At 39.7% G+C, this 144179-nt stretch overlaps 1 long non-coding RNA gene across 2 annotated transcripts; it reads right to left on the bottom strand.

Annotated features, from left to right (window-relative positions):
* Window positions 1-31712: 31712 nt before the first annotated feature.
* On the bottom strand, window positions 31713-132475 carry LOC144581101 (uncharacterized). Of its 2 annotated transcripts, none has more exons than XR_013531647.1 (4): window positions 132132-132475; window positions 131962-132017; window positions 42875-43026; window positions 31713-31883 (listed from the first exon to the last, which is right to left on the bottom strand). It is a non-coding gene; the product is annotated as an uncharacterized LOC144581101 (long non-coding RNA). The 2 variants fall into 2 exon arrangements; XR_013531646.1 differs by lacking the exon at window positions 31713-31883 and adding an exon at window positions 39482-39576.
* Window positions 132476-144179: the final 11704 nt, after the last annotated feature.

Below are 144179 nucleotides of genomic sequence, written 5' to 3'. Positions count from 1 at the left end.
GGATGGGTTAAAAGAAAAAAATACCAGAGGAAACAAAGAAAGGAAAACGGAACAAAAAATAAAATCTTCCTGGGCCATCTTTTCACCTTTCTTTATTTCAACAGAGAAAAGCATTTCACCAAAATTTCAGCATTTAGAATAGGTTAAGGGAGTTTAGAAACTATTGTTTTGACATAAAACATGATAAACTTAGTATAAAGTGCTTAGATCTAATTGCTTTTATGGCCTCTAAACAGAGACTGCTGTCAACATCCCTTCTCCAGAAAAAACAATTCCCTGTGTCTGATTATCACTCTTATTTACATTTACATCCAGAGTATAACCATATGAGGGAACTTAATAAGTGGATGAAATCTGTTTCTGAACTACTGTTACCACTAAAAACTATTTTAAGAAAGGTCTTATATTGCAATTCTTTTTGCTTTTTTCTGTAATTCAAAACTAATAAACATGCACTGTTAATCTCTGAAGACAACTTTTAGCATCCATCATACGTGACAAAATTTTCCTTGTCTCCTGAATATGGGTATGTGTGTGTTTGATTGAGTTCTTTTTGCCGTATGACCTACAGGTCTTATCAACACTGAACCTGTTGAATGCCAGGAATTTCACGGAGCTAAGGAGATGGGGGTTGGCTGGGTGCATGCCAGGTGACTGGTAGCGATTCTGCTGTGGGGTTTGGGGAGGTTTGCCCTTTTGCAGGCTCCTCCTGGCTCCTATGGCAGAAGGCTTGGACTCTGGCACAGGCCCTCTTAAGGTCGCAGATGTAATCTTCTTGTGCTTGGCTTTCTTGGGGTTTCTCAGCGGCATGCCTTGACATCTGTCTCATGCTTGGATTCACAACAGAAAACGTTGGAGACCTCTACACCTGATTGGCCTCCATGGGAAGCCAGTTCCAGGTGTCACCACCTCCACTGCACACTGGGCTTCCCTCTTTTTGGTTGTTCCCTCCATGTTCAGACAGTAGTGGTGAGAAGCAGGAGTCCCTGGGCTTGGAGATCAAAGCAGGGCCCCTTGGTGGGTGGCCCAAGTAGAAAAGTGGCAGTCAACTCATGGGGCCAGGGAATGTTCTGGTGACACTCAGAGTGCCCGCTTCTAGTTCTGAAGTGCCCTCCTCCTCCACCCGACCAGAACCAAAGAGTGGGCTCAAGGAGGTACTGAAGTCAGTACTGTCAGGGTCCTATGCTGCTTGTGGCATGCAGCCTCCTTCCAAGCGCTGCCCCTGCCAACAATTCCACCTTGCACCTCTGTGGCAGCATTTGGACAGCACCCACATTGCAGCTCCACAGCTGGGCAAGCAAAAGCGTGTGTGCAAGCAGCCTGTCACAAGTGCCAGCGCTGAACTGGGGCTTGCATCACATTTACAGCCACCATTGCTTGGGGAATGATCTCAGCAGCTTAGCAAAGCAGGGACCCTCTGTGTCAGTGCCTAAGCGTTGGGCAACAGACCATTTCTGTGCGTGATCATCACCGAGTCCTGTGATTTTAGGAAGCTGGCAGACAGACTGAACCAGGCAGAAAAAAGATTTGGCGGGACTTAAAGGATGTCCACGGCGATCCCCAAGTATCCCCACGATACTTCAGGCCTGCCCAGACAGTGTGAAGTTACCTCTCTTTGAAAGCCCTCCTGGCAGGAATTTCCAGGTAAGACCTGCCTGCCTGCAGTGGGGCTGCTCTGCCCCGGGTTGGCTTCCCAGCAGAGCAGAACCCGGAAGCCTCAGAAGCTGCCTGGCAGTGTGTGTTTTCGTGCCAGTGTTGGATGTCTCCGTGTGTCTTTCTGTGTGCGCGTGTGTGTATGCATGTATCTTTCTGAGTGTGTTGATGAGTGTGTGTATGTCTGTGTAGGTGGGACATGCTGACATGAGTGTGGCCAGTGCACTCCAACATGGTTTCTCTGTAGTTCACCTACCTTCTGCTGCCGGTCTGCGTTTGGCTTAGTTTGGGGTCTGTCGTGCCACACATTCTTTGTTTTCCTTGTGCTTTCCAATGCCTAAGTGTAGTGGGGTCTAGCTCTTATCTGCAGGTGTCAAAATCACCTTCTCCTCCCGAGGTGGGTCACCCCTCAAGAAACAAGATGGGTGCAACATACCTACAATAAATTTCCTCCAAGAGCTCTTGGTCCTGTGGCACATCTAGGGTAGGAGAGAGCATGGTCATTCCATCCTCAGGACCCCTTGAGGGGCTCCAGTGGTGTCCTTAAACTTACATGTATTTCCTCTACTCAGGATTCTTGGTAAAAGACAGATTGTAATTCCTTTGTTGGAGTGAGCCTGAAATGTTGTATTTCTCATAGGCACTCAGTGGATGCCACTGATTAGAGGTCCTGATTGACATTTGGAGGAGTAATTCTCAGTATTGTTCTTTGAAGTAAGAATTTTAGGTGTTGAGTCTGCAATTAAATGACTTTTCTGGATATTATCTTCATTTTTCTTCCTAATTACTTTTTTAATAAAATTAAAAAACATCGAACATAAAGGGAAACAGAATGATAGTTTATAAATTTACTTTTTTTGAATGATTAATTTAGTTGACCCTTTGTTGCCTAAGGACAGATTACAAGGTATGATTTAGGCATGAAATGACAGTAGGCTTGATATCATAAGAAATTGAAACATCAGTCATGAAAGGAAATATTAATATATTTATAGTATAATGTAATTCTGTTTATAATCTTGTGGTATCTAATGTAGCTTGGGAATGTTCCTTGATCTCAACTGTCTGAGTAATTTTTGGGAGCAGGGTCTCCTTTTTCTTTCACTCTCTAAGGAACAGTGGTCTCCATATGGGAATTACAAAATATACGCAGAGAATGTGCTGTGATTGGTGGATGTTTCTAACGTATTGGCCACAAATATTCATGTACTTAGAGTTTTTTGACACATTTCTATATAGTCTTTGGAATGATAAATGTATTCTGAAATACAGTATTTGAATTTTAATTGAGTTAGTTTTAAATGATCTTTTGTAAGTCATTTCAATTGGTTTTACATTCTCTAGGTTTTCAGATATGCGAGACATTTTCCTTCTTCTCTTTCCAGTTGCTTAGAAATTATTTGTTTACATACACATGAATGCACATGCATACATGTGGGCAAACGATGTGTGTAGTTGACCCCCGGTTGAGCATTTCAGCCGTAGAAGTCATTTGTGATAAGTTATAAAACCTTAAATGCTCAGAGTAAATCATAATTAGGAAAAATTAAGAAATGTTAAAAATAATCATTTAAAACAATTTTCCAGAATTTGTTTCCTCCACCAGTTATATGGTGATTTACAGGTAAAGTGCTATAAAGTATAACAAATATGTTAGTTTTTAATTCTAGTTGCATAAATCTCAATAAAATACAGTAGTCCTGTACTGTATTAAGTAGAAATAGCTAAGTTTTCAAGGACCTAAACTTAAGCAAAAATGTTGACCAGAGAAAATACATTATTATTATTAATTAAACATTAGATATATCTATATATTTTTTCAGAGAACCAGCGGAGGAAAATGTAGCTTCTCTCCTGAGGAAGAAAAACATGACGTTAGATAGAATAAGTTAAGAACTTTACAGTGTTACGTTTGAGAAATATTTTTGTTTTAAATTGTTTCCATTATATCCTGATTTTGATTTGTTATGTTTCATTTTATTATATCTTTCGGGTCCAGAAATAGTTTCTAGAGAGACAAGACAAAGGCAGTCTGTGTTGCACAAGAAGCTCAAGGCTGAAGATTGAAGAATTGAATATGCAACTTTGCCATGGACTTGGAGACAAGGAAAATCTTGTCAGGTATGTTGGATGCTAAAACCATGTCTTTAGGCATTAACTGTCCATGTTTATTATTTTCTCATCAGAGAAAACAATGTGAACATAATTGCAGGATAAGACATTTCTTAAAATATTCTTTTTTTTTAAATTTTTTATTGGATTATAGGTTTTGGGGTACATGAGCAGAGCATGCAAGACAGTTGCGTAGGTACACACATGGCAGTGTGCTTTCTTTTCTTCTCCCCTTCACCCACATTTGGCTTTTCTCCCCAGGCTATCCCTCCCCACCTCCCCCTCCCACTGGCCCTCCCCTTTTCCCCCCAATAGACCCCAGTGTTCAGTACTCCCCTTTCTGTGTCCATGTGTTCTCATTTTTCATCACCCACCTATGAGTGAGAATATGCGGTGTTTCATTTTCTGTTCTTGTGTCAGTTTGCTGAGGATGATGTTCTCCAGATTTATCCATGTCCCTACAAATGACACAAACTCATCATTTCTGATTACTGCATAATATTCCATAGTGTATATGTGCCACATTTTTCCAATCCAGTCTATTATCAATGGGCATTTGGGTTGATTCCAGGTCTTTGCTATTGTAAACAGTGCTGCAATGAACATTCGTGTACATGTGTCCTTATAGTAGAACGATTTATAGTCTTTTGGATATATACCCAGTAATGGGATTGCTGGGTCAAATGGAATTTCTATTTCTAAGGCCTTGAGGAATCGCCACACTGTCTTCCACAACGGTTGAACTAATTTACACTCCCACCAATAGTGTAAAAGTGTTCCTTTTTCTCCACATCCTCTCCAGCATCTGTTGTCTCCAGATTTTTTAATGATCGCCATTCTAACTGGCGTGAGATGGTATCTCAATGTGGTTTTGATTTGCATCTCTCTGATGATCAGTGACGATGAGCATTTTTTCATATGATACCATTGACTTTCTTCACAGAACTGGAAAAAACCACCATGAACTTCATATGGAACCAAAAGAGAGCCTGCATAGCCAAGTCAATTCTAAGCAAAAAGAACACAGCGGGGGCATCACACTACCGGATTTCAAACTATACTACAAGGCTACAGTAATCAAAAACAGCATGGTACTGGTACCAAAACAGAGATATAGACCAATGGAACAAAACAGAGGCACCGGAGGCAACACAACATACATACAACTATACAATCTTTGATAAACCTGACAAAAACAAGCAATGGGGAAAGGATTCCCTGTTTAACAAATGGTGTTGGGAAAACTGGCTAGCCATGTGCAGAAAGCAGAAACTGGACCCCTTCCTGACACCTTACACTAAAATTAACTCCAGATGGATTAAAGACTTAAACATAAGACCTGGCACCATAAAAACCCTAGAAGAAAATCTAGGCAAAACTATCCAGGACATAGGAGTAGGCAAGGACTTCATGAACAAAACACCAAAAGCATTGGCAACAAAAGCCAAAATATTCTTTAGTGGAAACAGTACATCAGAAACTGATTTCATCCACTTATTAAGCTCCAACACACGGTTATACTCTGGATGTAGACATAAATAAGAGTGATAATCTCACACAGAGAATTGCTCTTTCTGGAGAAGAAATGTTGACAACTGTCTTTCTTCAGAGGCCAAAAAGTAATTTTGTACTAAGGTTATGATGTTTTATGTCAAAACAATAAAGTTTCTAAGCTCCCTTAACCTATCCTAAATGTTGAAATTTGGGTGATATACTTCTCTCTGGTGAAATAAAGAAAGGTGAAAAGATGGCTCAGGAAGATTTTATTTTTTGTTCTGTTTTCCTTTCTTCGTTTCCTCTGGTATTTTTTTTCTTTTAATCAGTCCCAATGCTCATCAGAAATATATTTTTTTAATTATTTAAATTGCATTTTAGGTTTTGGAGTACATGTGAACAACATGCAAGATAGTTGCATAGGTACACATATGGCAGTGTAATATGCTGCCTTCCTCCCCTTCACCTATATCTGGCATTTCTCCCCCTGCTATTACTCCCCAACTCCTTAACCCCTGTTATTCCTCCCCTATTCCCCCCAATGACCCCAGTGTGTAGTGCTCCCCTCCCCTCCCTGTTTTCATCTGTACTCATTGCTCAACACCCACCTATGAGTGAGAACATGTGGTATTTTATTTTCTGTTCTTGTTTCAGTTTGCTGAGAGTGATGGTCTCCAGGTTCATTCATGTCCCTACAAACAACACGAACTCATCGCTTTTGATTGCTGCATAATATTACATGGTGTATATGTCCACATTTTCCCTGTCCAGCCTATCATCAATGGGCATTTGGGTTGGTTCCAGGTCTTTGCTATTGTAAACAGTGCTGTAATAAACATTTGTGTGCATGTGTTCTTATAGTAGAACGATTTATAGTCCTTTGGATATATACCCAGTAATGGAATTTATGGGTCAAATGGAATTTCTATTTCTAGGTCCTTGAGAAATGGCCACACTGTCTTCCACAATGGTTGAACTAATTTACACTCCCACCAACAGTGTAAAAGTGTTCCTATTTCTCCAAATCTTCTCCAGCATCTGTCTCCAGATTTTTTAATGATTGCCATTCGAACTGGCATGAGATGGTATCTCAATGTAGTTTTGATTTGCATTTCTCTAATGACCAGTGATAATGAGAATTTTTTCATATGTTTGTTGGCCTCATGTATGTCTTCTTTTGTAAAGTGTCTGTTCATATCCATTGCCCACTTTTGAATGGGTTTGTTTGTTTTTTTCCTTGTAAATCCGTTTTAGTTCTTTGTAGATTCTGGATATCAGCCTTTTGTCAGATGGGTAGAAAAATTTTTTCCCATTCTCTTGATTGCCAATTCACTCTAATGACTGTTTCTTTTGCCATGCATAAGCTGTGGAGTTTGATTAGGTCCCATTTGTCTATTTTGGCTTTTGTTGCCAATGCTTTTGGTGTTTTGGTCATGAAGTCCTTGCCTATGCCTATGTCCTGAATGATTTTGCCTCAATTTTCTTCTAGGGTTTTTATGGTGTTAGGTGTTATGTTTAAGTCTTTAATCCATATGGAGTTAATTTTACTGTAAGGTGTCAGGAAGGGGTCCAGTTTCTGCTTTCGGCACATAGCTAGCCAGTTTTCTCAACACTATTAATTAAACAGGGAATCATTTCCCCATTGCTTGTGTTTGTTGGGTTTATCAAAGATTGTATGGTTGTAAATATTTTGTGTTGCCTCCAAAGCCTCTGTTCTGTTCCATTGGTCTATATCTCTGTTTTGATACCAGTACCATGCTGTTTTGATTACTGTAGCCTTGTAGTATAGTTTGAAGTCCAGTAGTGTGGTGCCCCCCGCTGTGTTCTTTTTGCTTAGAGTTGACTTGGATATGCAGGCTCTATTTTGGTTCCATATAAAGTTTAAGGTGTTTTTTTTCCAGTTCTGTGAAGGTCATTGGTAGCTTGATGGGTATAGCGTTGAATCTGTAAGTTTCTTTGGGCAGTATGGCCATTTTCCCGATATTGATTCTTCCTAACCATGAACATGGAATGTTTCTCCATCTGTTTGTGTCCTCTCTTATTTCATTGAGCAGTGGTTTGTAGTTCTCCTTGAAGAGGTCTTTTATGTTGCTTGTTAATTGTATTCCTAGGTATTTTATTCTCTTTGTAGCAATTGTGAATGGCAGTTCGTTCTTGGTTTGGCTCTCTTTACGTCTGTTATTGGTGTATAGGAATGACTGTGATTTTTGCACATGTATTTTGTATCCTGAGACTTTGCTGAAGTTGCTTATCAGTTTCAGTAGATTTTGGGCTGAGATGATGGTCTTCTAGATATACTAAAAGATTAACAAAATAGACAGACCACTAGCCAGATTGATAAAAAAGAACAGAGAGAATAACCAAATAGATGCAATAAAAAACGATAACGGGGAAATCACCACAGATTCCACAGAAATTCAAACCATCATCAGAGAATATTACAAACTCTATGCAGATAAACTAGTAAACCTGGAAGAAATGGATAAACTCCTGGACACTTGCCTCCTTCCAAGCCTAAACCAGGAAGAAGTTAAAACCCTGAAAAGACCAATAACAAGATCTGAAGTTGAGGCAGCAATTAAGAGCCTACCACACAAAAAAGCCCAGGTCCAGATGGGTTTACAGCCGAATTCTACCAGACGCACAAAGAGGAACTGTTACCATTTCTTCTGAAACTATTCCAAATAATCCAAAAAGCGGGAATTCTTCCCAAATCATTTTATGAGTCCAACATCATCCTGATACCAAAACCCGGCAGAGACTAAACAAGAAAAGAAAACTTCAGGCCAATATCCATAATGAACATAGATGCAAAAATCTTCAATAAAATACTGGCAAGCCGATTGCAACAGCACATCAAAAAGCTTATTCACCATGATCAAGTAGGATTCATCCCGTGGATGCAAGGCTGCTTCAACATACACAAGTCTATAAACGTGATTCACCACGTAAACAGAACCAAAGACAAAAACCACATTATTATCTCAATTGATGTAGAGAAGGCCTTTTACAAAATTCAACAGCCCTTTATGCTAAAAACCGTCAATAAACTCGGTGTTGATGGACTGCATCTCAAAATAATAAAAGCTATTTACAACAAACCAACAGCCAATACCATACTGAATGGGCAAAAACTGAAAGCATTCCCTTTGAAATCTGGCACTAGACAAGGATGCGCTCTCTCACCACTCCTATTCAATATAGTACTGGAAGTTCTAGCCAGAGCAATCAGGTAACAAAAAAAAAATAAAGGGTACTCAAATAGGAAATGAGGAAGCCAAATTGTCTCTATTTGCGGGAATGTTAGGTGACGTAGCACATAGGCGCTTCACAACATTTTAGAAGAAATTGATCAAAGCTCTGAGTGGGTTGTGCAAGTGAATGGGTGAACAAAAAGCTAATTAAGAGAGGGATCAGACTTTCAAAGGACAGTGGCACAAAGGTTCTTGCAGTTTTTACATGGAGTTTTTAAAGGAACACGTTCTCATTTCTTTGTAAATTTGTCTTCTGGGAAAGCCCTTTTAAATTAGCTGAGGACACACAAATTAAACATTTCTGAAATAATAAACATATTGATAAAGCAAAGATATCAGTGTTTTCCGGTTTTTAAATATTGACTTCAAAAATTAAATTTTTACCTCCAAAATTATATATTTATTTCAAGAAGAATAAACATATTTTGATAAAGCAAATATATTAGTTGTTGTTAGGTTTTTAATATTTACTTCCGAATCTTGTCATCTATTTTCATTATTGAGAATGTCACTTGTCTTAATTTCTTAGAGAAAGTCATGGATTCTTAAATGTTATGAGTTTTTTCATACCACCAGTGAGAAAATTCAAGGGAACATTATAGTAGAGAAAGAGAAAGTCTTCAACAAATTCAAAAATTTGGAAGTAATTGGCTAATATTTTTGATATAGTTTATGAAGAATGCCTTGAGACCTATCCTGAAGGTTAAGTTTTCAAAAATATAGGGTAAAGTACTAAGTAGTTCCATGTACAGGAGATACACACGAATAATTTCGACTTCTGTAGAACTTTTGCAATATGGCAAAAATGACACCCCAAGCATGAGTCTAATACAATAATGTAAAAGACACAATAAAAATAAAGAAAACTATAGCAATCTTCTATAATAAAGAAGAATTTAATTCAAGAAAATTTGGGTGATGTTCAGGTTAGAGTTGAGGATGATTAATTTGAAATTGTAGTTAAAAACACAGAAAGCTTGTAATCCTCTTATTAATTAAACTTATGTAAGTATCTGCTGTGCCCTTGAAATACCAGATTGATTGAGGTCTTTTTTGCTGTAGGACTAGACCAATTAGTATTTACCAGGAATAAGGCACATGCGTGTGTGTGTGTGTGTGTGTGTGTGTGTGTGTGTGTGTGTGTGTTTGATATGAGTTTGATTGAGGTCTTTTTGCTGTAGGACCTACAGGTTTTATCACCACTGAACCTGTTGAATGCCAGGTATTTCACGGAGCTATAGAGCCTGGGGCTGGCTGGGTAAATGCCAGGTGGTGGGTAGTAATCCCCGTGTGGGGGTTGGGGCAGTTTGCCCTTTTTCAGGCTCCTCCTGTCTTCTCTGGCAGAAATCCTTGAAGGAGGCATGGACTCTGGCACAGGCCCTATTTAGATCGCAGATGTGATCTTCTTGTGCTTGCTTCTCTTGCGGTTTATCAGTGGCATACCTGGACATCTGTCTCAGGCTTGGATTCACCACAGAAAACTTTGGAGACACACACTACACCTGATAGGCCCCATGGGTATCCAGTTCCAGGTGTTGCAACCTCTGCTGCACACTGGGCTTGCCTCTTTGTGGCTGTTCACTCCATGTTCAGACAGTAGTGGTGAGAAGCAGGAGTCTCTGGGCTTGGAGATCAAGGCAGCAACCCTTCGTGGGTGGCCCAGGTCGAAAAGTGGCAGTCAGCTCATGGAGCTGGAGTACATTCTGGTGACACCCGGAGTGCCTGCTTCCAGGTCTGAAGCGCCCTCCTCCTCCACCCAGCTGGAACCAGAGAGTGGGCTCAATGAGGTACTGAAGTCAGTAGTGTCAGGGTCCTATGCTGCTTGTGGCATACAGCTTCTTTCCAGGTGCTGCCCCTGTCAGCGATTCCACCTTGCACCTTTGTGGCAGCAGCTGCACAGTGCACGCATTGCAGCTCCCCAGCTGGGCACGCGAAAGCACATGTGCAAGCAGCCTGTCACAAGTGCCAGCACTGAGCCTTGGCTCCCATCACAGTGACAGCCACCGTTGCCTGGGGAACAATCTCAGCTGGTTAGTAAAGCAGGGACCCTCTGTGGCAGTGCCTCAGCATTGGGCAAGAGACCCTTTCTCTGCGTGATCATAGCCAAGTCCTGCGATTTTAGAAATCTGGCAGACCGAACCAGGCAGAAAAAAGATCTGGCGGGATTTCAAGGATGTCCAGGGCAATCCTCAAGTATCCCCACGATGCTTCAGGCCTGCCCAGAGAGTGTGAAGGTGCCTCTCGTTGAAAGCCCTCCTGGCTGGGGTTTCCAGGTATGGCCTGCCTGCCTGTGGCGGTGCTGCTCTGTCCCCTAGGGGCTTCTTGGCAGAGAACAGAACCCCTCAGCTTCACGAGCTGCCTGGCAGTGTGTGTTTCCGTGCAAGTGTTGGATGTCTCCATGTGTCTTTCTGTGTGTGTGAGTGTGTATGCATGTATCTTTCTGAGTGTGTTGATGAGTCTGTGCATGTTTGTTTGAGTGGAACATGCTGGAGTGTGGCCAGTGCACTCCATCACAGTTTCTCTGTACTCCACCTACCTTCTGCTGCTGGTCTGCGTTTGGCTTAGTTTGGGGTCTGCAGCACCCCGCATTCTTTGTTTTCCTGGTGCTTTCCAAAGCCTGAGTGTTTTGGGGTCTGGCTCCCATCTGCAGGTGTCATAATCACCTGCTCATCCTGTGGTGGGTCACTCTTTGAGAAATAAGATGGGCACAACACATTTACAGTCGATTTTCTTCAAGAACCCTTGGTCTTGTGGCACATCTAGGGCTGGAGGGACCCTAGCTGTTCTATCCTCAGGACACCTTGAGGGGCTCCAGTGGTGTCCTTAAACTATGTGTATTTCCTCTACTTAGGATTCTTGTTGAAAGACAGACTGTAATTCATGTGTTGGAGTGAGACTGAAATTCTGTATTTTTTTTAAATTTTTTAATTGCATTTTAGGTTTTGGGGTACATGTGAAGAACATGCAAGATTGTTGCATAGGTACACATATGACAGCATGGTTTGCTCCCTTCCTCCCTTTCAACTATATCCGGCATTTCTCCCCCAGGAGCTCCCCACTGCAATCCATTTCCCCCCTATGTGGCCCTCCTCCTACTGTGCTACAGCCAGGGTATCCGTGATGCCAACCCTCCAGTCCCTACCCTCTTTCATACCCATGGTCTGCTCCTGGAATGCCTTTTGTGAATCCCTTGGCTCCTGGTATGGTCAGACCAACAATGATGGTGGACAAGAAGATGCAGAAGAAAATGAAGAAAGATCATAAAAAGATGCACAAGCACCAAAATCACCACAAGCATGGCAGGCATTCCTCTCCTCTTTCTCCTTTTCTTCCAGCAGTGACTCTGACTGAATACAGGCCCTGAACACTTCCCTTAAGTCTCACCAGTTCTGCTCTCCCATTAAGCTTCAATTGCCATGTTATATTGGGAGAAATTCTGTATTTCTTGTAGGCACTCAGTGGATGCCACTAATTAGGGGTCCTGATTGACATATGAAGGAGCAACTCTCAGTATTCTTTTGAAGTAAGAATTGTAGGTGTTGAATCTGAAATTAAAAGTCTTTTCTGGATTTCATCTTCATTTTTCTTCAGAATTACTTTCCTAATAAAATGAAAGCACATTGATTGCCGACATAAAGAAAAACAGATTGATAGTTCATAAATTTACTGTTTTTGAATGACTAATCAAGTTGACTCTTGCTTACCTAAGGACAGATTAAAAGGTATGAGTTAGCCATGATATGAAATAACAGTGGGCTTGGTATCATAAAGAGGTGAAATATCAGTCATGTAAGGAAAAATTAATATATTTATAGTATAATTTGATTTTGTTTAGAATTATTTGTTATCTAATCCAGCTTGGGAATGTTCCTTGATCTCAGCGTCCGAGCAATTTTTGGGAGCCGGGCCTTCTTTTTCTTTCACTCTCTAAGGAACAGTGGTCTGCATATGGGAATGACAAAATCTACACAAAGAATGTGCTGTGATTGGTGGAGGTTTCTAACATATTGGCTGCAAATACTCATGTACTTAGAGTTCGTTGACACATTTCTATATGATCCTTGGAATGGTCAATGTATTCTGAAATATAGGATGTAAATTTTAAGTGAATTAGTTTTATATGATCTTTTACAAGACATTTTAGTTGGTTTTACATTCTTTGGTTTTTGGATACGTGAGACCTTTTCCTTCTGCTCTTTTCAGTTGCATAGAAAAACTTCATTTACATAAACATGAATGCACATGAATACATTTGGGTAAACGATCTGTGTAGGTGATCCCAGGTTGAGCATTTCAGCTGTAGGCATCATTTGTGATAAGTTATGAAACCTTAAAAGTTCTGAGTAAATCGTAATTAGGGACAATTAGGAAATGTTGAGATAATCCTTTAAAATAACTTTCCAGAATTCATTTCTTCTATCAGTTATATGGTAATTCACAGGTAAAGTACTATAAACTATATTGAATTTGTTACTTTTTAACTTCTGTTGCATAAATGTTAACAAAATAGAGTGGTGCTATGCTGTATTAATTAGAAATAGCTAAGATTTCAAAAACCTAACCTAAGCAAGAATGTTGAAGAGAATAAATTAATTTTTATCATTAATTAAACATTAGATAAATGTATATTTTTTCTTCAGAGAGAACAAGCAGAGAAACAGGGCTTCTCTCTTGAGGAAGAAAGACATGAGGTTGGAATAAGTTAAGCACTTTATGCAGTTTTAATTTCAAGAAATGTTTTTGCTTAAAATTGTTTCCATCATATCCTAATTTTGATTTGTTATATTTCATTTTATTATTTTCTGTGAGTCTGGAAAGAGTTCCTAGAGAAAGAAGACAGAGGCAGTTTGTGTTGCAAAAGAAACTCAAGGCTGAAAATTTAAGAAACGAGTATCCAACTTTGGAAAGAACTTGAAGACAAGGAAAATCTTCTCAGGTAAATTAGAAGTTAAAACCTTGTCTTTAGGGACTAACTGTCCGTGTTTGTTATTTTCGTATCACAGAAAAAAATGTGAAAGTATTTGCAGAGTAAGACCCTTTTTAATATATTATTTAGTGGAAATAGTACTTCAGAAACAGATTTCATCCACTTATTGAGCTTCCACATGTGGTTATATACTGAATGTAGATGTAAATAAGAGTGATAATCTGACACAGGGAATTGCTTTTTTATAAAGAAGAGATGTTGACAACTGTCTCTCTTGAGAGGCCAAAAAAGCAATTTGATCTAAGCACTTTGTACTAATGTTATGATGTTTTATGTTAAAACAATAAAGTTTCTAAGCACCCTTTGCCTACCCTAAAGGTTAAAATTTGGATAAAATGCTTCTCTCTGGTGAAATAAAGAAAAGTGAAAAAATAGCCAAGGAAGATATTATTTTTTGTTCTGTTTTTCTTTCTTTTTTTCCTCTGGTATTTTTTTCTTTTAATCAGTCCTAATGCTAATCAGGAATCTTAGCTGATGCAGCACCTGGGCTCTCCCCAACAGTCCACAATAAATTGATCAAAGCTCTGGGTGTGGTGAGCAAGTGAATGGGTGAACAAAAAGCTCATTTAAAAGAAGCCTCAAACTTTCAAAGGACAGTGGCACAAATGTTCTTGCAGTTGTTACAGGGACTTTGTAAGAAAACCCATTCTGATTTCTTTGAAAAATTGTCTTTTGGTAAAGCCCTGTTAAATTATTTAAGGACACACAAATTAAACATTTCTGAAATAATAACCATATTGATAAAACAAAGATAATGTTGTCAGGTTTTTAAATATTACTTGAAAATTAACTTTTTACCTCCAAAATTATATATTGATTTCAAAAAGAATAAACATATTTTGATAAAACCAATATAGTAGTTTTTGTTAGGTTTTTAAATGTTTACTTCCAAATCATGTCATCTATTTTCATTATTGAGAATGTCACTTGTCAACCCAGACTCAGAGAGAGATCCAAGATGGCTGATTACTAGCAGCTCAGGATTGTAGCTCCCAGTGAAAGTGCAGAGACCGAGAGGACACCACACTTTCAGATGAAATTTTGTTGCTCATGGGCCAGGAGATTCCCAGGGGAGGATCCCCATGGGTCAACAGCACGACTCCTGTGGCTGGTGTGACGGTTTTGCCGGTGTCCTGGCACAGCGGTTCTTAATGCAGAGTAAACGGGACTGGGTCCCCTTTTGGTCAACGGCTGGAGCTCAGGGAAGGCAGAGTCGCCTATTCAGCTGATTGAGAAAGGGACTCAAGAAGGAAGTCAGACCAAAGATTCCTGGGCAGAAAATCACCACAAATCTTAACACCATTGTTTTAGCTGGCACAGAGGGTTGCTCAGATTACAGCACTGGGAATCAACAAGGTGGACATCCACTCAGAGACCTAACTTGAAAGTCAGTAATTACAAAGACGACAGGTGGATAAATTTGCAATGATGGGAAGACACCAGCATTAAAAGCTGAGAATACAAAAAATCAGAATGCCCCGCCCTCTACAGGGGATCACAATTCCTCATCAACAAGGGAACAAGGCCTGATGGAGAACGAGTGCATTCCAATAACAAAATTAGGCTTCAGAAGGTGGATAATAAGAAACTTCTGTGTGTTAAAAGAACATATTCTGGCCCAATATAAAGAAACTAAGTACCTTAAAAAAAGGTTTGACGAAATCCTAATGGAAATAGAGAATCTAGAGAGGAATATAAGTGAATTAATTGAACTGAAGAATACAATATGAGAACTCTGCAAATTATGCACAGGTTTTAACAGTCGAATTGATCAAGCAGAAGAAAGAATATCAGAGGTCGAAGACCACCTTAATGAAATGAAATGAGAAGACAAGATTAGAGAAGAAAGAGTAAAAAGGAATGAGCAAAGTATCCAAGAAATATGGGACTATGTGGAAAGACCTAATTTATGTTTGATAGGTGTACCTGAATGTCATAAAGAGAATGAATCCAAGCTGGAAAGCAGCCTTTGGATAATATTCAGGAAAACTTTCCTAACCTAGTAAGGCAGGAAAATACTTAAGTCCAGGTAATACAGAGAACACCACAAAGATATTCCTCAAGTAGAGCAACCCCAACACATATAATCATTAGATTTATCAGGGTTGAAATAAAGGAGAAAATTTTAAGAGCAGCTGAAGAGAAAGGTCAGGTTACCCATAAAGGGAAGCCTATCAGACTCACAGCAGATCTCTCAGCAGAAACCCTACAAACTAGAAGAGAGTGGGGGGGTCAATATTCAATATCCTCAAAGAAAAAAATTTTCAACCCAGAATCTCATATCCAGCCAAACTGAGCTTCATAAATGAAGTAAAAATAAAACTTTTTATGAACAAGCAAGAACTCAGAGATTTCATCACCACCAGGCCTGCTTTACAAGACCTCTGAAATAAGCTTTATACACAGAAAGGAACAACCAGTATCAGTCATCCCAAAAACTTACCAAAAGGTAAAGAGTATCTCCAAAATGAAGAATCTATATCCACTAATGGGCAACATAGCCCACTAGCATTAAACGACAATATTAAACTCACAAATATCAATATTAATCCTAAATTTAAATGAATTAAATGCCCCAAAGTTACAGAAAGGCAAATCGAATAAAAAGTCAAAAAAGTCTCTGAGTGGATGTTCACCTTGTTGATTCCCAGCGCTGGAATCTGAGCAACCCACTTCGCTGACTAAAACAGTGGCATTAAGATTCTTGGTGCTTTCTGCCTGGGAATCACCACTCTGCCTTCCTTCTTGAGTCCCATTTTCAATCTGCTGAATGGCAACTCTGCCTTCCCAGAGCTCCAAACGTTGACCAAAAAAGGACCCAGTCCTGTTTAATCTGCACCAACAACTGCCACGCTGAGGCACCAGCAAAATGGCCTCACCAGCCACAAGAGTCGCACTGGAAACCCGTGGGGCTCCTTCACTGGGAATCTCCTAGTCAGTGAGCAACAAAAATTCGTCTGAAAGTGTGGCATCTTCTCATTCTCTACACTTTCATTGGGAGCATCAATCCCGAACTGCTAGTGATCAGTCATCTTGGATAGAAAAAATACACATATATCTAATGCTTAAATAATGATAAAAAAATTTCCTCTGTTCAACATTCTTGCTTAAGTTAGGTCCTTGAAAACTTAGTTATATCTAACTAATACAGTATATGACCACTGTATTTTGTTAACATTTATGCAACAGAAATTAAGACATAACTAAATATACTTTATAGTACTTTACCTTTAAATCACCATATAACTAATGGAAGAAATGAATTCTGGAAAATTATTTTAAAGGATTATCTCAACATTTCTTCATTTTCCCTAATTATTATTTACTCAGAGCATTTAAGGTTTCATAACTTACCACAAATGACTTCTACAGCTGAAATGCTCAATGTGGGATCAACTACAAACATCGATTGCCAACACATATGCATGTGCATTTATGTTTATGTAAACAAATGATTTCTAGGCAACTGAAAAAAGTAGAAGAAGGTCTCACTTTTCCAAAAACCCAGAGAATGTAAAACTAACTGAAATGTCTCATAAAAGATCATTTAAAACAGATTCATTTAAAATTCACATTCTATATTTAGAATACATTTACCATTAGAAAGATCATACAGAAATGTGTCAAAGAACACTAAGTACATGAGTATTTGCAGTCAAAATGTCAGAAACCTCCACCAATCATAGCACTTCTCTGAACAAATTTTGTAACCCCATATGTAGACCACTGTTTCTTAGAGAGGGGAAGACAAAGGAGGCCCTGCTCCCAAAAATTACTCAGACAGTTGAGATCAAGGAACATTCCCAAGCTAGATTAGATATGAAATAATTCTGAACAGAATTACATTATACTATAAATATATTAATTTTTCCTTACATGACTGAAAACTCACTTCTTTAAGATACCAAGCCCACTGTCATTTCATACCATGGTCAATTCATACCTTGTAATCTGTCCTTAGGTAACCAAGAGTCAACTAAATTAGTCATTCAAAAAGTGTAAATTTATGAAATATCAATTTGTTGCCTTTATGTTGGCAATCGGTGTGTTTTAATTTTATTAGGAAAGTAATTAGGATGAAAAATGAAGATGATATCCAGAAAAGAGGTTTAATTGCAGACTCAACACCTACAATTCTTACTTCAAAAGAACAATACTGAGACTTCCTCCTCCAAATGTCAATCAGGACCCCTAATCAGTGGCATCCACTGAGAGCCTACAAGAAATACAGAATTTTAGGCTCACTCCAACACAGGAATTACAATGTGTCTTTTAACAATAATCCTAAGAAGAGGAAATACACATAAGTTTCAGGACACCACTGGAGCCCCTCAAGGGGTCCTGAAGATGGGAAGTCTAGGGTCTCTCCAGACCTAGATGTGTCACAGAACCAAGGGATTTTGGAGAAAATTGATTGGAGGTGTGTTGCACCCATCTTGTTTCTTGAGGAGTGACCCACCTCAGGATGAGCAGGTGATTATGACACCAGCAGGTGGAAGCCAGACTCCGCTATACTGAGGCTTTGGAAATACCAGAAAAACAAAGAATATGGTGTGCCCCAGGCCCCAAACTGAGCCAAATGCAGACCAGCAGCAGAAGGTAGGCGGACTACAGAGAAACCTCACTGGAGTGCACTGGCCACCTGCATGTCAGCATGTCCCACCCACACACACGCAGACACTCATCAACACACTCAGAAAGATAAATGCATACACACAGTCATACACACAAAGAAAGACACACGGAGACATCCAACACTCACATGGAAACACACACTGCCAGGTAGCTCCTGAGGCTGTGGGGTTCTGCTTTCTGCTGGGAAGACCCTCCGGGACAGAGCAGCCCCATCACAGGCAGGAAGGCCATACCTGGAAATCCCAGCTGGGAGGTCTTTCAACGAGAGGCACCTTCACACTGTCTGGGCAGGCTGCAAGCATCGTGGGGATACTTGGAGATCACCAAGGACATCCTTGAAGCCCCGCCGGGTTTTTTTTCTGCCTGCTTCGCCATGCCGGATTCCTAAAATCACCGGACTTGGTGATGATTGTGCGGAGAAAGTTCCCACAGGCATTGCCACAGAGGGCCCCTGCTTTGGTAAGCTGCTGAGATCCTTCCCCCTGCAATGGTGGTTGTCACTGTGACAGGAGCCCAGGCTCAGCGCTGGGGCTTATGACAGGCAGCTTGCCCATGTGCTTTTGCGTGTCCAGCTGGGGAGCTGCAATGATGGCGCTGTCCAGCTGCTGCACAGGTGCAAAATGGAGTCGGTGGGAGGGGTGGCGCTTGAAAGAAGCCTGCGTGCCAGAAGCAGCATAAGACCCTTAGAATCCTTACATCAGTACCTCCTTGAGCCCACTCTTTGGTTCCAGTAGGGTGGAGGAGGAGGGCGCTTCAGACCTGGAAGTGGGCACTCCAGGTGTCAGCAGGACGTTTCCTGAACCCACTAGCTGACTACCACTTTTGGACCTGGGCCACCCACCAAGGGTTTCTGCCTTGATCTCCAAGCCCAGAGACTCCTGTTTCTCAGCACTACTGTCTGGATATGGAGGGAACAACTACAAAGAGGTAAGCCCAGTGTGCAGCAGAGATGGCGACACCTGGAACTGGCTTCCCATGTGGGCCGATTAGATGTAGAGGGTGTCTCTAAAGTTTTCTGTGGTGAATCCAAGCCCAAGACAGTTGTCCACGCATGCTGCTGAGAACTCCCAAGACAGCCAATCACAAGAAGATCACATCTGCAATCTGTGCCAGTGTCCAAGCCTCCTTCAGGGATTCCTGCCAGAGGAGCCAAGAGGAGCCTGCAAAAGGACAAACTGCCCCAACCCCACACTGGGATCAATACCAGCCACCTGGCATGCACCTAATCCACCCCAGTCTCTTTACCTCCGTGAAATCCCTGGCATTCTACAGGTTCAGTGTTGATAAGACCTGTAGGTTCTACAGCAAAAAGATCTCAATCAAACCGATGTCAAACACACACACACACACACACACACACACACTCACACACTCACACACACACATACACAGGATAGTTCTGATAAGTACTGATAAATTTAGTGCTACAGCAAAAAGACCTCAATCAATCTGGTATTTCAAAGAGAATTAGTAAGACACAGCAGATACTCATGTAGGTTTAAATAATTAATAAGAGGATCACAAGCTCTCTATGTTTTTAACTACCCTTTCAAATTTATCATCCTCAACTCCACATCAACATCTCCCAAATTTTCTTGAACTAAATTCTTCTTCATTATAGAAGATTGTTATTGTTTTCTTTATTTTTGTTTTGTCATTTACACTATTGTATTAGACTCATGTTTGGTGTGTCATTTTTGCCATACTGCAAAAGTTATGCTGCAGTCCCAATTATTCATGTGTATCTTCTCAACATGAAAATACTTAGTACCTTACCCTATATTTATGGAAACATAATCTTCCTGATAGCTCTCAAGACATTCTACATAAACTACCTCAAAAATGTTAGCCAATTACTTTCAACTTTCTTAGATCTGTTGAAGGACTTTCTCTTTCTCTACTATAATTTTCCTCCATCTTTCTAACTGGTGGTATGAAAAAACTAATAACATTTAAGACTTCATGACATTCTTTGAGAAATTAAAACAAGTGACATTCTCAGTAATGAAAATAGATGACATGATTTGGAAGTAAATATTTAAAAACCTAACAACAACTAATATATTTGTTTTATCAAAATATGTTTATACTTTTTGAAATCCATATATAATTTTGGAGGTGAAAATTTAATTATTGAAGTAAATATTTAAAAACATGACAGCACTAATATTTTTGTTTCATTAATATTTTTATTATTTCAGAAATATTTAATTTTTGTGTCCTCAGTTAACTTAACAGGGCTTTACCAGAAGACAAATTTTTAAAGAAATCAGAACAGGTGTTCACACAAATTCCCTGTAACAACTGCAAGAACCTTTGTGCCACTGTTTTTTGAAAGTCTGATGCCTCTTTTAAATTAGTTTTTTGTTCACCCATTCACTTGCACACCCCACCCAGAGCTTTGATCAATTTCTTTTGAAATGTTGGAAAGAGCCTATGTGCTCTTCAGAAATCACACGATGATTTCTGTCATTTGTGATATATTATGAAACCTGAAAAGCTCTGAGTAAACCATAATTAAGGACAATTAAGAAATGTTGAGATAATTCTTTAAAATAATTTTCCAGAATTTATTTCTTCCATCAGTTATATGGGGATTTACATTTACAACATTCCTAAGATCATATGGAATCATGTCAAAGAACTCTAAGTACATGAGAATTTCCAGTCAATATGGTAGAAACCTCCACCAATCACAGCACATTCTCTGCATAGATTTCTTAATTCCCATATGCAGACCACTGCTCTTTAGAGAGTGGAAGAAAAATGAGGTGCTGCTCCCAAAAATTACTCAGACAGCTGAGATCAAGGAACATTCCCAAGCTAGATTAGGTACCAAATAACTCTAAGCAGAATCACGTTATACTAGAAATATATTAATTTTTCCTTACATGACTGGTATTTCACTTCTTTATGATACCAAGCCCACTGTTATTTTATAAAATGGCTAACTCATGCCTTGTAAACTGTCCTTAGGTAACCAAGAGTCAACTAAGTTAGTCATTCAAAAAGAGTAAACTTGTGAAATATCAATGTTTCCCTTTATGTTGGCAATTAGTGTGTTTTAATTTTATTAGAAAAGCAATTAGAAAAAAATGAAGATAATATTCTGAAAAGACTTTTTTTAATGCACTCAACACCTACCATACTTATTTCAATAGAACAATGCTGAGAATTGCTTCTCCAAACATCAATCAGGACCCCTAATCAGTGGCATCCACTGAGTGTCTACAAGAAATACAGAATTTCAGGCTCACTTCAACACACGAATTACAATCTGTCTTTTAACAAGAATCCTAATTAGAGGAAATACACATAAGTTTAGGGACACCACTTGAGTCCCTCGGGGGTCCTGAAGATGAAAGGGCTAGGCTCCCTCCAGCCCTAGATGTGCCAGATGACCAAGGGCTCCTGGAGGAAACTGATTGTAGGTGTGTTTTGCCCATTTTGTTTCTTGAGGGGTGACCCATCTTGGGAAAAACAGGTGATTATGACACCTGCAGGTGGGAGCCAGACCCCACTACACTGAGGCTTTGGAAAGCACCAGGAAAACAAAGAATGTGGGTCACCAGCAGCAGAAGGTAGGGGGACTACAGAGAAACTATGCTGAAGTGCACTGGCCACACTTGTGTCAGCATGTCCCACCCACACACACACGCACACAGTAATCACACTCAGAAAGATACATGCATACACCCATACACACAGAGAAAGACACACAGAGACATCCAACACTCACACAGAATCACACATTGCCAGGCAGCTTCTGAGGCTCTGAGTTTCTGCTCTCTGCCAGGAAGTCCCTCGGGGACAGAGCAGCCCCTCTGCAAGCAGGCAGGCATTTGCTGAACAGTGCTTTACTTCCAATTATGTTGTCAATTCTTGAGTAGGTGTGATGTGGTGCTGAGAAGAATGTATATTCTGTGGATTTGTGGTGGAGAGTTCTGTAAATGTCTATCTGGTTTGCCTGGTCCAGGTCTGAGTTCAAGTCCTGGATATCCCTGTTAATTTTCTGTCTGGTTGATTTTTCTAATATTGACAGTGGAGTGTTAAAGTCTCCCACTATTGTGTGGGAGTCTAAGTCTTTGTAAGTCATTAAGAACTTGCCTTATATATCTGGGTGCTCCCGTATTGGGTCCATATATATTTAGGATCATTAGCTCTTCTTGTTGTATCGATTATTTTACCATTATGTAATGTCCTTTATTGTCTCTTTGGATCTTTGTTGCTTTAAAGTCTATTTTATCAGAGATGAGAATTGCAACTCCTGCTTTTTCTGCTCTCCATTTCCTTTCTTAATCTCCTTCCATCCCTTTATTTTGAACCTTTGTGTATCCTTGCATGTGAGATGATTTCCTGGATACAGCACACCGATGGGTTTTGGCTTTTTATCCAAGTTGCCAGTCTGTGTCTTTTGATTGGTGCATTTAGCCCATTTACATTTAGGGTTAATATTGTTATGTGTGAATTTGATACTGCCATTTTGATGCTAGCTGGCTGTTTTGCCCGTTAGTTGATGCAGATTCTTCATTTTGTTGATGATCTTTAGCGTTTTGTATGTTTTTGGAATGGCTGGTACTGGTTGTTCTTTCTATGTATAGTGCCTCTTTCAGGAGCTCTTGTAAAGCAGGCCTGGTGCTGAAAAAATCTCTGAGTACTTGCTTGTTCGCAAAGGCTTTTATCTTTCCTTCACTTATGAAGCTCAGTTTGCCTGCATATGAAATTCTGGGTTGAAAGTTCTTTTCTTTAAGGATGTTGAATATTGGCCTTCACTCTCTTCTGGCTTGTAGGTTTACTGCCGATAGATCTGCTGTGAGTCTGATGGGCTTCCCTTTGTGGGTGGCCCAACCTTTCTCTCTGGCTGCCCTTAGCATTTTCACCTTCATTTCATCCCTGGTGAATCTGATGATTATGTGCCTTGGGGTTGATATTCTTGCAGAATATCTTTGTAGTGTTCTCTGTATTTCCTGGAGTTGAATATTGGCCTGTCTTACTAGTTTGGGGAAATATTTCTGTATAATATCCTAAAGTGTATTTTCCAGCTTGGATTCATTCTCTTCATCACATTCAGGTACACCTATCAAATGTAGATTAGGTCTCTTCACATAGTCTCACATTTCTTGGAGAATTTGTTCATTCGTTTGTGCACTTTTTTTCTCTAGCCTTGGCTTCACATTTTATTTCATTTAGTTGATCTTCCACCTATAATATCCTTTCTTTTGCTTGGTCAATTCGGCTGTTGAGTTTTTCTTCTGCTTGGCCAATTCGGCTGTTGAAACTTGTGCATGCTTCGCGAAGTTCTCTTGTTGTTTTTCAGCTTCATGAATTCACTCATATTTTTACATTGTCCATTGTTGTTATCATTTCTTCAAATCTTTTTTCAAGGTTCTTAGTTTTTTTGCATTGAGTTAGAACATGTTCTTTTAGCTCACCGAAGTTTCTCATTACCCACCTTTTGAAGTCTGATTCTGTTATTTCATCACACTCATTCTCCGTCAAGCTTTGTTCCCTTGCTGGTGAGGGGTTATGGTTCCTTGTAGGAAACGAGGTGTTCTGGGTTCGGGTGTTTTCCTTTTTCTGCGCTGGTTTCTTTCCATCTTTGTGGATTTATCCACCTGTCGTCTGAGCGTTGCTGACTTTCCAATTTCGTCTCTGAGTGCACGTCCAGATTGTTGATAATGAAGTATTTGTGTTTCTTAGTCTTTCTTCTAACAGTCTAGCCCTTCTGCTGTAGGACTGCTGAGGTCCTTTCCAGGCCCTGCTTTCCTGGAGAACAACTGTAGCAGCTGTGGAGCAGTGAGGGTTGCTACAAGTTTCTTCTTCTGCTATCTTTTTCCCAGAATAATTCCCGCCAAATGTCAGCCTGATCAGTCCTTTGTGAGATGACTCTTTGGATATATGGGGGTCAGGGAGGTGCTTGAGGAGACAGTCTGTACTTTATAGGAGCTCAAGTGCTGAGCTGTGAGCTTCGTTGTTCATTCAGGTCTGCTAGGCAGGTATGTTTAAGCCTGTTGCTGCAGAATTCATAAAGCCCTTCATTTTTTCCCTCATGTGCTCCATCCTGTGGTGTTAGGGCTTTATTTTTGAGTATCTGTTGCACTGTCCTGCCCAACAAAGAGGCAGTCTAGTCACTGCCTGCCTGCCGAGGCTATGCTGAGCTGCTCTGGGTTCTTCCCTGCTTCCATGGGCTCCGCCATGTTGCCATGGGCTCTTCCCTGCTCTCCTGGGCTTCTCCCTGCTGCCGTGGGCTCTGCCATGCTTCCCTGTGTAATTCCCTGTAGTCCTCTTTATATGGGTGTGGTTAGAACTGCCATGGTGATGGTGGCCCGCCTCTGTAATGGCGGACTCTCTCTGTTATGGTGGGTTGCCTTGGCAACAGAAGGTTGCATTAGCAATGGCAGAGTACCTCCGTAGGGGTGGAGTGCCTCAGTAATGGTGGAAACCCCCTCCCCCACCGAGCTGCACCATCCTGGGTTCAGCTGTGCTTGCCATGAAACTCTCAATCCCAAGCATTTCCAATTGCTGTTTTGTTTGTTTTTGTGGGAGTGGGACCCGCTGAACCTGAACACCTGGCTCCCTGCCTCAGAGCCCTTTTTGTTAGTTGAACAGTTGACTCTCTCCCAGGTGTTTCAGTCGCCTGCTGTAAGGGTGCCAGAATCTGTTTGATTTCCCATGCGGTGACCCACTGAGCTGGCTGAAACAACGTCACTGCACGGGAATTTCCTGGGCTGGCTTCCTGCTTAAGTTTCGTTTAATCAGATGAATGTGCTAATCTGCCTTCCCACATCTCAAATTGCTGGTTTAACAGGGCAACCAGACCAGTGTATTTTGTGCGGAGTGCCACTGCATTGCTGCACTGGCCAAAAGAGCCACACCAGCCGAAACAGCTGCACCAGCCAAAACAGCCATGCTGGTGGCCTGTGGGGCTGGGAATCTTCTGGTCTGTGGGCAATAAAGATCCGTCTGGAAATGTGGTGTCCACTCGCCCTCTGCACTTTCACTCGGAGCTGCAATCCTGAGTTGCTCCTCTAGCGCCATCATCTCCTTCCTATCGCCCACTGTTATTTTATACCACTCACACCATGTCATCTGTTTTGGGGTAACTGATAGTCAACTATATTAGTCATTCAAAAAGAGTAAATTTATGAACTATCAATCTGTTTTCCTTTATGATGGCAATCAGTGTGTTTTAATTTTATTAGAAGAGTAATAAGAAGAAAAATGAAGATGATATCCAGAAAAGATTTTTCATTGCAGACTCAACATCTACAGTTCTTACTTCAAAAAACAATACAGAGGCTTGCTCCTCCAAATGTCAATAAGGACCCCTAATCAGTGGCATCCACTGAGAGCCTGCAAGAAATACAGAATTTCAGGCTCACTCCAACACACGAATTATGATCTTTTAACAAGAATTTTAAGTAGAGAACATACACAGGAGGTTCAGGACACCACTGGAGCCCCTTAAAAGGTCCTGATGATGGGATGGCTATGGTCCCTTCAGCTCTTGATGTGCTACAGGACCAAGGGCTCATGGATGAATTTGATTATAGGTGTGTTGCACCCATCTTGTTTCTCGAGGAGTGACCTACCTCAGGATGAGCAGGTGATTATGACACCTGCAGGTGAGAGCCAGACCCCACTACACTGAGGCTTCATAAAGCAACAGGAAAATAAAGAATGTGGGGTGCCGCAGCCCCCAAACTTAGCTAAATGCGGAGTGGCAGCAGAAGTTATGCAGCCTATAGAGAAACCACGATGGAGTTCACTGGCCACACTCATGTCAGCTTGTCCCACCCACGCACACACATGCACAATCATCAACACACTCAGAAAGATACACGCATACACACACTCACAGACACACAGAAAGACACATGGAGACATCCAACATTCGCATAAAAACACACACTGCCAGGCAGTTCCTGAGGCTGGGGGTTGCTGCTCTCTCCTGGGAAGCCCTTCTGGGACAGAGCAGTCCCACCGCAGGCAGTCAGGCCATACCTTGAAATCCCAGCCAGGAGGACTTTCAATGAGAGGCACCTGCACACTGTCCGGGAAAGCATGAAGCATCTTGGGGATACTTGGGAATTGCCATGGACATCCTTGAAGCCCTGCCAGATCTTTTTGTCTGCCTGGTTCTGACTGCTTGATTTCTAAATCAGAGGACTCGGTGATGATTGCATGAAGAAAGGATCCATTACCCTATAATGAGGCAATGCCACAGAGGGCCCCTGATTTGGTAAGCCACTGAGATTCTTCCCCAGGCAATGGTGGCTGTCACTCTGACAAGAGCCTGGGCTCAGCGCTGGTGCTTGTGACAGGTGGCTTGCACATGCGGTTTCGTGTGCCCAGCTGGGGAGCCACAATGTTGGCGCTGTCCAGCTGCTGCAGCACATGTGCAAGGTGGAGTCAGTGTCAGAGGCAGCGCTTGGAAGAAAGCTGCATGCCAGAAGCAGTGTAGGACCCTGACAGTCTTTACCTCAGTACCTCCTGGAGCCAACTTTTTGGTTCTGGTTGGGTGGAGGAGGAAGGTGCTTCAGACCTGGAAGGGGGAACTTTGGGTGTCATCAGAATGTTTTCCAGCCTCATTAGCTGACTGTCACTTTTTGAACTGGGTAACACACCAAGGGGCCCTGCCTTGAACTCCAAGCCCAGGGACTCCTGATTCTCAGCACTACTGTCTGTACATGGAGGGAACAACCACAAGAAAGTAAGCCCAATGTGAAGCAGAGATGGTGACACCTGGAACTGGCTTCCCATGGGGGCCAATCAGGTGCAGAGGGTGTCTCCAAAGTTTTCTGTGGTGAATACAAGCCAGAGGCAGATGTCCCAGCATGCCACTGAGAACACCTAAGAAAGCCAAGCACAAGAAGATCACATCTGTGTTGTGAAGAGGGCCTGTGCCAGAGTCCAAGCTTCCTGCCATTGGAGCCAGGAGGAGCCTGCAAAAGGGCAAACTTCCCCAGCCCCCACAGTGGGATCACAGCCAACCACGTGGCATGCATCCAGCCAAACCCAGTCTCTTTAGCTCCGTGAAATCTCTGGTATTCAACAGGTTCAGTGTTGATGAGACCTGTAGGTACTACCGCAAAAAGAACTCAATCAAACTCGTATCAAACACACACATACATACATACATTCAGGAGAGGAGGAAAATCCTGTCAGGTAACTTGGATGCTAAAACTTGTCTTGATGGATAAACTGTCCATGGTTATTAGTTTCGGATCACAGAAAAAAATGTGAAAATATTTGCAGGATAAGACCTTTCTTAATATATTCTTTAGTGGTAACAGTAGTTCAGAAACAGATTTCATCTACTTATTAAGTTCCCTCATATGGTTATACTCTGGATGTAGATGTAAATAAAAGTGATAATCTGACACAGAGAATTGCTTTTTTCTGGAGAAGAGATGTTGACAACCATCTCTCTTCAGAGGCCAAAAAACCAATTTGATCTAAGCACTTTGTACTAGGTTTATGATGTTTTGTGTCAAAACAATAAAGTTTCTAATCTCCCTTAGCCTAATCTAAATGTTGAAATTTGGGTTAAATGCTTCTCTCTGGTGAAATAGAAAGGTGAAAATATGGCCCAGAAAGTTTTTATTTTTTTTTCCGTTTTTCTTTCTTTGTCTCCTCTGGTATTTTTTTTTCTTTTAATCAGTCCTAATGCTAATCAGAAATCTTAGCTGATGCAGCACCTAGGCTCTTTTCAATAGTCCAGAAGAAATTGATCAAAGCTCTGGGTGGGGTGGGCTAGTGAATGGGTAAACAAAAGGCTAATTTAAAAGAGGCATCCTATGTTGAAAGAACAGTGGCACAAAGGTTCTTGCAGTTGTTATGAGGACTTTGTAAGGGAACCTAAAATAAATTTTTTTAAATTGGCTTCTGGTAAAGCCCTATTAAATTAACTGAGGACAAAACAATTAAACATTTCTGAAATAATGCACATATTGATAAAACAAAGACATTTGTATTGTCAGGTTTTTAAATATTTACTTCAATAATTAAATTTTTACCTCCAAAATTATATATTGATTTCAAAATGAATAAGCATATTTTGATAAAACAAATGTATTTGTTGTTGTTAGGTTTTTGAATATCTACTTCCAAATCATGTCATCTATTTTTATTATTGAGAATGTCACTTGTCTTACCTTCACAAAGAACGGCATGAAGGTTTAAATTTTATGAGTTTCTTCATACCACCAGTGAGAAAGTTTGAGTATAATTTATAGCAGAGAAAGAGAAAGTCCTTCAACAAATCTAAGAAAGTTGGAAGTTATTGTCTAATATATTTGAGGCAGTTTATGTAGAATGTTTTGGGAGCTATTCTGAAGGTTAAGTTTTCAAAAATATAGGGCCATTTACTAAGTATTTCCATGTTCAGGAGATACACACAAATAATTCCAACTGCAGTATACCTTTTGCAGTATGGCAAAAATGATACCCCAAACACGAATGTAATACAGTAGTGTAAATGACACAGCAAACATAAATTAAACAACAATCTTCTAAAATGAAGAAGAATTTAATTCAAGAAAATTTTGAGTAGGTGGAGAATGGAGTTAAGGATGATTAATTAGAAACACTACTTAAAAACATAGAGAGCTTGTGACCTCTTATTAATTATTTAAACCTATATGAGTATCTGCTATGTCTTACTAACTTTCCTTGAAATACCAGATTGATTGAGGTCTTTTTGCTGTAGGATTAAACCTACTACTATTTATCCGATTAATGTGTGTGTGTGTGTGTGTGTGTGTGTGTGTGTGTGTGTGTGTGTGAGATATGAGTTTGATTGAGGTCTTTTTGCTGTAAGACCTACAGGTCTTATCAACACTGAACCTTTTGAATGCCAGGGATTTCACGGAGCTAAGGAGACTGTGGTTGGCTGGGTGCACGCCAGGTGGTGGGTAGTAATCCTGGTGGGGGTGTTGGTGTGGTGTGCTTTTTGTGGGCTCCTCCTGGCTCCTCTGGCAGGAATTCCTGAAGGAGTCTTAGACTCTGGCTCAGGCACTCTTCAGATTGCAGATGTAATTTTCTTGTGCTTGTCTTTCCTGGGGGTTCTCAGTGACATGCCTGGACATCTGTCTCAGGCTTGGATTCATCACAGAAAACATAGGAGACACCCTCTATACCTGATAGGCCCCATGGGAAGCCAGTTCCAGAGGTCTCCACCTCTGCCTCACACTGGGCTTGCCCCTTTGTGGTTGTTTCATTTATGACCAGAGGGTAGTGCTGAGAAGCAGGACTCCCTGGGCTTGGAGATCAAGGCAGGGCCCCTTGGTGGGTGGCCCAGGTCGAAAAGTAGCAGTCATGTGATTGGGCCAGGGGAAGGTTCTGGTAAGACCCAGAGTGCCTGCTTCCAGGTCTGAAGCACCCTCCTCCTCCACCTGACTGGACCCAAAGAGTTGGCTCAAGGAGGTACTGAGGTCAGGACTGTCAGGGTCTTATGTTGCTTGTGGCACGCAGCCTCCTTCCAGGCACTGTCCCTTCCACCAACTGCACATTGCACCTGGGCAGCAGCAGGTGGAAAGCGGCAATATTGCCTCTCCCCAGCTGTGCACGTGAAAGCGCATGTGCAAGCAGCCTGTCACAAGCGCCATTGCTAAGCCCGGGCTCATGTCACAGTGACAACCACCTTGCCTGGGGAACAATCCCAGTATCTTAGAAAATCAGGGGCCCTCTGTGGCAGTTCATCAGCATTGGGCAAAGGACCCTTTCTCCTCGCGATCACTGCCGAGTCCTCTGATTTTAGGGATCTGGCAGACCGAACCAGGCAGAGAAAAGATCTGGCAGGGCTTCTAGGATGACCACAGCAATCCCCAAGTATCCCTACGATGCTTCAGGCCTGCCCAGTGTGAGCATGCCTCTAATTGAAAGCCTTCCCGGCTGGGATTTCCAGATATGGCCTGCCTGCCTGCGGTGGGGTGCTCTGTCCCATAGGGGCTTCTTGGCAGAGAGCAGAACCCTGCAGCCTGAGGAGCTGCCTCGCAGTGTGTGTTTCCATGCGATTGCTGCATGTCTCCGTGTGTCTTTCTCTGTGTGTGTGTGTGTGTGTGTGTGTATGCATGTATCTTTCTGAGTGTGTTGATGAGTGTGTGTGTGTGTGTGTGTGTGTGTGTGGGACATGCTGACACGAGTGTGGCCAGTGCACTCCAGTGTGGTTTCTCTATAGTCCACCTACATTCTGCTGACAGTCTGTGTTTGGCTAAGTTTGGGGGCTGTGGCACCCCACATTCTTTGTTTTTCTGGTACTTGCCAAAGCCTCAGTGTAGTGGGGTCTGGCTCCCACCTGCAGGTGTCATAATCACCTGCTCATCCAGAGGTTGGTCACTCCTCCAGAAACAAGATGTGTGCAACACACCCACAATCAATTTCATCCAAGATCCCTTGGTCTTGTCACACATCTAGGGATGGAAGGACCCTAGCCGTCCCCTCCTCGTGACCCCTGGAGAGGCTCCAGTGGTGTCCTTAAGTTTATGTGTATTTCCTCTACTTAGGATCCTTGTTAAAAGACAGATTGCAATTCGTGTGTTGGAGTGAGCCTGAAATTCTGTATTTCTTGTAAGCACTCAGTAAATGCCACTTATTAGGGGTCCTGACTGACATTTGAAGAAGCAAGTCTCAGTATTGTTTTTTTGAAATAAGAATCATAGGTGTTGAGTCTGCAATTAAAATCTTACCTGGATATCATCATCATTTTTCTTCCTAATTACTTTCCTAATAAAATTAAAACACACTGATTGCCAACATAAAGGGAAACAAATTGATAGTTCATAGATTTACTCTTTTTTAATGACTAATTTAGTTGACTCTTGGTTACCTAAGGACAGATTACAAAGTATGAGTTAGCCATGGTAGGAAATAACTGTGGGCTTGGTATCATAAGGAAGTGAAATATTAGTCATGCAAGAAAAAATCAATATATTTATAGTAAAATGTGCTTCTGTTTAGAATTTTGTGGTATTTAGTCTAGGTTGGGAGTGTTCCTTAATCTCAGCTGTCTGAGTAATTTTTTGGGAGCAGGGCCTCGTTTTTCTTCCACTCAATAAGGAACAGTGGTCTGCATGTGGGAATCTCAAAATCTATGCAGAGAATGTGCTGTGATTGGTGGAGGATTCTAACATATTGGCTGTAAATACCCATGTACTTAGAGTTCTTTGACAAATATCTATATAATCTTTAAAATGATTAATGTGTTCTGAAATAAAGGATGTGAATTTTAAATGAGTTACCTTTACATGGTCTTCTATAAGACATTTTAGTTGGTTTTACATTCTCTAGGTTTTTGGATATGCGAGACCATTTTCTGATATTTTCAGTTGCTTAAAAATTATTTGTTTACATAAACATGAATGCACATGCATACTTGTGGGCAAACAATGTGTGCAGTTGATGCCAGGTTGAGCATTTTAGCTGTGGAAGTCATTGGTGATAAGTTATAAAACCTGAAATGCTCTGAGTAAATCATAATTAGGGACAATTAAGAAATGTTGAGATAATCCTTTAAAATAATTTTCCAGAATTTATTTTTTCCATCAGTTATATATGGTGATTTCCAGATAAATGTTAACAAAATACAGTGGGACTATACTGTATTAATTAAAAATAGCTAAGTTTTCAAGGAATTAAATTAAGCAGGACAGTTGAACAGAGGAAATTTATTATTATCACTAATTAAACATTAGATATATGTGTAATTTTTCTTCAGGGAACCAGCGGAGGAAACATGTCTTCTTTCCCTGAGCAAGAAAAACATGAGGTTAGAAGAAGTTAAGCACTTTACACAGTGTTAAGTTTGAAAAATGTTTTTGCTTAAAATTGCTTTCATTATATCCTGATTTTGATTTGTTATGTTTTATTTTATTATCCCTTGGGTGTCTGGAAAGAGTTCCTAGAGAGAGAAGAAAAAGGCAGTCTGTGTTGCAAAAGAAGCCCAAGGCTGAAGAATGTAGAACTGAATATGCAACTTTGCAAGGGAGTTGGAGACAAGGACTAGCTTGTCAGGTAAGTTGGATGCTAAAATCTTTTCTTTAAAGATTAATTGTTCATGTTTTTTATTTTCTCATCACGTAAAAAATTGTGAAAATAATTGCAGGATAAGACCTTTCTTAAAATATTCATTAGTGGAAACAGTACTTCAGAAACAGATTTCATCTATTTATTAAGCTCCCATATATGGTTATACTCTGGATGTAGTTGTAAATAAGAGTGATAACCTGACACAGGGAATTGCGTTTCTATGGAAAAGAGATGTTGACAACAGTTCTCTTTAGAGGCCAAAAAAGCAATTTGATCTAAGCATTTTGTACGAAGGTTATGATGTTTTATGTCAAAACAATAAAGTTTCTGATTTCCCTTAATCTATTCTAAATGTTGAAATTTGGGTTAAATGCTACTCTCTGGTGAAATAAAGAAAGGCGAAAAGATGGCTCAGGAAGATATTATTTTTTGTTCTGTTTTCCTTTCTTTGTTTCCTCTGGTATTTTTTTCTTTTACTCAGTCCTAACGCTAATCAGGAATCTTAGCTGATGCAGCACCTAGGCTCTTCCCAACAGTCCAGAAGAAACTGATCAAATCTCTCGGTGGGGTGGGCAAGTTAATGGGTGAAAAAAAACTAATTTACAAGAGGCATCAGACTTTCAAAAGACAGTGGCACAAAGGTTCCTGCAGTTATCACAGGGACTTTGTAAGGGAACACATTGTGATTTCTTTAAAAAATTGTCTTCTGATATAGCCCTGTTAAATTAACTGAGGACACACAAATTAAATATTTCTGAAATAACAAACATATTAATTAAACAAAGATATTAGTGCTGTAAGGTTTTTAAATATTTACAACAAAAACAGAAAATGAAACACCGCATATTCTCACTCATAGGTGGGTGATGAAAAATGAGAACACATGGACACAGAAAGGGGAGTACTAAACACTGGGGTCTATTGGGGGGAAAAGGGGAGGGCCAGTGGGAGGGGGAGGTGGGGAGGGATAGCCTGGGGAGAAATACCAAATGTGGGTGAAGGGGAGAAGAAAAGCAAAGCACACTGCCATGTGTGTACCTACGCAACTGTCTTGCATGCTCTGCTCATGTACCCCAAAACCTATAATCCAATAAAAAATTTTTTAAAAAAAAGAAAGCTGAATAGATTTGGAAATATATTAAAGAAAATGAGACTAAAATCAGTGGCTCAGCCAAATATCTTATCAAAAATATAAACAATATTGACTGCAGAGCTTTTATTAAAGCCAAAAATGAGAGTCCCCATAAAGGCCAGGTTGATATGCAAAATTTTGTCGCTGCAGATATTTTAACAGTATATGATGTCATTTGTCTCTTTTCTCTATTTCAAATTACAGAGTTGAATCAGTTGATATATATATATATATATATTGTTTTTTGAGACGGAGTTTCGCTCTTGTTATTCAGGCTGGAGTGCAATGGCATGATCTCGGCTCACCGCAACCTCTGCCTCCTGGATTCAGACAATTCTCCTGCCTTGGCCTCCTGAATAGCTGGGATTACAGGCAGGCGCCACCGTGCACAGCTGATTTTTTGTGTTTTTGGTAGAGACGGGGTTTCACCATGTTGACTAGGATGGTCTCGATCTCTTGACCTCGTGATCCACCCGCCTCAGCCTCCCAAAGTGCTGGGATTTCAGGCTTGAGCCACCATGTCCGGCCTCAGTTGATATATTTTTAATGAATTTAGCAATATTTCTAAAACAACTGACACAGGATATCTTAGTAAGTAATTAGGTATTGTTATGGGTTAAATTGTGTCCCCCCAAAAGATATGTTGACATCCTAACCCCTAGTACCTCAGAATGAACTTATTTGGAAATAGGGCCATCACAGATGTTATTAGTTAAGATGAGGTTATGCCAGAGGTATGTGGGCCCTTAACCCAATTTGACTGGGGTCCATCTGTGAAAAGAAGACAGAGACACATAGGGAAGATGGCCACATTATGACAGACAGAAATTGAAGTGATGTTGCAATAAGCCTAGGAACTCCTGGGGCTACCAGAAGCTGGAACAGGCAAGGGTGGATCCTCCCCTAGAGGCTTTGAAGGGAGCACAGCCCTGCCAACACCTTGATTTGGGACATCCAAGCTCCTGAACTCTGAGAGAATTAATTTGTTGCTTTAAACTATGCAGTTTGCAGTACTTTGTTATAGCAGCCACAGAAAACATATAGATATATTCCCAAACATTATATACGCACACGCAGACCTTAAAAACAGACTTGGGAGGAGGGGACTGGTATGAGCCATAAATCACTCTCCTCTTGGTTATTCTTGGAGGTTAGACAGTTGTCCTTGTTCCTGACTAGGCAATACCTAGGAGATAGCCAAAGGTAAAAATGCAAGCATCAGATATTGTGAGACTAGCACGTGGCAGCCAATGTGAATTGGCCCAGGGAAACCAAGAAACTTCAGATGAAAAGAGAGGCAAGCAGCTCCCCAGACCCCAGGAGAGTATGCTTCTCCGTAAAAGCTGGGCTCCTCCTGGGTGATTTCCTGCCAGTAGAAAAAGAGTTCATCAACAGTGGGTACCTTCTGGGCCAAAGGTGATTTCAGGCCCATGAAAATTAAAAGCCAGTGACTATGGTAAGAAATGCAACTTTAGTAGGCATTTTGGGGTCTGTCAGCCTGCCCCACACCCCTTTTATCTAAGAACTTTCCTACATGGGGGTGCATCCCTGGCAGCATTCATGTTTGTATTGTTTCTTTGCTCCTCTGTCCAGAGCTGATTAATCAAGGATATACACATAACTCTAGTCAGGCCAAACGGTTTCTCTCCTCTTCTCTTCTCTTCTCTTCTCTTCTCTTCTCTTCTCTTCTCTTCTCTTCTCTTCTCTTCTCTTCTCTTCTCTTCTTCTCTTCTCTTCTTCTCTCTCTCTCTCTCTCTCTCTCTCTCTCTCTCTCATTGTGTGTGTGTGTGTGTGTGTGCAAGCGAGCAAGAATTGGCACTTAGAAATAAGAACCTGGACTGGTTACTTGAACTTAGGATGTGTATACTCAAGAATGAGGGAATGGCTATATTTTGCCCTGTGCACACAAGGCAACAAAGGCAGTCTAGAGATAAGGTGCATCGGGGGAGATAGGGGGAGAGAGAGAGAGAGAGAGAGAGAGAGAGAGAGAGAGAGAGAGAGAGAGAGAGAACGCAGATGACCACAGTAAGTCCGAAAAAAAGTAGCAGCTTGTATTCTTGACGTGCTGCTAGGTCCTGGTTCCAATCCTTCATGAAACTTGGCTACATGTTCTGCCTTCCTTAAGATATTCTATTCTAGGTCGGGTGCGGTGGCTCATGTCTGTAATCCCAGCACTTTGGGAGGCCAAGGCGGGTGGATCACGAGGTCAAGAGATTGAGGCCATCCTGGTCAGCAGGGTGCAACCCCGTCTCTACTGAAGATGCAAAAATTAGCTGGGCATGGTGGTGCACACCTGTAGTCCCAGCTACTTGGGAGGCTGAGGCAGGAGAATTGCTTGAACCCAGAGGGCGGAGGTTGTGGTGAGCCGAGATCCTGCCATTGCGCTCCAGCCTGGGTAACAACAGCGAAACTCCATCTCAAAAAAAATATACTCTATTCTTTAAATAAATGTTTTTGTTTATACTGATTTGAAATAAACTTCTATTACTTGCAAAAAAAAAATTAAATTTTTACCTCCAAAATTATATATTGATTTCAAAAAGAAAAACATATTTTGATAAAACATATATATTAGTCATTGTTAGGTTTTTAAATATTTGCATCCAAATCATGTCATCTATCTTCATTATTGATAATGTCGCTTGTCTTAATTTCTCAAAGAATGGCATGAAGTCTTAAATATTATAAGATTTTTTATACCACCAGTGAGAAAGATCGAGTAAAATTTACAGCAGAGAAAGACAAACTTCTTCAGCAAATCTAAGAAATTTGAAAGTAATTGGCTAATATTTTTGAGGCAGTTTATGTAGAGTGTCTTGGGAGATATCCTGAAGGTTAAGTTTCCAAAAATATATGGTAAAGTACTAAGTAGTTCCAAGTTAAGGAGATACACACAAATAATTCGAACTCCAGTATAACTTATGCAGGATGGCAAAAAAGACACCCAAAACATGAATCTAAAACAGTAGTGTAAATGACACAATGCCAAAAAAAAAAGAAAACAATAACAGTCTTTTATAAGGAGGAATAATTTAACTCAAGAAAATTTTGTGGTGGTGGAGGATGTAGTTGAGGATGATTAATTTGAAACAATAGTGAAAATCCTAGAGAGCTTGTAATCCTTTTATTAATTATTTAAGCCTATATGAATATCTGCTGTCTTACTAATTGTTTTTGAAATACCAGATTGATTGAGGTCTTTTTGCTTTGGGACTAAACCTATTAGTATGTAACAGGACTAGTGTGTGTGTGTGTGTGTGTGTGTGTGTGTGTGTGTGTGTGTGTGTTTGATATGAATTTGATTGAGGTCTTTTTGCTGTAGGACTGACAGGTCTTATCAACACTGAACCTGTTGAATGCCAAGGATTTCACGGAGCTAAGGAGAGTGGGGTTGGCTGGGTGCATGTCACGTGGTGGGTAGTGTTCCTGGTGTGGGGGTTGGGACTGTTTGCCCTTTTGCAGGCTCTTTCTGGCTCCTCTGGCAGGAATCCCTGAAGGATGCTTGGACTCTGGCACAGGCCCTCTTCAGATCACAGATCTGAATTTTTGTGCTTGTCGTTTTTGGGGGTTCTCAGCGGCATGCCTGGACATCTGTCTCGGGCTTAGATTCAGCACAGAAAACTTCGGAGATACCCTCTACACCTGACAGGCCCCATTGGAAGCCAGTTCCAGGTGTCACCACCTCTGCTGCACACTGGGCTTTCCCCTTTGTGGTTGTTTAATCCATGTAGAAACAGTAGTGCTGAGAAGCAGGAGTCCCTGAGCTTGGAGATCAAGGTAGGGCCCATTGGTGAGTGGCCCAGGCCGAAAAGTGGCAGTCATCTCATGGGGCTGGGAAAGGTTCTGGTAACACCTGGAGTGCCCGCTTCCAGGTCTGAAGCACCCTCCTCCTCCACCCGACTGGACCAGAAGAGTGGGCTCATGGAGGTACTGAGGTAGGGACTGTCAGGATCCTATGCTTCTTGTGGCACGCAGCCTCCTTCCAGGCACCATCCCTTCCACCAACTTCACCTTGCATCTGTGGGGCAGCAAGGGGATAGAGCGAATATTGTCTCTTCAGCTGGGTATGCAAAAGCACATGCACAAGCAGCCTGTCACAAGCGCCATTGCTGAGACAAGGCTCCTGTCACAGTGACAGCCACCTTTGCCTGGGCAACAATCTCAGCGTCTTAGCAAACTACGGGCCCTCTGTGGCAGTGCATCAGCATTGGACAACGGACCCTTTCTCCTCGCAATCACTGCCGAGTCCTCTGATTTTAGGAATCTGGCAGGTCGAACAAGGCAGAAAAAAGGTTTTGCGGGGCTTCAAGGATATCCACAGCGATCCCCACGTATCTCCACGATGCTTCAGGCCTGCCCAGACAGCATGAGCATGCCTCTCTTTGAAAGCCCTCCCAGCTGGGATTTCCAGGTATGGCCTGCCTGCCTGTGGAGGAGCTGCTCTGTCCCCGTGGAGCTTCCCAGAAGAGAGCAGACCGCCCCAGCCTCAGTAGCTGCCTGGCAGTGTGTGTTTCCATGTGAGTATTGGATGTATCCGTTTGCCTTTCTGTGTGTGTATGTGTGTGAATGTATCTTTCTGAGTGTGTTGATGAGTGTGTGTGTTTGTGGGACATGCTGACATGAGTGTGGCCAGTGCACTCCAGTGTGGTTTCTCTGTAGTCCACGTAGAGACTGGTGGTTTCTGCTGACAGTCTGCATTTGGTTCAGTTTGGGGACTGTGGCACCCCACATTCTTTGTTTTCCTGGTTCTTTCCAAAGCCTCAGTGTAGTAGGGTCTGGCTCCCACCTGCAGGTCTCATAATCACCTGCTCATCCCGAGGTGGGTCACTCCTCCAAAAACAAGATGGGTGCAACACACCTACAATCAATTTTCCCCAAGAGCCCTTGGTCCTGTGGCACATCTTGGGCTGGAGAGACCCCAGCTGTTCCATCCTCAAGACCCTTTGAGGGACTCCAGTTGTGCCCTTAAACTTGTCTGTATTTCCTCTACATAGAATCCTTGTTAAAAGACAGATTGTAATTCGTGTGTTGGAGTGAGCCTGAAATTCTGTATTTCTGGAAGCACTCAGTGGATGTCACTTATTATGGGTCCTGATTGACATTTGGAGGAGCAAGCCTCATTATTGATCTTTTGAAGTATGAATCATAGGTGTTGAGTCTGCAATTAAAAGTCTTTTTGGATATCATCTTCCTTTATCTTCCTAATTACTTCCCTAATAAAATTAAAACACACTGATTGCCAACATAAAGGGAAACAAATTGATAGTTCATAAATTTACTCTTTTTGAATGACTAATTTAGTTGACTCTTGGTTACCTAAAAACAGATTACAAGGTATGAGTTAGCCATGGTATGAAATAACTGTGGGATTGTTATCATAAAAGTGAAGTATCAGTCATGCAAGGAAAATTTAATATATTTATAGTAAAATGTGCTTCTGTTTAGAAATTTGTGGTATCTAATCTAGCTTGGTAGAGCTCCTTAATCTCAGCTGTCTGAGTAATTTTTGGGAGCAGGGCCTCGTTTTTCTTCCACTCAATAAGGAACAGTGGTCTGCATATGGGAATCTCAAAATCTATGCAGAGAATGTGCCATGATTGGTGGAGGATTCTAACATATTGGCTGTAAATACTCATGCACTTAGAGTTCTTTGACAAATTTCTATATAATCTTTAAAATGATTAATGTATTCTGAAATAAAGGATGTGAATTTTAAATGAATTAACTTTACATGATCTTCTATAAGACATTTTAGTTGGTTTTGCATTCTCTAGGTTTTAGGATATGCGAGACCTTTTTCTTCTGATATTTTCAGTTGCTTAGAAATTATTTGTTTACATAAACATGAATGCACATGCATACTTGTGGGCAAACTATGTGTGTAGTTGATGTCAGGTCGAGCATTTCAGCTGTAGAAGGCATTTGTGATAAGTTATAAAACCTGAAATGCTCTGAGTAAATCATAATTAGAAACAATTAAGAAATATTGAGATAATCCTTTAAAATAATTTTTCAGAGTTCATTTTTTTATCGTTTATATGGTAACTTACAGGTAAAGTATTACAAAGTGTATTGAATTTGTTACATTTCAATTCGTGTTGCATAAATGTTATCGAAATACAGTGATACTATTATGTATTAATTAAAAGTAGCTAGGTTTTCAAGGAATTATATTAAACAGAAAAGTTGAACAGAGGAAATTTATTATTATCACTAATTAAACATGAGATATATGTATAATTTTTCTTCAGAGAACCAGCGGAGTAAACATGGCTTCTTTCCTGAGCAAGAGAAACATAATGTTAGATGAGTTAAGCAGTTTACACCGTGTTACATTTGAGAAATGTTTTTGCTTAAAATTGCTTCCATCATATCCTGATTTTGATTTGTTATGTTTCATTTTATTATCCCTTGTGTATCCAAAACGAGTTCCTAGAGAGAGAAGACAAAGGCAGTCTGTATTGCAAAACAAGCCCAAGTCTGAAGATTGAAAATCTGATATGCAACTTTGCAAGAAAGTTGGAGACAAGGAAAAGCTTGCCAGGTAAGTTGGATGCTAAAATTTTGTCCTTACAAATTAACGGTCCATGTTTACATTTTTTTTGATTACAAAAAAAAATGTGAAAATAATTGCAGAATAATACCTTTCTTAAAATATTCTTTAGTAGAAACAGTACTTCACAAACAGATTTCATCCACTTATTAACCTCCCACACATGGTTGTACTCTGGATGTAGATGTAAATAAGAGTGATAATCTGACACAGGGAATTGCTTTTTTTCTGGGGAAGAAATTTTGACAACAGTCTCTCTTTAGAGGCCAATATAGCAATTTGATCTAAGTGCTTCATACAAAGGTTATGATGTTTTATGTCAAAACAGTAAAGTTTCTGATTTTCCTCAGCCTATTCTAAATATTGAAATTTGGGTTAAATGCTACTCTCTGGTGAAATAAAGAAAGGTGAAAAGCTGGCCCAGGAAAATTTCATTTTTTGTTGTGTTTTCCTTTCTTTGTTTCCTCTGGTATTTTTTCTTTTATCAGTTCTAGTGCTAATCAGGAATCTTAGCTGATGCAGCATCTAGGCTTCTTCCAACAGTCCAGAAGAAATTGATCAAAGCTCTGAGTGTGGTGGGGAAGTGAATGGGTGAAGAAAAAGCTAATATAAAAAAGGCATCAAACTTTCAAAAATCAGTGGCACAAAGGTTCCTGCAGTTGTTACAGGGACTTTGTAAGGGAACCCGTTCTGATTTCTTTAAAAAATCGTTTTCTGGTCAACCCTGTTAAATTAACTGAGGACACACAAATTAAACATTTCTGAAATAATAAACATATTAATAAAACAAAGATATTAGTGCTTCAAGGTTTTTAAATATTTACTACATAAATTTTTACATCCAAAATCATATATTGATTTCAAAGAGAATAAACATATTTTGATAAAACATATATATTACTAGTTGTTTGGTTTTTAAATATTTGCATTCAAATTATGTCATCTATTTTCATTATTGAGAACGTTGCTTGTCTTAATTTCTCAAAAAATGCCCATGAAGTCTTAAATGTTATGAGTTTTTTCATACCACCATTGAGAAAGATCAAGTAAAATTTACAGCAGAGAAAGAGAAACTCCTTCAAGAAATCTAAAAAAGTTGAAAGGAATTGACTAATATTTTTGAGGTAGCTTATGTAGAATGTCTTGGTAGCTATCCTGAAGGTTACGTTTCCAAAAATATAGGGTAAAGTACTAAGTAGTTCCAAGTTAAGGAGATACACACAAATAATTCGAACTCCAGTATAACTTCTTCAGTACGGCAAAAATGATACCCAAAACATGAGTCTAAAACAGTAGTGTAAATGACACAGCAAAAATAAAGAAAACAATAACAGTCTTCTATAAATAAGAAGAATTTAACTAAAGAAAATTTTGTGGAGGTGGAGGATGGAGTTGAGCATGATTAATTTGAATGAGTAGTTCAAAACGTAGAGAGCTTGTGATCCACTTATTAATTATTTAAGCCTATATGAGTTTCTGCTCCGTCTTACTAATTGTCTTTGAAATACCAGATTGATTGAGGTCTTTTTGCTTTGGGACTGAACCTATTAGCATTTATCAGGACTAATTTGTGTGCTTGTGTGTTTGCATGTGTGTGTGTGTGTGTGTGTGTGTGTGTGTGTGTGTGTGTATGTGTTTGATATGAGTTTGATTGAGGTCTTTTTGCTATAGGACTAATAGGTCTTCTCAACACTGAACCTGTGGAATGCCAGGGATGTCATGGAGCTAAAAAGACTGGGGTTGTCAGGGTGCATGCCAGGTGGTGGGTAGTAATCCCGGTGTGGAGATTGGGGTGGTTTGCCCTTTTGTGTGCTCCTTCTGTCTCCTCTGGCAGGAATTTTTGAAAGAGGCTTGGACTGCCTCAGGCCCTCTTCAGATCGCAGAGGTGATCTTCTTGTGCTTGGTTTTCTTCGGGTTTCTCAGCGGCATGCGTGGACATCTGATTCAGGCTTGGATTCACCACAGAAAACTTTGGAGACACCCTCTACATTTGACCGGCCCCCATGTGAAACCACTTCCAGGTGTCGCCACCTCTGCCGCACACTGGGCTTACCCCTTCATGCTTGTTCCCTCCATGTCCAGGCAGTAGTGCTGAGAAGCAGGAGTCCCTGGGCTTGGACATCAATGCAGGGCCCCTTGGTGGGTGGCCCAGTTCTAAAAGTGGCTGTCAGCTCATGGGGCTGGGAAAAGTTCTGGTGACACCTGGAGTGCCTGCTTCCAGGTCTGAAGTGCCCTCCTCCTCCACCCGACTGGAACTAAAGAGTGGGCTCAAGGAGGTACTGAGGTCAGAACTGTCAGGGTTCTACACTGCTTGTGGTATGCGGCCTCATTCCAGGTGCCACCCCTGCCATCGACTCCACCTTGCACGTGTGTGGCAGCAGCTGAACAGTGCCAATATTGCAGCTCCCCAGCTGGGCATGTGAAAGCACATGGGCAAGCAGCCTGTTACAAGCGCCAGTGCTGAGCCAGGGCTTGTGTCACAGTGACAGCAATCATTGCCTGGGAAACGACCTCAGCAGCTTAGCAAAGCAGGGGCATTCTGTGTCAGTGCCTCAGCGTTGGGCAACAAACCCTTTATCCGTGTGATTATTGCCAATTTCTGTAATTTTAGGAAACAAGCAGGCCGAACCAGGAAGAAAAAAAATCTGGCAGGGCGTCAAGGATGCCCACAGTGATCCCCAAGTATCCCCACAATGCTTCAGGCCTGGCCAGACAGTGTGAAGGAGTCTCTTGGTGAAAGCTCCCCCAGCTGGGATTTCCAGATACAGCCTGCCTGCCTGCAATGGGGCTGCTCTGTCCCTGAGGGGCTTCCTGGCAGACAGCAGAACTCTGCAGCCTCAGGAGCTGCCTGGAAGTGTGTTTCCTTGTGATTGTTGGATGTCTCTGTTTGTCTTTCTGTGTGTGTGAATGTGCATATGCATGTATCTTTCTGAGTGGGTTGATGAGTGTGTGCATGTGTGTGTGGGGACATGCTGACATGGGTGGGGCCAGTGCACTCCAGCACATTTTCTCTGTAGTCCACCTACCTTCTTCTGCTGGTCTCCATTTGGTTCAGTTTGGGGGCTGTGGTGCCCTGCATTCTTTGTTTTCCCGGTGCTTTCCAAAGCCTCAGTGTAGCGGGGTCTGGCTCCCACCTGCAGGTGTCATAATCACCTGCAGATCCCGAGGTGGGTCACTCCTTGAAAAATAAGAGAAACGCAACACACCTATAATCAATTTCCTCAAAGAGCCCTTGGTTCTGTGGCTACAAGGACCATTTCAGGACCATTTGGGGGAATCCAGTTGTATCCTAAAACTTATGTGTAGAGAATGATCCAAGATGGCTGATCGCTGACATTTCAGAATTGCAACTCCCAGTGAAAGAGCAGAGAACGAGAGAATGCCACACTTTCAGACAAATTTTTGTCACTCACGGAGCAGAAGAATCCCAGTGGAGGAGCCCCACGGGTCACCCGTATGATTCTTGTGACCGGGGCAGTGGTTTCCCTGGCACCTCGGCGCGGCAGCTCTTGGTGCAGAGTAAACGGACTGGTTCTTCTCCTGACCAATGTTTGGAGCTCCAGGAAGGCAGAGTCGCCTATTAAGGACTCAAGAAAAAAGCCAGACTGGAGATTCCCGGGCAGAAAAGCACCATCAGTCTTAACGCTGCTGTTTTGGCTGGTGCAGTGGGTTGCTCATATTTCAGCCCTGGGAATTAACAACTTGGATGTCCACTCAGAGACCTAATTTGAAAGTTGGTAATTACAAAGATGACAGGTGGATAAATTTACAATGATGGGAAGAAACCAGCGTAAAAAGGCTGAAAATACTCAAAATCAGAACTCCTCTCCCTCTAAAAAGGATCACAGTTCCTCATCAACAAGGGAACAAGGCTTGATGGAGAACGAGTGCATCTCATTAACAGAATCAGCCTTCAGAAGATGGATAATAAGAAACTTCTGTGAGTTAAAAGAACATGTTGTAGCCCAATGTAAAGAAACTAAGAACTTTGGAAAAAGGTTTGACACAATCCTAATGAGAATAGACAATTTAGAGAGGAATATAAGTGAATTAATGGAACTGAAGAATACACTATGGGAACTCCGAGAAGATGCACAGGTTTAAACACTCGAATTATTCAAGCAAAAGAAAGGATATCAGAGGTTTAAGACCAACTTAATGAAATAAAATGAGAAGAAAAGATTTTTTTTAAAAGGCTAAAAAGGAATGAGCAAAGTCTCCAAGAAATGTGGAACTATGTGAAAAGACCTAATTTATGTTTGATAGGTGTACCTGAATGCGACAGAGAGAATGAATCCAAGCTGGAAAATATTCTTCAGGATATTATTAAGAAAAATTTTCCTAACCTCTCAAAGCAGGACAAGATTCAACCCCAGGTAATACAGAGAACACCACAAAGATATTCCTCAAGAAGAGCAACCCCAAGGCACATAATTGTTAGATTCACCAGGGTTGAAATGAAGGAGGAAATACTAAGGGCAGCCAGAGAGAAAGGTCAGGTTACCCATAAAGGGAAGCCTATCAGACTTACAGCAGATCTCTCAGCAGAAACTCTACAAGACAGAAGAGAGTGGGGGCCAATATTCAGCATCCTTAAAGAACAGAACTTTCAGCCCAGAATTTCATATCCAGCCAAACTAAGCTCCACAATTGAAGGAAAAATAAAATCTTTTTTGAACAAGCAAGTACTCAGAGATTTTATTACCACCAGGCCTGCTTTACAAGAGCTTCTGAAAGAAGCATTACACATAGAAAGAAACAACCAGTATTTGCCTTTTTAGAAATATACCAAAAAGTAAAGAGCATCCACATAAAGAAGAATTTACATCAGCGAATGGATAAAACAGTCAGTTAACATCAAATGGCGGAAATCCTAAATTTAAATCAACTAAATTTCCCAATCAAAAGATATAGCCAAGACCCAACGGTATGCTACATCCAGACCCATTTCACGTGCAAGGATACACAAAGACTCAAAACAAAGGGATGGAGAAAGATTTACCAACCAAATGGAGAGCAAAAATAAATAAATAAATAAATAAATAAAAAGCAGGAGTTGCAATTCTCTCATCTGATAAAATAGATTTTAAAGAAACAAAGACATAGTGGTAAAAGGATCAATGCAACAATAAGAGCTAACGATCCTAACACACAGATACATAGAGACTTAGACTCAAAGAGACAGAAAATTAATAAGGATATCCAGGACTCGACCTCAGATCTGGAACAAGTAAACTTAATAAATATTTATAGAGCTCTCCACTTTAAATACACAAAATATACATTCTTGTCAATACCACATCACACCTACTCATAGGTTTAAATGACATATTGATTGGCCATTATTAATACCCATTTTTTAGAATAAAGCAACATTTCCATTCTCTCTCCTTTTTTCTTCCTCTCTCTTTTTTCCTCTACTTCACTCCTTTTTTTCTTTCTTTCTCTCCAAAAAAAAGAACTTATGTGTATTTCCTTTACTTAGGATCCTTGTTAAAAGACAGATTGCAGTTCGTGTGTTGGAGTGAGCCTGAAATTCTCTGTTTCCTGTAGGCACTCAGTGGATGCCACTGATTAAGCATCCTAATTGATATTTGGAGGATCAAATCTCAGTATTGTTCTTTTGAAGTAAGTATTATAGGTGTTGAGGTTGCAATTAAAAGTGTTTTCTGGATATCATCTTCATTTCTCTTCCTAATTACTTTGCTAATAAAATGAAAACACACTGATTCCCAACATAAAGGGAACATATTGATAGTTCCTAAATTTACTCTTTTTGAATAATTTAGTTGACTCTTGGTTACCAAAGGACAGATTACAAGGTATGAGTACACCATGCTATGAAATAATAGTGGGCTTGTTATCATAAGGAAGTGAACTATGAGTCATGTAATGAAAAATTAATATATTTATAGTATCATGTAATTCTGTTTAGAATTATTTGGTATCTACTCTAGCTTGGGAATGTTTCTTGATCTCAGCTGTCTGAGTAATTTTTGGGAGCAGGGCCTCCTTTTTCTTCCACTCTCTAAGAAACAGTGGTCTGCCTATGGGAATTACAAAATCTATGCAGAGAATGTGCTGTGATTGGTGGAGGTTTCTAACATATTGGCTGCAAACATTAATGTACTTAGATTTCTTTGAGACATTTCTATATGATCTTTGAAAGAATACATGTATTCTGAAATATAGGATGTAAATTTTAAATGAATTAGCTTTACATGATCTTCTATAAGACATTTTAGTTGGTTTTACATTCTCTAGGTTTTCAGATATGCGAGATCTTTTCCTTCTGATATTTTCAGTTGCTTAGAAATTATTTGTTTACATAAACATAAATGCACATGCATACTTGTGGGCAAACAATGTGTGCAGTTGATGCCAGGTTGAGCATTTTAGCTATGGAAGGCATTTGTGATAAGTTATGAAACCTTCAATGGTCTGAGTAAATCATAATTAGGGACAATTAAAACATGTTAAGATAATTCTTTAAAATAATTTTTCAGAATTCATTTCTTCTGTCAGTTATATGGTGATTTGCACCTAAAGTACTATAAAGTATATTGAATTTGTTACTTTTAAATTTGTTGCATAAATGCTAAGAAAATACAGTGGTCCCATACTGTATTAATTAGAAATATCTAAATTTTCAAGGAACCAACTTAAGAATGCTGAACAGAGGAAATTTATTTTTATCAATAAACATTGTGTGTATATATATATGTGTGTGTGTGTGTGTGTGTGTGTGTGTGCATGTGTGTGTCTGTGTGTATTTCATCTTCAAAGAACCAGTGGAGGAAAACATGGCTTCTCTCCTGACTAAAATAACCTGAGGTTGGAATAAGTTAAGCACTTTACACAGTGCTCAGTTTGAGAAATGTTTTTGCTTTAAATTGTTTTTATCATATCCTGATTTTGATTGGTTATGTTTCATTTTATTATTTCTTTTTTGTCTGGAAAGTGTTCCTAGAGAGAAGACAAAGGCAGTCTGTGTTGTGAAAAAAGCCCAAGGCTGAAGATTGAAGAACTGAATATGCAACTTTGCAAGAGACTTGGAGACAAGAAAAACCTTTTCAGGTAAGTTGCATGCTAAAACCTTGTCTTTAGCAATTAACTGTCCATGTTTATTATTTTCTCATCATGAAAAATAATGTGAACATAATTGCAGGTTAAGACCTTTCTTTAAATATTCTTCAGTGGAAACAGTACTTCAGAAACAGATTTCATCCACGTATTAAGTTTCCACACATGGTTATACTCTGGATATAATTGTAAATAAGAATGATAATCTGACACAGGGAATTTTTTTTTATGGAAAAGAGATGTTAACAACAGTCTCTCTTTAGAGGCCAAAAAAGAAATTTGATCTAAGCACTTTGTACTAAGTCTGTGATGTTTTATGTCAAAACAATAACGTTTCTGATTTCCCTTAGCCTATTCTAAATGTCAAAATTTGGGTTAAATGCATCTCTCTGGTAAAATAAAGAAAGGTGAAAAGATGGCTCAGGAAGATATTATTTTTTGTTCTGTTTTCTTGTCTTTCTTTCCCCTGGTATTGTTTTTTCGTTTTTTGGAAATGGAGTTTTGCTCTTATTACTCAGGCTGGAGTGCAATGGCATGATCTTGCTTCACCACAACCTCCGCCTCCTGGTTTTAGGAAATTCTCCTGCCTCAGCCTCCTGAGTAGCTGGTATTACAGGTACATGACACCATGCCCAGATAATTTTTTGTATTTTTAGTAGAGACGGAGTTTCACCATGTTGACCAGGGTGGTCTCGATCACTTGACCTCATTACTCACCCTCCTCGGCCTCCCAAAGTGCTGGGATTACAGGCTTGAGCCACCACACCCAGCCTGGTATTTTTTTTAATCAGCCCTAATGCTAATCAGGAATTGTAGCTGATGCAGCCCATAGGCTCTTCCCAACAGTCCAGAAGAAAATAATCAAAGCTCTGTGTGAGGTGGGCAAGTGAATGGGTGAACAAAAAGGTAATTTAAAAGAGGCACTAGACTTTCAAAAGACAGTGGCACAAAGGTGCTTGCAGTTGTTACAGGAAATTTATAAGGGAATCTGTTCTAATTTCTTTAAAAAATTGTCTTCTGGTAAAGCCATGTTAAATTAACTGAGGAAACACAAATATTTCTGAAATAGTAAACATATTGATAAAACAAAGATATTGGTGTTTTCAGGTTTTTTAATATTTACTTCAAAAATTAAATTTTACCTCCAAAATTATATATTGATTTCAAGAAGAATAAACATATTTTGATACAGTAAATCTATGTTGTTGTTATGTTTTTAAATATTTACTTCCAAATCATGTCATCTATTTTTATTATTGAGAATGGCACTTGGAGAGAGATCCAAGATGGCTGATCACTAGCAGCTCGGGATTGTAGCTCCCAGGGAAAGTGCAGAGAACCAGAGGATGCCACGCTTTCAAACAAATTTTTGTTGCTCAAGGACCAGGAGATTCCCAGCGAAGGAGCCCGATGGCTTGCCAGCGTGACATTTATGGCTGGCACGGTGGTTTTGCTGGCCCCTTGGCGTGGCGGTTCTTGGTGCAGAGTAAACGGGACGGCATCCCCTTTTGGTCGATGTTTGGAGCTCCAGGAAGGCATAGTTGCCTATTCAGCTGATTGAAAAAGGGACTTAAGAAGGAAGCCAGACCGGAGATTTCTGGGCGGAAAAGCACCAGCAATCCTAACACCGCTGTTCTAGCTGGCGCTGTGGGTTGCTCAGATTCTGGCACTGGGAATCAACAAGTTGGACGTCCACTCAGAGACCTAATTAGAAAGTCAGTAATTAAAAAGATGACAGGTGTATAAATTTACAATGATGGGAAGAAACCAATGTTAAAAGGCTGAGAATACCCAAAATCAGAATGCTTCTCATCAACAAGGCCTGATGGAAAACAAGTGCCTTCCACTAACAGAATTACTCTTAAGAAGGTGAATAATAAGAAAGTTCTGTGAGTTTAAAAGAACATGTTCTAACCTAATGCAAAGAAACCTTGAAAAAAGGTTTGACGAAATCCTAACAAGAATAAGACATTTAGAGAGAAATATGTGAATTAATGGAACTGAAGAATACAATATGAGAACTCCACAAAGTATGCACAGGTTTTAAGAGTCGAATTGATCAAGAAGAGAAAAGGATATCATAGGTCGAAGACCAACTTAATGAAATGAAACGAGAAGACAAAATCAGAGAAGGAAGAGTAAAAAGGAATGAGCAAAGTCTCCAAGAAATATGGAGCTATGTGAAAAGACCTAATTTACGTTTGATAGGTGGACCTGAATGTCATGAGGAGAATGAATCCAAGCTGGAAAATATTTTTTAGGGTATTACTCAGGAAAACTCCTTTAACCTAGTAAGGCAGGACAATACTCAACTGCAGGTAATACAGAGAACACCACAAAGATATTCCTCAAGTAGAGCAACCCCAAGACACATAATCGGTATATTCACCAGGGTTGAAATAAAGGAGAAAATTCTAAGGGCAGCTAGAGAGAAAGGTCAGGTTACTCGTAAAGGGAAGCCTATCAGACTCACTGCAGATCTCTCAGCAGAAACCCTAAAAACTAGAAGAGAGTATGTGGGGGGGGTCAATATTCAATATTCTCAAAGAAAAAATTTTCAACCCAGAATCTCATATCCAGCCAAACTGAGCTTCATAAATGAAGTAAAAATAAAATTTTTTATGAACAAGCAAGAACTCAGAGATTTCATCATCACCAGGCCTGCTTTATAAGAGCTTTGAAATAAGCCTTATACACAGAAAGGAACAACCAGTATCAGTCATCCCAAAAACTTACCAAAAGGTAAAGAGTATCTCCAAAATGAAGAATCTATATCAACTAATGGGCAACATAGCCCGCTAGCATTAAATGACAATATTAAACTCACAAATATCAATATTAATCCTAAATGTAAATGGATTAAGTGCCCCAAAGTCACAGAAAGGCAAATTGAATAAAAAGTCAAAACCCATAAGTATGCTGTATACATCTCATAAGTAATGACACACAAAGACTCAAAACAAAGGGTTGGTGGAAGACTCACCTATCAAATGGAGAGGAAATAAACAAAAGAGGAGTAGTAACTTTTGTCTCTGACAAAATAGACTTTAATAGTAACAAAGGCTAAAATTAACAAAGAAGGACATTATATAGGATCAATACAACAACAGGAGTCAATGATCATAAATATATATGCACTCAATATATTAACACCCAGATACATAAGATAAGGTCTTAATGACTTATAAAGAGACTTGGACTCCCACACAATAATAGCAGGAGACTTTTACACCACATTGTTAATATTTGATGGATCAACAAGATAGAAAATGAACAGGGACATTTATGATTTGAGCTCAGACCAGGAACAAGTAAACTCAGTGAATATTTATAGAATTCCTCACTCCAGGTCCACAGAACATACATTTTTCTCAGTATCACATTACACCTATTTTGAAAGTGACCACATAATTGAAAATAACTCTTCAGCATTTGCATAGCATTTCACAGACTTAAATGAAATACTGGTTGGCTGTTTGTTATTTTCGTCTCTTATTCTTTCCTGTCTCTGCTGTTAAGCACAATTATCGGCATAAAAGAGGTTTTAATACCTATTTTTGGATTGCATTCCAGCCTGGGCAATAAAGCAAGACGCCTTTTCTCTCTCCCCCTTTCTCTTTGTCTTTCTTTCTTTCAAAAAAAAAAGAGAATGGCACTTGTCTTAATTTCTCAAAGAATGGCATGAAGTCTTTTTTTTTTTAATTTTTTATTGGATTATAGGTTTTGGGGTACATGAGCAGAGCATGCAAGACAGCTGCGTAGGTACACACATGGCAGTGTGCTTTCTTTTCTTCTCCCCTTCACCCACATTTGGCTTCTCTCCCCAGGCTATCCCTCCACACCTCCCCCTCCCACTGGCCCTCCCCTTTTCCCCCCAATAGACCCCAGTGTTTAGTACTCCCCTTTCTGTGTCCATGTGTTCTCATTTTTCATCACCCACCTATGAGTGAGAATATGCGGTGTTTCATTTTCTGTTCTTGTGTCAGTTTGCTGAGGATGATGTTCTCCAGATTCATCCATGTCCCTACAAACGACACGAACTCATCATTTCTGATTGCTGCATAATATTCCATGGTGTATATGTGCCACATTTTTCCAATACAGTCTATCATCAATGGGCATTTGGGTTGATGCCAGGTCTTTGCTATTGTAAACAGTGCTGCAATGAACATTCGTGTACATGTGTCCTTATAGTAGAACGATTTATAGTCTTTTGGATATATACCCAGTAATGGGATTGCTGGGTCAAATGGAATTTCTATTTCTAAGGCCTTGAGGAATCGCCACACTGTCTTCCACAATGGTTGAACTAATTTACACTCCCACCAACAGTGTAAAAGTGTTCCTTTTTCTCCACATCCTCTCCAGCATCTGTTGTCTCCAGATTTTTTAATGATCGCCATTCTAACTGGCGTGAGATGGTATCTCAATGTGGTTTTGATTTGCATCTCTCTGATGATCAGTGACGATGAGCATTTTTTCATATGATTGCTGGCCTCATATATGTCTTCTTTCGTAACGTATCTGTTCATATCCTTTGCCCACTTTTGAATGGGCTTGTTTGTTTTTTTCCTGTAAATCTGTTTGAGTTCTTTGTAAATTCTGGATATCAGCCCTTTGTCAGATGGGTAAACTGCAAAAATTTTTTCCCATTCTGGTGGTTGCTGATCCACTCTAGTGACTGTTTCTTTTGCCGTGCAGAAGCTGTGGAGTTTCATTAGGTCCCATTTGTCTATTTTGGCTTTTGTTGCCAATGCTTTTGGTGTTTTGTTCATGAAGTCCTTGCCTACTCCTATGTCCTGGATAGTTTTGCCTAGATTTTCTTCTAGGGTTTTTATGGTGCCAGGTCTTATGTTTAAGTCTTTAATCCATCTGGAGTTAATTTTAGTGTAACGTGTCAGGGAGGGGTCCAGTTTCTGCTTTCTGCACATGGCTAGCCAGTTTTCCCAAAACCATTTGTTAAACATGGAATCCTTTCCCCATTGCTTGTTTTTGTCAGGTTTATCAAAGATTGTATAGTTGTATGTATGTTGTGTTGCCTCCGGTGCCTCTGTTTTGTTTCACTGGTCTATATCTCTGTTTTGGTACCAGTACCATGCTGTTTTGATTACTGTAGCCTTGTAGTATAGTTTGAAATCCGGTAGTGTGATGCCCCCCGCTGTGTTCTTTTTGCTTAGAATTGACTTGGCTATACGGGCTCTCTTTTGGTTCCATATCAAGTTCATGGTGGTTTTTTCCAGTTCTGTGAAGAAAGTCAATGGTAGCTTGATGGGGATAGCATTGATTCTGTAAATTACTTTGGGCAGTATAGCCATTTTCACGATATTAATTCTTCCTAACCATGAACATGGAATGTTTCTCCATCTGTTTGTGTCCTCTCTGATTTCATTGAGCAGTGGTTTGTAGTTCTCCTTGAAGAGGTCCCTTACGTTCCTTGTGAGTTGTATTCCAAGGTATTTTATTCTTTTTGTAGCAATTGCGAATGGCAGTTCGCTCTTGATTTGGCTTTCTTTAAGTCTGTTATTGGTGTAGACGATTGCTTGTGATTTTTTCACATTGATTTTATATCCTGAGACTTTGCTGAAGTTGCTTATCAGTTTCAGGAGTTTTTCAGCTGAGGCGATGGGGTCTTCTAGGTATGCTATCATGTCGTCTGCAAATAGAGACAATTTGGCTTCCACCTTTCCTATTTGAATACCCTTTATTTCTTTTTCTTGCCTGATTGCTCTGGCTAGAACTTCCAGTACTATATTGAATAGGAGTGGTGAGAGAGGGCATCCTTGTCTAGTGCCAGATTTCAAAGGGAATGCTTCCAGTTTTTGCCCATTCAGTATGATATTGGCTGTTGGTTTGTCATAAATAGCTTTTATTACTTTGAGATACGTTCCATCGATACCGAGTTTATTGAGGGTTTTTAGCATAAAGGGCTGTTGAATTTTGTCAAATGCCTTCTCTGCGTCAATTGAGATAATCATGTGGTTTTAGTTTTTGGTTCGGTTTATGTGGTGAATTACATTTATAGACTTGCGTATGTTGAACCAGCCTTGCATCCCCAGGATGAATCCTACTTGATCATGATGAATAAGTTTTTTGATTTGCTGTTGCAATCGGCTTGCCAATATTTTATTGAAGATTTTTGCATCTATGTTCATCATGGATATTGGCCTGAAGTTTTCTTTTCTTGTTTGGTCTCTGCCGGGTTTTGGTAGCAGAATGATGTTGGTCTCATAAAATGATTTGGGAAGGATTCCCTCTTTTTGGATTGTTTGAAATAGTTTTAGAAGAAATGGTGCCAGCTCCTCCTTGTGTGTCTGGTAGAATTTGGCTGTGAACCCGTCTGGACCTGGGCTTTTTTTGTGTGGTAGGCTCTTAATTGCTGCCTCAACTTCAGACCTTGTTATTGGTCTATTCATAGTTTCAGCTTCCTCCTGGTTTAGGCTTGGGAGGACACAGGAATCCAGGAATTCATCCATTTCTTCCAGGTTTACTAGTTTATGTGCAAAGAGTTGTTTGTAATATTCTCTGATGATGGTTTGAATTTCTGTGGAATCTGTGGTGATTTCCCCTTTATCATTTTTTATTGCATCTATTTGGTTGTTCTCTCTTTTCTTTTTAATCAATGTGGCTAGTGTTCTGTCTATTTTGTTTATCTTTTCAAAAAACCAGCTCTTGGATTTATTGATTTTTTGAAGGGTTTTTCGTGTCTCAATCTCCTTCAGCTCAGCTCTGATCTTAGTTATTTCTTGTCTTCTGCTGGGTTTTGAGTTTTTTTGGTCTTGGTCCTCTAGCTCTTTCAATTTTGACGATAGGGTGTCAATTTTGGATCTCTCCATTCTCCTCATGTGGGCACTTATTGCTATATACTTTCCTCTAGAGACTGCTTTAAATGTGTCCCAGAGGTTCTGGCACGTTGTGTCTTCGTTCTCATTGGTTTTGAAGATCTTCTTTATTTCTGCCTTCATTTCGTTGTTTACCCAGTCAACATTCAAGAGCCAGTTGTTCAGTTTCCATGAAGCTGTGCGGTTCTGGGTCTGTTTCTGAATTCTGAGCTCTAACTTGATTGCACTATGGTCTGAGAGGCTGTTTGTTATGATTTCAGTTGTTTTGCATTTGTTGAGCAGTGCTTTACTTCCAATTATGTGGTCAATTTTAGAGTAGGTGTGATGTGGTGCTGAGAAGAATGTGTATTCTGTGGATTTGGGGTGGAGAGTTCTGTAAATGTCTATCAGGTTTGCTTGCTCCAGGTCTGAGTTCAAGCCCTGGATATCCTTGTTGATTTTTTGTCTGGTAGATCTGTCTAGTATTGACAGTGGAGTGTTAAAGTCTCCCACTATTATTGTGTGGGAGTCTAAGTCCTTTTGTAAGTCCTTAAGAACTTGCCTTATGTATCTGGGTGCCCCTGCATTGGGCCCATATATGTTTAGGATCGTTAGCTCTTTTTGTTGTATCGATCCTTTTACCATTATGTAATGGCCTTCTTGGTCTCTTTTGATCATTGTTGCTTTAAAGTCTATTTTATTGGAGATGAGAATTGCAACTCCTGCTTTTTTTTGCTCTCCATTAGCTTGGTAAATCTTCCTCCATCCCTTTATTTTGAGCCTTTGTGTATCCTTGCATGTGAGATGGGTTTCCTGGATACAGCACACTGATGGGTTTTGGCTTTTTATCCAATTTGCCAGTCTGTGTCTTTTGATTGGTGCATTTAGTCCATTTACATTTAGGGTTAATATCGTTATGTGTGAATTTGATACTGCCATTTTGATGCTAAGTGGCTGTTTTGCCTGTTAGTTGTTGTAGATTCTTCATTATGTTGATGCTCTTTAGCATTCAGTGTGATTTTGGAATGGCTGGTACTGGTTGATCCTTTCTATGTGTAGTGTCTCTTTCAGGAGCTCTTGTAAAGCAGGCCTGGTGGTGACAAAATCTCTGAGTACTTGCTTGTTCGCAAAGGATTTTATCTTTCCTTCACTTCTGAAGCTCAGTTTGGCTGGATATGAAATTCTGGGTTGAAAGTTCTTTTCTTTAAGAATGTTGAATATTGGCCCCCACTCTCTTCTGGCTTGTAGTGTTTCTGCCGAGAGATCTGCTGTGAGTCTGATGGGCTTCCATTTGTGGGTGACCCGACCTTTCTCTCTGGCTGCCCTTAGTATTCTCTCCTTTATTTCAACCCTATTGAATCTGACGATTATGTGCCTTGGGGTTGCTCTTCTTGCGGAATATCTTTGTGGTGTTCTCTGAATTTCCTGCAATTGAGTGTTGGCCTGTCTTGCTAGGTGGGGGAAATTTTCCTGGATGATGTCCTGAAGAGTATTTTCCAGCTGGGATTCATTCTCTTCGTCCCCTTCTGGTACACCTATCAAACGTAGGTTAGGTCTTTTCACATAGTCCCACATTTCTTGGAGACTTTGTTCATTCCTTTTTGCACTTTTTTCTCTAATCTTGGTTTCTCGTTTTATTTCATTGAGTTGGTCTTCGACTTCAGATATTCTTTCTTCTGCTTTGTCAATTCGGCTATTGAAACTTGTGCATGCTTCGCGAAATTCTCGTATTGTGTTTCTCAGCTCCTTTAATTCATTCATATTCCTGTCTAAGTTATTTATTCTTGTTATCATTTCCTCAAATCTTTTTTCAAATCTTTTCTCAAGGTTCTTAGTTTCTTTGCATTGATTTAATACATGATCTTTTAGCTCACCAAAGTTTCTCATTATCCATCTTCTGAAGTCTAATTCCGTCATTTCGTCGCAGTCATTCTCTGTCCAGCTTTGTTCCCTTGCTGGTGAGGAGTTTTGGTCCTTTCTAGGAAGCGAGGTGTTCTGGTTTCGGATGTTTTCCTCCTTTTTGCGCTGGTTTCTTCCCATCTTTGTGGATTTGTCCGCTGGTCGTCTGCGTAGTTGCTGACTATTCGATTGGGTCTCTGAGTGGACACCCTGAATGTTGATGATGAAGTATTTCTGTGGCTTGGTTTTCCTTCTACCCATCTAGCCCCTTTGCTGTACAACTGCTGAGGTCCGCTCCAGACCGTGCTTGTCTGGGGTGCACCTCTAGCAGCTGTGGCACAGCGAGGGATGCTACCAGTTTCTTTTTCTGCTATCTTTGTCCCAGGATGGTGCCTGCCTAATGTCAGTCTTTTGGATATAGAGGGGTTAGGGAGCTGCTTGAGGAGACAGTTTGTACTTTATAGGGGTTTAATTGCTGAGCTGTGAGCTGTGTTGTTCATTCAGGGCTGTTAGGCTGCTATGTTTGATTCTGCTGCAACAGAGCTCATTAAAAAAACCCTTTTTTTCTCAAATGCTCTGTGTTGAGGGGTCTGGGCTTTATTTTTGGATGTCCATTGAAGTCCTGCCCAGCTAGGATGCAGACTAGCCACTGTTTGCCTGCCGAGGCTCCGCCCTGCTGTTGTGAGGCTCGCCCTGGCTCTGCTGTTCTGCTGTTCTCTGCCACGCCCTCTCTGTTGTAGCGGGTTGCCTCGGCAATGGCAGGCTGCGTCAGCAGTGGGCGTGTATCTCAGTAGGGACAGGTTGCCTTGGCAACGGGTGGCTGCCTCAGCAGTGGGCGTGTATCTCAGTAGGGACGGGTTGCCTCGGCAACGGCTGGCTGCCTCGGCAATGGGCGTGTATCTCAGTTGGGGTGGGTTGCCTCGGTAATGGTGGCCGCCCCTCCCCCTCAGAGCGTCTCCGGCCATCTGCACGGGGCTTGTTTGAAATCGCGGTTTTGTTCGTCCCACTGGGCCAATCCTAACGCTCTGTTCCTGCAATCCCCTGGGCTGGCCCACTGTCCAAGTCTAGCTCAGTCTCAAGTCCAGCCCTCTCACGTCTCCAGTTGCCGGTTCAACGGGGCACCCGGACAAGTGCGCCCTGTGGGGAGCGCTGGGTAGGACCGGCCACCACCACCCCGGCTGCCGGCTTCGCCAGGCGGAATATCTGCCTGGCGTCCCGCGTCTCCTCTTCACTTGGGAGTTTCCCCATTCTGTGAGCAACAAAGATAAGTCTGGAAATGCAGCTCAGACTCACCTCTCCGCCGATACAACGAGAACTCCAATCCTGGGTTGTTCTCACAGCGCCATCTTGAGTTATTATCATGAAGTCTTAAATGTTATGAGTTTTTTAATACTGCCAGTGAGAAAGTTCGATTAAAAGTTATAGTAGAGAAAGAAAAAGTCCTTTGAAAAATCAAAGAATGGTGAAATGAAGTGACTAATATTTTTGAGGTAGTTTATGTAGAAAGTCTTGGTAGTTATACTGAAGGTTAAGTTTCCAAAAATATAGGGTAACATACTAAGTTGATCCATGTTCAGGAGATACACATGAATAGTTCGGACCGCAGTATAACTTTTGCAGTATGGCAAAAATGACACCCAAAGCATGAGTTTAATATGATAGTGTAAATGACACACAAAAAAAATAAAGAAAACAACAACAATCTTCTAGAATAAAAAGAATTTAATTCAAGAACATTTGGGGAGGTTCAGGATGGAGTTGAGGCTGATTAATTTGAAATGGTAGTTAAAAACAGATAGCTTTTCATCAAGTTATTGATTATTTAAAGCTATGTGAGTATCTGCTGTGTTACTAATTGTCCTTGAAATACCAGGTTGGTTGAGGTGTTTTTGCTGTGGGACTAAATCTATTAGTATTTATCAGGACTAATGTGTGTGTGTGTTTGCGTGCGTGTGTGTGTGTGTGTGTGTGTGTGTGTGTGTTTGATATGAGTTTTATTGAGGTCTTTTTGCTGTAGGACCTACAGATCTTATCAACATTGAACCTGTTGAATTCCAGGGATTTCACAGAGCGAAAGAGACTGGGGTTGGTTGGGTGCATGCCATGTGGTGGGTAGTAATCCTGGTGTGAGGGTTTTTGCAGTTTGCCCTTTTGAGGGCTCCTCCTGGCTCCTCTGGCAGGAATCCCTGAAGGAGGCCTGGACTCTGGCACAGGCCCTCTTCAGATAGCAGATGTGATCTTCTTTTGCTTGACTTTCTTGGGGTGCTCAGCAGCATCCCTGCACGTCTGTCTCAGGCTTGGATTCACTGCAGAAAACTTTGGAGACACCCTCTACACCTGATTTGCCCCCATGGGAAGCCAGTTCCAGGTGTCGCCACCTCTGTTGCATACTGGGCTTGCCTCTTTGTGGTTGTTCCCTCCATGTCCAGACAGTAATGCTGAGAAGAAGGAGTCTCTGGGCTTGGAGATCCAGACAAGACCCCTTGGTGGGTGGCAAAGGTCGAAAAGTGGCAGTCAGCTCATGGGGCCAGGAAATGTTCTGATGACACCTGGAGTGCCCCCTTCCAGGTCTGAAGCGCCTTCCTCCTCCACTGAAAAGTGGGCTCAAGGAGGCACTGAGGTCAGGACTGTCATGCTCCAATGCTGCTCGTGGCATGCAGCCTCCTTCCAGTCGTTGCCCCTGCAACTCTCTCCACCTTGCACCTGTGCAGCAGCAGCTGGACAGCACCAACATTGCGGCTCCCCAGCTGGGCACACTAAAACACATGCTCAAGCAGCCTGTCACAAGCACCAACGCTGAGCCAGGGCTTGCATCACTATGACAGCCACCATTGCCTGGGGAACATTCTCAGCATCTTAGCAAAGCAGGGGCCCTCTGTGGCAGTGCCTCAGTGTTGGTCAATGGACCCTTTCTCTGGGTGATCATCGATGAATCCTGCAATTATAGGAATTTGGTGGGCAGAAGCAGGCAGATAATTTATCTGGCAGGTCTTCAAGAATGTCCACAGCTATCCCCAAGTATCTCCACAGTGCTTTAGGCCTGCACAGACAATGTGAAGGTGCCTCTCCTTGAAAGCTCTCCCGACTGGGATTTACAGGTATGGCCTGCTGGCCTGCTACTGGGCTGCTCTGTCCCCGAGGGCCTTCCTGGCAGAGAGCAAAATGCCACAGCCTCAGGAGCAGCCTGGCAGTGTGTGTTTTCTTGTGAGTGTTAGATGTCTCTGTGTGTCTTTCTGTGTGTGTGTTTGTGTATGCATGTATCTCTCTGAGTGTGTTGATGGGTGTGTGCATGTGTGTGTGTCTGGGTGGGACAGGCTGACAAGAGTGTGGCCAGTGAACTCCAGTGTGGTTTCTCTGTAGTCTGCCTAACTTCTGCTGCCAGTCTTCATTTGGCTCAGTTTGCGGGCTGTGGTGTCCAGCATTCTTTATTTTTCTGGTGCTTTCCAAAGCCTCAGTGTAGTGGGTAACTTTTCGAGAAACAAGACAGGTGCAAAACACCTACAATCAATTTCCTCCAAGAGCCCTTGGTCCTGTGGCACATCTACGGCTGGAGGGACCCCAGTCATCACATCCTCAAGACCCCTTGAGGGTCTCCAGTGGTGTCCTGAAACTTATGTGTACTTCCTCTACTTAGGATTTTTGTTAAAAGACAGATTGTAATTCATGTGTTGGAGTAAGCCTAAAATTCTGTGTGTCTTGTAGGCACTCAGTAGATGCCACTGATTAGGATTCCTGATTGACATTTGGAGGAGCAAGTCTCAGTATTGTTCTTTTGAAGTAAGAATTTTATGTGTTGAGTTTGCAATTAAAAGTCTTTTCTGGATATCATCTTTATTTTTGTTCCTAATTACTTTCCTAATATAACTAAAACAAACTGATTGCCAACATAAAGGGAAATTGATTGATAGTTCTTAAACTTACTCTCTTTGAATGACTAATTTACTTGACACTTGGTTACCTAAGGCCAGATTATAAGGTGAGTTAGCCATGATATGAAATGACAGTAGGCTTGGTATTATGAGTCATGTAAGGAAAAGTTAATATATTTATTTTTATAAAATAAAAAATATGAGTGAATTTTGAGTCATGTAAGGAAATTATGAGTCATGTAAGGAAAAATTAATATATCTATAGTATAACATAATTCTGTTTAGAATTATTTGGTATCTAACCTAGTTTGGGAATGTTCCTTGATCTCAACAGTCTGAGTAATTTTTTATAGCAGGGCCTCTCTTTTCTTCCACTCTCTAAGAAACAGTTGTCTGCATATGGAAATTAAAAAGTCCATGCAGAAAATGTACTGTGATTGGTGGAGGTTTCTAGCACATTGGCTGCAAATACTCATGTACTTAGAGTTCCAAGACAGAGCAAATAGCCTGGGATTCTAGGGATTGCCCAACCCAATCCACCACCTTGGGAATTTATGCTCTTCTCATGAAGGCCTGATGGAGGGCATGCATTCACCCTTAACCACCTCAGCTGCAATGTATCTGCAAGTGCCACATGTGAGCCTGAAAACTTGCCCATTCAACTAATCACAGCCACCAATATAAATGCCAATATCTCAGGACTCAAAGAATCATCTTGCCACTGCTACTTTCATCATCCATGCCATGCTGGTTGTCCAGAGGCCCAAGAACCCACCCACCCAATCTCCCACTGCCACAGCTGGTGTTCTAGAAACTCACCTGTAGGCCTAAACTTTGATGCACTAGTAACCAGTAACATCAGTGCCAGCATAAACTACCCTGGAGCACAAGGATAGGCATAGTCAGCACACTGTTGCCACCACTTGGTCCTAAAAAGTATCCCACCTGCCATTACAGTCCAGAACACATCACCACAGCCTCCAGTAATAAACACATCTTAACTCACCAAACAAATTGCAATACCACTAATGCTCTTTACACCCAATGAAATCATGTAAGATTACAAAACATGCACATATAATCAAAGCCAAAGGGGCCTACACAACTAATGCCACACATATCTCTTTAGAAAAATGTCCTCCCCATGAAAGTAAATTTAAAAATTGAAAGAAGTGCGTGTTACAACATATGTGCAACACAAAGACACAGAAAACGTTAAAAAAGCAAGGAAATATGACCCCTCCCAAGAAACACAATCATTTCCCACTACTAGATCTTACTCAAAATTTTCAAATCTCAGATGAACAATTCAAAATATTGATTTTTAAAGGTCAGTGAGATACAAAAGAATTCTATTAAAAAAATAGAAAGAAATCAGAAAAACAGGCCGGGCGCGGTGGCTCAAGCCTATAATCCCAGCACTTTGGGAGGCCGAGGCGGGTGGATCACGAGGTCGAGAGATCAAGACCAACCTGGTCAACATGGTGAAACCCCGTCTCTACTAAAATACAAAAAATTAGCTGGGCATGGTGGCGCGTGCCTGTAATCCCAGCTACTCAGGAGGCTGAGGCAGGAGAATTGCCAGAACTCAGGAGGCGGAGGTTGCGGTGAGCCGAGATCACGCCATTGCACTCCAGCCTGGGTAACAAGAGCGAAACTGCGTCTCAAAAAAAAAAAAAAAAGAAAAGAAAAGAAATCAGAAAAACAAATGAGGATATGAATGAGAAGTTTACCAAAGAGATAGATATTTTTTCTAAAAGAAGCAAATAGAGGCCAGGCGTGGTGACTCACGCCTATAATCCCAGCACTTTGGGAGGCCAAGGCGGGTGGACCACGAGGTCAAGAGATCGAGACCATCCTGGTAAACATGGTGAAATCAAGTCTCTACTAAAAATACAAAAAATTAGCTGGGCATGGTGGTGCGTGCCTGTAATCCCAGCTACTCAAAAGGCTGAGGCAAAAAAATGGCCTGAACCCAGGAGGCAGAGGTTGCAGTGAGCTGAGATTGCGCCATTGCACTCTAGCCTGGGTAACAAGAGTGAAACTCCATCTCAAAAAAAAAAAAAAAAGAAGAAGCAAATAGAAATTCTGGAATTGAAGAATTTATTGACATTTGGGACAATATAAGGTGACTAAATATTTGAATTATTAGTATCTCCAATGGCAAAAAGAAAATGAAAGTATTAGAAAATCAATTTAATAAAATAATAGAGGAAAACTTCCCAAGTCTAGCAAGAGATTTAGACATATAGGCAAGGAAGTCCAGTGATCCTCAAGAAAATACAATGTAAAAAGGTCTTCACCATGGCACACTATAATCAAACTGTCTAAAGTCAATGAAAAAGAATAAATTCTAAAAACAGCAAGAGAAAAGTGTATTGTCACCTATAAAGAAAACCTCATCAGTGTAGCTGCAGGATTTTAAGCAAAAAAACCCTTAAAGGCCAGAAGAGAATATCATAACATATTAAAAGTGCTAAAAGAAAAAATAGTTGTCGACCAAGAATATTATATCTTACAAAATTATTTTTTATGTATGAAGGAGAAGTAAATATTTCTCAGAGAAGCAAATGCTGAGAGAATTTCTTACCACTAGACTGGACCTACAAGAAATGATCACGTGAGTCCTAAGTCTGGAATCAAAAGAATAGAATTTACCAAATTAAAAATACAGAAAGGTATGAAACTCACTAGTAAAGCAATTACACAGTGAAGAAAAAAAAACCACAAATACTCCTGTTAGAGAAATCTACCAGAAAACAATTTATAATGTTAAAAAACAAAGATTCAAATATCAATAATAATCTTGAAAATAAATAAATTCAATTCTTGTCTTAGAAGATATAGAATGCTAGACTAAACGCCATGGCTTATGCTTGTAATCGCAGTACTTTGCGAGGCCCAGGCAGGTGGATCACAAGGTCAGGAGATTGAGACCATTGTGGCCATCATGGTGAAATCCCGTCTCTACTAAAAATATAAAAATTAGCCGACTATGATGGTATGTGCCTGTAATCCCAGCTAGTCTGGAGGCTGAGTCAGGAAAATCGCTTAAACCTGAAGAGGATGTGGAGAAATAGGAACACTTTTACACTGTTGGTGGGAGTGTAAATTAGTTAGACCATTGTGGAAGACAGTGTGGTGATTTCTCAAGGACCTAAAAATAGAAATTCCATTTGACCCAGCAATCCCATTACTGGGTATATATTCAAAGGATTATAAATCGTTCTACTGTAAGAACACATGCACAAGAAATGTTCATTGCAGCAGTGTTTACAGTAGCAAAGACTTGGAACCAAACCAAATGCCCATTGATGATAGACTGGACAGGGAAAACGTGGCACATTTTCACCATGGAATAGTATGCAGCCATCAAAAACAATGAGTTTGTGTCCTTTGAAGGGACATAATTGAACCTGGGAACCATCATTCTCAGCAAACTGACACAAGAACAGAAAATCAAACACCACATCTTCTCACTCATAGGTGAGTGTTGAACAGTGAGAACACATGGACACAGGGAAAGGAGCATCACACACTGAGGTCTGTCAGGGTAAATAGGGGAGGGACAGCAAGGGGTGGGGAATTTGGGAAAGATAGCATGGGGAGAAATGCCAGATATAGGTAATGAGGAGGAAGGCAGCAAATCACACTGCCACGTGTGTACCTATGCAACAATCTTGCATGTTCTTCACATGTACCCCAAAACCTAAAATGCAATAAAAAAAGAAAAAAACATGGAAAGATACCATACCAAAACCCATGTGTAACAGTAATAGTAGTGCCAAAAGTGAAGTTCATAGCAATAAATAACTACATCAAAAAGTGGAAAGATTATAAATTAACAATCTATCACTGCACCTCAAGGAAACAGAAAAGCAAGAACAAACCAAATCTAAAATTAGTAGACGAAAAGAAATAACAAAGATTAGAGCAGAACTAAAGGAAGCAGAGACTACCAAAACATTATAAAGGATTAACAAAACAAAAACTCAGTTCTTCTAAAAGATCAACAAAATTAATACAATAAAATTTGATAAGCAAAATTGATAAACTAGACTAACCACAAAAAGAAATAATATCCAAATAAACAAAATCAGAAATAAAAAGAAGCCATTACAACTGGTAGCACACAAATGGAAAAGATTATCAGAGTATTACAAACAACTATATGCTAATAAACTGGAGACACTAGAGGAAAGGGATGAATTCTTGGATACATAAAATCTACAAAGATTGAATCAGGAAGAAATAGAAAACATGAAAAAAAATACAGGTAAACATTCCTAATGAATATACATGCAAAACTCTTTAGTGAAAACTAGTAAATCACATCAACACAGTAAAATTACACAATGATAATGTGAGATGTAAAACAGGGATGCATGGATGATTCAACATATACAAATCAATAAACAGGATACACCATATAAAAAGAATAATGAACAAAAACCATATAATCATCTCAATAAATGCAGAAAAAGTATGTGATAAAATTCAACATTCTTCATGATAAAAACTCTCAACATATAAAGTACAAAAGGAACATATCTCAAAATAATAAAGGTCATATATGACAAACCCACAACTAACATTATGCTGAATGGGGAAAAGCTGAAAGCCTTTTCTCTAAAACCTGGAATGAGACAAAGATGCCCTCTTTCACCACCTATTTTACATAGTAATAGAAGTCTCAGCCAGAGCAAACAGGCAAGAGAAAAAAAATAAAGCATCCAAATTGGAAAAGAGGAAGTCAAATTGACCTTCTTTGCTAAGGTATCTTATACCTACAAAAATCTAAAGACTCCAGAAAAAAAACTTAGATTTGACAAATGAATTTAGTAAAGTGGCAGGATACAGAATTAACATAAACAAATCCATGCAAAGCAGTATGGAAATTTCGCAGAAATCTAAAAATAGAATTACGATTTGATCCAGCAATCCCACCTAGTATCTACTTGAAAAGGAAATAAATATATATCAAATAAAAATCTACATTCACATGTTTATGACAGCACAATTCAAAATAGCAAAGATATTAGAATCAACCTAAATGTCCACAAATAAATAAATGGACAAATAGTTGTGCGTATACACAATGAAATATTACTAAAATTTAAAAATATAGCAAGATCTTGTCATTTAGAGCAATATGGGTGGAATTGGAGATGTTATCTTAAGCAAAATAAGCTAGGCACAAAAATACAACTCTCACATGTTCTCACATGGGGGTTAAACATTTCATCACATGGGGGGAGGTAGAGAGTGGAAAGAGATAACAGAGATTGGGACAGGTACATGAGGGAAAGGGGGAAGATGAGAAGTCAGTTAAGGGGTATCAACATATAGTTACAAGGAATAAATTTAATGCTTGATAGCAGAATAAGATGACTATAGTTATCAAAAATGTATTGTCCTCGGGTGATGGACACTAAATATTTTTGGATGGTTCACTATACATTATATACATGTAATAAAATTTTACATGTACCCCATAAATTTGTACAAATATTTAAAAATTTTGTTAAATTAAAAATATGTATGATCACAAACTAGGTAACTTAAAACAACAGAAATTTATTCTGTCATAGTTCTGGACCTTTGAAGTCCCAAGATCAAGGTGTTAACAGGGTTATTTCATCTGGAAGCTCTGAGGGAGAATCTCTTCCAAACCTCTTTCCCTATTTTCAGTGGTTGCCAGTAATCCTTGGTGTTTCTTGGCTTATAGGCATATCACTCCAATCCCTGCCAATGTCTTCACATGGCATTATCTCTTTATCTCTGTGAATCTGTGTCCTCTTCTCTTCCTATAACAGCCCATTCTAATTTAATATGACAATCTAAACCTAACTAATTATAACTGTAAGAACTCTATTTCCAAATAAAGTCACATTCTGATATTCTTAGTGTGGACATGGGAATTTTTTTGGTGGGGGGACACTATTCAATCCAGCACAGAGTCCAAGTCCTGAACTGTAAGGTTATTAAGGTGATTCACACTTTTACTCCCCAAACACCTAGCCCATACGGGATGGACACTGAATAAAAGACACAGCCAGTTGTGCTGGCAAATGCCTGTAATCTCAGTCACACTGGAGGCTGAGGTGGTAGGATTGAGGCTGAGCACAAGATTTTGAGACCAGCCTGGGTAATATAGTGAGACCCTATATCTATAATGAATGTTTTAATTAGCTAGCTGCAGTGGCTCATGCATGTATTCCAAGCTACTCAAGAGGCTGAGGTAAGAGGACTGCTTGAGGCCAAATGTTCAAGGATGTAGTGAGCTATGATTACACCACTGCACTCCAGCCTGGGCAATAGGAATGAGAACCCATCTCTGACAGAAAGGGATAAAACAAATTCCAAAGGTGAATACACGAAAAATATTAAAACTCAGAATTTGTCCTGCAACTTTTAATACTTTGTGGATTTTTTCCCCTATTTCAAGCATATACATCATACATTTGTCCCTGAAAGCCCATTCCCAAAAGACCATATTCTCCAGTGACACAACAATAATAAAGTAACCGCTATCTCTCATAACAAGCTTTATTCTCTCAATAGCTCTTTCAAGTTGCAAAGCACTTTATCAACATAGCTGTAACCCATTAAGGGGACACCAGGTGATTTTAAAATCCCTTCTAATTTTACACAGACCCCATATGTTCACCCAAACCCCATATCTACCATGATCTCATAATTATATGTCTGTGTTTACTAGGTTATTAGTAAAATAATATCACAATCATGCTATGTATATACAACAACCCGAAATACTGCTTTTTTAGATGGACATGTGGATGTTATAAGAAACAAAAGAAGTGGTCCATAAAGTCCATCTCAGAACATGATCTTGGCCTACTTCCCAATTTCCAAGGCCATATGATCAGTTATGGTCAGACATCACTAAGGACCACTTGATCCAACCATTAAATTTACCCTATGCAAATACAATCTCTGCTCCACTGTTCTGTTTTCATTCATCTTCTTTCTTAGCTCTCTAAATCTCTTCCTATCCATAAAACCCCAGTAGAACTCTTTTATACTCAGAGTGATTTTATTTGCATGAATCTAGTTTACATGTCTGAACACTCCAAGCAATAAATATAAAATATAAACATGGAAGGTATTACATGGTAGGAGGAAAGAGTAGTGCATTTGACCATCAGGCAACCTAAGGGTCTAATACAGTCTAACTATATCACTGAGGAAAATACCTTTGGCCTTGATTTTTTTTAAAACCAAAGTTGACATTCTTAGAATATACATCCTGTGTTTAAAAATAAAATTTTATTACAACTGCAAGTTATTTTTAAATGGTTCAGTCAAAAGGATGGATAAAACAGAGAGGCAGACAAATAGATAAAACTAGTATGGCAAAATAAACTGTTGAATCTAGATGTATTGGGTATATAGGATTGTTGTATTATATTCTTTCTTTTATTTTTTGAGACCAAAGAGAACTTTATTTTGGATGCCTGGGCACCCGGCATGGCAGTAGGCTCATGTGTAAATTGGTTGCTGACCATAAAAAAGGAGGCAGTTCATCTTGTATGTTGTTTGAGGCTGGAAATTAAGGCAGGAAGTGGATATCAGACAGAGAGTCAATCATATTTTTTAGTCTTGGGCTTTCTGCTCATTTGACTCTATAAACTTTCAGGTAGGGTGTCAAAAGGTGGGGTTAGGTCATCCAGGGAGATCCGAAAAACAGGAAATGCAGGAATGTGCTGGCTGCAGCACTAAAGATGTGCTCTGGTGCTCTTATCTATGTAAAGAGGGGGTGGCACCCAGTCTGCTTTGCCTTTACTTTTAGTTAACTCTACCCATGTTATGCTTATTATTTAAATTATATTCTATTCTATTTTATTTTTCTTCCACATTTCCCCTTTTAAAAGCTTTCATTTAAAATCTAGATACTATTATCAGATTTTTCTTTTAAAATTTAGATACTACTATCCTTCCTCATGTCTTCCCTTCCTCACCTTCTATGTGGCTTACAAACCATAGATGTATGAGGTTGAGGTAAAAAAGCTAAGCCTTAAACATCACTTACAAAATAATTTGCTAAGGTGTAATACATCTCCTACCTAGGTGCAAGAAAATGGCAATGGAAAGAACTCCAGGATTAACTCCTAATTGGCTTACTCATGCTTCTCTCCAAGGGAAAAGCCAAAAATGTGCCCCCTAGGTAAATGGCTGGTTAGTCAATGACGGGTAATACTCCCTGAAAGGAGCTTTTACCTCCTTTTTGATGCACAAAATGCTAAAATAGTAGGACAGAGTCCAAGTCTCCTCACAGGCAACTTGCTTGCCTGGGAGGTTACCTTGCTGGTATATCTGCTCCTAGCACTGCTTGTTTTCTTCATGGGAGCAGACTGGCTTTTGATATGACTTCAGCCTCTGTTGGCCTCCCCACTGCTGTGCCTGTCTAAGGTTGTTCTCATCTTTCAGAGAGTCTTATCTGTCATTGGCCAACCAGCCATCCACCTGGGGGGGCACACAGGCAAATTACTTCCTTGCCTGGGAAGTTCCCTTGCTGGTGTATCTGCTCCTAGCACTGCTTGTTTTCTTCATGGGAGCAGACTGGCTTTTGGTATGACTTAAGCCTTTGTTGGCCTCCCCGTGGCTGTGCCTGTCTTAGGATGCTCTCATCTTTCAGAGTCTTACCCATCATTGGCTAACCAGCCATCCACCTGGGGGGCACACAGGCAACTTAGTTGCTTGCCTCTGAAGTTACCTTGCTGGCATATCTACTCCTAGAGCTGCTTGTTTACTTCATGGAAGCAAACTGGCTTTTGGTATGACTTTGACCTTTATTGGTCTTCCTATGGCTGTGCCTGTCTTAGGTTGCTCCCATCTTTCAGGGGGTTTTACCCATCATTGACTAACCAGCCATCCACCTGGGGGGCACATTTTTGGCTTTTCCCTTGGAGAAAATCACAAGTAAGACAGTTAGGAGTTAATCCTGGAGTTCTTTTCTGTGCCATTTGCTTGCGCCTAGGTTGGAGTTGTATTACACCTTAGCTAGTTATTTACAAGTGATGTCTAAGGCTTGGCCTCTTTACTTCATTCTCATACATCTGCATTTTGTAAGGCACACAGAAGGTGAGGAAGGGGAGACATGGGAAAGGAAAATACCCTATAATAGATTCACATCAATTTAATAGCTTTCTACCATTTCATGAGATGAGCTATCTTCTGTGGATAATGGCTGATATTTATTTAGTGCCATTCTCTGGGAGGTGGTGTGTTTGGTCACTACTGACTCTGTGGTGGACTGTACACTACTAAGCAGGAGTGGGAATAAACAAGGGAATATGAGACAGCCATCTAATATAAATACTACACTCCCTATGAGAGTCTTGAATTTGCCAAAAGGATGAGAACCAACCACCAAAAAGAGTCTGGAGTTCAACTTTTTCCAGGCTTGGGCTGGAACACTGGTACAACTTTCTCATTCTAGCAGTGATTTCCATAACTACCCTTCCATTGTTATTAGTGTCTAAATAACAGTTAGTTAAATTTATTACAGATTCTTTCTTCTAAGGCCAGCAGGTAATCTAATACTGGTCTGTTTTGATAGACTGCATTTCTTATTTACGTAGACTGTACAACTAAGATATCTAAAACTTTAGATGTTTTATTAGTTATAATTTCTAAGACTGCTTATGATCTGGTAATCCAATTAACATTGTAGATGGGAGTATGACATCCCCACATCCCATCTTGTGCCCAAGTAGCTGGACCATAATAGTTAATTATTCTCTCTGGAGTCCAATCTCTATCTCTCCAATCACCGATTTGTATATCCCTTTTTGTTCCACTGCTCACTTCCTCCTATTTTTAGGCTCATCATAGATAGGATATCCCAGTCTTTCCCTGTCATAAGGGTAATAGAAAAAATGATAATTTTATAATACCTAACACACATGTTCCTGGCCATTTTGTCTGGCAACTACCTGTAGGTTCATCGAATGCAGATTCAATAGGGGCCTGCAGGTGCTTATTGCAAGAGTAATGTTTATTTTCTATTACACCATTTGAAGAGGGCTGTAAGATATCATTTGCCATATAAACAGTCAAAAGGAAAAATTAATAATACCTCAAATTTAATTTTCTGATTATCTTTCCAAACTATGTTTATAATACTGTTTATCATGATGATTACAAAGCACTTCTTTTTTTTTTATTGGATTTTAGGTTTTGGGGTACATGAGCAGAGCATGCAAGACAGTTGCGTAGGAACACACATGGCAGTGTGCTTTTCTTTCCTTCTCCCCTTCACCCATATTTGGCATTTCTCCCCAGGCTATCCCTCACCACCTCCCCCTCCCACTGGCCCTCCCCTTTTCCCCCCAATAGGCCCCAGTGTTTAGTACTCCCATTTCTGTGTCCATGTGTTCTCATTTTTCATCACCCGCCTATGAGTGAGAATATGCGGTGTTTCATTTTCTGTTCTTGTGTCAGTTTGCTGAGGATAACGTTCTCCAGATTCGTCCATGTCCCTACAAATGACACAAACTCATCATTTCTGATTGCTGCATAATATTCCATGGTGGATATGTGCCACATTTTTCCAATCCAGTCTATTACCAATGGGCATTTGGGTTGTTTCCAGGTCTTTGCTATTGTAAACAGTGCTGCAATGAACATTCGTGTACATGTGTCCTTATAGTAGAACGATTTATACTCTTTTGGATATATACCCAGTAATGGGATTTCTGGGTCAAATGGAATTTCTATTTCTAAGGCCTTGAGGAATCGCCACACCGTCTTCCACAATGGTTGAACTAATTTACACTCCCACCAACAGTGTAAAAGTGTTCCTTTTTCTCCACATCCTCTCCAGCATCTGTTGTCTCCAGATTTTTTAATGATCGCCATTCTAACTGGCGTGAGATGGTATCTCAATGTGGTTTTGATTTGCATCTCTCTGATGACCAGTGACGATGAGCATTTTTTCATATGATTGTTGGCCTCATATATGTGTTCTTTCGTAAAGTGTCTGTTCATATCCTTTGCCCACTTTTGAATGGGCTTGTTTGTTTTTTGCCTGTAAATCCATTTGAGTTCTTTGTAAATTCTGGATATAAGCCCTTTGTCAGATGGGTAAACTGCAAAAATATTTTCCCATTCTGGTGGTTGCCAATTCACTCTAGTGACTGTTTCTTTTGCCGTGCAGAAGCTGTGGAGTTTCATTAGGTCCCATTTGTCTATTTTGGCTTTTGTTGCCAATGCTTTGGGTGTTTTGGTCATGAAGTCCTTGCCTACTCCTATGTCCTGGATAGTTTTGCCTAGATTTTCTTCTAGGGTTTTTATGGTGCCAGGTCTTATGTTTAAGTCTTTAATCCATCTGGAGTTAATTTTAGTGTAACGTGTCAGGAAGGGGTCCAGTTTCTGCTTTCTGCACATGGCTAGCCAGTTTTTCCAACACCATTTTTAAACAGGGAATCCTATCCCCCTTGCTTGTTTTTGTCAGGTTTATCAAAGATTGTATAGTTGTAGATATGTTGTGTTGCCTCTGGTGCCTCTGTTTTGTTCCATTGGTCTATATCTCTGTTTTGGTACCAGTACCATGCTGTTTTGATTACTGTAGCCTTATAGTATAGTTTGAAATCCGGTAGTGTGATGCCCCCCACTGTGTTCTTTTTGCTTAGAATTGACTTGGCTATGCGGGCTCTCTTTCAGTTCCATATGAAGTTCATGGTGGTTTTTTCCAGTTCTGTGAAGAAAGTCAATGGTAGCTTGATGGGGATAGCGTTGATTCTGTAAATTACTTTGGGCAGTATAGCCATTTTCACAATATTAATTCTTCCTAACCATGAACATGGAATGTTTCTCCATCTGTTTGTGTCCTCTCTGATTTCGTTGAGCAGTGGTTTGTAGTTCTCCTTGAAGTGGTCCCTTACGTTCCTTGTGTGTTGTATTCCAAGGTATTTTATTCCTTTTGTAGCAATTGTGAATGGCAGTTCGTTCTTGATTTGGCTTTCTTTAAGTCTGTTATTGGTGTAGACGAATGTTTGTGATTTTTGCACATTGATTTTATATCCTGAGACTTTCCTGAAGTTGCTTATCAGTTTCAGGAGATTTTGGGCTGAGGCAATGGGGTCTTCTAGGTATACTATTATGTCGTCTGCAAATAGAGACAATTTGGCTTCCACCTTTCCTATTTGAATACCCTTTATTTCTTTTTCTTGCCTGATTGCTCTGGCTAGAACCTCCAGTACTATATTGAATAGGAGTGGTGAAAAAGGGCATCCTTGTCTAGTGCCAGATTTCAAAGGGAATGCTTCCAGTTTTTGCCCATTCAGTATGATATTAGCTTTTGGTTTGTCATAAATAGCTTTTATTACTTTGAGATACGTTCCATCGATACTGAGTTTATTGAGGGTTTTTAGCATACAGGGCTGTTGAATTTTGTCAAATGCCTTCTCTGCGTCGATTGAGATAATCATGTGGTTTTTGTTTTTGGTTCTTTTTATGTGGTGAATTATGTTGATAGACTTGCGTATGTTGAACCAGCCTTGCATCCCCGGGATGAATCCTACTTGATCATGGTGAGTAAGTTTTTTGATTTGCTGTTGTATTCGGCTTGCCAATATTTTATTGAAGATTTTTGCATCTATGTTCATCATGGATATTGGCCTGACGTTTTCTTTGCTTGTTGGGTCTCTGCCGGGTTTTGGTAGCAGAATGATGTTGGTCTCGTAAAATGATTTGGGAAGGATTCCTTCTTTTTGGATTGTTTGAAATAGTTTTAGAAGGAATGGTACCAGCTCCTCTTTGTGTGTCTGGTAGAATTCGGCTGTGAACCCGTCTGGACCTGGGCTTTTTTTGTGTGGTAGGCTCTTAATTGCTGCCTCAACTTCGGTCCTTGTTATTGGTCTATTCATAGTTTCAGCTTCCTCCTGATTTAGGCATGGGAGGTCATGGGAGTCCAGGAATTTATCCATTTCTTCCAGGTTTACTAGTTTATGTGCATAGAGTTGTTTGTAATATTCTCTGATGATGGTTTGAATTTCTGTGGAATCTGTGGTGATTTCCCCTTTATCATTTTTTATTGCATCTATTTGGTTGTTCTCTCTTTTCTTTTTAATCAATCTGGCTAGTGGTCTGTCTATTTTGTTGATCTTTTCAAAAAACCAGCTCTTGGATTTATTGATTTTTTGAAGGCTTTTTCCTGTCTCAATCTCCTTCAGTTCAGCTCTGATCTTAGTTATTTTTTGTCTTCTTCTGGGTTTTGAGTTTTTTTGATCTTGTTCCTCTAGCTCTTTCAATTTTGACGATAGGCTGTCAATTTTGGATCTCTCCATTCTCCTCATATGGGCACTTATTGCTATATACTTTCCTCTAGAGACTGCTTTAAATGTGTCCCAGAGGTTCTGGCATGTTGTGTCTTTGTTCTCATTGGTTTCGAAGAACTTCTTTATTTCTGACTTCATTTCATTGCTTGCCCAGTCAACATTCAAGAGCCAGTTGTTCAGTTTCCATGAAGCTGTGCGGTTCTGGGTTTGTTTCTTTCTTCTGAGTTCTAACTTGATTTCACTATTGTCTGAGAGGCTGTTTGTTAGGATTTCAGTTGTTTTGCATTTGTTGAGCAGTGCTTTACTTCCAATTATGTTGTCAATTTTAGAGTAGGTGTGATGTGGTGCTGAGAGGAATGTATATTCTGTGGATTTGGGGTGGAGAGTTCTCTAAATGTCTATCAGGTTTGCTTGCTCCAGGTCTGAGTTCAAGCCCTGGATATCCTTGTTGATTTTCTGTCTGGTTGATCTGTCTAATACTGACAGTGGAGTGTTAAAGTCTCTCACTATTATTGTGTGGGAGTCTAAGTCTCTTTGTAAGTCATTATGAACTTGCCTTATGTATCTGGGTGCTCCTGCATTGGGTCCATATATGTTCAGGATCGTTAGCTCTTCTTATTGTATTGATCCTTTTACCATTATGTAATAGTCTTCTTTCTCTCTTTTTATCTTTGTTGCTTTAAAGTCTATTTTATCAGAGATGAGAATTGCAACTCCTGCTTTTTTTTTTTGCTCTCCATTTGCTTGGTAAATCTTCCTCCATCCCTTTATTTTGAGCCTTTGTGTATCCTTGCATGTGAGATGGGTTTCCTGGATACAGCACACTGATGGGTTTTGGCTTTTTATCCAATTTGCCAGTCTGTGTCTTTTGATTGGTGCATTTAGTCCATTTACATTTAGGGTGAATATTGTTATGTGAATTTGATACTGCCGTTTTGATGCCAATGCCTGTTTTGCCTGTTAGTTGTTGTAGATTCTTCATTATGTTGATGCTCTTTAGCATTTAGTGTGATTTTGGAATGGCTGGTACTGGTTGTTTCTTTCTATGTGTAGTGCCTCTTTTAGGAGCTCTTGTAAAGCAGGCCTGGTGGTGACAAAATCTCTGAGTACTTGCTTGTTCGCAAAGGATTTTATTTTTTCTTCACTTATGAAGGTTAGTTTGGCTGGATATGAAATTCTGGGTTGAATGTTCTTTTCTTTAAGAATGTTGAATATTGGCCCCCACTCTCTTCTGGCTTGTAGTGTTTCTGCTGAGAGATCTGCTGTGAGTCTGATGGGCTTCCCTTTGTGGGTAACTCGACCTTTCTCTCTGGCTGCTCTTAGTATTTTCTCCTTTATTTCAACCTTGTTGAATCTAACGATTATGTGCCTTGGGGTTGCTCTTCTTGCGGAATATCTTTGTGGTGTTCTCTGTATTTCCTGCATTTGAGTGTTGGCCTGTCTTGCTAGGTGGGGGAAGTTTTCCTGGATGATGTCCTGAAGAGTATTTTCCAGCTGGGATTCATTCTCTTCGTCCCCTTCTGGTACACCTATCAAACGTAGGTTAGGTCTTTTCACATAGTCCCACATTTCTTGGAGACTTTGTTCATTCCTTTTTGCTTTTTTTTCTCTAATCTTGGTTTCTCATTTAATTTCATTGAGTTGGTCTTCGACTTCAAATATTCTTTCTTCTGCTTGATAAATTCGGCTATTGAAACTTGTGCATGCTTCGTGAAGTTCCTGTATTGTGTTTTTCAGCTCCTTTAATTCATTCATATTCCTCTCTATGTTATCCATTCTTGTTATCATTTCCTCATATCTTTTTTTAAGTTCCTTAATTTCTTTGCATTGATTTAATACATGTTCTTTTACCTCACAAATGTTTCTCATTATGTACCTTCTGAAGTCTAATTCCGTCATTTCGTCATAGTCATTCTCCGTTCAGCTTTGTTCTCTTGCTGGTGAGGAGTTTTGGTCCTTTCTAGGAGGCGAGGTGCTCTGGTTTTGGGTGTTTTTCTCCTTTTTTTGCTGGTTTCTTCCCATTTTTGTGGGTTTTTCTGCTTGTCGTCTGCGTAGTTGCTGACTTTTCGATTGGGTCTCTGAGTGGACACCCAGATTGTTGATGATGAAATATTTCTGTTACTTGGTTTTTCTTCTACCAGCCTAGCCCCTTCACTGTACGACTGCTGAGGTCCACTCCAGGCCCTGCTTGTCTGGGGTGCACCTCTAGCAGCTGTGGCACAGTGAGGGATGCTACCCGTTTCTTTTTCTGCTATTCTTGTCCCAGGATGATGCCTGCCAAATGTCAGTCTTTTGGATATAGAGGGGTCAGGGAGCTGCTTGAGGAGACATTCTGTACTTTTTAGGAGCTCAATTGCTGAGCTGTGTGCTCTGTTGTTCATTCAGGGCTGTTAGGCTGCTATGTTTGATTCTGCTGCAACAGAGCTCATTAAAAAAACCCTTTTTTTCTCAAATGTTCTGTGTTGGGGGTTCGGGCTTTATTTTTGGATGTCCATTGAGGTGTCCTGCCCAGCTAGAAGGCAGACTAGCCACTGTTTGCCTGCCGAGGCTCCACCCTCCTGTTGTGTGATTTGCCCTGTTCCTGCAGGCTCTGCTGTGGTCTCCGCCATGCCCTGTGGCGGAGTCTCTTCGTTGTAGCGTGTTGCCTCGGCAACGGCAGGCTGCCTCAGCAGTGGGCGTGTATCTCAGTAGGGACCGGTTGCCTCAGCAACAGCTGGCTGCGTCAGCAGTGGGCGTGTATCTCAGTTGGGGTGGGTTGCCTCCGTAGCGGTGGATGCCCCTTTTTCACAGAGCGTCTCGGACCATCTGCTTGGGATAGTTTGAAATCGCGGTTTTGTTCATCCCACTGGGTACCCCAAATGCTCTGTCCCTGCAATCCCCTGGGCTGGCCTACTGTCCAAGTCTCGTTCAGTCTCAAGTCCAGCCTTCTCAAGTCTCAGGTTGCCGGTTCAACAGGGCACCCGGACAAGCGAGCCCTGTGGGGATTGCTGGGTAGGGCCGGCCACCACCGCCCCATCTGCCGGCTTCGCCAGGGAGACCTACTGCCTGGCGTCCCGTGTCTTTTTTATACTTGGGAGTTTCCCCGTTCTGTGGGGAACAAAGATCAGTCTGGAAATGCAGATCCGACTCACCTCTTTGCGGATTCAACGAGAGCTCCAATCCTGGCTTGTTCTCACAGTGCCATCTTGAGTCCTCCCCCCTAAGCACTTCTTTATTTTTATTTTTTGTGATTCTCAAATGGTAAAATATGGTTGCATAAGAAAGTTTGGAAAAAAAACAGAAAAGTAGTAAGGATATCCATAATTTCACTTCTTGAAATTAGCATTTTAACATTTTTATGTAGTTGAGGACATGTGTGTGTACGTGTTTTTGTGGTTTTTTTTTAAACAAGACCTCACCCTTGTCCAGTCTGGAGTGCAGTGGCACAATCATGGGTCACTGCAGCCTTGACCTACCAGGCTCAAGTGATCCTCCCTAAGTAGCTGGACTCACAAGCATATGCCACCATGACTGCCTAATTTTTAAATTTTTATTTTATGTAGAGATCATGTCTTACTTTGTTACCCAGCCTGGTCTTCAACTCCTGGGCTCAAATGATCCTCCTACCTTGAAAACTAAAACTGGATCCCTTTTCAATGCCTTATACAAACATTAACTTCAGATGGATTTAAGATTTAAACTTATGACTTAACACCATAAAAATTCTAGAACAAAATCTAGGCAATACCATTCAGAACATAGGCATAAGCAAGGACTTCATGACTAAAACCACAAAAGCAATGACAACAAAAGCCAAAATAGAGAGAGGGGATCTAATTAAACTTAAGAACTTTTTCCAGCGAAAGAAACTATCATTTGAATGAACCAGCAACCAACAGAATGGGAAAAGTATTGCAATCTACTCAGATGACAAAGGGCAAATATCTAGAATCTACAAAGAACTTAAATTTAAAAGAACACAAACAACCCCAACAAAAATGTGGGCAAAAAATATGGACAAACACTTTTCAAAGGAAGACATTTATTCAGCCAACAAAGAAAATAAAGCTCATCATCACTGGTTATTAGAGAAATAAAAATCAAAACCACATTGAGATACCATCTTACACCAGTTAGAACAACAACCATTAAAAAAATTAGAAGACAACAGATGCTGGAGAGGATGTGGAGAAATAGGAACAATTTTACACTGTTGGTGGGAGTGTAAATTAGTTCAACAATTTTGGAAGACAGTGTGATAATTTCTCAAGGATCTAGAAATAGAAATACCATTTGAGCCAGGAATCCCATTATTGTACCTGTCTTTAATTTTTTCTATATATATAAGAATGCTGAGAAGAAAATTTCAAGGTAAAATAAAGTTAGAATAAATTAAAACTATTCTATTCCCAAATTCTATGACTGCACATTTCTAAACTATAACTCATCATTGATCCCTCCAAATTATTCCCCATCTAGAATTCTTCATTTGCACAAATGTCACCTTATTGAAAAACTGTGGTTTGAAATGCTGGACTGTCACCTTGTTGAAAAACTGTGATTTGAAATACTGGAGAGATCCTTAATTCCTCTCTTCTTTTCTGGCTTGATATTCACTAGTCCCAAGTCTATCGAGTCTTCCTTTCAAATGTGTTCTATGTCTCACTAACTTTGCATTTCCACTGATATGACTTTTAATCCATCCCTAGTCTATTTTAGTATTCCACTTTCTAACTTGATTTTCATGTCTACTGTGTCATCATCCAAGTTATCCTATAACTTCCCTGCTCACAAATTTTCAGTGGTTCCTTATATACCTCTCAAATGTTGTCCCCAACTATTCACTTATGCAATCACTGGACTTCAGCCAAACCAGTTCATGTCTCATTGCATTCTTGTAGTCATGCTTTAATCATACAACTCTGCTGCCTGAAATAATTTCTCCCTCCCCTTTGTAATAAATTATCGGCTGGCACTTAATACATACTAAACCTATTATTTTTGGTATTTTCACATATAGATATAAGCTCATCACTGTAGATCTATAGCCTTGCTCCTCATACTCAGAGACTGCTTAAGAATATAACCATCAGGACTGCAGAAATCATGACTTTCTTGATCACTGACTTATCTCCAGGACAAAGAAAATGTGTATTGAGGGGGATCCAAGATGGCCAATTAGGAACAGCTCAGGATTGCAGCTCCCAGCTAAAGCATGGAGGGTGAGTGGATGCTGCATTTCCAGATGAATTTTTATTGCCCACAGACCAGAAGATTCCCATGTGGAGGAGCCCCAAGGGTCACCAGTGTGGCTGTTTTGGCCAGTGCAATGGGTCTCTGCACAAAATACATGGGTCCGGGGACCATTTTAGCTGGCAATTGAAGGACCTGGGAGACAGAGTCACCCATTCAACTGATAAAAAGGGGAATAAATCAGGGAGACAGGCCAGGAAATTCTCGGGCAAAAAAGCACCACAAATCTCTGCATGGCTGTTTCAGCTGGCACAGTGGGTCATTGCATGGGAAATCACACAGATCCCAGTGTCTTTTCAACCAGCAACTGGAATGCCTGGGAGACAGTGTCTCCCATCAGTTGATAAAAAGGGGACTGAAAGAGGGAGCCAGGCAAGGAGATTCCTGGGTGAAAAACTGCCATGAATATCCAGTGTGGCTGTTTCAGCTCGTGCAGTGGGTAGCCACTTGGGAAATCACACAGATCCGGGCATGTTTTCAACAGGCAACTAGAACACCTGGGAGATAGAGTCGCCCATTCAACTGAAAAAAAAAAGACTGAAACAGGGAGCCAGGCCAGGAGATTCCTGGGTGAAAAAGCACCAGGAGTCCCCAGTGCAGCTGTTTCAACTGGCTCAGTGGGTCTCTTCACAAAATCTCACACAAATTCGGGCACCTTTTCAACTGGTGACTGGAGTACCTGGGAGACGATGTCACCTGTTCAACTTAAAAAAGGGGACTAAACAGGGAGCTAGACCAAGAAATTCCCTGGCCACGAGTCTCGAGTGGTTGTTTCAGCTGGTGCAGTGAGTCTACACAGAAGAAATCACACAAATCCAGGAGCTGTTTCAACTGGTGGCTGGGACACCTGGGAGACAGAGTCGCCCATTCAACTAAAAAAAAGAAGCAGTCTGAAACAGTGAGCCAGGTGATCAGGGTCAGCTGGTTGCACCCCCACAATAAAACAGCAATCTGAAATGCTCTGTATTGAGAGTTTCACAGCAAGCACAGCTGAACCCAGGACTGTCCAGCTCTGTGGGGGAGAGGTGTCCAACATTAGCGAGGCAGTCCAGCGCTACTGAGGTAGTCCGCCATTGCTGAGACAGCCCACCATTGCCAAGGCAATCCACCATTACAGAGAGAGTCCGTCATTACAGAGTTGGGCCACCATTGCTGAGGCAGTTCTAACTATACCCCTATAAACAGGACTGCAGGGAAGTTTACATAGCAGCTGGGCAGAGTCCACAGCAGCTCAGCAAAGCCTCTGCAGGCAGACTGTGACTAGTCTGCTTCCTCGCTCGGCAGAGTAGCCCTGAATAAAGGCAGCAGCAGGACAGAAACTTATAAATGAAGCCCTACCCCCCCCCAGGACAGAGCACCTGGAAAAAAATGCTGTTTATAAGTTCTGCTGCAGCAGATTTAAATGTACCTGCCCAGCAGCTCTGAATGGAAAGACGGAGCTCACAGCTCAGCCGTTGAGCTCCTATAAAACACAGATTGTCTCCTCAAGCAGCTCCCTGACCCCTGTATATAGAAAGAGTCACCTCATAAAGGAGAGCTCAGACTGACATCCGGTGGGTATTCTTCTGGGACACACATAGCAGAAGAAACTGGCAGCAAACCTTACTATTCGGCAGCCACTGCAGGTGAACCCCAGACAAGCAGGCCCTGGAATGGAGCTCAGCAGTCCTTCAGCAGAGAGGCCTGACTTTTAGAAGAAAAACTAAGAAACAGAAAGGAATAACTCTAACATCAACAAAAAAAAAGTCCACTCAACACACCATTCGAAAGTCACCAACTACAAAGACCACAGGCAGATAAATCTAAAGAAATGGAAAGAAACCAGTGCTAAAAGGATAAAAACACCTAAAACCAGAATGCTTCTTATCCTCCAAGGGATCAAAACTTCTCACCAGAAAGGGAACAAAGCTGGATGGAGAATGAGTCTGATGAATTGACAGAAACAGGCTTCAGAAGGTGGGTAATAAGAAACTTCTCTGAGTTAAAAGAACATATTCTAACCCAATGCAAAAAAAATAAAAACTTTAACAAAAGGTTTGATGAAATGCTATGAGAATAAACAGCTTAGAGGGGAATATAAGTGAATTGATGGAGCTGAAAAACTCAACACACAAACTTCATGAATCATACACAAGTTTCAACAGCTGAACTGATCAAGCAGAAAAAAGATATCAGAGGTTGAAGATCAACTCAATGAAATAAAATGAGAAGGCAAAATTAGAGAAAAAATGGTTAAAAGAAATGAATTAAGTCTCCAAGAAACATGGGACTATGTTAAAAGACCTAATCTACATTTGATAGGTGTACCTGAATGTGACGGACAGAATTAATCCAAGCTGGAGAACACTCTTCAGGATATTATCCAGGAAAACTTCACCAACCTAGCCAGGCAGGCCAATATTAAAGTACAGGAAATACAGAGGACACCACAAAAATATTCCTCAAGAAGAGTAACCCAAAGGCACATAATTGTCAGATTCACCAAGGTTGAAATGTAAAAGAAAATGCTAAGGACAGCCAAAGAGAAAGGTCGGGTTACCCACAAAGGGAAGCCCATCAGACTCACAGCGGATTTCTCAGCAGAAACCCTACAAGCCAGAAGAGAGTGGGGGCCCATATTCAACATCCTTAACAAAAAGAACTTTCAAGCCAGAATTTCATATCCAGCCAAATTAAGCTTCATAAGTTAAGAAGAAATAAAATCCTTTATGGACAAGCAATTGCTGAGAGATTTTATCACCACCAGGCCTGCTTTACAAGGGCTCCTGAAAGAAGCACTAAACATAGAAAGGAACAACGAGTACCAGCCACTTCAAAAACATAACAAATGGTAAAAAGCATCAACACAATGAAGAAACTACATCAACTAATGGGCAAAAGAGCCAGCTAGCATAAAAATGGCAGAATCAAATTCAAACATAACAACATTTACCCTAAATGTAAGTGTACTAAATGGTCCAATCAAAAGACACAAATTGGCAAATTGAATAAAAAGTCAAAACCCATTCGTGTGCTGTTATCAGGAAACCCATCTCACAAGCAAGGATACACATAGGCTTAAAATAAAGGGATGGAGGAAGATTTACCAAGCAAATGGAGAGCAAATAAAAGGAGGAGTTCCAACTGTAGTCTCTGATTAAATAGACGTTAAACCAACAAAGATCAAAGAAACAAAGGAGGATATTACATAATGGTAAAAGGATCAAAGCAACAAGAAGAGCTAACGACCCTACATATATATGCACCCAATACAGGAGCACCCAGATACATAAAGCAATTTCTTAATGACTTACAGAGAGATTTAGACTTCCACACAATAATGGTGGGAGACTTTAACACCCCACTGTCAATATTAGACAGATCAATGAGACAGAATATTATCAAGGGTATCGAGGACTTGAACTCAGACCTAAACCAAACAAACCTAGTAAACATTTATGAAACTCTCCACCCCAAATCCACAAAATATACATTCTTCTAAGCATCACATCACACCTACTCTAAAACTGACCACATAATTGGAAGTAAAGCACTCTCAACCAATGAAAAAGAACGGAAATCATAACAAACAGTCTCTCAGACCAGAGTGCAATCAAGTTAGAACTCAGAATTCAGAAACTAACTCAGAACCCCACAGCTTCATGGAAACTGAACAACTGGCTTCTGAATGTTGAATAGATAAACAATAAAGATCTTCTTTGAAACCAATGAGAATGAAGACACAACATACCAGAATCTCTGGAATACATTTAAAGCAGTGTCTAGAGGAAAATATATAGCAATGAATGCTCACATGAGAAGCAAGGAACGATCTAAAATTGACACTCTATCACCAAAATGGATAAAGCTAGAGGAGCAAGATCAAAAAACTCAAAACCTAGCAGAAGACAAGAAATAACTAAGATCAGAGAAGAACTGAAGAAGACAGAAACACAAAAAAACCCTTCAAAAAATCAATAAATCTAGGAGCTGTTTTTTCAAAAAGATCAACAAAATAGGCAGACCACTAGCCAGATTAATAAAAAGGAAAACAGAGAATAATCAAATAGATGCAAGAAAACCTGAGAACCAACCCAAATGCCCATCGATGGTAGACTGGACTGGAAAAATGTGGCACATAATGAACAATGAGAACACATGGACACAGGGAAGGGAGCACTACACACTGGGGTCTATTGGGGGAATAGTGGAGGGACAGCGGGGGGGAGCTGGAGAGGGATAGCATGGGGAGAAATGCCAAATGTGGGTGAAGGGGAGGAAGGCAGCAAAACCCACTGCCATATGTGTACCTATACAACTATCTTGCATGTTCTGCACATGTACCCCAAAACATAAAATGTAATAAAGAATACATAAAAAAATAAAGAAGAAAAAGTTAGGAAATATAAAAAAGGAGATATCACCACAAATTTTACAGAAACACAAACCATCATCAGAGATTATTACAAACCACTCTATGCATATAAACTAGTAAACCTGAAAGAAATGGATAAATTCCTGGACACTTGCATCATCCTAAGCCTAAACCAGGCAGAAGTCGAAACTCTGAATAGACCAATAACAAGGTCTGAAGTTGAGGCAACAATTAAGAGCCTACCACACAACAAAAGCCCAGGTCCAGGTGGGTTCATATCCAAATTCTACCAGACATACAAAGAGAAGTTTGTACCATTCCTACTAAAACTATTCCAAACAATGCCAAAAAAGGAATCATTCCCAAATCATTTTATGAGGCCCATATCATCCTGATATCAAAACCCAGCAGAGACTCAACAAGAAAAGAAAACTTCAGGTCAATATCCATGATGAACATAGATGCAAAAATCTTCAATTAAATAATGGAAAACCGATTGCAACAACACATCAAAAAGCTTATCCACCATGATCAAGTAGGATTAATCCCTGGGATGCAAGGCTGGTTTAACATACCCAAGTCTATAAACATAATTCACCACATAAACAGAACCAAAGACAAAAACCACATGATTATCTCAATAAATGCAGAGAAGGCCTTTGACAAAATTCAACAGCCTTTATGCCAAAATCCCTCAATAAACTAGGTATTGATGGAATATATCTCAAAATAATAAAAGCTATTTACGAGAAACCAACAGCCAATATTATACTGAATGGGCAAAAACTGGAAGGATTCCCTTTGAAATCTGGCACTAGACAAGAATACCTCTCTCACCACTCCTATTCAATATAGTATTGTAAGGTCTAGCCGGAGCAATCAGGCAAGAAATAGAAATAAATGGTATTCAATTAGAAAAGGAAAAAGTCAAACTGTCTCTATTTGCAGACGACATGATTGTATATTTAGAAGACTCAATTATCTCAGTCCAAAATCTTCTGAAACTGATAAGGAACATCAGCAACATCTCAGGATACAAAATCAATGTGCAAAAATTACAAGCATTCCTATATACCAATAACAGACTTAAAGAGAGCCAAATCAAGAACGAACTGCCATTCACAATTGCTACCAAGAGAATAAAATACCTAGGAACACAACTAACAAAGAAGGTAAAGGACCTCTTCAAGGAGAACAACAAACCACTGCTCAACGAAATAAGAGAGGACACAAACAGATGGAGAAACATTCCATGTTCATGGTTAGGAAGAATGAATATCATGAAAATGGCTGTACTGCCCAAAGTAATTTACATATTCAATGCTATCCCCATGAATCTACCAATGACCTTCTTCACAGAACTGGAAAAAACCACCTTAAACTTTATATGGATCCAAAAGGGAACCCGCATAACCAAGTCAATTCTAAGCAAAAAGAATAAAGCTGGAGGCATTACACTACCTGACTTCAAACTATACTACAAGGTTACAGTAATCAAAACAGCATGTTACTGGTACCAAAACAGAGATATAGACCAATGGAACAGAACAGAAGCCTCAGAGGCAACACCACAAATAAACAAGCATCTGATCTTTGACAAACCTGACAAAAACAAGCAATGGGGAAAGGATTCCCTGTTTAATAAATGGTGTCAGAAAAACTGGCTAGCTATGTGCAGAAAGCAGAAACTGGACCCTTTTCTGACACCTTATACTAAAATTAACTCCAGATGGAATAAAGACCTACACATAAGACCTAAAGCTATAAGAACTCTATAAGAAAATCCAGGCAATACCATTAAGGGCATAGGTATAGGAAAGGACTTCATGACTCAAAGAACAAAAGCATTGGCAACAAAAGCCAAAATATACAAATGGGACCCAATCGAACCCTACAGCTTCTGCACAGCAAAAGAAACAGTCATTAGAGTGAAGTGGCAACCAAAAGAATGGGAAAAAAATTTTGTAATCTACCCATCTGACAAAGAACTAATATCCAGTATCTATAACTAAAACAGATTTACAATAATAAAACAAACAAGCCCATTCAAAAGTATGCAAAGAATATGAACAGACACTTTACAATAGAAGACATATATGAGGCCAATAAACATACTAAAAAATGCTCATCATCACTGGTCATTAGAAAAATGCAAATGAAAACTACATTGAGATACCATCTCACATCAGTTAGAATGGCAATCGTTAATAAATCTGGAGACAACAGATGCTGGAGAGGATGTGGAGAAATAGAAACACTTTTATTTACACTGTTGGTGGGAATATAAATTAATTCAAGCATTGTGAAAGACAGTGTGGCAATTCCTCAAGGACCTAGAAATAGAAATTCCACTTGATCCAAAAATTATATTACTGGGTATATATCCAAAGGATTATAAATCATTCTATTATAAGGACACATGTATACGAATGTTCACTGTGGCAGTGTTTACAATAGCAAAGACTTGGAACCAAGCCAAATGTCCATAGATGATAGACTGGACAGGGATAATTTGGCACATATAAGCCATGGAATACTATGTAGCCATAAAAAATGAGTTTGTGTCTTTTGTAGGGACACGGATAAACCTGGAACAATCATTCTCAGCAAACTGACACAAGAACAGAAAATCAAACACCACATTTTCTCACTCATATATGGGTGTTGAACAATGAGAACACATGGACATAGGGAGGGGAGCATCATACAGTGGGATCTGTCTGGGGGGAATAGGGGAGTGACAGTGGAAGGTGGGGAGTTAAGGAGGGATAATATGGAGGGAAATGCCAGATATAAGTTGATGAGGAGGAAGGCAGCAAATCACACTGCCATGTGTGTACCTATGCAACCATCTTACATGTTCTTCACATTTACCCCAAAACCTAAAATGCAATTAAAAAAAAAAAAGAAAATATATATCATTTGGGAAATGAATTTATACTGTGCTCCTGGAAATTTTTACTTTCTTTTTACATTTTATGTTGTGATATTTTCCACATATGTTCATGTCATTATTTCCCCTCAAAAAAAGGCTAAAATATTTTCTAACATTCACAATTATCAGAAAGGAATATCAAATATAATACATGTTTGAGATATGAGAGATACTTTAGATCCTCCCTAAAAAGTAAATTTTAGAAAACCCAGCCAAAATGCAGACACATATACTGACAGATAGTAAGTTAATACATATAGGAAAAGTCCAATGTTAGCACCTTAATACAAGTCAGGGGGGACCTTGCAATAACGGTTTATGATTATGACAGTGAACGCTACCTTTTCTCACCTGTACTCCTACATCTCACCTTCATCGTTGAGCCTCTCAAAAGCCATCTGCATCAGTTTACACATGCCTTGACTTTTGGACAAATCCCACCACAGAGAATGAGGCACATGAAATTTTCCACTTGAAGACGCCACTGATCCAAATTCAAGATATTCTCAGTATGGGTCTCACTCCTATTCTCTTACTCACTTCCCAGAAAACTTGTTTCTGTCTTCTCTCCCAGCTCTCCTAGATTCTCTTTATGTGTTTTGATATCATACATGAAAATGGTCAAAAGAAAGCTCAGTATGACAGAAAAAAAGTTAGAACTAAGGTATGAAAAACAAGTTTAATAACCAAACCCAGTGCCTGAAAGTCCTGGTCACCAATATTGAAATCCTAGTGGCCATGTTTGTTGAATTAAAAAATGTTACTCGTGTGTGTCTGTTCTCACCTGCCTTCCTTATACTCCATTATATTTGTATGCACGTGCACATGTGTGTGCATGTGTGCGTGAGCCCATGCAGATAAGTGTACACACACACACACATACACAAAACTTTCACACCTCATATTCAATCTAGCCTGAGGCTTATGTCATTTTATAGGTTGGCTCAGAAGAACAAAACCCTGACCTGCCTCCATACTTAGTCACCTATTATTACTTAAAAACTGATTATTTCTTTCTTAGTAATAATACTTCTACTACATTTACTAAATCTTCTTCTAACTCCTCAATAAATGCTTTCATTGAATGAGCCTTTCTTCCACCTTTTATAGGAAGGACACATAAAAATCACCTCATTAAATAGAATTTCTGCCTCAGTCCTATAAAATGATAATTCAAGATATTGGTTATAGGCTGACTTAATGTTATTTCTACACATTAGATTTCTGCAGGTTTTTAATGTACTATCTTAAAAGAAAGCTAATTTGGCTAAGGAAAAAATTTCATTTCTGTAGATTTATATGTGAACATTGGGCTACCAGAAAAAAAATCTATCAAATAATTATTGTTTGGAGCCTTAAATTTGAGAAACTTTAGAAGCATACTTTTTCCCCATACTATTATCAGCTCATTTCTGTTGTGTATTATTTATCTCTTCTTTCTTTGGTAAGATTCTCTTTTAGCCTTCTGTGACCTATTTTTTATGGTGTTCCAATTTCTAAACTACATCAAGTAGATGAAATGTAAATATTAAAATCAAGATGCCATGTTATCTTCTTAAATTAACAAACAAATGTTATGCTAATTACAGATTTATCATTGCAGCTATATTAAGAGATTTAGGTGAAGTTCAATATGCACATGCAACATCAACCTCAAACTGCCTATTATAAAAGAATGTGTAGGCAAAAAAGACCATGTATATTTCATGGCACCATGGAGTTGACTTGGAGAAAATACTGAATAATTCAGAATAAATGTAGTCAGAAATGTCTTTAAAATGTTTCCATAAAATTTAACTTATAACTAAATAGTGCCTTCCATAACTTCCTGGAGGCTCTTTAAAACATAACTCAGACCAGCATGAGATAGATATTTCAATAACAGTTTTAAAATGAGGAGTGTGTGTCAGCTTCATTTTAAATTCAGCAAGACCGAGATACAAAATAAATTCATGTAAATCTTGGAAAATCTAAAGAAAAACATTCAAGTTACAATTTAGTGCTAACCATGACATTTTTCTATAGGTAATGGCACCAACGATGTTTGTATTATGCTTTCAGTCCAAATCCTAAAATTGTTATGGTCATCGAAACCTGCCTATTTATCCAATGAGTACACTTGTAGTTACTTGAAAAAGAGGTCTCATACATTGCTTCATATAAAATATAATTCATTGATGGAAAATGGTTTCTATAAACATAGCCACTCAAATTTCTACCTTCATTCCCAAACTTTTCAAAATATTTGCCACCCACTAGGCCTCACAATTTTGTTTTTCAGTGTTGATTTCAAAACATTTGAGTAGTTTTAAGTAGGTGATCATTAAAAAGGAGAAATGGAAGGCCAATGATTGATAAAAGTTATCTAAGATTGCTCTTGAGTTATGTTTAGATAGGATCAGAATCAAGATCTAAGAGTTTAGAATTTCTGCCTTTTATCTGCATTATACCTAGAAACCAATCTAGAAAAAGTGGGGGGCAGGTTTCCTGCTAAGCTTTAACTCACACATTTTTGAGGTTACAGTGAAATGGGCTTGTTTGGAGTCAGAAAAATCTGTAGCATGTAGAACTACCAGAGAAAAATATTTTATTTTCAAATGACAGGTTGAGTATCCTTATCTAAAATATTTGGGCCAAGAGGTGTTTTGGATTTATGATTTTTTAGATTTGGGAATATTTACATATAGATAATATGCTATCTTGGGGATGGAACCTCAAACTAAACATAAAATTCAGTTATGTTTCATATATACCTTATACATAAAGCCTGAGGATAATTTTATAAAATATTTTAAATAATTTCATGCATGAAACAAAATTTGTGTTACGTACTCATAAGTGGAATTTCTAACATGTGGTGTCATTCTCGTGCTCAAAATGTTTCAGATTTTGTAGCACTATGGATTTCAGATATTCAGATTAGGAACCTGTATTAACAAAAACAACAATTTTCTACTTTTCTTTATATATGTTCTAATATTCCTTACATTTCAGTTACATTGTATTTTTTTTAGGTTGCTTATCATCACATAATTTAAAGGATCCAACAGTTTTAAAATCATACTACAAAGAAATAGTAGTCCTCTCCTTTCACTACATTTCATAAGTCTTAAAGACAAGCACTCTAACAATTTTAGCTTTCTCTTAAACAAACTCCTAGAAAAGAAAGAAAAAATAAACACTTATCTGGAGAATGTAAAGTCATTTAAATTACCAGGCCAAGAGAAACATTAAAATGAGACAGCAATTATGCCCTTCTTTGAGCTATGTAGTCCTCTCTTGAAACTGCCTGTTGTTGCTGTAAGTAGCTATAAATTAACCTAAAAATGGACCAAAACCCCACAATTTATTGCTTAACAATATATACCCAATCATCAATCAATGTAAAGCAATGAGATTTCCTGACAAATAACTTTGTATCAATCCACTCCCTGTTCCCTTTAGATGCCTTTAAAAATCCACTTGTAACTGCTGCTAATCAATGTGTATTCAGGACAACTTAGATCTTTGCTCTTGGGTTGCAATCCTCAAGCTTGGGCCAAATAAACTCTATACTTATATTAATTGTGCCTCAGCTTCTTCCTTTTAGGTCAGCAACATTATAAACCCAAATAATGTTCATGTTTCTACTTCTATACTTTTTTATTTTAGACAATGTTTATAAATATCCTACTACAAAAACTAAGGATTTAGCTAAGAACTTGGCTTGATCTTGGCTCACTGCAACCTCCACCTCCTGGGTTCAAGTGATTCTCTCGCCTCAGCCTCCTGAGTTGCTGGAACTACAGGTGTGTGCCACCATGCTTAGCTAGTTTTGCATTTTTAGTAGTGAAGGAAATTCAGCATGCTAGCCAGAATGATCTCCACCTCCTGCCCTCATGATCTGCCCACCTCGGCATCCAGAAATGCTAGAATTAGAGGCCTGAGCCACCTGGCCCAACCAAGAATTATTATTATATCCAGGCTATCTAAAATATCTCAACTGTAGACTCACATTTCATTAACAGCTTGATGTGGCACTGAATTTTAGGCTTATCTTCATTTTCTCCCTGAAGTTTGAAGGTATGACTTTTAGCTTCCTATATTGCTGTGAAAAGTCTAAGGACATTATGATTACCAAACATTTATGGGTAATTTAATTATTTTCTTTTTGCATACTTCAAAAGATCTCTGTCTGGTATTCTGAAATGACCTCATGATATTCTTTGTTGTGAATCTAATTTCAACCATTGACCTAGTACTAAGTGAACAGTTTCAAACCGGAAACTTACACCTTGGCACATTTTCTTGAGTTACTTATTTCATGTATATTCTCCTCTGTTTTTCATTTTCTTTTTCTTAACCTCCTATTGTTTGAATAATAGGAGTTATTCTCTTTGATTTGACTTGAAATTTTGTCATCTGCTCATCTCCTAATTTCTTTCACTTAATCTTTTCACCCTGCTTTCCTAGAAAATTTCTCAACTTTATATTATAATCCTTTTATGTATATATCAACAACTGTTGAGCAATTCCTATATATCAAGCACTGTAAAATATTTGTTTTCCATGAAAGACAATTGCATATATCTAATATATTTGGTTTTGGTTTTCTCAATCCTTCCATTTATTTGATTTTTACATTTTCTTTTTTCATCTGTACCCACTTGCTAGGCCCACAGTCATTCTCAGTTTTCTTCTACTAATGCATTGAATAATTTATGAATCTGTTACTTTGACACTACTTGTCCTCTCCTATTAGCCTTGTATTCCCACCTGCTATAGGTTTCCCATCAGGTGGTACCACATTTCATTATTTCAGAATTCTTTCCTAACATTTGCTTAGTCTGTATCAGAACTCCAACAGTAATTTTTCAGCCCTCAATCTTCATTTTACTTACTGTGAATTTCTCACTGAAGTTCATTATTTTTACTTTTTCGCATGGTTTTCATCAAAAGGCATAATTTTCTTTGTTATTAACAAAAGCCAGTAATTAGCAACCATTTAATTCATAAGTTTTGAAGGAAATAAACAATTTTACACCCTAATTTTTCTGACATTTGGTACATCAAGGAGACTTTTAAAGTCCTTCCAATTGTTAAAGTGGTTTTTAGCCTAGAGATTTCTGCTCTAGACTTCTATGCACTGGCTAATAGATCTGATTATTTCAGTTGTTTTATTACAGCATCACTTTCTAATCTGGACACTTCTGCAGAGTCAGAAACTGGCATCAAAATAAGTCATAGACTTCCTGATTCATGGAGGTTTTTCTTTTTCTTTTTTTAATTTTTTATTGGATTTTAGGTTTTGGGGTACATGAGCAGAGCATGCAAGACAGTTGCGTAGGTACACACATGGCAGTGTGCTTTGCTTTTCTTCTCCCCTTCACCCACATTTGGCATTTCTCCCCAGGCTATCCCTCCACACCTCCCCCTCCCACTGGCCCTCCCCTTTTCCCCCCAATAGACCCCAGTGTTTAGTACTCCCCTTTCTGTGTCCATGTGTTCTCATTTTTTATCACCCACCTATGAGTGAGAATATGCGGTGTTTCATTTTTCATTACATGAAGTTTTACAACTTTCTTTCAGGAGAAAATTATTGCATACTAGATTTTATTTTCTACCTTTTGAAATAGGTTTCCAATTATTCATTTATATTCATTCACGTATTCCAATTATTCATTCAGTAGGAGTGTGTGTTTGTGTATGTGTGCATATGTGTGTGATACTAAATTGATGAAAGGAAAATACATACAAAGTTTATCCTTAAAATGTTGTTTTGTATATATTATACATCTAAAATGAGCTGTCAGTCAGAGAAGGAATCAAAAGAGAAATAAAACAGTACCTTGATACAAGTGAAAATAGAAAAATGACATATTAACACTTATGAGATGCAGTAAAAGCAGATCTAAAATGGAAGCTTATAGTGACAAGTACCTACATTTAAAAAAGGAGAAATATTTCAAATGAACAATCTAGTATTACACCTCAAATAAGTAGAGATTAGCAACAAAAAAAAATTCAGCAGAAGAAAATAATAAACATTGGAGCAAAAAAAAATGAAATAGAGTCTAGAGTGACAATAGAAAGATCAAGAGAACTAAGATTTGATTTTGAAATGATAACATTGACAAATTTTTAGTTATATGATGGAAAAATGAGAGATGACTCTCAGTTAAGTAAAATTGTAAATGTAAGAGAAGGCATTATAACTGGTAACGAAGAAATACAAAGGATCATAAAAGACAGCTATGAATGATTATACACAAATTGGACAACCTAAAATAAGTGGATAAGTTCCCAGAAACATATATGCTACAAGAATAAATCATGAGAAAATAAAAAAAGAGACAAATAAATAGTAAGGAGATGAAATCAGTAATCAAAACTTCCTAACAAAGAAAAAGTCCAGGATCTGATAGATATGCTAGCAAACTCTAATGAACATTTACAGTAGAATAATTTTCAATCTTTCTCAAAGGCTTCCAGAAGAAATTGAAGAATCAGGAAGATTTCCGAACTAATTTTATAAGGCCAGCACTACCCTGATACCAAAGGCAGACTAGGACACTACAAGAAAAGAAAATTACAGGCCAAAATTCCTGGTAAACAAAGATGCAAAAATCCTCAACAAATACTAGCAATCCTATTTCTCAGCAAAATTAAAAGAATTATGTACTGTGATCAAGTGAAATTTATCCCCAAGGTACAAAGATGCTTCAATATGCAGAATTTGATACGTCAAATTAACAAAATGTAGGATAAAAATATGATTATTTTAATAGTACAGAATAAAGTATTCCATGTAGTTTAACATCCTTTTATAGTTTTTAAAAATCTCTCTAAAAATTAAATACAGAAGAAATGTATCTCAACACAATGAAGGCTATATTTGATAATCTTATAGGTTAACATGCTTAATGTTAAAAAATTGAAAGCTTTTTCTCAAAGATCAGGAACAAAACAAGGAATTCAACTCTTGCCAGTTCTGTGAAATATACCAGAAGTCTTAGCCAGAGCAAGTAGGCCATAAAAGACATATGAGGCATCCAAATCAGAACTAAAAATGTAAGATTATCTATTTGCAGATAACATACTCTTATACAAAACCCTAACAACTTCATCAAAAACTACTATAACTAATAAACAAATTCAGTAGAGTTCCAAGATACAAAAGTCAACATACAAAAATCGGTTGTGTTTCTACATACACAATGAACTATCCACTTAATTTCAAAGGAAATTAAGAAAACAGTCTCATTTACAATTGTATCCAAACATAAAATACTAAGAAACAAATTTAACCAAGAAGGTAAAACTTCTTTACATTGAAATCAATAAAACATTAATGGGAAAAAACTAAAGTCACAAATTAATTAAAAAAATATTTTACGTTTATGGATTTAAAGAACTAATGTTCAAATGTTCATACTACTCAAAACCATCTACAGATTCAATGTAATCCCTATCAAAATTCCAAATGTCATTCTTCGTATTAATAAAAAAAACGATTATAAAATGTATATATAACTGCAAAATACCCTGAATGGCCAAAGCAATCTTGAGCATAAAAAGAAAATCTGGATATATCATGCTACCTGATTTTACAATATGCTACAAAGCTATAGTAACTAAAATAGCATGACACTGGCATAAAAACAGACATACAAACAAATAGAATAAGAGTTCCCAGAAATAAATCCAGGCATTTTGGTCAATTAAACTTTGAAAAGGTGCCAAGAACATATGATGGGGAAAGAGCCATGTCTTCAATAAATGGTGTTGAAAAAACTCAATATACATAGGCAAAAGAATAAAATTGGAGGCTTATTTTAGCCTATATACCTATATATAACAGCTTAAATTTGAATAAGGAATAAAATGTAAGACCTGATACTGTAAAACTGTCTGGACAGTTACTTTTTTTTATAATTATGACACCAAAATACAGGCAACAAAAGCAAAAATAAGTACATGAAATTATTTCAAATTAAATATTTTACCCTCAAAGGCACATGCACGTGTATGTTCATTGTGGCACTGTTTACAATAGCAAAGACCTGGAACCCACCCAAATATCCACCATCAATAGACTGGATAAAGAAAATGTAGCATCTATATACTAAAGAATACTATGCAGCCATAAAAATCGATGAGCTCATGTCCTTCCTAGGGACATGGATGAATCTGGAAACATAATTCTCAACAAACTGACACAAGAACAGAAAACCAAACACTGAATGTTATCACTCATAGGTGGATGTTGAACATTTAGAACACATGGACACAGGGAAGGAAGCATCACACACTGCAGTGAGTAAGGGGGGCCTGCGGGGGACAGCAGGGGGTGGGAAAGGTGGGAGGGATAATCAGGGGAGAAATACCAGATATAGGTGATGGGGAAATGAAGGCAGAAAACCACCTTGCCATGTATGTACCTATGCAACAATCCTGCATGATCTGCACATGTACCCCAAACCTAAAGTACAATTAAAAAAAAAACAATCAACAGTGATAAAACAACTTACGAAATGGAAGAAAATATTTACGAACCAGGCATATGATAAGGGGTTCATATTAAAATTATATAAGAAATTGAAAGTCAATAGAATGAAAACATATAACTCAATTAAAATAGGCAAATACATTCAATAGACATTTCTCAAAAGTCAACATACAAATGACCAACAGGTATATGAAAAAATGTTTATTATTAATCATTGAAGAAATGCAAATCAAACAATGAGATATCATCTCACACCTGTTAGAATGGTTATTATCAAAATGACAAAAGATAAGCATTGGCAAGGATGTGGATAAAAAAGAACACTTGTAGACTGTTGCTGGGAACATAAATTGGTACAGCCATTATGAAAAACAGGATGGAGATTCCTTTAAAAAATAAAAATAGAACTACCATATAATCCAGCAATCCCACTTCTTGGTATATAACCAAAGAATGTGAATCCATATCTCAAAGTGACATCTGTACTCTTATGTTTATTGAAGCATCATTCACAGTAGCCAAGATAGGTTATCAACCTAGTTGTCTATCAGTGAATAATTTATAATTTATATCCATAGAAAAATAATTTATATCCATAGGAAAACAATCTTTTTTTTGCAGTCACTGAAAGAGTAAATCCAAAAATGACTGGTAACATACCTCAATATCAAAGAAGAGTAGTAATGTAAAAGATAGCCCCTATGTATTAGAATGTCTCTGAAACTAGGAGAAAGAGCTCCCAATATATCTTCTAAAAGCAAATTTGTTGGAATTTCAACACCATTTTGGTTGATAACCATGATACACATTTAGTCTCAGTCATTCAGTCTAGTGGTGAGACAGAGAAGTAATTGAGGGAAAGGGTAAAATTATGCACAGAGTATTTAGAAGGGTATAGGAACTCCTAGTCGAGATATTTTGCAGGTTTAGAATTGGAGAATTTTTCACAGAAGTGTTAATATTTATAGCTTGGCCCAGAGGCACAAGAACATGGCAAACATCAGTGACAGACTTTGAGATGGAAGAATAGATACATTAAAAGCTCAGGGACAAGGGAAAGCCTGGAGCATCCAGGAAAATTGAGTTATTCAGTAGACTGGACAAAGAGAGTGAGCCAGTCAGGGTAAAACTGATGATGCTATTAACCAGGACTAGACAAAGGGGTCCTCGAATATCACAGAAGGATCATAGACTATCTTACAGGTAAAAGTGAATCAATGACAAATTCCAAATAAGAGCATATTATAATCTGTTTGCATTCGAGGACAAAATTCATGTGAAGAATGTATTGGTGAGGAGTATACTGTCAGCAGATAAAGTAGTTTAGGAGGTTAATATCGTTACATAGGTAATACATTCTGAGGACCTTAAAAAATGCCTACTAGTAATGTATCATTAATCCTATAAAAAAGGTTACCCCATTTTATTTGGAGAATTTTTCTTAATTTATTTTCTCCTTTGTTTAAGAGTTTAAGAATTGGCACTTTCTGAGATGTTCATGTACTTTGGTTACTAGCCAGCCAGTAACTGACATTCATACATACATATATGTGAATAGAATCAATTTAAGTCTAAATCAGTCTCACTATCCAAAACACAGCATGGGGGCCAGGTGCAGTGGCTCAAGCCTGTAATCCCAGCACTTTGGGAGGCTGAGGTGGGTGGATCATGAGGTCAAGAGATCGAGACCATCCTGGACAACATGATGAAACCTCATCTCTACCAAAAATACAAAAAATTAGCTGTGCATGGTGGTGCGTGACTGTAATCCCAGCTACACAGGAGGCTGAGATAGGAGAGTTGTCTGAACCCAGGAGGTGGAAATTGCAGTGAGCTGAGATCACACCATTGCACTCCAGCCTGGGTAACAAGAGCGAAACTCCATCTCAAAAAAAAAAAAAAGGGAGGAGTGGAAGATGGCGCTGTAGTACCAACTCAGGATTGCAGCTCACAGTGAAATTGCAGAGGGTGAGTGGATGCCGTATTTCCAGATGGATCTTTATTGCCCACAGACTAGGAAATTCCCAGATGTAGGAGCCCCATGGGCCACCAGCTCAGCAGTTTCGGCCGGCGCAGCTGTTTGGGCCAGGGTCACAGCGCAGTGGCACTCTGTACAAAATACACTGGTTTGGTTGCCCTGTTAAACTGGCAATTGCAGAATTTGGAAGGCAGATTAGCACATTCATCTGATTAAATGGGACTTAAACAGAAAGCCAGGCCAGGAGATTCCCGGGCAGCAACCTTGTTTGAGCCGGATAAGTGGGTCACTGCACGGGAAATCACACAGATCCCGGTGCCCTTGCAGCAGGAAAGTGGAACACCTTGGAAAGAGTCAACTGCTCAACTTAAAAAAAAAGGGCTCTGAGGCAGGCAGCCAGGTGATCAGGCTCAGCGGGTCCCACCCCGACAACAACAAACAAAACAGCAATCAGAAACACTTGGAATTGACAGTTTCACAGCAAGCACAGGACAGTGCAGCTCGGTGGGGGAGGGGCGTTCGCCATTACCAAGGCATGCAACACCTATGGAGGTACTCTGCCATTGCTGATGCAGCCTGCCGTTGCAGAGGCAACCTGCCATAACAGAGAGAGAATGCAATTTCAGAGGCAGGCCACCATTGCCATCGCAGTTCTAATCACACCCTTATAAACAGGACTATAGGGAATTACACACAGCAGCAGGGTAGAGCCCATGAGAGCAGGGTGGAGCCCATGGCAACAGGGTGGAGCCCACGGCAACAGGGTGGAGCCCACAGCAGCTCAGCATAGCCACTACAGGCAGGCAGTGACTAGACTTCCTCCTTACTGGGCAGAAAAATGCAATGGATACTTATAAATGAAGCCCTAATTCCCCAGGACAGAGCACCTGAGAAAAAGAAAAGGGGCTTTATGAGTTCTGCCACAGCAGATTTAAATGTACCTGCCTAGCAGCCCTGAATGAACAATGGAGCTCACAGCTCAGCACTTGAGTTCCTATAAAGTATAGACTGTCTTCTCAAGCAGCTCCCTGACCCCCGTATATTCAGAGTCACGTCAAAAAGGACTGATCAGAGGTTGGGGGAGGACTCAAGATGGCGCTGTGAGAACAACCCAGGATTGGAGCTCTTCTCGTTGAATCTGCAAACGGTGAGTCACAGCGGTATTTCCAGACTGATCTTTGTTGCCCACAGAACGGGGAAACTCCCAAGTATAAAAAAGACACGGGACGCCAGGCAGTAGGTCTGCCTGGCGAAGCCGGCAGCCGGGGCGGCGGCAGCCGGCCCTTCCCAGCAATCCCCACAGGGCGCGCTTGTCCAGGTGCCCTGTTGAACCGGCAACCTGAGACTTGAGAGGGCTGGACTTGAGACTGAATGAGACTTGGACAGTAACCCAGCCCAGGGGATTGCAGGAATTGGGATACCCAGTGGGATGAACAAAACCGCGATTTCAAACTATCCCGAGCAGACGGTCCGAGACGCTCTGTGGGGGAGGGGCGTCCACCACTACGGAGGAAACCCGCCCCAACGGAGATACACGCCCACTGCTGACGCAGCCAGCCGTTGCCGAGGCAACCCGCCCCAACGGAGATACACGCCCATTGCTGACGCAGCCAGCCGTTGCCGAGGCAACCCGTCCCTACTGAGATACACGCCCACTGCTGACGCAGCCTGCTGTTGCTGAGGCAACACGCTACAACAAAGAGATTCCGCCGCAGGGCGTGGCGGAGACCACAGCAGAGCCCGCAGGAACAGGGCGAATCACACAACAGCAGGGCGGAGCCTCGGCAGCCAAACAGTGGCTAGTCTGCCTTCTAGCTGGGCAGGACACCTGATTGGACATCCAAAAATAAAGCCCAAACCCCTCAATACAGAGCATTTGAGAAAAAAAAAAGGGGGGGGGTTTTTTAATGAGCTCTGTTGCAGCACAATCAAACATAGCAGCCTAACAGCCCTGAATGAACAAAAGAGTGCACAGCTCAGCAATTAAACCCCTATAAAGTACAAACTGTCTCCTCAAGCAGCTCCCTGACCCCTCGATATCCAAAAGACTGACATTAGGCAGGCATCATCCTGGGACAAAGAGAGCAGAAAAAGAAACTGGTAGCATCCCTCGCTGTGCCACAGCTACTAGAGGTGCACCCCAGACAAGCAGGGTCTGGAGCGGACCTCAACAGTCGTACAGCGAAGGGGCTAGACTGGTAGAAGGAAAACAAAGCAACAGAAATATTTCATCATCAACATTCTGGGTGTCTACTCAGAGACCCAAACGAAAAGTCAGCAACTACGCAGACGACCAGCGGACAAATCCACAAAGATGGGAAGAAACTAGCGCAAAAAGGAGGAAAACACCCGAAACCAGAACACCTCGCCTCCTAGAAAGGACCAAAACTCCTCACCAGCAAGGGAACAAAGCTGGACGGAGAATGACTGTGACGAAATGACGGAATTAGACTTCAGAAGATGGATAATGAGAAACTTTTGTGAGCTAAAAGATCATGTATTAAATCAATGCAAAGAAACTAAGAACCTTGAAAAAAGATTTGAAAAAAGATTCGAGGAAATGATAACAAGAATGGATACCTTAGAGAGGAATATGAATGAATTAAAGGAGCTGAAAAACACAATACGAGAACTTCGTGAAGCAAACACAAGTTTCAATAGCCAAATTGACCAAGCAGAAGAAAGAATATCTGAAGTCGAAGACCAACTCAATGAAATAAAACGAGAAACCAAGATCAGAGAAAAAAGCGCAAAAAGGAATGAACAAAGTCTCCAAGAAATGTGGGACTATGTGAAAAGACCTAACCTACGTTTGATAGGTGTACCAGAAGGGGACGAAGAGAATGAATCCCAGCTGGAAAATACTCTTCAGGACATCATCCAGGAAAATTTCCCCCACCTAGCAAAACAAGCCAACACTCAATTGCAGGAAATACAGAGAACAGCACAAAGATATTCTGCAAGAAGAGCAACCCCAAGGCACATAATCGTCAGATTCAACAGGGTTGAAATAAAGGAGAGAATACTAAGGGCAGCCAGAGAGAAAGGTCGGGTCACCCACCAAGGGAAGCCCATCAGACTCACAGCAGATCTCTCGGCAGAAACACTACAAGCCAGAAGAGAGTGGGGGCCAATATTCAACATTCTTAAAGAAAAGAACTTTCAACCCAGAATTTCATATCCAGCCAAACTGAGCTTCAGAAGTGAAGGAAGAATAAAATCCTTTGCGAACAAGCAAGTACTCAGAGATTTTGTCACCACCAGGCCTGCTTTACAAGAGCTCCTAAAAGAGGCACTACACATAGAAAGGATCAAACAGTACCAGCCATTCCAAAATCACACTGAATGCTAAAGAGCTTCAACATAATGAAGAATCTACAACAACTAACAGGCAAAACAGCCACTTAGCATCAAAATGACAGTATCAAATTCACACATAACAATATTAACCCTAAATGTAAATGGACTAAATGCACCAATCAAAAGACACAGACTGGCAAATTGGATAAAAAGCCAAAACCCATCAGTGTGCTGTATACAGGAAACCCATCTCACATGCAAGGATACACAAAGGCTCAAAATAAAGGGATGGAGGAAGATTTACCAAGCTAATGGAAAGCAAAAAAAATCAGGACTTGCAATTCTCATCTCTGATAAAATAGACTTTAAAGTAACAAAGATCAAAAGAGACAAAGAAGGCCATTACATAATGGTAAAAAGATCGATACAACAAGAAGAGCTAACGATCCTAAACATATATGGACCCAACACAGGAGCACCCAGATACATAAGGCAAGTTCTTAATGACTTACAAAAGGACTTAGACTCCCACACAATAATAGTGGGAGACTTTAACACTCCACTGTCAATACTAGACAGATCAACCAGACAGAAAATCAACAAGGATACCCAGGGCTTGAACTCAGACCTGGAGCAAGCAAAACTGGTGGACATTTACAGAACTCTCCACCCCAAATCCACAGAATACACATTCTTCTCAGCACCACATCACACCTACTCTAAAATTGACCACATAATTGGAAGTAAAGCACTGCTCAACAAATGCAAAACAACAGAAATCATAACAAACAGCCTCTCAGACCATAGTGCAATCAAGTTAGAACTCAGAATTCAGAAACCGACCCAGAAACACACAGCTTCATGGAAACTGAACAACTGGCTCTTGAATGTTGACTGGGTAAACAACGAAATGAAAGCAGAAATAAAGAAGTTCTTCGAAACCAATGAGAACGAAGACACAACGTGCCAGAACCTCTGAGACACATTTAAAGCAGTCTCTAGAGGAAAGTATATAGCAATAAGTGCCCATATGAGGAGAATGGAGAGATCCAAAATTGACACCCTATCATCAAAATTGAAAGAGCTAGAGGAGCAAGATCAAAAAAACTCAAAACCCAGCAGAAGACAAGAAATTACTAAGATCAGAGCTCAGCTGAAGGAGATTGAGACACAAAAAACCCTCCAAAAAATCAATAAATCCAAGAGCTGGTTTTTTGAAAAGATCAACAAAATAGACAGACCACTAGCCAGATTGATTAAAAAGAAAAGAGAGAACAACCAAATAGATGGAATAAAAAATGATAAAGGGGAAATTACCAGATTCCACAGAAATTCAAACCATCATCAGAGAATATTACAAACAACTATATGCGCATAAACTAGTAAACCTGGAAGAAATGGATAAATTCCTGGACTCCTGTGTCCTCCCAAGCCTAAACCAGGAGGAAGCTGAAACTATGAATAGACCAATAACAATGTCTGAAGTTGAGGCAGCAATTAAGAGCCTACCACTCAAAAAAAGCCCAGGTCCAGACGGGTTCACAGGCGAATTCTACCAGACACACAACGAGGAGCTGGTACCATTCCTTCTAAAACTATTTCAAACAATCCAAAAAGAGGGAATCCTTCCCAAATCATTTTATGAGACCAACATCATCCTGATACCAAAACATGGCAGAGACGCAACGAGAAAAGAAAACTTCAGGCCAATATCCATGATGAACATAGATGCAAAAATCTTCAATAAAATATTGGCAAGCCGATTGCAACAGCAAATCAAAAAACTTATTCATCATGATCAAGTAGGATTCATCCCGGGGATGCAAGGCTGGTTCAACATACGCAAGTCTATCAACGTAATTCACCACATAAACAGAACCAAAAACAAAAACCACATGATTATCTCAATCGACGCAGAGAAGGCATTTGACAAAATTCAACAGCCCTTTATGCTAAAAACCCTCAATAAACTCGGTATCGATGGAACGTATCTCAAAGTAATAAAAGCTATTTATGACAAACCAACAGCCAATATCATACTAAATGGGCAAAAACTGGAAGCATTCCCTTTGAAATCTGGCACTAGACAAGGATGCCCTCTCTCACCACTCCTATTAAATATAGTACTGGAAGTTCTAGCCAGAGCAATCAGGCAAGAAAAAGAAATAAAGGGTATTCAAATAGGAAAGGTGGAAGCCAAATTCTCTCTATTTGCAGACGACATGATAGTATACCTAGAAGACCCCATCGCCTCAGCCCAAAAACTCCTGAAACTGATAAACAACTTCACCAAAGTCTCAGGATATAAAATCAATGTGCAAAAATCACAAGCATTCGTCTACACCAATAACAGACTTAAAGAAAGCCAAATCAAGAGCGAACTGCCATTCGCAATTGCTACAAAAACAATAAAATACCTTGGAATACAACTCACAAGGAACATAAGGGACCTCTTCAAGGAGAACTACAAACCACTGCTCAACGAAATCAGAGAGGACACAAACAGATGGAAAAACATTCCATGTTCATGGTTAGGAAGAATTAATATCGTGAAAATGGCTATACTGCCCAAAGTAATTTACAGAATCAACGCTATCCCCATCAAGATACCATTGACTTTCTTCACAGAACTGGAAAAAACCACCATGAACTTCATATGGAACCAAAAGAGAGCCCGCATAGCCAAGTCAATTCTAAGCAAAAAGAACACAGCGGGGGGCATCACACTACCGGATTTCAAACTATACTACAAGGCCACAGTAATCAAAACAGCATGGTACTGGTACCAAAACAGAGATATAGACCAATGGAACAAAACAGAGGCACCGGAGGCAACACAACATACATACAACTATACAATCTTTGATAAACCTGACAAAAACAAGCAATGGGGCAAGGATTCCATGTTTAACAAATGGTGTTGGGAAAACTGGCTAGCCATGTGCAGAAAGCAGAAACTGGACCCCTTCCTGACACCTTACACTAAAACTAACTCCAGATGGATTAAAGACTTAAACATAAGACCTGGCACCATAAAAACCCTAGAAGGAAATCTGGGCAAACTATCCAGGACATAGGAGTAGGCAAGGACTTCATGAACAAAACACCAAAAGCATTGGCAACAAAAGCCAAAATAGACAAATGGGACCTAATGAAACTCCACAGCTTCTGCACGGCAAAAGAAACAGTCACTAGAGTGGATCGGCAACCAACAGAATGGGAAAAAATTTTCGCAGTCTACCCATCTGACAAAGGGCTGATATCCAGAATTTACAAAGAACTCAAACAGATTTACAGGAAAAAAACAAACAAGCCCATTCAAAAGTGGGCAAAGGATATGAACAGATACTTTACGAAAGAAGACATATATGAGGCCAACAGTCATATGAAAAAATGCTCATCGTCACTGGTCATCAGAGAGATGCAAATCAAAACCACATTGAGATACCATCTCATGCCAGTTAGAATGGCGATCATTAAAAAATCTGGAGACAACAGATGCTGGAGAGGATGTGGAGAAAAAGGAACACTTTTACACTGTTGGTGGGAGTGTAAATTAGTTCAACCATTGTGGAAGACAGTGTGGCAATTCCTCAAGGCCTTAGAAATAGAAATTCCATTTGACCCAGCAATCCCATTACTGGGTATATATCCAAAAGACTATAAATCGTTCTACTATAAGGACACATGTACACGAATGTTCATTGCAGCACTGTTTACAATAGCAAAGACCTGGAATCAACCCAAATGCCCATTGATAATAGACTGGATTGGGAAAATGTGGCACATATACACCATGGAATATTATGCAGCAATCAGAAATGATGAGTTTGTGTCGTTTGTAGGGACATGGATGAATCTGGAGAACATCATCCTCAGCAAACTGACACAAGAACAGAAAATGAAACACCGCATATTCTCACTCATAGGTGGGTGATGAAAAATGAGAACACATGGACACAGAAAGGGGAGTACTAAACACTGGGGTCTATTGGGGGGAAAAGGGGAGGGCCAGTGGGAGGGGGAGGTGGAGAGGGATAGCCTGCGGAGAAATGCCAAATGTGGGTGAAGGGGAGAAGAAAAGCAAAGCACACTGCCATGTGTGTACCTACGCAACTGTATTGCATGCTCTGCTCATGTACTCCAAAACCTATAATCCAATAAAAAATTAAAAAAATATATATATAGGCTGTTAGAAAAAATAAAAAATAAAAAAAAAAAGGACTGATCAGAATGACATTTGGCGGGCATTATTCTGAAACAAAGATAGCAGAAGAAGAATGTGGAAGCAACCCTCACAGTTCCAAGGCTGCTACAGGAGTTCCCCAGGCAAGCAGGGCCTAAAGTGGACCTCAGTAGTCCTACAGCAGAGAAGCCAGACTTTTAGAAGAAAAACGAAAAAACAGAAATACTTCATCATCAATAATCTGGACATAAACTCAGAGTTGCAAGCGGAAAATCAGCAACTACTCAGACGACAGGTGGACAAATCCACAAAAATTGGAAGAAAGCATCGCAAGAAAAAAGGAAAACACCCGAAACCAGAACACCTCGCCTCCTACAAAAAATGAAAACTCCTCACCAGCAAGGGAACAAAGCTGGACAAAGAATGAGTTTGATGAAATGACAAAATCAGACTTCAGAAGGTGGAAAATGAGAAACTTTCATGAGCTAAAAGAACATGTTCTAACTCAATGCAAAGTAATTAAGAACCTTGAGAAAAGATTTGAGGAAATGATAACAGGAATGGAAAACTTAGAGAGAAATATGAGTGAATTGAAGGAGGTGAAAACACAACACGAGAACTTCGCAAAGCATGCACAAGTTTCAACAGCCGAATTGGCCAAGCAGAAGAAAAGACATCAGAAGTCGAAGATCATCTCAATGAAATAAAACGAGAAGCCAAGACTAGAGAAAGAAGTGCAAAAGGAATGAACAAAGTCTCCAAGAAATGTGGGACTATGTGAAGAGACCTAATTTACATTTGATAGGTGTATCTGAATGTGACGAAGCGAAAGAATCCAAGCTGGAAAATACTCTTTAGGATATTATCCAGAAAAACTTCCCCAACCTAGCAAGGCAGGCGAATATTCAAGTTCAGAAAATACAGAGAACACCACAAAGATATTCTGCAAGAAGATCAACCCTAAGGCACATAATCATCAGACTCACCAGAGTTGAAATGAAGGAGAAAATGCTGAGGGCAGCCAGAGAGAAAGGTCGGGTCACCCACAAAGGGAAGCCCATCAGACTCACAGCAGATCTCTTGGCAGAAACCTTACAAGCCAGAAGAGAGTGGGGACGAATATTCAACATCCTTAAAGAGAAAAGCTTTCAACCCAGAATTTTACATCCAGACAAACCGAGCTTCATAAGTGAAGGGAAAATAAAATCCTTTGCGAACAAGCAAGTACTCAGAGATTTTGTCACCAACAGGCCTGCTTTACAAGAGCTCCTGAAAGAGACACTACACATAGAAAGAAACAACAAGTACCAGCCATTCAAAAAACATACCAAATGCTAATAAGCATCAACAAAATAAAGAATCTGCAGCAACTAATGGGCAAAACAGCCAGCTAGTATCAAAATGGCAGTATCAAATTCACACATAACAATATTAACCCTAAATGTAAATGGACTAAATGCACCAATCAAAAGACACAGACTGGCAAATTGGATAAAAAGCCAAAACCCATCAGTGTGCTGTATCCAGGAAACCCATCTCACATGCAAGGATACACAAAGGCTCAAAATAAGAGAATGGAGGAAGATTTACCAAGCAAATGGAGAGCAAAAAAAAGCAGGAGTTGCAATTCTCATCTCTGATAAAATAGACTTTAAAGCAACAAAGACAAAAAGAGACAAAAGAGGACATTACATAGTGGTAAAATGATTGATACAACAAGAAGAGCTGACGATCCTAAATATATATGGACTCAATACAGGAGCACCCAGATACATAAGGCAACTTCTTAATGACTTACAAAGAGACTTCGCCTCCCAAACAGTAATAATGGGAGACTTTAACACTCCACTGTCAATATTAGACAGATCAACCAGACAAAAAATTAACGAGGATTTCCAGGGCTTGAACTCAGACCTGGAACAAGCAAACCTGATAGACATTTACAGAACTTTCTATCCCAAATCCACAGAATATACATTCTTCTCAGCACCACATCACACCTACTCTAAAATTAACTACATAATTGGAAGTAAAGCACTCCTCAGCAAATGGAAAACAACTAAAATCATAACAAACAGTCTCTCAGACCATAGTGCAATCAAGATAGAACTCAGAATTCAGAAACTAACTCAGAACCACACAGCTTCATGGAAACTGAACAACTGGCTCTTGAATGTTGACTAGATAAACAATGAAATGAAGGCAGAAATAAAGAAGTTTTTCGAAACCAACGAGAATGAAGACACAACATACCAGAATCTCTGGGACAGATTTAAAGCAGTCTCTAGAGGAAAACATATAGCAATAAGTGTCCACATGAGAAGAGTGGAGTAATCCAAAATTGACCCCCTATCGTCAAAACTGAAAGACTTAGAGGAGCAAGATCAATAAAACTCAAAACCTAGCAGAAGACAAGAAATAACTAAGATCAGAGCAGAATTGAAGGAGATAGAGACACAAAAACCCCTTCAAAAAATTAATAAATCCAAGAGCTGAATTTTTAAAAAGATCAACAAAATAGACAGACCACTAGCCAGATTGATAGAAAAAAATAGAGAGAATGACCAAATAGATGCAGTAAAAAACGATAAAGGGGAAATCACAAGATTCCACAGAAATTCAAACCATCATCAACGAATATTACAAACAACTCTATGCACATAAACTAGTAAACCTGGAAGAAATGGATAAATTCCTGGACTCCTGTGTCCTCCCAAGCGTAAACCAGGAGGAATCCGAAACTATGAATAGACCAATAACAAGGTATGAAGTTGAGGCAGCAATTAAGAGCCTACAACACAAAAAAAGCCCAGGTCCAGATGGGTTCGCAGCCCAATTCTATCAGACACAGAAAGAAGAACTGGTACCATTCCTTCCAAAACTATTCCAAATAATCCAAAGAGAGGGAATCCTTCCCAATCATTTCATGAGATCAACATCATCCTGATACCAAAAACCGGCAGAGACTCAACAAGAAAAGAAAACTTCAGGCCAATATCCATGATGAACATAGACGCAAAAATATTCAATAAAATACTGGCAAGCTGATTGCAAGAGCACATCAAAAAGCTTGTCCACCATGATCAAGTAAAATTCATCCTGGGGATGCAAGTCTGGTTCAACATACGCAAGTCTATAAACATAGTTCACCACATAAACAGAACCAAAAACAACAAACACATGATTATCTCAATTGATGCAAAGAAGGCTTTTGACAAAATTGAACAGCCCTTTATGCTAAAAACCCTCAATAAACTAGGTATTCACGGAACCTATCTCTAAATAATAAAAGCTATTAATAACAAACCAACAGCCAATATCATACTGAATGGACAAAAACTGGAAGCATTCCCTTTGAAATCTGGCACTAGGCAATGGTGCCCTCTCTCACCACTCCTATTCGATATAGTACTGGAAGTTCTAGCCAGAGCATTTAGGCAAGGAAAAGAAATAAAGGGTATTCAAATAGGAAAGGAGGAAGCCAAATTGTCTCTATTTTTAGACTACATGATAGGATATCTAGAACACCCCATTGTCTCAGCCCAAAATCTCCTGAAACTGATAAGCAACTTCAGCAAAGTCTCAGGTTACAAAATCAATGTGCAAAAATCACAAGCATTCCTATACACCAATAACAGACTTAAAGAGAGCCAAATCAAGAATGAACTGCAATTCACAATTGCTACGAAGAGAAAATACATAGGAATACAACTTACAAAACACGTAAGGGACCTCTTCAAGGAAAACTACAAACCACTGCTCAACGAAATAAGAGAGGACACAAACAGATGGAGAAACATTCCATGTTCATGGTTAGGAAGAATCAATATCGTGAAAATGGCCATACTGCCCAGTGTAATTTACAGACTCAATGCTATCCCCATCAAGCTTCCATTGACTTTCTTCACAGAACTGGAAAAAACCACCATGAACTTCATATGGAACCAAAAGAGAGCCGGCATGAACAAGTCAATTCTAAGCAAAAAGAGCACAGCAGGAGGCATCACACTACCGGACTTCAAACTATACTACAAGGCTACAGTAATCAAAACAGCATGGTGCTCATACCAAAACAGAGATATAGACCAATGGAACAGAACAGAGGTATCGGAGCCAACACAACATACCTACTAACATACAATATTTGATAAACCTGACAAAAACAAGCAATGGGGAAAGGATTCCTGTTTAATAAATGGCGTTGGGAAATCTGGCTAGCCATATGCAGAAAGCAGAAACTGGACCCCTTCCTGACACCTTACACCAAAATTAATTCCAGATGGATTAAAGACTTAAACATATGACCTGGCACCATAAAAGCCCTAGAAGAAAATCTAGGCAAAACAATTCAAGACATATAAATAGGAAAGGACTTCATGACCAAAACACCAAAAGCATTGGCAATAAAAGCCAAAATAGATAAATGGGACCTAATCAAACTCACAGCTACTGCATGGCAAAAGAAACAGTCACTAGAGTGAATTGGCAACCAACAGAATGGGAAAAAATTTTTGCAGTTTACCCATCTGACAAAGGGCTGATATCCAGAATTTATAAAGAACTCAAACAGATTTACAAGAAAAAAACAAACAAGCCCATTCAAAAATGGGCAAAGGATATGATCGGACACTTTACAAAAGAAGACATACATGAGGCCAACAATCATTTAAAAAAATGCTCAACGTCACTGGTCATTACAGAGATGCAAATCAAAACTACACTGAGATACCATCTCATGCCAATTAGAATGGCGATCATTAAGGAATCTGGAGACAACAGATGCTGGAGAGGATGTGGAGAAACAGAAACATTTTTACACTGCTGGTGGGAGTGTAAATTAGTTCAACCATTGTGGAAGACAGTGTGGCAATTCCTCAAGGACCTAGAAATAGAAATTCCATTTGACCCAGCAATCCCATTACTGGGAATATCTCCAAAGGACTATAAATCGTTCTACTATGAGGACACATGCACACGAATGTTTATTGCAGCACTGTTTGAAATAGCAACGACCTGGAACCAACTCAAATGCCCATTGATGATAGACTGGACGGAGAAAATGTGGCACATATACACCATGGAATATTATGCAGCAATCAAAAATGATGAGTTCGTGTCCTTTGTAGGGACATGGATGAATCTGGAGAACATCATTCTCAGCAAACTGACACAAGAACAAAAAATGAAATACCGCATATTCTCACTCATAGGTGGGTGATGAACAATGAGAACATGTGGACACAATGAAGGAACACTACACACTGGGGCCTATTGGGGGAATAGGGGAGGGAAGCAGTGGGGGGGATCTGGGGTGGGATAGCATGGTGAGAAATGCCAGATGTGGCTGAAGGGGAGGAAGGCAGCAAAGCACACTGCCACATGTGTACCTATGCAACTATCTTGCATGTTCTGCACATGTACCCCAAAACCTAAAATGTCATAAAAAAACACAGCATAATTACCACTCTCATGTTAATTTCTACAGTAGTCTCATTATCATTTATTTCACACTTTATTTTGTAGCATACACACTACATAATCCAGAAGCATTGCACACTGTCTGATATGAAAATATAAAATGGTTATTTCTAGTTAGCTCTTTTTAGCATTAGCTGTTTCTGAATTTGCAAATGTTTAAAAGGACCATCTGAAATAAAATCATTTGTTTCAAAATGATTCAAAATATAAGTAGAATTATGTGAAATACATAATTACAAAAAGAATAAATTTATTTTTTCTTAATAGCTAATTATTTGATAAACAAATGCAGAAACTAAATTATATTATATATAATAAAGTAATCTGCATACCATTGCTAAAGGACAAAAGAATAAATAACTCAAATGGTGAAAATTACAATACACTTATTTTATTCCATATATAAATTTCTCAGTACATATAAAATAACCTTCTGTGTTTTCAACAATCAGTAAAAATTACAATATAGACCCAACTATAACTAGTTCTTTGAAACCACAATGTTGATTTCTATGCAATCCTGAGAAAACCTATGGCAAAAACTAAGATTGAAATCTTTCTGAAATGTTTGGGTTATGTGTTTTATTCAAGCAGTTACTTTATTCCTTTTACTATTTTTAAAAACACTTTTACTTTAAAAACCAAAAGTATGTCTTTCTCATTCTGTCCACAGAAAGGGAAACCATATACTGTACCATTTGATATAATCTCAATGAAAACTAGAGGTTTATTATCAAATACCATGTAGGTTAATTGCATTTTACCCAAAGGCACACAGTGGTCAGATTCAACAGGATTGAAATGAAGAAAAAAATGCTAAAGTCAGCCAGAGAGAAAGGTTGGATCACCCACAAGTGAAGCCCATCAGACTCACAGCAGATCTCTCAGCAAAATCCTACAATCTGGAAGAGAGTGGGGCCGATATTCAACATCCTTAGAGAAAAAAAATTCCAACCCAGAATTTTATATTCATCTAAACTTATCTTCATAAGTAAGGAGAAATAAAATTCTTTAGAGACAAGCCACTGCTGAGATTTTTTTCACCAACAGGCCAGTCGTATAAGAGCTCCTGAAGGAAGCACTAAACTTGAAAAGGAACAACCATTACCAGCCACTGTAAAAGCATACCAAATTGTAAAGACCACTGACACTATGAACAAAAAGCATAAACTAATAAGCAAAACCACCAGCTAGTATAAAAATGGAAGAGTCAAATATACACATAATATAACCTTAAAGGTAAATGGGCTAAATGCTTCAATGAAAAGACACAGACTGGCAATTGTATAAAGAGTCAAGACAGATCGGTTTGCTGTATTCAGGAGATCCAACTCACCAGCAAAGACACACATAAGCTCAAAATAAACGGATGGAGGAAGATATACCAAACAAGCAGAGAGCAAAATAACAGCAGGGGTTGCAATCCTAGTCTCTGATAAATTAGACCTTAAATCAACAAAGATCAAAATAGACAAAGAAGGGCATTATATAATGGTAAAGAGATCAATGCAAGAGGAAGAACTAAGTATCTTAAATATATACGCACCCAGTACAGGAGCACCCAGATATAAAAAGCAAGTTTGTCATGACCTACAAAGAGACAGACACAATAACAGTGAGAGACTTTAACACCCCACTGTCAATATTAGATAGATGAATGAGATAGAAAATTAACAAGGAAATCCAGGACTTGAACTCAAATCTGGACCACGTTGACCTAATAGACATCTACAGGACTCTCCATCCCAAATCCACAGAATATACATTCTTCTCAGCACCACATTACACTTACTCTAGAATTGACTACATAATAGAAAGTAAATAACTACTCAGTAAATGCAAAAGAACGGAAATCATAACAGTCTCTCAGACCATAGGGAAATCAAATTGGAACTTAGGATTAAAAATCTCACTCAAAACTGCACAACTACATGGAAATTGAACATTCTGCTCCTGAATAACTACTGGATAAGCAGCGAAATAAAGACTGAATTAAGATGTTTTTTGAAATCAATGAGAATAAACACAATGCAACAGAATCTCTGAGACATATTTACAATAGTGTCAAGAGGAAAATTTGTAACACTAAATGCGCACATAAGAAGTGAGGAAAGATCTAAAATCAACACCCTAATGTTATAATTAAAAGAACTTAATGATCAAGAACAACACTCAAAATCTAGCAGAGGACAGGAAATAACTAAGATCAGAGCAGATCCAAAAAAGACAGAGACACAAAAAAACCTTCAAAAAAATCAATAAATCCAGGAACTGGTTTTTTTTAATGATCAACAAATAGATAGATTGCTAGCCAGAGTAGTAAAAAAGAAGAATGGAATAGATGCAATAACAAATGATAAAGAAGATATCACCACTGATCCCACAGAAACACAAACTACCATCAGAGATTACTATAAACACCTTCATGCACATAAACCAGGAAATCAAGAAGAGATGGATAAATTTCTGGAATCTTACACCCTCCCAAGACTAAACTAGGAAGAATTTGAATCTATGAATAGACAAATAACAATTTCTGAAGTTGAAGCAGCAATTACTATCCTACCAACCAAAAAAGTCCAGGAAGAGACAGGTTCACAGCTGAATTCTACCAGAGGTACAAAGAGAAGCCAGCACCATCCCTTCTGAAATGGATTCAAACAATACAAAAAGAGGAAATCCTCCCTAAATAATTTTATGAGACCAACATCATCCTGATACCAAAACCTACCAGAGACACAACTAAAAAAGAAAATTTCAGGCCAATATTCTTGATGAACAAGTGATGTAAAAATCTTCAATAAAATACTGGCAAACCAAATGCAACAGCAAATCAGAAAGCTTATCCATCACAATCACGTTGGCTTCATGCCAGGGATGCTAGTCTGGTTCAACATTTGCACATCTATAAACTTAATCCACACATAAGTAGAACCAAAGACAAAAACCACATGATTATATCCATAGATAAAGAGAAGGCCTTCGACAAAATTCAACAGCCCTTTATGCTAAAAATTCTCAATAAACTAGGTATCCATGGAATATATCTCAAAATAATAAAGCCATTTATGAAAAATCCTCAGCCAATATCATACTGAATGGGCAAAATCTGGAAGCATTCCCTTTGAATACTGGCACTAGACAAGGATGCCCTGTCTCACCACTTTTATTCAACACAATATTAAAAGTTCTGGTGAATAAAATCGGGAAAGAAAAAAATTAAGAGTATTTAATTAGGGAAAGAAGAAAAATTGTCTCTAGTTGCAGATGACATGATTGTATATTTAAAAGACCCCATCGTCTCAGCCCAAAATCTTCTTAAGCTGAGAAGCAACTTCAGCAAAGTCTCATGATATGAAAAATCAATGCGCAAAAATCACAAGCATTTTTATTCACCAATAAGAGAAAAACAGAGCCTAATCATGAGCCAACTCTTTTTCACTATTGCTACAAAGGGCATAAAATACTTAGAAATTCAAATAACAAGGGATGTGAAGGACCTCTTCAAGGAGAACTGCAAACCGTCCCTCAAGAAAATGAGAGAACACAAACAGATGGAAAACATTCCATGCTCATGGTTAGGAAGAATCAATATTGTGAAAATGTCCATACTGCCCAAAGTAATTTACAGATTTAATGCTTTTCCTATAAAGCTATCATTGACTTTCTTCATACAATTTTTAAAAAATACCTTAAACTTTATATGGAACCAAGAAAGAGCCTGCATTGTCGAGACAATCTGAAGCAAAACAAAAAAAAATTGGAAGCATAATGCTACCTGACTTCAAACTATATCACAAGCCTACAGTAATCAAAACAGTAGGGTACTGGTACCAAAACAGAGATATATTCAAATGGAACAGAACAGAGGCCTTACAAGTAATGTCACACATCTAACCTTTGACAAACCTGACAAAAAGAAGCAATGGAGAAAGGATTTCCTATTTAACAAATGGGGTTTGAAAAATTGGCTAGCCATATGCAGAAAGCTGAAACTGGAATCATTCCTTACACCTTATATAAAAATTCACTTCAGATGGATAAAAGATTTAAACATAAGAATGAACACTGTAAAAACCCTGGAAGAAAGCCTAGGCAATACCATTCAGGAGGTAGGCATAGGCAAGAACTTCATGACTTAAACACCAAAAGCTATGGCAACAAGAGCCAAAATTGACAACTGGGATCTAATTAAACTAAATAGCTTCTACACAGCAAAAGAAACTATCTTTAGAGTGAATCAGCAACCAACAGAATGGAAAAAAATTTTTGCAACCTACCAATCTGACAAAAAACTTAAACAAAATTGCAAGGAAAACAACCCCATCAAAAAGTGTGTGAAGGATATGAAGAAAATACTTCTCAAAAGAAGACATATATGCAGCCAGCAAACATGAAAAAAGCTCATCATCACTGGTCATTAGGAAAATGTAAATCAAAACTATATTGAGATGCTCATCCCATGCCAGTTAGAATGGTGATTATTAAAAAATCAGGAAACAACAGGTGCTGGAGCAGATGTGGAGAAAATAGGAACACTTTGGTGGAAGTGTAAATTACTTCAGCTATTGCATAAGACAGTGTGGCAATTCCTCAAGGATCTGGAACTAGAAATACCATTTGACCCAGCAATTGCACTACTGGGTATATATCCAAAGGATTATAAAACATTCTATTATAAAGTAACATTCACACGTATGTGTATTGCAGCACTGTTCACAATAGCAAAGACTTGGAACCAACCAAAATGCCTATCAGTAATAGACTGGATAAAAAAATTTTGCACCTATATACCATGAAATACTATGCAGCCATCAAAAAGATGAGTTCATGTCGTTTGCAGGGACATGGATAAAGCTGGAAACCATCATTTGCAGCAAACTGACACAATAACAGAAAACCAAACACCTCATGTTCTCACTCATAAATCGATGTTGAATAATGAGATTACATGGACACATGGAAGGGAACATCACACACCACGGCCTGTCAGAGGCTGGGAGTATTAGCAGAGGAATAGCAAGGGGTGTGGGGATTGAGGAGGGCTAACGTTAGGAGAAATACCTAACATAGATGACGTGGGGATGGATGCAGCAAACCACCATGGCAAATGTATACATATATAACAAATCTGCACATTTTGCACAAGTTCCCCAGGACTCAAGGTATAATAATAAAAAATAAAAATTTTAAAACATTTTTAAAAAGGAAATAAAAATGATAACTTCTCAATAGCATTATTCAACAAGTTAATAGAGGTCAGACTGAACAATGTTCACTATGCCCAGAAGCAGAAATAACTACTGTTATGAAATACAAGGCCCTGGCTGTTGTTTATCTTATTCCAAGAAAATTTATAATGACATTTGCTATTAATCTGTTTATAAATGTGTAATAGAGAGAATAGAGTAACAGAGAATGAGAAAGAGCTAGAAACTCCCCGACTTTCCAGTTATGCCACCAAGTTTAAAACTCATTAAGATTTTGGATTTCCTATTTTCTATGTATAGCATAGCAGTCAGAGTGAGGGAATCATTACCCAGGATAATCAATGCTGAAAGAGAAAAATAACTTAGACCTCTCTAAGTTCTACAGAAAGTTGTGAGAGGGAGAGAAAAAAAACAGAAATGTTTAAAAATAAAAAAGAATTAGACATCCTTTTTTTAAAAACAGTAAGGGAGGGGAGAGAATAAAAGGAGTGATCGAAAGTTAGAAAGAACACAGTGTGAGATTAAGAAAGGAAAAATGAAAGGCAGAAAGTTCTGTTTCAAACTTTTTTTTTTTTTTTAATTTTTTATTGGATTATAGGTTTTGGGGTACATGAGCAGAGCATGCAAGACAGTTGCGTAGGTACACACATGGCAGTGTGCTTTGCTTTTCTTCTCCCCTTCACCCACATTTGGCATTTCTCCCCAGGCTATCCCTCCCCACCTCCCCCTCCCACTGGCCCTCCCCTTTTCCCCCCAATAGACCCCAGTGTTTAGTACTCCCCTTTCTGTGTCCATGTGTTCTCATTTTTCATCACCCACCTATGAGTGAGAATATGCGGTGTTTCATTTTCTGTTCTTGTGTCAGTTTGCTGAGGATGATGTTTTCCAGATTCATCCATGTCCCTACAAACGACACGAACTCATCATTTCTGATTGCTGCATAATATTCCATGGTGTATATGTGCCACATTTTTCCAATCCAGTCTATTATCAATGGGCATTTGGGTTGATTCCAGGTCTTTGCTATTGTAAACAGTGCTGCAATGTACATTCGTGTACATGTGTCCTTATAGTAGAACGATTTATAGTCTTTTGGATATATACCCAGTAATGGGATTGCTGGGTCAAATGGAATTTCTATTTCTAAGGCCTTGAGGAATCGCCACACTGTCTTCCACAATGGTTGAACTAATTTACACTCCCACCAACAGTGTAAAAGTGTTCCTTTTTCTCCACATCCTCTCCAGCATCTGTTGTCTCCAGATTTTTTAATGATCGCCATTCTAACTGGCGTGAGATGGTATCTCAATGTGGTTTTGATTTGCATCTCTCTGATGACCAGTGACGATGAGCATTTTTTCATATGATTGTTGGCCTCATATATGTCTTCTTTCGTAAAGTATCTGTTCATATCCTTTGCCCACTTTTGAATGGGCTTGTTTGTTTTTTTCCTGTAAATCTATTTGAGTTGTTTGTAAATTCTGGATATCAGCCCTTTGTCAGATGGGTAGACTGCGAAAATTTTTTCCCATTCTGTTGGTTGCCGATCCACTCTAGTGACTGTTTCTTTTGCCGTGCAGAAGCTGTGGAGTTTCATTAGGTCCCATTTGTCTATTTTGGCTTTTGTTGCCAATGCTCTTGGTGTTTTGTTCATGAAGTCCTTGCCTACTCCTATGTCCTGGATAGTTTTAGTTTAGAGGTATGAGTGCAGGTTTGTTACTCGTAAACTTTTATCATGAGGGTTTGTTGTACCGATTGTTTTATCACCCACATATTAAGCCTTGTACCTACTATTTTTCTGATCCTCTTACCCTCCACACTTTAAAAATGTAACAGTGTGTGTTGTTTCCTCTGTGTCCATGTGTTCTCATTATTTAGCTCCAACTTGTAAGTGAGCACATGAGGTATTGGATTTTCTGTTTTTGTGTTAGGTTGGTAAGGATAATGGCCTCCAGCTCTATCCATGTTCCTGCAAAAGACATTATCTCATTCTTTTTTATGACTGCATAGTATTCCATGGAGTAACTGTACCATATTTTCTTTATCCAGTCTATAAGTCATCAGCATTGGCATTTAGGTTGATTCCATGCCTTTGCTATTGTGAAGTGCTGCAATGAAAATGTTTGTGTATGTGTCTCTGTAATGGAATTTTTTTTTTAAATTTTTTATTGGATTATAGGTTTTGGGGTACATGAGCAGAGCATGCAAGACAGTTGCGTAGGTACACACATGGCAGTGTGCTTTGCTTTTCTTCTCCCCTTCACCCACATTTGGCATTTCTCCCCAGGCTATCCCTCCCCACCTCCCCCTCCCACTGGCCCTCCCCTTTTCCCCCCAATAGACCCCAGTGTTTAGTACTCCCCTTTCTGTGTCCATGTGTTCTCATTTTTCATCACCCACCTATGAGTGAGAATATGCGGTGTTTCATTTTCTGTTCTTGTGTCAGTTTGCTGAGGATGATGTTCTCCAGATTCATCCATGTCCCTACAAATGACACGAACTCATCATTTCTGATTGCTGCATAATATTCCATGGTGTATATGTGCCACATTTTTCCAATCCAGTCTATCATCAATGGGCATTTGGGTTGATTCCAGGTCTTTGCTATTGTAAACAGTGCTGCAATGAACATTTGTGTACATGTGTCCTTATAGTAGAATGATTTATAGTCTTTTGGATATATATCCAGTAATGGGATTGCTGGGTCAAATGGAATTTCTATTTCTAAGGCCTTGAGGAATTGCCACACTGTCTTCCACAATGGTTGAACTAATTTACACTCCCTTCCTTTGAGTATGTGCCCAGTAATGAGATTGCTGGGTTGAATGGTATTTCTGTCTTTAGGTGTTTGAGGAACTGCTACACTGTCTTCCACAATGGCTAACTGCATGAATAGTGTTAAAGTATTTTTTAGAAAGTCCACCTTTAGGTATATTTTCTTTCCTACAACATTCAAAATGGTCTAAGTAGAAATTTTTATAATTATTTGCCTTTTCTAGAAATGAAAGCACTAAATAAAAGTGCTATTTTGCCTTACTTGCATTCCCACAAGTACTTTTTTAAAAAGCGGCAAATGTTAAAAGTTGTTTTGAAACAAATTATAAACAGTTTTAAATAAGAAAATAGATTAAACATATGCTTCTCTACAAAAATTGCCAAGCACATGTTACCTGACAAAAAAAGTCACACTGAGGCATTGTCACAATTCATCCTCCATATGTCCAATATTTTGAAGAACATAATCTTTATAAATGCAGATAAGGATACATTGCTAAGTATTTTAAGCATAGACTGTTTTATGAATCAATTATTTGAGAAGCACTTTGCTAATAAGCATAATAATTCAGTAGTTATATAGAAGTGTTCTGAACTAGAACACATAAGTTCTAAAAGTTGGCAATAGTCTGCTTTTGCAATCTTTTCATCTTTCTACAAAATAAATTGCTCCTACATAAACAATATTTCAGAAACTGACAGAGTTGGCGGCTCTGCTGAAGACAACAGGAATATTGGCAACCATGACCGATAACAAAATTGAACGTTTCACCAAAAGGAATAAGTATACGTTTAAATTTCAAAAATAGCTCTGTACTTCAGATTTTTTTCAAAAAATGTGGGATGACATATTGAGGTTACCACTGATTAAAGAGCTAGATCTGTAAGGGAGGTTTTCACGTTCTGTGGAATCTTCAGATAAACCACTTAGAAACACACTGGCCTACACCTTCCTGCTGTGCACACACCATGGGTGCTTATGGCTAACTTTCTCTAAGCCGGGTTTGCCCACTTGATGGCATGGCTAATTAATGAAGGAAGCTGTAAGACTTAGTCCTCCTTGATGTAATATCAGTACAAAAGGCAGGAAATCTCACTCTTTTAAATCAAATATACCAGAGCAGAGCTAGAAGATAAAGTTGGTAATTTTTTGATGTAGAACCCTCAGTCTAACAGTAAATTTTTTCACCGATTTCTTATGAACTATATTTACTAAGACTATCTGTTGAATATCATTGTTCAATTAACTGCATAACAAAACTATACTCAAAAGACAAACCATATTACATTCTCTGTGCTCCTTTCTAAAAACATTTTCCTTCAAAATTTGTATAATGTACCTTATTTTGAAAAGGAAATAATCTGCTTGTTATTAAATACTGTGAAAAATTACATTTTCCTGGTATCCCAAAATAAAGCATTCTATTCTATGAGTCTGTAGAAATTTTAATGATATACTATCACAGGAATAAAGGAAATGCTCAAATTTAGTCTGTCTAACAGAGACTGCTGGCTGCACAACATACCTAGTCTTCCTAGCTCGTTACTAACAAACTCTGAGTTTAACTAGAAATATGGCACCTAGCCATATGTTTTCAGCTTCCTTGGCAGTTAAATGTGGTCATGTGACTGAATTTTCTCTTGTAGGATGTAATGAAAGTCAGGAGGACAACTTGAAGGTGTTGCCTTTGTAATAAAGGAATATGCCTTCCTCTTCCCTTCCCTCCATCCTACTTTTTATGCCTTTAAAAAACACAACCAATTCACATAGGGTGACTATATGGCCTGGTATATCTAGGACACTCACATTTGCTCCCATTGTTCCAGGGACTTGTGGTTCCCTAAACTTAGACCATCAGCTGGAACCTGTATTGAGAGGCCAAGTTACAAAATAGGAGTCACTGTATTTTGGCCATTTTTGAGCATTTGAAAGAGCAATGTACAAGTAATAGAAAAATAGGAATCTTGTTAAATGTTAGAATGATACATAATTATTCCCTTCAAGGTGTTCAAATCTAGTAGGATATTGAACATTTAAACAAGTAATTTCAATCAAGGCTGAATCCATCCCAACCATCCACAAAAAAGCTGGGAAAATTGAAGGAAGACAAAAGGCAGTTTTTGTCCTGAGAAACCTAAGAAGACTTTTTGAATGAGGCAGCATTTGGCTTAGGCCTTGCATGGTAGATATTAAGTGATCTTTTAAAAGACAACAAATAGTTATAGGTAGAGAACTAACATGAGCAAATATACAAATACATGAATAAAATTTTTCAAAATAAGAGTATAAAGTATTAGGTGGGTAGGATGTAGGAAAAGCTGAAACAAAGGTTCTAATTTGAAATCTAGTTTTGGAGAAATTTGAATGCTGCTCTGAAAAATGTTAGAGTTTATTCTGCAGAAAATATGAAACCACTGAGTGTTTCCCTAAATCTGCCTTGCAATGGACAGAATGAATCCAAGAGAGGTACTAGTGTTTATATCCATAGGAATATGACTGAATAGATATTGTTAGTAAGGGCAATGAATTGATGATAAATGGCAGAATAGCTTTTGAAGTAACTAACATTGATCTCCACTCATATTTTCTGTCATCTTTTGGCCCTTTCTTATTCCTGTTCCTGTCATTCAGCCACTTAGATTGTTCTTTGCTGGAGTTAAAAAACCTGAGGTATGAGAAACTCAAAACTTGGGAAAGAAAAACAGATTTGGAAGAAATCGCAAATGAAAAACTCAGACTATAACCGTCTCATACTACATCATGCAAACACACCCAAGATTCGCCTGGACTGGAGGAAGAGAAAGAGTATTATCCATTGGAACCTAGAGACTGGTCCATTGTAAATGGAGTCTACACTGTGGCTTTCCCAAGAACTTCTAAGAACCTGTGGACCTTTTTCTTTGTAGAAGAATGTAGATAATCTGCAGATCAGAAATAGAAGCATGGCCCTGCAGGATCAACAAGCTCTTAATCCACTGTAAGTGTGCATCATTATTCAATCTGGGCAAAAGCAGCTGAGTAATTCCCATGTACCCAAAGTACAGAAAAGTAGCAGAGAGAAGTGATGCATGGGCAAGGGCCTTCCAAACAAAAGATTGGGACTTTGTAAGGTAACGTGCTTGTGCCAGTGACCAGTTACTCAACAGGATGGGTCTGACTGCAGATGTAACTCTGCCAGATGGGACAGTGAGTCAGATAAATCCACTTCACTACTAGCACTAGGCATTTGCAGAAGCCTTCAGGAACTTAGATTCAGCAGAAAAAAGAGACACCCTACTCACAGAATAGTTTTCTAACACTCCAGGGAAATAGTTGCTCAGAATAAAAATGAAGTTAGGTTGTAGAAAAAGTTAAAAATCTTCAACTTCACATGCTAAAATTTTTAAATTATTTAATGACCAGATCACCACATAATACCGCTGAATCTCTAGCCCAGAAGACATAAAAATATTCTAGTAATATGATAGTCACCACAAATGGAGAAGGAGAAAATTACTAGCCTAGCAGAATTCTTTAAAATTATTTCTCAATCAATGATGGAAATAATCTACTTAAAATATTATTCTTAATTTTTTTATTTCTTTGATGAAAGACTATTGGTAAAATTTCACTCATGGATTTTTTTTTGTAAATCAAGTTAAATGAAGAAAAGGCGAATTAAACAATTTAACAAATTAAAATGAGAGCCAACGAAGTAAAAAATATATAAAATATGACAAAACTGAATTTTTTTGAAAACTTTCTATTTTTAATTAAATGTTTTCTGTTTAGTTTAATTACTAGTGTTATAATGTTTTATAATATAATATCTCAGCAGCACTACTAAGGAGGTTATTATAGTTACATAGGCAATAAATTCTGAAGACCTTAACAAACACCTTGTACTAATGTGTCATTAATCCTAAAAGTCTTAGCTTTTCCTATTTGCAGGATTTTCCTCAATTTTTTCTTTCCTTTGCTTAGGACAGTTTACTCATATATGACAGAAAATATTTACTGCCCAATAAAACCAGCACTTTCTAGGATGTCCATATACCTAAGATTTTCCAGCCATCCAGTAACTGGGATATACATATTTGCATATAATAAATTTTCAAGTCTAACTTAATAAGGATCATTTTCAAAAAATATTGGGAAAAAACCCATGCTTATAAACTTATATGGAATTTAACCACCATTTATAATATCATTTTATTGTAAAATATATATTCCATGTACCAACTGCCTTACCAAATAATTTCAAAGAAATTAAAGAGGAAAGGTAGAATGATGTAGAGGGGAGTAAAAGAGATGATAATAGAAAAAAGGGAGAAAAGACAAAAAAAGAAGATCCTCGTGATCTAAATGTGACTTCAGTAGTACTAACAATGAATCTTAAAATTTTGTTTAAATTTTCTATGTTCCTGGAAACTTATGCTATACCAACCATTGAGCATGCTCACTTTAGCAATGCCCTGCACCTCTATCTGAAGTGGTCAAGGGAAGGGCAATAGTCATCATAAACGAAAAAAGAATACAATTCGCACACAGAAGCATCACAAATGTTGGGCCCCCACTTAGGGAGGTCATGGTGGAAGCAGACTTTTAAGATATAAATATGTTGAGTGTAACCCTGGGAGGATTTCCAATTGTCTGTATCCTTTGGGGGCAGGTGTTCCTTGCTGTTGTCTCATTTTCAGTAACCTACAGGACACTCTACCCACTTCCACTGAAACAGTCAATATCAAGATGATAGCAAGACCTGATTTTATAATTGTAGATAATGTTTTAAACCATAAGTGCTTAAAAAGAACCAATCTTAAAAGTAAAATCAATTCATCAAGTATTTTACATTTTCTGGACCCGAATAAAACTAATACGTGATTAAATAAATTACATTTTATTCCAGAAGGCTGAAAATTGCTAAGTATCGACTCCAGGTATATTTAAAAAGCACATTTAAATCAGAATTAAATCTGTTTGTAGTTGTTTTATGTTGTTTTTACTTTGACATCATACTATTTTATGTAATAAATCATGATTTACTTTTAGTAAGTTTTTAACATAATTCAAACAAAGAGGTTATTTATATACGGTATGACAACATTTAGTCCATATTTATTGGGACAAATTTTCAGTGCATTCAAAATTTAACTCTACTAATGCTCCTTACAAAAAACATCAAGGAGGCTGGGCACAGTGACCCCTGCCCATAATCCCAACACTTTGGAAGGTCAAGGCTGGAGGATCACTTGAGGCAAGGAGTTCAAAACCAGCCTGGGCAACAGAGTGAGACCCCATTTCAACAACAACACAAATATATATATCCAGGAGAAATATTTTATTATTATCTTAATTAATCATGCAATTACACCATAAAGTTTCTGAAATCAAATAACATATTAAAAATATGTGCTTAAAAATAGAATACCAGAATAGAAAAATATTCCATAATTCATTTGCAAAGAAATGTTCAATGTCCTTGGGACTCAGAAAACAATACCTCTAATTATGGTGCTCTGACATACTAAGTGCTTGAAACTAAAGGAGAATGAAGGTCTCTTACCTCTTTTTTTCCCTCCAAAGTACAGGAAGGTATTTTCTCTGAAATTTCTTTAGCTACCTAAAGAAAGATCCTCCAAAAACCTCCGCTGTTATGAGTGTCCTCCTACCCCCAGAAATCTAAAACTGAGAAGATTAATTGTAGAGTTTGGAGGTCAGCATTACAACACAATCTTGGTCAAAAATTATTACCTATTTATTTTCCCAAGAAATCAATTTTCTCTCTATGGCATACAAACCCCCTCCCCTCTTCCCTATAAGGAAGACATATAAGTTTTTAATTTTATTAGGTTATGGGGTATTCACTTCTCTTTCCTTTGATGCCCTGAGGCACATACATTTGTATGCCTTGTCTTCTGTTAGTCTATCTATCATCAGTTTATTTCAGAAACTTAACCATCAAACCTTTGGAAGAAAATTTTCTCCCCTACAATGTCAATGGTTAAGTACCCAAAAACTTAAAATAGATATTTTTAGATTTTTCTTTAGTCAGACATTTTATGGAAGAAAGAAGAAAAAAGTATAGTTGACCCCATAAACAACTCAAGGGTTGGGGTCACTCTCCCCCTGCACAGTGAAAACCTGCATAGAATTTCTGACTCCCCAAAATCTTAACTACTAACAGTCAACATAAACAGTCAATTAACACACCTTTTTTATGCTTTATGTATGATATGCTGTGTTCACACAATAAAGTAAGCTAGAGAAAGAAAAACAGTATTTAAAAATCATAAGAAAGAGAACATATATTTACTATTTATTAAGTGGAAGTGGGTCATCAGAAAGTTCTCTATTCTCATCTTTCCACTGAATGGGCTGAGAAGGAGAAGAAAGGGGAAGCATTGGTCTCACTGCCTCAGATTGTAAAGGCAGAAGATATGAAGGTGGTGGAAATAAAGGCTGGGGAGGCAGGCACACAGGGTATAATTTAATTTTAAAAATCTGCATCTAAGTGAGCTCACACAGTTCAAATATGTGTTATTCTAGAAACACACTCCCAGATTCCTAAAAGAAAATTATTCTGGGGGCGGGGAAGTGATACAAAATGCAAATCATACCATCTTGGCCTTCTTTTCCCACAACCTTATATAATAAATCTTTATTTACTCATCTTTATTTAAAAAGCTTTGCTTTGAAAAAGAGAAGGATAGTGGCAAAAAGGAGAAATTATAGTATTACATAAATAATAATCTGTGATTTCTCTCACTTCATCTATATTTTCAATTATTTCAGCAAAACTTAAAGAAACACACCAAGAACCAGAGCCCTATGGGATTTTTTCCACCTGGCTTTGTGTTATTGGTCATGTAAGAAGACTTCCCAGAATTACCAAGCATTAGCATGTACAGGTCTTTGTCACGAGATGTTTTAGATAATGGAGTCGTTCCTCAGTCCTGAGCTAAGTATTTATAATCTCTGGGGTGTTCTACTATGAGTACACTCAAACAATTTTCATGAATACCCTAAAACCTTCAGAAATGATTTTTTCTGAATCTATTCTAAATTAGCAAATATTCCTTAGAGTTGGGAGATTACAATACATCATCTTCACGTTAGCATCTTTGATGGACCACTTTGAAAAATGTATTCTGTACTTTTTTACTTTCTAAATTATTAAACTATGCTATACATGGTGAGGGACATAGAGGCACTGTGGATGGCAGAGAAGTTTTATACTAGCTGAGTGATTGTGGGAATATTACTTAATAACTTAGAGTTTTGGGTTTCTACTTCTTTTGTGCTATTGTGGGCCTAGAGTTAGAGCCTGAGCAATGTCATTTTATAAGACAAAGCTGTTTTTTCCAAAAATAAGTTGTATTGTCCCATTCTCCTTGCAATAACTGCTGACCTTGGCTTCTGTAAACAAAACTGCTAGCTTGCTCTAAAGAACACACACCATGTAAAGCTGCTTGTCTTTTTCTTATTAGTAACTGTCTGGCCTTTGCTTATCAGTAGTTACCAAGATAAGCTTCTGTAGAGTTGCTTGCCCTGCATCCAGGATGTGGTTTTTCAGCTTAAATACCCTGATCACCCTGAGTTTGGGGCCACAGGTTGGAGAGACGTGAGTTTTCCATGGTTGCTGGCAATAAAGACCCTGCAATTTGGCATGCTTTTGCCTTGGTTGATTATTTCAATCTTGCATTTGATACTTCATTTGGAGGCCCCAGCGAGATATTATTTATATTTCTCCATCACCTAGACAAAAGCCATCTTTGGGGACCTTTAGGGGAGGTGCCCCCTGAGTTTCCCCAGGGCCCTAGTGTGTCACCATAAAGGATAAGTGACTGCCTGGCCGACGTTCACCCAAAATTCTTCAGCGTTCTAAAACAACATCTGGAGGTAAGTTTAGTCTGGAATCTGGGAACTAGTTCAAGGGTCCTGTGTCAGGGGACTGGACACAGTCATTGCAACTCTGACCTGGCAAGCCTCACCAAGATGTCGCTTGAGGCTTCTGGTGGCTGGTATAGTGGGTATCAGCATCAGGTAGCTGGCATAGTGGTGTTAGCATTTGATTGTTTTCCATAACCTCTGTGTGAGTGAGAGAGTGAGTGTGTATATATGTAGTCCCACAGCTGAAGAGCTACGGGGCTTGAGTGGGCCTTCACCTGCATTTTCATGGGAGTGTCATAAGGCATAACAGTGATTCACCTCAGAGCTGTCCTACTCAGACTTCCATCCTGAGGTGGCCAGGTCTGGGGATTATACGGGTACACCTTAGCCAAGATGCCCCTGAAACATTCCTCTGGGAATGTGGCTGGGCAGGCAACTGATTGGCCCCCCTTCTGGGGAACTCCCACCCTTTGTTTGTCACTCTTGTATGTGGTTCTGTCTCATCTGTAAATTTGTCAGTTTTATTAGACTTCTGCTAGCAGACATACACTGGCTCAGGCCATCCTCCCTTGAAGTAGAAGAAGGAAAGAGAAGAGAAGATCAGAAAATAGACAAAAGGAAAGAGGAGAGAGGACAAGAAAGTAGAAGAGGGAAAGAGAATGTAGGGAAAGAAGAAAGAGAAAGTAAACAGGGAAGGAAAGAGAAAAGAGGGGAAGAAGAGAGGAGACAGAAAAGAGAAACAAGGAGAGAGAGAGACAGGAATTTAATGCTTTCCAGGGCCCCTGTGTCAAGGTGACCAAAAGCTGCAGAGGCAGGGAACTGGCAGCCGGCCCAGTGGCTTAGAGCTCAATTTTTAAACTGACACAAAGAAAGTTGTTTTTTTTCTGTTTCTGCCGGCCAACAGCCCCACCTGGCTTTTAGGCAGGCCACACTGCCTCAGGGTGCAGTATTTGCATCTAAAATCTGGCTTTGAGAACAGCTTTCTAACTCTTTGTAGTGCAAGTTACTTGTTAGAACAGTAGTTAAAGGGTGGGGCCCACAACTGCAAGATTGTTGGTTCAAATCCTCAGTGGAGCCAGTCTTAAATTAATGAAATCTTTTGGAAAAATTCAAAAACTGAAGGAAAAACCAAATGGGCTCATCACAGTCCTGACCATGCACCCCCCTCGGATGCATGATGACAAATTTTAAAACAACGTTCTCTGGCCAGTATGGTGTTAAACCCCACAGAGGCTTCAGACCCTCTGTGAGTTAGAGTGGCTGGCCTTTGGGGTAGGCTGGCCAGAAATGAGGACATATGACCCCAAGATCACTCAGGCTGTCTGGAACAAGGTGACAGGGTCCCCAGGCCATGCTGATCAATTTCCATACATTGATCAATAGCTGAAATTGATCCAGCACCCTCCTCCTTGGCTGGAGAAATGCATAAAGCAGGCTGGACTTCAGGTTATGCTGGCAGGCCCAAAAAAAAGCCACTCAGTACTGGCTGTTCTTCCAGCCCCTGCCGAGGACCAAGAGTGGCCCCCACCATATTCTCAGCCCTTGGAAATGGGGTCCCAACACCCCTCTTCAGACTGTACTTAATAATCAGCCCTTGTTCCCCCTCCACACTCGAAGAGGGGCCCCACACCCGCCAAAGCTACTGCCCCTCTGGGAGGCACCTCCCACTGATGACGGCAGCCAGGGCTGCCCTTCTTTTGTTCATGTCCCTTTTTCCTCTAGTGATTTGTATAACTGGAAGGCTCAACCTCTTTCATTTTCTGAAAAGCCCCAGGCACTCACAGGGCTTCTGGAGTCGGTTTTACAAACCCATCATCCTACCTTGGATGATTTTCAGCAGCTACTCCTGGTGTTGTTTAGCACAGAGGAGAGAAGTAAAATTAGACAAGAATCCCATAAAGCAATACTTGGGATGGGGGGAGGATCAGGAGAAGATCGCCAGGAACAAATTAATGCAATTTTCCCTTCCACCAGGCCCCAATGGGACCCAAACACCCCAGCGGGCATGCAGGCTTTGAACAATTTTCACTTGTACTTGTTACAGGTGGTTAGGGGGGCAGCCCGAAAACCCACCAACCTCTCCAAGGTAGGAACTGTGACCCAGGGTCCACAGGAGCCCCCAGCCACTTTCCTTGAGCGCCTACAGGATGCCTACCACACCTACACCCCTATTGACCCTGAGGCCCCAGAGAATCAGCAGGCCATCAATCTGGCTTTTGTTTCCCAGTCTGCCCCAGACATCAAAAGAAAATTGCAAACATTAGAGGGATTCCAGGGAATGAATCTAACTCAGTTGTTGGAGATTTCCCAAAAAGTCTTTAACAATAGAGACACCCTAGAGGCCAAGAAAGATAAGAGAATTGCTGAGACAGTGATAGCAGCATTCCAGGAAACCCAAGCTTTCTCCCAAGGACCAGAAACCCAGCAGAGAGGCCCAGGAGGACAGAGGCCCAAGTTAGGGCACAACCAATGTGCATTCTGCTGACAAAAGAGACATTGGAAAAACGAATGTCAAGAGAGAAGGAGGCAAGGGATAACACAGGAGAAACAGCCAAGGGCCATTCTGAGCTTAGAAACCCAGGACTGACAGAGCCCGAGCTCTTATCAACTAAGCCCCCAGGAGCCCAGGGTCACCTTAAAAGTTGGGGGCACCCCTGTCAGTTTTCTGGTTGACACAGGATAGGCCCACTCAGTCCTTACACAGCCTCTGGGACCACTATCCTGCAGAAAAACAATTATTCAGGGGACCACAGGAAGAACCACAACTAGCCCCTGGACCACCAGTCAATTCGTTAATCTGGGGAACAGCATTGTCACCCACTCATTCTTAGTCATTCCTGATTGTCCATACCCACTCCTAGGACAGGACTTACTTCACAAACTACAAGCAAATATTTCTTTCAGCGAAGGTCAGGCTTGCCTCTCAATTCCTCCTCCCCTAGCCATGGGACCACCTCAGCAGATCCTCATTTCCTGTGCTCTGTCAGAGGAGTATCTCTTGCAGGAAGCCCTATCCACACAGACAGACCAACCACCAATGCCAGACCTCCTCCACCAGTTCCAAGAGAATGTACTGGGAGTATGGGCTGAGACAAGTCCCCCAGGTTTAGTAAGTCACTGCACCCCAGTCATGGTCCAACTCTTGGCAACGGCAACTCCAGTCCAGGTGAGACAATATCCCATGAGCCAGGAAGCCAGACGGGGAATTGCTCCACATATAACCAGACTCCTAAAAGGAGGAATACTTACTACCTGTAAGTCCTCCTGGATTACTCCCTTACTCCTTGTCTTAAAACAAGGCACAAAAGACTATCGATCTGTATTGGACTTAAGGGAGGTAAACAAATTGGTAGAAACTGTTCATCCCACAGTCCCAAACCTGTACACCCTCCTGAGTCTATTGTCCCCGGACCACCTCCACTATACTGTCTTGGACCTGAAAGATGTATTCTTCTATATGCCACTAGCTCCAGTCAGCCAGCCCATATTTGCTTTTGAATGGATTGACCCTGATACAGAAGTCTCTGGGCAACTCACTTAGACAAGATTGCCACAGGGTTTCAAAAATTCCCCCACTCTGTTTGATAAGGCCCTGAGCCAAGAAAGGTGTACCCTCCTCCAATATGTGAATGACTTACTCTTGGCCACAGAAACCCAGGAGGACTGTAAGGAGAAAACCTTTTCCCTACTAAGGACCCTAAGACTTTGGGCTACCGAGTCTCAGCCAAGAAGGCCCAAATATGCCAGTCAAGAGTCACTTATCTGGGCTATATCATAGAAAAGGGAAACTGAGCACTGGCACACAGCCAAGTCCAAGCTGCATTGCAGATACCCACCCCAACCACCAAATGCCAAGTTCGGGAATTCCTCGGAGTAGTAGGGTACTGTAGGCTATGGATTTTGGAATTTGCTGAAATAGTGAAACCCTTGTAAGCTTGTACTGGAGGGGACCAGCCATTGACTTGGATGGTAATGGAACAGCAGGCTTTTGACAGGATAAAAGAAGACTTGACCACAGTCCTGGTCTCGGCCTTGCCCGACATCTCTAAGCCCTTCCAGCTATTCATACATGAAAAACAGAGGTTACTAAGGGGGTACTCACCCAGACTCTGGGACCCTGGTCTTGGTCAGTCACCTATCTCTATAAAAGACTTGATTCTGTAGCCTTCGGATGGCTGGCTTGCCTAAGAGCAGTGGCAGCCACAACCCTATTAGTCAAAGAGGCAGACAAGCTGACTTTGGGGCAGGAGTTAAACTTAGTGGTACCCCACGTGGTGGAGTCACTACTCTGTAAAGCTCCGGAAAAATGGATGTCTAATGCCTGCATAGTCCAATACCAGGCCTTACTTTTGGACCAGCCCCACAAAAAGTTTTCAAAAACCACAGTTTTAAACCCTGCCACATTGCTACCTGACAGCGAGCTAGAGGAGCCCATACATGACTGCCAACAGACAATAGATGTCCTCCACGCTGCGTGACTGGATCTCACCAACGTCCCCCTACAGAACCCAGAAGAGGTACTGTATACAGATGGCAGCAGTTTCATGGTGATGGAATTAGGTATGCTGGGGCAGCTGTGGTCACCCTAGAGTGGGTTATCTGGGCCCAGGCTCTTCCACACGGAACCTCAGCCCAAAAGGCAGAACTTATAGCTCTGATAAAGGCCTTGGACTGGGCAGAGGGAAAAACTGTCAAAATCTACACTGACAGCCAATATGCCTTTGCCATGGCTCATGTACATGGAGCCATTTATAAAGAAAGAGAACTTCTTATCTCAGAGGGAAAAGTTATCAAAAACAAAGATGAAATCCTAGCCCTACCAGAGGCTATATGGAAGCCCAAGGCAGTGGCATTAATATACTGCATAGGACACCAAAAGGGAGATACACCAGAGGCAAGGGGACATAGGGCAGCTGACCTGCAAGCCAGACAGGCAACCTTGGGGCCAGTAAAACCTCTGACTCTTCTTGTGACTCTGCCGGTCCCAACCCTGCCTCCTACCCCTATGTACTCACCTGATGAAAACAATTTGCTAAAGGACAGGGGGAAATGACAAGATTCCACAGGATGGTGGACTCTACCAGACACGATGATTTTGTGCTCCCCGAGGCTCTAGGGCAGACTCTAGTTAAGGACACACACCAGGCCACACACTTAGGACAAACAAAACTCACTGAGCTACTGAGGGCCAGATACTACATTCCACATTTACATAAAATTGTTAGGGCAACTACTACTCGATGTGATGTGTGTGCCAGGGTAAATCCAGGAGGCAGTAGGTCTAGTCAGGCAGGGGTAAGACTTAGGGGTACTATCCCAGGGGAACACTGGGAGGTAGATTTTACTGAAATAAAGCCCCATCATGCGGCTATAAATACCTCCTTGTTTTTGTAGACACTTTCTCTGGATGGGTCGAGGCTTTTTCTATTAGGTCAGAAACTGCCCTGGTAGTAACAAAAAGAAGACTGTTACAGGACCTGGTTCCTCGGTTCAGCTTGCCCCTGACACTGGGATCAGATAATGGCCCTGCATTCACAGCAGAGGTTTCTCAGGGCCTGGCCAAGGCCCTGGGCATATCCTGGAAATTACACTGTGCCTATCGCCCCAGAGTTAAGGGCAGGTTGAAAGAATGAACCCAACCATAAAGGAGACTTTAACAAATTTTATTCTAGAGACCAGTGAAAACTGGGTCAACCTGCTTCCTTTTGTTCTCCTCCATACCCGATATACTCCCTATAAGAAAGGCTTCACTCCTTTTGAAATTATGTTTGGAAGGCCCCCTCCCTTACTCCCCAAACTTGTGGACACCATAGGTGCTGAAGTCCATAATCATACCCTCCTTAAGTCCTTGCAGGCACTCCAGTCTGTTCAGTCTTAGGTGCACCCGCTCATCAGGGGAATCCAACCTACCCCAGTGGACCTCACTGACCAGCCGCTCCACCCCTTCCAGCCCGGGGACAAAGTTCTGGTAAAGAGATTCACCACCTCTGGCCTAACTCCTCGCTGGAAAGAACCCTACACCATAATCCTCATTACCCCCATGGTAATCAAGGTGGATGGACTGACTGCCTGGATCCACCACTCACATGTCAAGACTGTCCCCCCAGACACACAATGGAGAGTGACCTCAGCTTCAGCAGACCACCTAAAGCTGAAACCTTCACACTCCTCGCAGTAACCTTCCTTGTCCCCATGATTCCTAGTGTAGCCCCTCGGAGAGGAACCCCCTTGACACCCACCTATTACTGGTGGGTCCTTTCTGAAGGATCCATGGGAAGGTATGTTAGTTCCTTAATTGGAAAGGGATCCAAAAAGAGAAAAACTATTAAAGATTTAATACATGTTAAAAGAACATGGGGGAATGTGCTATACCGGGCCTAGAGTTAAAGACTGAGCAACATCATTTTATAAGACAAAGCTGTTTTTTCCAAAAATAAGTTGTACTGTCCCATTCTCCTTGCAATAACTGCTGACCTTGGCTTCTGTAAACAAAACTGCTAACTTGCTCTAAAGAACACACACCATGTAAAACTGCTTGTCTTTTTCTTATTAGTAACTGTCTGGCCTTTGCTTATCAGTAGTTACCAAGATAAGCTTCTGTAGAGCTGCTTGCCCTGCATCCAGGATGTGGTTTTTCAGATTAAATACCCTGATCCCCCTGAGCTCGGGGCCTTGGGTTGGAGAGATGCGAGTCCTCCGTGGTCGCTGGCAATAAAGACCCTGCAATTTGGCATACTTTTGTCTTGGTTGATGATTTCAATCTCACATCCAATACTTCACTTTCATATCTACTTATTAGTGATATTGACCGGCAAAAAATGTAGTAATATATCTGAAATGGAAACAGTGCCAAGAACTTAAATTCTAAATAAAAGTTATCTGCATGTCATCTCTATCCCCAACCCAAACACTACAGATGCTTACTTTTTCCCCAGCCACTGCAACTGTGAAACTGTACTAGTCAACTGTTGCTAAAGTTCTTGACATGCAAGGTGCCTTTTCCACCCACCTCCCATTTACCCCCTTCTCCATGAAATCCTCCCATACCCCTGGCTTTCTAATTTATTGTTTCAGTATTTCTGATAGCAATATCAGTTATAATTACTAAACTCTCCAACCCATTTATGCTGGATAAAGAATTCGGGCTGGAAAAACCCAAACGAATATACAGAATTTTTTTTCTCAAATTGTCTAAGGCAATTGGGAAATGTATCTTCTCACAATTTTATAAGTACAGCTATAAAGGAGACTTCAGAAGTATTTGGTGTACCCTGGTGTATTCTCTCTCCCATTTATGCCACATACAGAATTTTATGCCAAGTCTGTCTTACCTTAGTTACAGGTAGGCTTTCAGAAGCAGCTGGGATGGCAATCTTCTTTGTCACATCTGAAAGGAGAGAGAGAGAAAATCTTACCAATTGTATTAGTCTGTTCTCACAGTGGAATATAGAACTGCCTGAGACTGCATAATTTATAAAGGAAAAAAGTTTAATTTACTTACAGTTCTGCATGACTGGGGAAGCGTCAGGAGGCTTACATTCGCAGCAACTGATAACAGGACAGCAAGACACCTTCGTCCCAAGGAGGTAGGAGGAAGAATGAACGCAGGAGGAACTACCAAACACTTATATAGCCATAAGATCTCACGAGAACTCCCTCACATAGGAAACCTGCCCCAATGATTAAATTATTACCTCCACCTGGTCTCTCCCTTCACAGGTGAAGATTATGGAGCATACAATTCAAGATTAGAGTTTGGGTAAGAGCACGGACAAACCTTATTATCAATTTTAAAATAAAAGAAACTCAGTTAAGTATGATTGGGTTGTGAGGCCATGTGGAAACGCTTATGCGAATGTAGGTCACCTAGAGATATGCACTGATTAGCTTAAGCTTAGATTATTGAAAACATATGGCAACTGGAATTACAATGAGTTGATGAAATTAGTATCTATTCCTTGAGTAATGAGATCTCAGGTTCCTCCCTTGTAAACTCTACCAATATTTAGCACGGGGAATATTTTTAAGGTTTAAACACACAGACTACTGTAAGTGTAAAAACTGTAATACAGATGAACAAGTAATAATCCACCCAAAAAAGCCAAATCTCAGATCAAAACAGAGAATTTACTCAAATTATGTAACAGAATTTTCAATAGACACAAAAGCAGAAATACAAAGCAGTCTACTTCTGGTCATACCTCTGCTGGATATCAGTACCTGGTTATCGTTTTTTCTACAGCTTTATTGATACATAATTTATACATCATAACATTCACTTGATTAAAATTAGCAATTCAAAGACACTTTCAGTATATTAAGAGTTGTGCACCATCAACATAATCTAATTTTAGGACAATTTCATAATTGTCGGTCTTGAATGATACCTCCTCACAGATGTTTTGCCTATGTATCCTTAAATGAACTACACTATTTATTTTATACTTTCATCCTTTGGACTGTCATAACTATTTGTAGTTATTTTCCTTAGTTATTGGCCTCCTTCTTTGTTGTCTATCTCTCCCACCAGAATATAAACTTCTTAAAGAGAAGCTGTTTATGTCTCTCTTGAACTTCTTTGCAGTCCAGCTAGTAATGAAGCACAGCGTCTGCCTATATTATGTGGCCACTAAAAACATTTGCTGAATGAATGAACTAGCAAGACATAGTTACCACAGTAGATGAGCACTGTGGAGCAATAGGGAATTGGTCATCATGGAGAAACTGTAACACTGAGAATGAAGGGCAAGCAGGAGGGCACTAAGCCAATAACCCAGCTGTCCATCTGGTGTTTGGAAGACTGAAAAGACCCCTTAGGGTATTTAACAATTAGCAAGAGTTGGGAGTGAAGACTTCAAGAAGAAGATAGCACTGCTAATAAAATAGGTGGACCTCTTCAAACTAATTAAACAAATAAAAAGATATCATCATATTTGCAGCTATGCTGGCAAAGAAATTTATATTTCTCACATTAACACAGTAAAATATACAAACTAAATGTTTCTTTATACATCAATCCCATATCTGGTGTTGTTAATTAAGTGTGGTTATACAGGGTAGTGCAGAGTTCTGGAGCTAGAAAGCCAGAATTTGTATCCTTATTCTGCCACTTACTAGCTATGTGACTTTGGGCAACTACTTAGCTGCTTTGTGCTTTCATTTGTACATTTATAAAACAGACATATTGATAGATTCTATATCACAAGAGATGTTTTGAGTATTAAATGAAAATAATCAGAAAGCTGTTGCATACTGAGTGCCATATATTATCCTAGTGTTGTAGAAGTAGCAGTAGTCTTTACAGTGGTGGCAGTGCTGGAGGTAGTAGAAATAGTAGTAGGCAGCAGCAAAATAATAGAAGTGAATCCCATTATGAGTGTTTAATGGGCTAAGAAATTTAGATTTAACTCAGTGACAAGCAGTGTCAAATATAAGATACTAAATTAATATCGAGTTAACTAGCACTCATGATGTTTCCTATCATACCATAATATAATTTAATAAGTGAGGGAATCAGCACATTTGTAGTAGCTGCTGCTGCTGGCAAGCTGATATCACCTAATTTATGCTTAGCTTTGGCCCTCAGAAAGTGTCAGAAGAACAGCCATATTGTTGAGTGTGTGAAAGTGTGTGTGTGTGAAATGATGTGCATTTGATTGTGACTCTGTTCCAAGAAGGACATAAGAATTTCATTATTTTATGAAATAAAGTGGGAAAATAGTGAATCATCCTGAAAAATAAGTCACAGTATTTATAAATCAAGAGAATCAATTTTAGAGGGGAAAGGTACTGGTTTGGACTTGTCAACAATATTTGCAATGTGTCCTCTTTATGGATGAATAACACTGAAGATCCAATTTAACATTTTAGTTGACTTCACAAATGATTCATCCAGTGGGATCCACTGGCTTTTCAATTGTATTATCTAAGGAAGCTGAAAAGAAGAAAGAAAAAGTGGTTTTATCTCATGATCTGCAACAAAAGCTGCTCTAGAAAAGGGACTTAACTGCTAACACAAAAACAGAAACTGAGAACAATTATTTAATTACTCAAAAAATTGTAAAAAATTCTATGAAAGAAGAGTTTTTTAAGCATAAACATAAGTATGTGAGCCACCTTTAGGTATAAAACAAATATGTGGAGAGGGGACTCAAGATGGCATGGTGAGAACAACCCAGGATTGAAGCTCTTGGTGAATGCGCAGAGAGGGTGAGTCAGGGCTGCATTTCCAGATGGATCTTTGTTGCCCACAGAACGGGGAAATTCCCAGGTATAAAAGAGACTTGGGAGGCCAGGCAGAGGTTTTGGCTGGTGCAGCCGGCAGCCAGTAAAGCCGGCGGCCGGTGCTGTAGCACAGTGGCATTACACAGTGCTCCACATAAAGCGCACTGGTCCGGGTGCCCTGTTGAACCAGCAATCTGAGACTTGAGAGGGCTAAACTTGAGACTGAATGGGACTTGGACAGTGATTCAGGCCAGGAGATTCCAGGAAAACAGCGTTTGGGGTAGCGCAGTGGGACAAACAAAAAGGCAATTCCAAACGCTCCGGGTGGAGAGGTTACCTGTTGGCACAGCTGAACCCAGGACAGTGCAGCTCCGTGGGGGAGGGGCGTCCGCCATTACCGAGGCAATGCACCCCTACTGAGGTGCACGCCCATTTCTGATGCAGCCTGCCATTGTCGAGGCAACCCGCTACAACACAGAGACTCCACCGCAGGCCATAGCCTGTGGCAGCAGGGCGGAAACTGCAGCAGCAGGGCAGAGTCTGCAGCAACAGGGCGAAACTTACACCAGCAGGGCGAAGCCTCGGCAGGCAAATAGTGACTAGACTGCCTCCTAGCTGGGCAGGAAAGCACAATGGACACTCAAAAAAAAAAGCCCCAACTCCCCGAGACAGAGCATCTGAGAAAGAAAGGGTTTCTTTATAAGTTCTTCTGAAGCAGAATACAACATAGCAGCCTACCAGCCCTGAATGAACAAAAGAGCTCACAGCTCAGCACGTGAGCTCCTATAAAGTACAGACTGTCTCCTCAAGCAGCTCCCTGACCCCTCTAAATTCAGAAGACTGACATTTGGCAGGCATCATTCAGGGACAAAGATAGCAGAAAAAGAAACTGGTAGCATCCCTCACTGTTCCGCAGCTGCTATAGGTGCACCCCAGACAAGCAGGGCCTGGAGTGGACCTCAGCAGTCGTACAGTGGAGAAGCTAGACTGGTAGAAGGAAAACCAAGTAACAGAAATACTTCATCATTAAAAATCTGGGTGTCCACTCAGAGACCCAATCGAAAAGTTAGCAACTACACAGAACACAGGTGAATAAATCCACAAAGAAGAAAAGAAACCAGCGAAAAAAGGAGAAAAACACCCGAAACCAGAACACCTCGCCTCCTAGAAAGGACCAAAACTCCTCACCAGCAAAAGAACAAAGCTGGACAAAGAATGACTGTGACGAAATGATGGAATTAGACTTCAGAAGGTGGATAATGAGAAACTTTTGTGAGCTAAGAGAACATGTTTTAAATCAATGCAAAGAAACTAATCACCTTGAAAAAAGATTTGAAAAAAGATTCGAGGAAATGATAACAACAATGGATAACTTAGAGAGGGATATGAATGAATTAAAGGAGGTGAAAAACACAATACGAGAAATTCGCAAAGCATGCACAAGTTTCAACAGCCGAATTGACCAAGCAGAAGAAAGAATATCAGAAGTCGAAAATCAACTCAATGAAATAAAACGAGGAACCAAGATCAGAGAAGAAAGCACAAAAAGGAATGAACAAAGTCTCCAAGAAATGTAGGGGCTATGTGAAGAGACCTAACCCGCGTTTGATAGGTGTATCAGAATGTGACAAAGAGAATGAATCCAAGCTGGAAAATACTCTTCAGGACATTATCCCGGAAAATTTCCCCCACCTAGAAAGACAGGCCAACACTCAAATGCAGGAAATACAGAGAACACCACAAAAATATTCCACGAGAAGAGCAACCCCAAGGCACATAATCGTCAGGTTCAACAGGGTTGAAATAAAGGAGAAAATACTAGGGGCAGCCAGAGAGAAAGGTCAGGTCACCCACAAAGGGAAGCCCATCGGACTCACAGTACATCTATCGGCAGAAACACTACAAGCCGGAAAAGAGTGGGGGCCAATATTCAACATCCTTAAAGAAAAGAATTTTCAACCCCAAATTTCATATCCAGCCAAACTGAGCTTCATAAGTGAAGGAAAAATAAAATCCTTTGCAAGCAAGCAAGTACTCAGAGATTTTGTCAACACCAGGCCTGCTTTACAAGAGCTCCTGAAAGAGGCACTACACATAGAAAGGAACAACCAGTACCAGCCATTCTGAAATCACACTAAATGCTAAAGAGCATCAACATAATGAAGAATCTACATCAACTAATGGGCAAAACAGCCAGCTAGCATCAAAATGGCAGAATCAAATTCACACATAACAATATGAACCCTAAATGTAAATGCACTAAATGCACCAATCAAAAGACACAGACTGGCAAATTGGATAAAAAGCCAAAACCCATCAGTGTGCTGTATCCAGGAAACCCATCTCACATGCAAGGATACACAAAGGCTCAAAACAAAGAGATGGAGGAAGATTTACCAAGCAAATGAAGAGCAAAAGAAAGCAGGAGTTGCAATTCTCATCTCTGATAAAATAGACTTTAAAGCAACAAAGATCAAAAGAGACAAAGAAGGCCATTACATAATGGTAAAAGGATCGATACAACAAGAAGAACTAACAATCCTAAACATATATGGACCCAATACAGGAGTACCCAGATACATAATGCAAGTTCTTCATGACTTACAAAGACACTTAGACTCCCACAAAATAATAGTGGGAGACTTTAACACTCCACTGTCAATATTAGACAGATCAACCAGACAGAATATCAACAAAAATATCCAGGGCTTGAACTCAGACCTGGAGCAAGCAAACGTGATAGACATTTACAGAACTCTCCACTCCAAATCCACAGAATATACATTCTTCTCAGCACCAAATCACACCTACTCTAAAATTGACCACATAATTGGAAGTAAAGCACTGCTCAACAAATGCAAAACAACTGAAATCATAACAAACAGCCTCTCAGACCATAGTGCAATCAAGGTAGAACTTAGAATTCAGAAACCAACCCAGAACCGCATAGCGTCACAAAATCTGAACAACTGGCTTTTGAATGTTGACTGAATAAACAATGGAATGAAGGCAGAAATAAAGAAGTTATTTGAAACCAATGAGAACGAAGACACAACATGCCAGAATCTCTGGGACACATTTAAAGCAGTCTCTAAAGGAATATATATAGCAATAAGTGCCCATATGAGGAGAATGGAGAGATCCAAAATTGACACCCTATCGTCAAAATTGAAAGAGCTAGAGGAGCAAGATCAAAAAAACGCAAAACCCAGCGGAAGACAAGAAATAACTAAGATCAAAGCAGAACTGAAGGAGATAAAGACACGAAAAACTCTTCAAAAAATCAATAAATCCAAGAGCTGGTTTTTTGAAAAGATCAACACAATAGACAAACCACTAGCCAGACTGATAAAAAAAGACAAGAGAGAAATACCAAATAGATACAATAAAAAATGATAAATGGGAAATCACCACAGATTTCACAGAAATTCAAACCATCATCAGAAAATATTACAAACAACTCTATGCACATAAACTAGTAAACCTGGAAGAAATGGATAAAATCCTAGATTCCTGTGTCCTCGCAAGCCTAAACCAGGAGGAAGCTAAACCTATGAACAAACCAATAACAAGGTCAGAAGTTGAGGCAGCAATTAAGAGCCTACAACACAAAAAAAGCACAGGTCCAGATGGGTTCACAGCCGAATTCTATCAGACACACAAAGAGGAGCTGGTACCATTTCATCTGAAACTATTCCAAATAATCCAAAAAGAGGGAATCCTTCCCAAATCATTTTATGAGACCAATATCATCCTGATACCAAAACCCGGCAGAGACCCAACAACAAAAGAAAACTTCAGGCCAATATCCAGGATGAACATAGATGCAAAAATCATCAATAGAATATTGGCAAGCCGATAGCAACAGAAAATCAAAAAACTTATCCATCATGATCAAGTAGGATTCATCCCGGGGATGAAAGGCTGGTTCAACATATGCAAGTCTATAAATGTAATTCACCACATAAACAGAACCAAAAACAAAAACCACATGATTATCTCAATTGGTGCAGAGAAGGTATTTGACAAAATTTAACAGCTTTTTGTGCTAAAAACCCTCAGTTAACTCGGTATCAACGGAACGTATTTCAAAGTAATAAAAGCTATTTACGACAAACCAACAGCCAATATCATACTGAATGGGCAAAAACTGTAAGCAATCCCTTTGAAATCCGGCACTAGACAAGGATGCACTCTTTCCCACTCCTATTCAATATAGTACTGGAAGTTCTAGCCAGAGCAATCAGGCAAAAGAAAGAAATAAAGAGTATTCAAATAGAAAAGGTGGAAGCCAAATTATCTCTATTTGCAGACGACATGATAGTATACGTAGAAGACCCCATCGCCTCAGCCCAAAATCTTCTGAAACCGATAAGTAACTTCAGCAACGTCTCACGGCATAAAATCAATGTGCAAAAATCACAAGCATTCGTCTACACCAATAACAGACGTAAAGAAAGCCAAATCAAGAATAAACTGCCATTCACAATTGCTAAAAATAAAATTAAATACCTAGAAATACAACTCACAAAAAACGTAAGGGACCCCTTCAAGGAAAACTACAAAACACTGCTCAACAAAATAAGAGAGAACACAAACAGATGGAGAAACATTCCATGTTCATGGTTAGGAAGAATTAATATCGTGAAAATGGCTATACTGCCCAAAGTAATTTACAGAATCAATGCTATACCCATCAAGCTATCATTGACTTTCTTCACAGAACTGGAAAAAACCACCATGAACGTCATATGGAACGAAAAGAGAGCCCGCATAGCCGTGTCAATTCTAAGCAAAAAGAACACAGCGGGGGGCATCACACTACCGGATTTCAAACTATACTACAGGGCTACAGTAATCAAAACAGCATGGTACTGGTACCAAAACAGAGATATAGACCAATGGAACAGAACAGAGGCCTCGGAGACAACACAACATATCTACACCCATCCGATCTTTGATAAACCTGACAAAAACAAGCAATGGAGAAAGGATCCCCTGTTTAATAAATGGTGTTGGGAAATCTGGCTAGCCATGTGCAGAAAGTAGAAACTGTATCCCTTCCTAACACCTTACACTAAAATTAACTCCAGATGGATTAAAGACTTAAACATAAGACCTGGCACCATAAAAACCCTGGAAGGAAATCTAGGCAAAACGATTCAGGACATAGGAGTAGGCAAGGACTTCATGACCAACACACCAAAAGCATTGGCAACAAAAGCCAAAATAGACAAATGGGACCTAAATCAAACTGCACAGCTTCTGCACAGCAAAAGAAACAGTGACTAGACTGGATTGGCAACCAACAGAATGAGAAAAAAATTTTTGCAGTTTACCCATCTGACAAAGGGCTGATATCCAGAATTTACAAAGATCTCAAACAGATTTACAGAAAAAAACAAATAAGCCCATTCAAAATTGGGCAAAGGATATGAACAGACACTTTACAAAGAAGACATACATGAGGCCAACAAACATATTAAAAAATTCTCATCATCACTGGTCATTAGAGAGATGCAAATTAAAACCACATTGAGATACCATCTCACGCCAGTTAGAATGGCGATCATTAAAAAATCTGGAGACAACAAATGCTGGAGAGGATGTGGAGAAATAGGAACACTTTTACACTGTTGGTGGGAGTGTAAATTAGTTCAACCATTGTGGAAGACAGTGTGGCGATTCCTCAAGGCCTTAGAAATAGAAATTCCAATTGACCCAGCAATCCCATTACTGGGTATATATCCAAAAAACTATAAATCGTTCTACTATAAGGACACATGCACACAAATGTTCCTTGCAGCACTGTTTACATTAGCAAAGACCTGGAACCAACCCAAATGCCCATCGATGATAGACTGGATTGGAAAAATGTGGCACATATACACCCTGGAATATTATGCAGCAATCAAAAACGATGAGTTCATGTTGTTTGTAGGGACATGGATGAATCTGGAGAACATCATTCTCAGCAAACTGATACAAAAATAGAAAATGAAATACCGCATATTCTCACTCATAGGTGGGTGATGAAAAATGAGAACACATGGACACAGGGAAGGGAGTACCAAACACTGGGGTCTATTAAGGGGAAGAGGGGAGGGACAGCTGGGGGGGAGCTGGGGAGTAATAGCCTGGGGAGAAATGCCAAATGTGGGTGAAGGGAAGGAAGGCAGCAAAACACACTGCCATGTGTGTACCTATGCAAATGTTTTGCATGTTCTGCACATGTACCCCAAAACCTAAAATGCAATAAAAAATTCAACAAAATAGACCACTAGCCAGATTAATAACAAAGAAATGGGAGAAAATCAAATAGATGCAATAAAAAGCGATAAAGGGGATATCACCACTCACTCCACAGAAATACAAATTGCAAACAGAGATTACTACAAAGAACTCTATGCCTGTAAACCAGTAAACCTGGAAGAAATGAATAAATTCCTGGACACTTGCTCCCTCCCAAGCCTAAGCCAGGAAGAAGTTGAAACCTTGAACAGACCAATAACAAGGGGTGAGGTTGAGGCAGCAATTAATAGCCTCCCAACCAAAAAAAGTACAGGTCCAGGTGGGTTCACAGCTGAATTCTACCAGTCGTAAAAAGAGGATCTGGTACCATTACTTCTGAAACTATTCCAAACAATCCAACCAGAGGGAATCCTTCCCAAATCATTTTATGAGACCAACATCATCCTGATACCAAATCCCAAAAGAGTCTCAACAAAAAAAGAAAATTTCATGCCAATATCCATGATTAGCATAGATGCAAAAATCTTCAATAAAATACTGGTAAACCAGTTGCAACAGCACATCAAAAAGCTTATCCATTATAATCAAGTAGGCTTCATCCCGGGTATGCAAGGGTGGTTCAATATATGCAAGTCTATAAACATAATCCACCACATAAACAAATCCAAAGTCAAAAAACACATAATTATCTGAATAGATGCCGAGAAGGCCTTTGAAAAATTCAACTGCACTTTATGCTAAAAAAAACTCTCAATAAACTAGAAATCTGCGGAACATATCTCAAAATAATAAAAGCTATTTATGACAAACCTAGAGCCAATATTATACTGAATGGGCGAAAACTGGAAGTATTTTTTTGAAATCTGTCACTAGACAAGGATGCCCCCTCTCACCACTCCTATTCAATATAGTATGGGAAGTTCAAGCCAGAGCAAGTAGGCAAGAAAAGAAAATAAAAAACTTTCAATTAGGAAAAGAGGAAGCCAAACTGCCTATTTGCAGATGGCATGATTGTATATTAAGAAAACCCTATCTTCTCACCCAAAATCTCCTTGAACTAATAAGCAACTTTAGTAAAATCTCAGAATACAAAATCAATGTGCAGAAATCACAAGCATTCTCTATACACCAATAACAGACTAACAGAAAGCCAAACCAAGAATGAACTGCCATTCACAATAGCTACAAAGAGAATAAAATACCTAGGAATACAACTAACATAGGATGTAAAGGGCCTCTTCAAAGAGAACTACAAACCACTGCTCAATGAAATAAGAGAGGACACAAACAAATGGAGAAACATTCCATGTTTATGGTTAGAAAGAATCAATATTGTGAAAATGGCCATACTACCCAAAGTAATTTATAGATGCAATGCTATCCCCATAAAGCTAACAATGACCTTCTTCACCGAACTAGAAACAAACACCTTAAACTTCATATGGAACCAAAGGAGAGCCCGCATAGCAAAGACAATCCTAAGCAAAAAGAACAAAGCCAGAGGCATCACGTTACCTGATTTCAAACTATACTACAAAGCTACAGAAATCAAAACAGCATGGTACTGGTACAAAAACAGAGATATAGACCAATATAACAAAACAGAGGCCTTTGAGACAATCCCACACATCTACAAGCATCTAATCTTTAACAAATCTGATAAAAACAAGCAAAGGGGAAAGGATTCCCTGTTTAATAAATGCTGTTGGGAAAACTGGCTAGCCATGTGCAGAAAGCAGAAACTGGACCCCTTCCTGACACCTTACACTAAAATTAACTCCAGATGGGTTAAAGACTTAAACATAAGACCTAACACCGTAACAACCCTAGAAGAAAGCCTAGGCAAAACCATTCAGGACATAGACATAGGCAAGGACTTCATGTCTAAAACACCAAAACCCTTGGAAACAAAAGCCAAAATAGACAAATGGGATCTAATTGAACTCTAGAGATTTTGTACAGCCAAAGGAACAATTATTAGAGTTAACTGGGAACCAAAGGAATGGGAAAAAATTTTTGCAATCTACCCATCTGAGAAAGGGCTAATATCCAGAATCTACAAAGAACTAAAACACATTTACAAGATAAAAACCAACAAACCCATCCAAAAGTGGGAGAAGAATATGAACAGAAACTTTTCAAAAGAAGACATATATGAGGCGAGCAAACATGAAAAATTGTTCTTCATCACTGATTATTAGAGAAATGCAAATCAAAATCACATTGAGATACCAGCTCACGCCAGTTAGAATGATGATCATCAGAAAAACTGGAGACAACAGATGCTGGAGAGGATGTGGAGAAATAGGAACACTTTTACACTTTTAGTGGGAGTGTAAACTAGTTCAACCATTGTGGAAGACAGTGTGGTGATTCCTCAAAGACATAGAAATAGAAATTCCACTGGGCTTAGCAGTCTCATTACTGGGTATATACCCAAAGAATTATAAATTATTCTATTATAAAGACACATGTACATGTATGTTCATAGCAGCACTGTTTACGATAGCAAAGACCTGGAACCAACACAAATGCCCATTGTCGATAGGCTGGACAAGGAAAATGTGGCACGTATACACCATGAAATACTATACAGCCATAAAAGGGGATGCATTGATGTACTTTGAAGGGACATGGATGAATCTCAGCAAACTGACACAAGAACAGAAAATCACACAGCACATGTTCTCACTCATATAAGAGAAGCAACAATAATGACGCAACCTATCAAAAGCTCTGGGATACAGCAAAGGCTGGGCTAAGAGGAAAGTTCATAGTCCTAAATGCCTACACCAAAATGACTGAAAGAGCACGAACTGATATTCTAAGGTCACACCTCAAGGAACAAGAAACAAGAGCAAACCAAACCCAAGTCAGTAGAAGAAAGGAAATAACCAAGATCAGAGCAGAACTAAATGAAATTGAAACAAACAAAAAGCAATACAAAAGATAAATAAAACAAAAATCTGGTTATTTGTAGAGGTAAATATAGCTGATAGACCATTAGCAAGATTAACCAAAAACGGAAGAGAGAAAATCCAAATAACCTCATTAAGAAATGAAACACAAGAAA

This window comes from Callithrix jacchus, chromosome X (assembly GCF_049354715.1).
Source record: "Callithrix jacchus isolate 240 chromosome X, calJac240_pri, whole genome shotgun sequence".
Taxonomy (NCBI): Eukaryota; Metazoa; Chordata; class Mammalia; order Primates; family Cebidae; genus Callithrix; species Callithrix jacchus.
This window is presented reverse-complemented; position numbering and strand designations above follow the sequence as displayed.